The sequence below is a fragment of the Urocitellus parryii genome, chromosome 9 (genome assembly GCF_045843805.1).
Source record: "Urocitellus parryii isolate mUroPar1 chromosome 9, mUroPar1.hap1, whole genome shotgun sequence".
NCBI lineage: Eukaryota > Metazoa > Chordata > Mammalia > Rodentia > Sciuridae > Urocitellus > Urocitellus parryii.
In genome coordinates this window covers 28,257,977-28,359,308 of record NC_135539.1, presented here as the reverse complement: position 1 = coordinate 28,359,308, position 101,332 = coordinate 28,257,977, and the positions used below count along the sequence as shown (strand labels likewise).

The window sequence follows — 101,332 nt, the reverse complement described above, 5'->3', positions numbered from 1 at the left end:
CGGCCCTGTTGTGTTTTTAATTCTATCCCTTTTTATAGCTGTTATGACTCTAGGGGATGTTAAGCACATACTACTGTCACGTTCTGCTTAGATCTGCTTAGAGCTTTCCATCACTTATGTTCTTTTACCCTTAGTTACATCTGCAGACATTGAAAATGTGATCAGATGATGTTACTTTTTTCAATATTTTTATTAGTTGTTGATGGACCTTTATTTATTTATTTACTTGTGGTGCTGAGAACTGAATCCAGTGCCTCACACAAGCTAGGCAAGCACTCTACCGCTGAGCTCCAGCCCCAGCCCAGATGATGTTTTACTTTCAAACATATTTTAAAGACTTCAAAAGGTACTAACCAATGCATACTGTGTGCTCTTCTTCCCTGGTCCCTGATGCTCCAGGTATCCCTCTGGTCTGTTTCCTGTGAAGGTCTTCCTTCAGTTGTTCATTATAGCAGGTCGATGGCTGTGTTTCCGTGGCCTTTCTTCCTGTGTTTTAAGCAGATGCGTTAGAGAATCTGATAATTCCATCTGGCGTTTGTTAGTTGCCTTTTCCCTACAAATTGAGACTCTGCTGATTCTTCATAAGCTGAGTATTTTTCTCTGTGTCTTGGATGTTTTGAATAGTGTGCAATAAGGCTTCTGAGTCTCATTGATATTTGTCCATCAGGCAGTTAACCTCGTGTGTCCAGAACTCGGGTTCTTTCCCGCCCTCTGTGGGTTGTGGTTCCTCTGACAGATCAGCTTTTGGAGTTTGCTGTGTTCTCCAGATGTGCCTTGCGTGTGCCACCCAGTGGCCACTTTGGGTTTGATTCTTTGAGTCCAATTCTTAGAGCAATTGACCTGACCATCAGGAGGGAGACAGAGAGGAAAAGCAACAGGCGACTCCCTTAAAACCTGGCTCCTCTGGTTAGAAAGAAATGCTCTCCTCTGTCAAAGCTCCAGTGCTCGCACACCCCTTCTCCACTGCTGCTACCCGGGCCTACAGGATTGCCTGGTTGCCTGGGATCTAGGGTCTGAGAGAAGGGGAACGGTGCGCCCCTAGGCCAGGAGTCCCTTTCTTACCTCAGCCAGACTGGCAGAATTCTTTGGAGCTTTGTCTGCGCCCGTCTCTAATTTTGGGTTCTGGGTCACCCTGAGTCCAGGCTTGAGGGATACTGGACAGAGAAAAGCAACAGCAGGAGATTCACAGCTTGCAGTGGCACTTTGTGTGTTGCTCTTCTTCCCCAGTTTGCTTATTTTTCAGAGTCTGTATTCTGTCCAGCTGCCATAGCCATACCCAGAGGGAGAGATGGAACTGAATGTGTTCCCTCCATCCCACCTAGAGCCTCTGAATGGCTCATTTTTTTTCCCCTGGGGATTGAACTCATGGGCACTTGACCACTGAGCCACATCCCCAGCCCTATTTTGTATTTTATTGAGAGACAGGGTCTCACTGAGTTGTTTGGGACCTCACTAAGTTGCTGAGGCTGGCTTGAACTCTCGATCCTCCTGTCTCAGCCTCCTGAGCTGCTGGGATTATAGGCATGCACCACCACTCCCAGCTACATTGCCCATTTTTAAATTGGGCTTCTTGTTATTATTGCGTTATTATCTATTTTCTGGATATTAATCCTTATCACATACATATATTTGCAAATATTATCTCCCATTCTGTGGCTTTCCCTGTAACTCTGTTAATACTGACTTATGATGCATAAAATTTGTGAGTGTTCATGAAGTCCAGTTTGTCTTATTTCTTGTTTTGTTGCCTGTGCCTTTGGCATCATTTCCAGGAAAGAACATGGTTTCTTACAGCCCCTTTCCTGATGCTTTTAGACATCAGGTGCATGCAGCTGTGTGATTTTCAGTCACTGTTCTTTAATTTAGTCCAAGACTGTGAAGAATGTTCAAGACCATACAGCTTTTGGATAGACTTCCTCTAGAGCCCACAGCTATGGGTCTCCTCTACCCAGAACTTCAGGGCTTTCTCAGACAGAGATGTTTGTGCCAGGCATGGTGACACACGCCTGTCATCCTAGGTGCTGCGGAGGCTGAAACAAGAGGATCAACACAAGTTGAGGCTAGCCTGGGCAACTTAGTGAGACCCTGTCTCAAAATAAAAAATAAAAAGAAGTTGAGGGTATGGCTCAGTGGTAGAGGACCTCGGAGTTCAATCCCCAGTGCCCCACCCCCTGAAAAAAGAGAGGTCTATGCACATGTCCCATCCTGGAGTCACATGATGGGCTACCTGTTCTCAAGCTGAGGCAGGCTAACCTCTTTTTATCACTGGGGCATGAAATCATTTTGGAGGTTGCAACAACCTTTTATAAATTATGGATGAATAGACTGGAAAATATTACTCTTGAGTAAATGTTGTTTTCTGAAATTCTTCCCATTTCTGTGTGGGCTCTGGGCTTCAGTCAAACAAAGGCAAAAGTCATTGGTAGGGAGCATGGCCCCACTTTTATACTTAATTGGGACCATACATAGCACTTTACAAAGCAAGAAGTTTAGTACAACGTGGCTGTATGTGTGCTGTATCAAATGAGCAGAGTGTTGTAGGAGTAACTATCACAGAATGGTTTGTAAGCCCTTTACATCGCCTTTTCGATTTCGTTCTGCATTTTGTCCAGTTGAAATGAACAGAAATTCAGGGGGTAATCCCCAGTGGTGCCACAAGATGGTACTGAGGCGCCACTGGGTTCCCGATGGATTTGGAGGGGGCTCCGCTACTCAAGCTCTTTTGGCTCCTTTGGCTCCTCTGAAAAGCAGTGATGGTCAGTGATGAGGAGTTCTCTTCTATTGTTGGAGAGAAGCTCTCCCTGCTTGTTTTCTGTACTCATCCAGTAATTCAGCGAATACACCTGCTGTGCGAGACTCAAGTCTAAATGACACCACTGGGTGACATTAAGCCGGTTTAGATTATTCTGAAGCCTTGAACTCCCAAAGTGGCCCATTGTAATACCAGCGTTCCTTATCCTAACGAAGGCCTGTCTGCCAGGGAAATCCAGGGTAGCCTTAAGGGGAATTGAGTAAGCACACTCGGGGCATTTCTCAGCCTTGGCACTGTGGGTATCTGGGGCAGGATTACTCTTCTTTGGGAGGGGCTCTGTTCTGTTCATGACAGGATGGTGTTTTTGTTTTTTTAATTTTTTAAGTTGTAGATGGACACAGTATCTTTATTTATTTCTTTTTACATGGTGCTAAGGATCGAACCCAGTGCCTCCCACATTCTAGGCAGGTGCTCTACCACTGAGCTGCAACCCCAGCCCTGGTTTGGTTTTTGAGACAGAGGTCTCTGTGTTGCCCAGGCTGGACTCCGGCTCCTGAGCTCAAGCAGTCCTCCTGCCCCAGCCTCCCAGGTTGCTGGGACTGCTGGCCCGCACACCACACCTGGCCTCAGTCTGCTTTAGTCTCTCTCCGAGTACATGTTTATATGTAATTGCAACATTTTTTCATTTGCTTATTTTATTTAATACTGTATTCCTTCATAATTTTTTCAGTGACTGGTGATATCCGGTAGTTGACGTGCTGTAGTAACCCTTCTCTTTTTATTAGACATTAGATTGATTCATTTTTGTTTTCTGTAGAAGACACTTAAAGTCAAGAGCATGTGCCTGTCTCCTTGCTTCTTTTGGGAGGCATAAATTAACATAAATTTCCAACAGTAGTGATTACTAGCTCAAAGCATAAAAAGAACTTGTGGCTCTTGAAATCTGTTGCCAGCTACTTTCCAAAGGAGAGTTTTTATGGCCATGAACCATGTGCAGCAGTGAGTACTTTTGCCCTGTCCTTGCTGGGACTGGCTTTTAGAAACTCTTCTTCTTCTTTGTGGACAAGAGCCATATATATGAGAGGAAATCAAATTCTCATTGAGGATTTGTTAAAATTATTTTTAAAATATAGGTAGAGGGTTAAGGGTATAGCTCAGTGGTGGAGTGCTTGCCTAGCAGGCCCCAGGTCCTAGGTATGATTGCCAGTACTGAAAAAATATGCAGTGTGCACATACGTACGCATGTACTCATCTATACATAGAAGCCGTGCTGTCTCCATTCTCCGCACCGCCCCCACCTCTGTACAGCTCCAGGGGTCTCCTATAAAACAGGTTGGACTGTCACTTGTTCTGCTTATGAAACGTTTATTGAACATTTGTTACATATTTGTGGTTCTAAGTACTTTGCACATGTTAACTGGCTTGGTCCTCACAGCCCTGTGAGGTGTTCAGTGGTTACCTGAGTTTTGCAGTCACCTAGTGATAATGGTGGCACCTGCTACAGTGGGGATGGGCATTGGGCCAGGATTTGATCCCAGGTGTCCGTACTTGCCCATGAGGTAACCCAGCTTGAAACTCAGCATCCCCGTCACGGTCAGGCCCCTTCTTGTCTCTCCACCACTTTGCCTTCCGCAGGCCTCTGCCCTGCCGAGCCTACTCCTCTGTCCCTCAGCCTTGCTGCATGTGGCTACTGGGCATGATCCTTTTCACACTCTCTGACTTCCGTGTGTCTGGAGAAGTGCTCATCCTTCGCCTTTCTGTGTACCCCTCCCTCAGGGGTGCCGTGGGGCTCTGATATCCACCTTGCCCACCTCCACAGGGTTGGCACACACTGGGTTACAGACCCACTGAGCACACGGCTTGCTTATCCACTAGCCACCAGCGCTCGTCTCAGGTCCTGCTCTTTTTTTTTTTTTAGTTGCGGATGGACACAGTCGCTTCATTTATTTTTATATGGTGCTGAGGATCAAACCCAGTGCTAAGCAAGCGCTCTCTCGGGTCCTGCTTTTTCTTAAGTAATTTTCTTTCTTTCAGAATTGCTTTGATAATGTAGGACAATGGCAAGGATAACACGGGGTTCTCACACGCCCAGTTTCCCCCACTGTTTTAATGACTCATTAACGGGGTATGCTTGTCAGCGTCTGAACCAGTGTGATGATTGTAGTAGCCATAGCCAAGGCCCTATTCTGATTTCCTTTGTTTTTAACCTGAAGCCCTCTTCCTGTTCCAGAATCCAGCCTGGACTCCACACCACGTCTAATCACCACGTGTCCTTAGGCTCCGTTGGCCATGATAGTTTCTCAGACTTCTTTTGGGTCAGGACTGTAAAATGTCTGTCAGTCAGGACTTGCCAGTGTTCTCCTCATGGCTGTGGAAACGCTGTGTAGTCGGGAGGAAGAGCAGAGGTCAGGTGCCTTTGTAACAGGGAAACTCACCCTGTGCAGCCCACGCTGAGGGGGAGGCCCAGCTGTGCCCTCCTCTGTGATGGCAGGGTCTCTGCAGGCCATTTCTGCACAAGGTGGGGGGGTCCTTTCTCCTCCCTTTACATCAGGGTGGACTCGTGGGTGTTGATTTATACTTCAGGTTATGATCCAGCACTACATTATTTATCTCATTCACAAATGGTTCCAGCTTTGGCCGTTGGGAGTGCTTTCACTTGGCCTCTGTCCCTTTACAGATCCCATTGCTGGGCTCTCCCCACTCCTCTCCAGCTCTCCCGTCCTTTCTTGCAGACACCTGTCAGGCATGTGGCCTGCCTCACTCAGAGTCAGCCACTTTCCTAGAAGTCCTGGCTCCTTTTGCTGCAGGAATGGTATGAGAAATTGAGATCTGGGGCAACTCAGGAGGCAGAGGCAAGAGGATCCCAAGTTCAAGGCCAACCTGGGCCATCTAGCAAGACCCTTTTTCAAAATTAAATTTATATTTGGTTGTAGCTGGACACAATACTTTTTTTTTTTTTTTTTAAAGAGAGAGTGAGAGAGGAGAGAGAGAATGAATTTTTCTTTTTTTAATATTTATTTTTTAGTTCTCGGCGGACACAACATCTTTGTTGGTATGTGGTGCTGAGAATCGAACCCGGGCCGCACGCATGCCAGGCGAGTGTGCTACCGCTTGAGCCACATCCCCAGCCCACACAATACTTTTTATTTATTTATTTGTATGTGGTGCTGAGGATGGAACCCAGGGCCTCGAATGTGCCAGGCGAGCGCTCTACCACTGAGCCACAACCCCAGCCCCATAACATACATCTTTTAAAAAATTAAGTTTAAGGGCTGGGGTTATGGCTCAGTGGTAGAGCACTCTACTCTACAAGGCATGTACAAGGCCCTGGGTTCGAATAAAATAAAAAGTTATTGTGTACAACTACAAAAAAATGAAAATATTTTAAAAAATTAAATTTAAAAAGGGCTGGAGATGTAGCTCACTGGGCGAGTACTTGCCTAATGTGCACAGGCCCTGGGTCTGATCCCCAGCAGCTCCTTGGAGGAGGAGGAGGGTCTGGAAACAAGTTGTCTCTGTACTGTGCTTTCAGCCAGCTCAGCCACACTGTGCTCCTGGCAGCCGTGACAGGGAAAGCACTGGAAGCTTAGGAACTACTCATGGGGCGTCCACAGAGGCCTCTGGGCCCTTGTTTGGGAAGAGGCGGGAGCTGGCATGTTTGTTGTGGGCAGAACTTTCTGCTGTAGTTTTGAAAATCCTTTTGCTGGCTGCAGTAGATCTTGAGCCCTCTGCAGGGATGTGAGTCCAGCGTTGAATGTTGAAGGCGCATGGGGTCATTCCCCTTCTGTGGGTGATAGGCACTGGTAGTAACGAGGTATACCAAAGCTTGTTTTGTGGGGTGTCGGGTTTCCTTGTGTGCTGCTGGACCTCTTGGTGAGGATGCCCCATCCCCTAAGGTCACTTATGCAATGACCCTTGCTTTGGTATGGGGCATTGGTGGGTATGATGGCTGGCTGTCCAGGATCAAAGAGTTCCTGAAGTCCCCTCTGTTCCCCTCCTTTTTTAAAAACACTCCTGACTCTCCAAGTGGCTCTGCACGTCTGTAATCTGAATGTCATGTGGTTACAGGACCCAGTCAGTCCCAGGAGCAGCAGTCCAGTAGCTCTGAGGAGGCATCTGGAACAGAGGAGGAGGAAGACGAACCCAGCTTCATCATGAGGCGATGAGGTGCTTACACAGCAGCCATTGGGCGCCTGGTCATTCTATGACAGGGGCCCCAAATCCTCATTGTGACCAGAAGGAAAGAGAGCCTGTTTGGCTCAGCTGCCCAGGACTCGCTGCATAGGGAGCACGTGGGAGCTGCTTGCAGTCTTGTTGGCAGGACTCTGCCTGGGGGACAAGGGATCGTGTCCTGGAGGGCACTGCCTCGATCCTCCTTCCATGCTCCTGCTTTAGGGAAAGGCCTCATCGCTGACCGCTGGCTGCTGTTCTCTGGGATTTAAATGGCAGTGAGCTTGGGGCTGGTTTCTGTTAAGGGAATATTTATTTAGTAAAAAACAAACAAAAACAGAAAACCTCTAGGCGCTGTTCACATACACGGAACGTTGATCACAGAGCCGTGGAAAGGCTGTGAGGTGACACGGAGGCGGGGCCTGGAAGGCCAGCAGTCCTGTTTGCTGGTCAGCTCCCTACCCCTGCCCAGCCTGCAGCCCTGCTCTGGTGCCTGCGCGGTCGCTGGTCCCTGATCCTGTTCCTCCTCTGAGGATGCAGAGCAAGCTGCACAAGAGCCACAGCTCAGCAGCTCCCAGAACCAGGGGAGGTGTGGGAGGGACTTCACCAGGGGCTGGGCCACAGGAACAGGCCCTGCTGGCAGGGGGCTGTTGGGAACAGTGGAAACCAGAGGATTAGCAGCGGGAGAATCCAGGCTCTGTACGGGGTCTGAGCCAAGCTGCCAAGCTGCGCTAGGGGCCAAAGCTGCATTTCTATCCTGATGTCACCAGGAATCTAAACAGAAGGGGGACTGAAGTATCCGGACAGCTGGTTGGAACTTTACTCCAGGTCACAGGAGCCAGAGACAGAGAGGAGGCCAGCCCTCCCGCTGTGTCCTCAGGTGGATACAGTCTAAGCCCTGTGTGCACACTGGCCCAGGGACAAGCAGTGCAGGGTGCTGTGCTGGAGCAGGGAGCTTGGGAGGTGATCACAGTTAGCTCTGACCTCAGTGTCTTTTGGAGATAACCCCACCTTTGACCTGGGTGCCTTGAGGCCAGTTAGGGCAACAAAGACAGTTTGTGTTGAGAGTCTGTGCTCCGTTTTTGGATCATTTCCAGCTCCTGCGCATGTATGTGCCTTTTATGGACTTGGGTAGCTGTAAGGAAAAAGTGGTTTGAGTGAAGGGAAACAGAAGGTTTTACTTCTTTCACACAGAGTTCCCTGGCCCCACTGAGAGCCATGGGACATCACTGATAACTTCTGTCCCAGGAGTTTCTCTTTCCCAAGAAGCAGAAATGAAGAGTCAGTCCTAATAAATTAACACATACCCTGGCTATGTATTTGGAAGCCTGCATTTCTCATGCTGGGGACTGGCCAGATGGTTTTGTGGGGGGTTTTTGTTTTGTTGTTTGTTTGTTTGTTTTGATTGAACAGAAGGGTGCTTTACCATGGAGCTAGATCCCCAGACCTTTTTTTATTTTGAGAAAGGATCTTGCTAAATTGACCAGTTGGCCTCCTACCTCAGCCTCATAAGTCGCTGGGATTATCCGCAGGAGCCTGCCTCCATATTTCCCTGAGGAGCAGGGGTTCAGGGTTCACTCTGTAGTATAGGGCATAGCATTGTCGCATGTGTCTGTAGGCAGAGAGTGTGTGTGAGCAACTTGGAGTGACAGGGACAGTTTCCTGAAGCAGGGAACTACACGTTGTCGCCCCTTGCCATAACACTGTGTGGATACAGGACCACAGGTGTCAGCCGTGGCCAGCCCTGACTGCCCTCAGATGGCCCCTTTCCACCCCAGACCTCCACTGCTCCCTATCCCTCATGTTAACTGTCAGAGCAGGAAGAAAGGAGGCATTCGGGTCACCCTGACACTGCCCCCAGCCCACAGCGTCATCTGCCACAGCTCAGATGGTCTCACCTGTCTCCTGAATCTCCTCCCTGAGCCAGCACACAGCCCGGTCTCCATCTGTCCTCCCAACCTCAGTCCAGCCCCACGTTCTCTGTTTGCTTCCACAGCTTCCCGCATCCCACTCCATGGTCTCACTGATGAGACAGCCCTCACCAGGTAGCCCTTGGTAGCCTTTGTAGTCTCACTCAGCATTCCTGGCGGGGCCTTGCTGGCTGGCTTCCTGCCTTTGCTTGCCTCTCAGCTCACCCTGCAGTGCTGGGGCGACCCAGTGTGCTCCCGTGTCCTGGCCAGAAGGTCTTGTCTGGCTTTAGACACTGTCCTTGCTGGAACCTTGTGAGGGTGTGAGCTTCCTCCCCTCAGAGCCCCGTACTTGGGTCCCACTGCCTGCCGAGGGCTCCTCTTCATGTCCAATGGGAGCCTCTAGCTGGTATGAGAAGAATGAGAATTTCAGCCTATCCCCCCCCCCCATTTCCCCACTGTGGTGAGCTGTGTCACCATCCATACCAGTACTTGAGCCCCTCATCTGAGGGTCAGGGTCATCTTTGGTTCCTGTTTTCTTACCCCCCACCATCATCCATCAGAAAGTTCTGGACTTGCTCACTCTCTGGTCTCTCTCATTCTGCACACTCCACAAACACCAGCATCTTTTGGCCACTTCTGCTTATTCTCTACCCCCAATCCATCCTCCACATAGTAGCCAGAGTCTCTTTAAAAACTCACCAGATCTTTCCACCCCGCTGTGTTTGGGCCCCTGGCTTCCCTCACTGGGGATGAACAGGAGCTGCCAGGCTCTGCCGTCAGACTCTGCCTCCGCCCCCTCATCCCTGGCCATCTCCCCGGCTCTGGGCCAACCTTGAGTGCCCTGCACTTGCCCTGCTGTGTCCTCTTAGTGGGGCCTCAGCCACATCACTTGGAGAGGCCTTTCTCACCACCACCTGTTTCTCCAGCACAACACCTGTCATTATTTCCTGCCCTGCCACACCTTCAGCTCCAAAAGGACAAGGCCCTTTGCTCATTCTGGTTTTTGTTGCATTCCCTAGTGCCAGCACAGTGCTTGGGACATCACAGGTGCTCAGTAAATGACCTTTAAATGATTGAGCAGAGCCAGGCACTGGAAGCAGAGAAGTTCTTCAAACCCAACAAACTGCAGATACGGCAGGAAAATGTTTAGACACCAGTCAGTGGTTGGTTAAAAGGGATTGTCCCATGCATGCAGCACCTGGGAGGGACCTGCTTAGAAATCCAGATACCAGGGTGACGTTCCCCCAGAGAACTGATTCATTACATTTCAGGCCCAAAATATACATTTTAAGTATGAGATCCAGGAAGGCTGGCTTGGAGCACCTTAGCTACCATTACTGCTTTAAATTCACTTTTCTGGTTTTAACATTTATCTTTTGGAAAAAATGTGAAATTGAGTTAGAGAAGTGATGTTCTACTGACCTTTTGAAACTCAGTCCAGTTCCTAAGGCCACACAGAAGGCAGAGAAACCGCATATCTGGTGATCGTGGAAACAGGCGTGTTCCCCCTTCTCCCCTCTGGAAGTTAATTTCTGTTTACTCTTTGGCATACTTGATGAAAGTGAGCTACGATTATCATATATTAGCATGTATTTCCATAAAGAGCAATCCTAGAAATTAACCTGGAACAAGTCCAAAGAAGCTGTTTCTTGTTCCAGGAAATTCAGCAAATGTTTACTGAATGCAAAGTGCTCAACCCAAATGATCCCAGGGTCATTGCTAGGCACTGGATATGGTGAAGGTGAGTTTCCCTTCAAGCAGTCCCACACTTTGATCAGGAACAGGACCTGAGCACAACAGTGCAGAGTGCTGTGCAGGCCTCTGACCCTGCCTTCAGGAGGCAACCTGTCATTTTGTGTTGCAGGGAAAAACTGGAAGGGAATAGGTGGGAAACTGGCAGTAACCCAGCCCTCGGAGCCACCAGTGGCCTGAACAGAGGCAAGTTCCAGCAGGAGAATTCAGGGAGAGGAGGAGGCCAGGATGATACCAGGTTGACCATGTCACCAGTGGGGGATGAAGGAATATCCCCTGGGGACATGTGGCCCAGGAGGTGGACAGGTGTGTGACGGAAAAATGACAAAATGTAGCTGTGGGCATGGTGACGTCGAGGGTCCCTGGGATGTGCACTTCAGAGATGACTCCCAGGCTTAGGAGATCCGACCTAAGAGGATAGCTTGGAGTCTCGGGTTGCACCTGGTCCCTGGACCAATAGAAAAGGGGGAGATGTTAAAGAGGGTGAGAAAGAGATGGGAGATAGCTGGAGGGATTGAGCAGTGGAGGAAAGGAATGGGTCTCAGCAAGGTCAGGGGAGAGCCATGGTGGGATATGAAGAGAATAAGAAAAATTAGAAAGTGTTTACTGAACGCAAAGTGCTAAACCCAAATGATTCCAGGGTCATTACTAGGCACTTGGAGTGGGCTTTCTCCTCTTCGTGTCCAGTGGAAGCCAAGTGAGTGTAATGGTTTGTCCTCCCAATTCATTCAGGAACTTAATCTCCAAAGTTTTATGATAATAGTATTAAGAAGCTAAAAACAATCCAACTGAGTTTAAAGGTGGGGCTTTGGGAAAGAGATTAGATTTGAGGGCCCTGTGATTGAATCCCACTGACTTTGAGAGGGAGAAAGACTACACAGAGATACCCACATGCCCACTGTGATCTAATGCAGTCCCGGGGTCTTCCCCAGAGCCTGGGCCACTGCATTTGGACCTCATACCTTCAGAACTGTGAGTCAAAATAAACTTCATCTTTATAAAGTAGCCTGCCTCTGGTATTTCATTATAGTAATGGAAAACTGACTAAAACAGTGGAATGTTTGAAATTTTACAGAGGAGCTGCCATGGGTGATGGCAAGGGCTAGGCCATAAGAGTGAATGGTCAAGGGGACAGAAGCAAGGCACCAGGGATCTGGAAACATTAGCTGTGCCAACTGTTGAGTCCATCCTAAAGGGAAAACAAGGACCTTAGTGCCACTGAGTGTGTATGGCCTCAAGCTGGTCTGTTTCCAAGCAGGATAGCTAAGGCCCTAGGAGAGATGGGACTTGTCCTGACCGCCATCTAGGAAAGTGGCACAAACTGGCCAACATCCTGGCCATCAGCACTTGTGAGCCTTCACCTGAACCTCCCACTCACCCCCCTTGTGCCAGAGGACACCTCTGACTAGCACTTTTGTGACTTAAATCTGCTTTCAGTAGTGTCTTCACGTGTCCTCCCTCCATCTTCTAAGGGAGAGAAGAGCGCCTTTCATTTGGTTAGGACCTGGGCCCTGAGAGCTGTGGTGCTGCTTCTGTCTGGACATGCTGGATTGTGCTTGGCACTGGAAGCTCTAGAGGACAGCACTTCAGGCTTCCTGAGTAAGACTGAGCACTCATGCTGCCCCTGCAGAGGAATTTTCATCTATGATGCAACTACTGTAGTTTACAGAATGTTTTCTTCCTCTTTTTAAGTTCATTTATCAAGAACTTGAGGTTGAGGTTTGAAAGACACAGCACGATAGCTTTATGAGGACTCTGCTCTCTGAAATTAAAATGCCCTCTTTCCTATAGCTAAGGGGCAGGGACAGTAATCAGACCCTGGGATTTTCTTATGTCATTGTTAGGGCCTAACATCCCTGTTGAGTCAGTAACCAGCGGGAGGAAACTGGTTTAGTCTGTTTTTAAGTGTCCTGGATAAAAAGGTAACATTCCTGGACCCTGAAGTGTAAAGGGATTTAGCCTGGCATTTGCAACGTTTATACTCTCGCAATTGCCGGAAAACCTGGTCTGGGTGACAGGAGTGGAATTTTTCTTTCGTTTGGATAAATGTGTCACGGTCGAATGCTGTTGTGACAGATGGAAAAATCCTATGTAGGGCACGCAGCAGCCTACCAGGCACGAAGGAAGGACCCTTAGGGGCCGTCTGGCACCGGCGGGTTGATATGAACCCATCCTGCCTCTCTGAATTATTCATGTGCACTTCCTGAAAAGAACGCTCCTGTTTGAATATCTCGGTCGTAAAACCGCAGCGCTCACCCAAGGGTGAGAAGTTCGCTGCAGAGCGCCCCTTCGGGCGGCAGCCCTTTGGTGCGGTCTGTGAGTTCTCCGCGCAGCTCCCGGGGGTTGCTGTGCCGGGTTAGGTGCCGGCAGGTCTCCCTGAGAGTGGGCTGTGTGACCCGGGCGACCCAGACCAGCTCGGTGCGGGCTCCGCGTGGTGCCCGCACACACCCTGGGCAAACTCGGGCGTGGCCTGGCCCTTCCACCCTTTGCCCCACCCCACCCTCCCGGGGCAAGGGCGATGCTGGGCATCCTCGGAGACTGTGAACCCAGGCGCTTCTCGTCAGTGCTCAGGCTCACCCTCCACGGGCCGGCCCTGCCGGTCCTTGGCGTTTGATCCAGGGCCAGAGAAAGTCCAGCTCGTGAGTAGGTGGCCCGGGTGGGGCCCCGTCCTCTGGCTCGCCTCGCTGCCGGCCAGTCATCCTGCGCCCAGCGGAGGCAGGAGAGGTGACCCCGGCTCGCAGTTTTCCCGGGGCGCAGCCCCACGGTGGTCCCGGCGAGGGAAGAGACCCCGGAGCTCCCGCCCCCCCATCCGGCGGGTCACGTGGCCCAGCTCCCCGTGGGCCGGTCACGTGATGGCGGCGCGCCGTTGCCTTGGCAGCGGCTGCGGCGGCCGGCGGGGGCGGGGCGGCCGGCGGAGGCGGGGCCGGGGGACCCCGCTCTCCGGGCGGAAGGAGGGAGGGGGCCGCGCTCCGCGCCGGGCCGGGCCACGCCACTGGGCCACGCCACCGCTGCCTGCCGCGAGCCCGGAGCGGCGCCGGGGCGGCGGGCAGGGCAGCTCCGGTGAGTGTCGGCGCGGGCGCGCCCCCTGCTCCCCCGGCCTCTGGGCGGGGGGCGCGGGGTGCTTCCCGCCCCGCTGGGGGGCCGAATCGGACCGGGGACACTGGGACTGGCCCTGGGGAGGCTTGGGACGGAGCGGAAAGAGGATGGCCGTGGGGGTGGGGGCGGCCAGGTGGCCAGTCCCGCGGGATTCCTAGCACGGTGAGGTGCCCAGAGGATTCGGAAGTTGCCGGCACCGGCCGAATCCGGGGCTTCGCGAGGGGAAGGGACAGGAGATGCAGATGGACACTTGTGGGAGCTGCAGGGTCCCCTCCCCGCACCCTTGGTGACAGCGACATTTCCCGTGCCCCAGATGTTCAGAGGAAGTCAAGGCAGACAAACTCTAAACCCGGCCCCTGGGAACGATTCTGACCCGCCCGCCTAGGAGAATCGCTGCTTCTTTCTCCAGACCTCTTTTCTCAGACCGCTCCTGATAAAAACAACCAAGAAACCCCAAAAGGTTTAGCCAGGAGAGCATCCTTGGGAGCTTGTGCGTCTGACAGAAATGTCGGCTCCATCTTGGCCCCCCCTTACCTCCTCCCTGAGCCTGGAGCTGGGGACCAGACTCTGGGCCACCCCTTGGGACACAGACTGTCACCCCGTAGGTCCTGGCTGGGAGGGTGAGGGGTGGATTTGAATCCTATCCTGGCTGGTACCTCTGGAGGAAGTAGCTTCCCTACCTTGGGGATCTAGCTCCAGGCAGGCAGGCAGCCCTTCCTGCCCAGCCCCCACTCCCCACAAACACACACACTCTGGGGACATCTGCAGCAGAGTTCAGCCTCTCCCCAGAGGCTGTCCTCAGCCTTCACTTCTCTGAGGCTGTAATCTCCACTCTGACTGGAGCCCAGCTACTTGTGGCCCCTAGGCTTCCCTCTGCTGTACCCCAATGTCCCTTCCTGGGGGCACCAGGCTCCCAGTCTTTTCAGTCCACCCACTATTTCACTGAGTGAATGGTTCCAATACAGATGGACCCAGCAGGGCCTAAAGGTGCCCATCACCAGTCTCTCCATCCCCCAGGGCCAAGCACCACCAGAGAGAACCCTGAAGTTACACTGCTGGCCACGCAGGCCCTGCCCCGTGCTGCTCTCCTGCTCCAAGTGTCTTCTCCCTGCCTGCCAGGCAGCCAGCCTTTCCACCTTGTCCCCAGACATGTGTCCAAAGCTGGTCTTCCTGCCTTTTAGAACCCTCCCTGCTGCAGCATCTTATCTTTTAAGGGAGGGTCCCTCTCAGGGCCAGTTTAGTACTTGGGTCTGAGTCCCCTAATCTTGCTCTCTGGTGTTGCTCGGGGGTTAGCTCCCTGTGAACTGTCCATTGGACCACAGGCCCAGTTCTGTTCTGTGTGGGGAAAAGGAAATGTGCACTTCCACATTCTGACACTTTTCATTTATTTGGAGCTAACCCATAGATTGTTCAGTGGGCATCATTTCTTTGAATTCTCCCCAAGGGAAGGGACCTTCAAGTGATGAAGTGCTTGGATGAGTACTGCTGGCTGCAAATGAGGACAAGGTGTAACCCAGATGCCCAAGTTGGCATTCCTGTACGTGACTTGATCCCTTGGCAGATAGCAGAGCAGGGGTCTTGTTGGTTGGCCAGTAAGAAAGAGCTGTGACTTTGTGACCTGGTGGGGAACAAGGAGAAAAGCAGATCAAGGGAGACCTTTCCCCACCTCTGACATCTTCCTGTTATCCTCCTAGAGATAGACGTGGATGGATGGTTCCTTTGCTGCTGACTCTGGTCAACACCCCCAGCACACCCCCTCCCAGGTGCCCTCCTTGGAGCTGGGAACCCCCGCTGTGCTTCCAATGCCTGAGCTGGCTTTCCAGGAGGCCCAGTGGATCTGATTGCAGAAGTTACTAAGGCCAAGCAAGGTGCCTGTGTCCTTGAAGCAAGCCCCAGAGATTAATTAGAGCCAGATCCCAGGCTGCTCAGGCTGCCCCCGGAGCCCCTGGAGACCCTCCAGTCCCCTATTTAGATTAGCAGGGACTTGGGTTAAATTCACAGATCTCAACAAATCAGTCCTTCTGATGTTTGGGCCACATTTCAAGCCCCGTGTCTAGGAGGGTGACCGCAAGGGTCTCCAGTCTCCATTCCTCCTTAAAAGTTGCTCATGTCATTTGAGGGCTTTGATTTTTCATTTGGCCACAGGTTCCTATTGCAGCCAGGATGGCTTCTTTAAGTTATATAAACTAAAGATTGGCTTTTGGGGTGAACTGTGCTGATTAGAATTTAGTTGGAAGCGTTTGTTCCATGGGTGGCGCTTGGTCATGGAATGCAGCTTTGAATCTTGAGGGGCATTGTCTTCAAGGGTCCTGGAGGTGGGAGTACCCCCAGTTTTTGTTTTGAATTCAGGGCCTCACCCATAGCAGGCAAGTGCTCTACCACTGAGCCGCACCCCAGCCCAAGGTCCCCAATTCTGAAGATGAAGGCTTGAGGTTCGCAGGTCAGGCGTCGCGCTCAGGATCTCACAGCAGAGTCAGATTCCTGTTTCTTTTCTTTTTCTTTCTTTTTTATTTGGTACTGGGGATTGAACCCAGGGGCACTTGGCCACTGAGCCCCATCCCCAGCCCTATTTTGTATTTTATTTAAAGACAGGGTCTCATTGAGTTGTTTAGCGCCCTACCATTGCTGAGGCTGGCTTTAAACTTGGAATCCTCCTGCCTCAGCCTCCCAGGCTGCTGGGATTACAGGCATGAGGTACCATGCCCAGCCAGGCCCTATTTCTTTAGGGCCTAGACTTTTTTTCTTCTCCCATGGTGTTGCTGGGGCTGGAACCCAGGCCTCCTCCACTGAGCTCACTTACGACCCCCTCAGCTCTCTCTGAACACACAGTAGCCTGTTCCTGGCGTATGGCACACATGAGGGGATTCAGTGGCAGCCTTCAAGTTCCACTCACCCACGGCCACGCTGAGTCGGAGCCTCACTGAGCGCTGAGAGGGCGGTGCCTTTTAGCTTTGCAGGTGGTGGTGGGTGGTGAGCCTCCTCTTCTGCAGCTGGCTCTCACACTGTGGTGTGGGGACCTCCTCAGAGACCAGGACCCCACATCCACTCTACCTTGGGCCCTGTATAGCTCTGCAGGCCCTGGGAGGGTTAAAAAGACTTGGGAATCTGGCTTTTCTTTCCTGTGTGTGTTTTTTGCAGTACTGGGGAGTCCCAGGGATGCTCTACCACCGAGCTACACCCCAGCCCTTTTTATTTTTCATTTTTATTCAAGGTCTTGCTATATTGCTTAGGGTCTTGCTAAGTTGCACAGGCTGATCTTAAACTTGTGATCCTCCTGCCTCAGCCTCCCTACTGGCTGGGATTATAGGCGTGTGCCACCACTCCCAGCACAAGTATGACTTTTCAAGGCTCCAGAACTATCTGGGGCACCTGATATTGTCCCTGTCTTACCCGCAGCCTGGCCCCCACCATGAGTGCCGAGCTCAACGTCCCCGTGGACCCCTCCACCCCGGCCTGCCCTGAGCCCGGCCACAAGGGCATGGATTACCGCGACTGGGTCCGCCGCAGCTACCTGGAACTGGTCACCTCCAACCACCACTCAGTGCAGGCCCTGTCCTGGAGGAAGCTCTACCTGAGCAGGGCCAAGCTGAAGGCCTCCAGCAGGACCTCAGCCCTCCTCTCAGGCTTCGCCATGGTGAGTACAGCGTGGCGGGGGCCCACCTTGGAGAGCACTCTGTTGCTCCTCCCCATAGCCAGAGTGCACCAGGGAGTCTGTCCGACCCGCTCCTCCCAGAGCACTGTGCTGTACATGCAGGGTTGCTGGGACTGGGGAGCCCCCCCAAGCCTGAATCCTCAGAAAGCCCCTCTTCATGATGAGAAGGTAGTGGGGGGTGGAAACCGCTCCATGGACAGGCACCCTGCAGCCCTTCCTTGGAGCCACCCAGGAGCTGGGACACCTGCAGGACTTGAGTCCTGACTCAGGATCGGTTGGGGTTAGGCTGGTTGGGGAGGTAGATGCTGGCCAAGTGTGGCGTCCTCGGGTGGTGCAGAAGTTCTGGCCTGCTTCCCCGCCACTTTCCCTCTGAGTCATCCCAGGACAGGAGTCAGTCTTGGCAAAGCCACGCCTGCTGTTGATTCCACTCCCTGTCCCACAGGATTGTCCCAGAGGGTGAGGATGGCAGGGCTCAGCCCTCACTGCTGTGTGCTGAGGTGCATTTGGGCTGGAAATGATTGATTTCTTTTTGTAACAATCATTTTTCTATAACCCACGGATGTTAAATTGACAGTGCAATTTAAAATAAAAAGCCGAGGGGGCGTGGTGGGACACGCCTGTGATCCCAGCAGCTCAGATCAGAGGCTGAGGTGGGAGGATCACCAGTTGAGGCCAGCCTCAGTAAAAGGGCTGCGGTGTGGCTCAGCGGGTAAGCACCCCTGGGCTTAACCCCCAGTAGGAAAACAAAACAAAAAGCCAGAAGCAAAAAGCGGGCAGAGCAAGCCTCCTCAGTCCCCCCTGCCCTCCTCCTAGTCAGAGAGGGCTGGAGGCCCCGAGGGCGGGATCTCATGGGATCTCACGGGGCTGCAGAGGTCGCCCAGCTCAGAGGCAGCACATTGGAAGGCAGCACATTTGTGTTTAGGTCTGTGGTTGAGAGAAAGGCTTATTTAAAGGTCCTGTGTTTTATTTTTATAACATGATTACAGAAGTGTGTAATCAGGTGGTGCACAACTTTGGCTTTTACTGATTTTCTTCCTGTGGTTTTCATCTTGTTAAAAAAAGAGTGTTTTCTCAAGTTTGATTTAAAGGAATGCTTGTGAGAAGTTGTTGTTTGGGTTTTTGGTGGCGCTGGCCATTGAACCCAGGGCACTTGACTTGTGCTACACCCCCAGCCCTTTTTATTTTTTACTTTGAGACAGAGTCTCGCTAAGTTGCTGAGGCTGGCCTTGGCCTTGCAATCCTCCTGTCTCAGCCTTCCAAGCCACTGAGGTTACTGGGTGGCCCGTCACTGCACAGTGTTGAACGCTTACCCACTTGAAGACTTCACAGCCTTTTGAGATTTGAAAACAAACCCTGCAAGTGAAGTTTTATGAGTGAATTCTGGAGAAGAGGAGGTGTTTTCAGACTTCAGCCCTCCGGGGTGGTGAGCAGCCACTGAGAGGCAGGAGGGGGAAGCCCAAGTCACCTGCACCTCCAGGGGCGCTGTCTGTCCTCTGCCCTGCTGTGGCACTCACACTTGCTGGTTCTAATTCATCTCTTCTCAGTGGACACAGTGTCTCCTCTTCCAGAAGTTTCCCCCAGGGGAAGCTGCCACAGCCTACGGCGTGCTGCAACTCAGCCCAACGGCTGGTTCTGGGAAGGCAGGAAGCAACTGAGGGAGGGACTAGTGCAGGTCATCAGGGAGGGGCTGAGTTGGGCCAAGGACAGGGACAGGTGAGCCCCTGTCGGTATTCCCTGGTTAGAACTGCGAGGCTGGTCCTGGGTCCAGCAAGCACCAGTGCCCACCCCCAGCTGACGTCTTCACGTTTCCCCTTCCCTAACACAGAGCCTGTGACCCTGAGCCTCCGCACAAAATCTCTGAGAGACACAGTGCAGGGCTGGGGTCATGGCTCAGCGGTAGAGCACTTGCCTCACACTGGTGAGGTACTGGGTTGGTCCTGAGCACACATAAAAATAAATAAAGACACTGAACACACAACACACACACACAGCGCAGGGGCCTCTGACTTTTCCTGCTCTTGCGGCAGAGCCAGGCTGCTTCGTGTAAGCCCCATCTTCTGCCTTTTAGTCATCTTTGTTCCCCACCCTGGGCCCTGTGGTTTGTGAGAGCCTTTCGTTGGGCCATATCCTCTGTGGTAACAGGAGCCTGCCCAAGGCCACTGAAGAAAGGCGGTTCCTCAGCCTGTGTCTTTCATCAAGGCCTCAGCCATAATTGCTACAGCTGTTCAGCTGTGGTCCACTAGGACTACTCCATCTTCTTTTCCCTATCAAGTGTTCTGTCATCACTAATGGGAACATGAAGGGACGAGGGATAAGGTTCTCGCTCTGACACAGCAGTTGCCAAAGGAACTTGTGAAATCTTCCTTAGAGATTTTTTTTTTTTTAAGTTTCTTGTTTGTTTTTGTTTCTTTGGTACTGAGGATTGAATCCAGGGGTGATTTACCACTGAGCTACATCCCCAGCCCTTTTTACTTACTTATTTTTTTATTTTGAGAGAGGGTCTCACTAAATTTTGGAGTCTGGCCTCGAACTTGGGATCCTCCTGCGTCAGCCTCCCTAGCCCCTGGGATTAAAGATGTGTGCCCAGCTTTTCTTAGAGATTTTTAAAACAGGGATGGCTCAGATAGTGGGGAGAACAATGGATAGAGGGCTTTCCTCGGCCTTCTCCCTTTCTGCCTGCTCCCCTACCACCTTTCTTGACTAGTTTCTTTCTTTTGGGTGCCTGGGGAAAGTTCTTGGTGAGCCTTGGAGACCCTGGTGGGCCTGGGCTAAACCCTCCACTGGGTGGTCCGTGGGCCAGGGTGAGGTGGGGAGCCAAGGAGGACCCCCTGGGCGTGGACTTGATCTGGGGGAAGTGTGGGAGGGCCCGTTGCAAACTCCCCCTCTGGTGTGTGGTGGGCAGGTCCAGGAATGGCTGCAGGGACCTCCAGGCGCAGAGTAAGCCTGGCTTCTGGTTCCCGCTGTGGTCTTTGTCTTTCATTTAAAAATAAATTTTAGGGGTGGGGCTGAGGCTTAGTGGTAGGGGGCTTGCCAACATGTGTGAGGCCCTGGGTTTAATTCCCAGAACTGCAAAAAACAATAAAACAATTTTTTATTTAAGCAAAGTGTACTACATATAACCCATAGCACTGCAAAAATAAATAAAAGTGTAGTACATAGATATATTTTAAAAATTGTGGGGTGCAGTGGTGCTCGCCTATAATCCCAGCTCTTTCAGAGGCTAAAACCGCAGGATTTTGAGGCCAGCCTGGAAAAATTAGGAAGACCCTGTCTCAAAAAAATTTAAAACGCTGGGGATGTAGCCGAGTGCTAGAGTGCCCCTCGGTGCAACACCCAGAACATGAAAAAGTAAATATTAAGTATTGCAGGGGCAGGTGTAGCTCGGAGCGGAGCAGTTGCCTGGCATGCGCGAGGCCCTGGGTTCCATCCCTAGCACCGCCAAAAACAACTGGGTGCTGTGGAAAGACTTAGGGCGGAGGGGCGTGGCCCAGCAGTGGAGTGCATGCCCAGCACGCAGGAGTCCGTGGGTTCCTCCCCCAGCACCACCACAGGGTAACCTTGGCTTAAAACAAAGCCCTGCACCAAGCTCCGCCACTCGCTCTTTCATCCCCCATGCTGCTCCTGCACAACTTGTCACAGCCCTTCATGATGTGTGCACCCCAGACGCTGCACACAGGGCCCTGCACCTGCGACGCCAGCACCCTGCCCACCCAGCCTTCTCGTCCACACTGCCCACCCTGTTCCTGGTCTAGAGCACCTGCTTTTCCCTGCACTTTTTTAGGGGGGATACCGGGGATTGAACCCAGGGGCACTCAACCACTGGGCCTCGCATTTTTGCTGAGGCTGGCTTTGAACTCCCGATCCTCCTGCCTCAGCCTCCTGAGCTGCTGGGATTACAGGCGTGCGCCACCCACCCGGCTCTCTGGTTTTTTTTTGTTTATTTTTTTTAATATTTATTTTTTTATTTCAGGTGGACACAATATCTTTATTTTTTTAATTTTTATGTGGTGTTGAGGATTAAACCCAGTGCCCCGTGCATGCCAGGCTAGCATGCTACTGCTTGAGCCACATCCCCAGCCTTTTTTTTTTTTTTTTAGTTGTAGATGGGCACAATATCTTTCTTTCTTTATTTTTATGTGGTGCTGAGGATTGAACCCAGGGCCTCACACACCCGAGGCAAGTTCCCAGCCCCAGCCCCTCTCTGCACTTTTGATCTCAGCTGAGAGGCGCACCTGTGCTCTCTATAGGAGGTGTCCAGGTGGGCAGCTCCAAGTAGCCTCCACGTTCACTTTTCCGAGAGGTCAGTTTGTATGTGTGTAAACAGCCATTGCTTTTCGGCTAAGCCGCTCCTCGGCCTGACTCTGGTTTCAGGAGCAAAGCCACATGCTGCCAGCCTGCTCTCAGGGCAGTGTGGCCTCACCCAGCTGTGGCTTTGCACCCAGGTGCCGACTCTGTGCCCCTGTGAGGTGAGGCCCTTTCCTCGCCACCTCCACCCCTCTACATTTTCACTCTTCTGTACTTTTCAGGTTCGTGAGAGCTTTTTTAGTTATAATCAGAAAAAAAGGAAAGTTTGAAATAGGTGAACAGTGAGGAGGGTGCCCTCTGGGCTCTGAGGGCTCTCTGTATGGCTGAGTCCCACAGCAGGTGAGTGTGGGTACCTGTGGCACTGCCCCCTCAGCCCACCCAGCCCAGCCCTCTGGCCCACAGAAAGCCATGGCGAGGTGTAGCCCTGCCCACCTGGCCCCACCCCCCACTGTGCCTCGACAGGTGGCCATGGTGGAGGTGCAGCTGGAGACGCAGTACCAGTACCCACCGCCGCTGCTCATTGCCTTCAGCGCCTGCACCACGGTGCTGGTGGCCGTGCACCTGTTCGCCCTGCTCATCAGCACCTGCATCCTGCCCAACGTGGAGGCCGTGAGCAACATCCACAACCTCAATTCCATCAGCGAATCACCGCACGAGCGCATGCACCCCTACATTGAGCTGGCCTGGGGCTTCTCCACCGTGCTGGGCATCCTGCTCTTCCTGGCTGAGGTGGTGTTGCTCTGCTGGATCAAGTTCCTTCCAGTGGATGCCAGGCGCCAGCCTGGCCCCGCGCCAGGCTCCGGGGGCCACACAGGCTGGCAGGCTGCGCTGGTGTCCACCATCATCATGGTGCCCGTGGGCCTCATCTTCGTGGTCTTCACCATCCACTTCTACCGCTCACTGGTGCGCCACAAGACAGAGCGCCACAACCGGGAGATCGAGGAGCTTCACAAGCTCAAGGTGCAACTGGACGGGCACGAGCGCAGCCTGCAGGTGGTGTGAGGGCCGCGAAGGCGCCTGGGATAGCACCACCCACTGTACCAGAACGGCCGCGGCAGGGCTTCCAGAAACGCAGATGCTCGCCAGGCTGCTGGATGCGGCCAGGCAGGCCCCGACCAAAGTCTTACTCCTGTCTCGATGCCAAAATAACCCGGAAGCCTGGGCCGGCCCCTCAGAACATGGCACTGCGGTGACGCAGGAGGCTGGGTTGCCAAGAGCTGTGGGCAGAGGAAGCCCACGTGTCCCCTCATGGGCTCTGTGCAGCACAGTGAGCGGAGAGTCTCGGAGACCAGAACCTGTGGCCAGCAGGGCCAGGGTCGTGGGTTCAGAGGCGGACCTCATGACCACTTGCCAGTGCATGGCTCCCCGAGGTTGGACAGGGCTGGGCCACTGAAGGGAACAGGACTCGGCTTGGCTTGGTGCTCCCCTCCTGGCCCTGGAAGGAGTGGGGCAGCCTGGCGGGGGCGGGAAATGGGAGCCTGGCGCATACGTTGGCCCCACAGGTGTGGGTGCTACTGGGGTGAGGCTGCAGGGCCTACGGGAGACTTCCCAGGCTCAGGCCCCGTTCCTGGGGCAGGTCAGTGTCTGTGGGCATCCTGCATGATGCCCTGCTAAGAAGCTGAGTTCACTGGAGGCTCCAAGGCGTGCCAGGCTCAGACAGTCTTTGCCAGCAGCCTGGAGCCTGGCCACACTGATTTACTGAGGCCACCAGAAGGGGAAAAGGCCCCCACCTGTCCAGAGGCTCCACCTCTTGACCACTAGAGGCTGAGCCAGAGTGAGCCACTGCTTTGGGCTGCATTAGCAGCAGGCTGGGCACTGCAGCCATCCTGGCCTCCTGTGGCCTCGAATGCTGAGAGGAGATAGCCTGGGGTGTCAGCAGGGCCACTGATCCTGCTGGGCCTGTAGCAACCCAGTGTGGCCTCCTTGTTAGGACACTGTGCAGCCACAGGGACGGCAAGGGCCCCAGTGTACCCCTGCTGGGCCCGCCAGGTCTTGGGGACACAGATTCCCTCCCTGTTTACACACTGTGCAGTGTAGGGCTGGCGTCACCAAGGCATCTGGTAGACCCTGCCCACGCTGCTGGCGTGCCCGTCAGTGCTACTGCATGAGCTCCCGTGGCACGCACAGCACCTGAGCTGCTCTGAAACCATGTTTACCCCCTTTCCAGCAGCAGCCTGGAGAGGGGCGCCTCGTCTCTCGTTCTGTACATAAACGGCCACTGGCTTCGTGTTCTGTTTACCTTCCTCAACAGCTTACAGTGTGTGGGCTCTGGGCCGGGCTGTGGGTCCTGGAGGGCCTGGTGAGGTCTCTGGAAAAGAGACATGCTATTGAGAATGGAATCCTTGACACACAGTTCTGAGATGCTGAGGGGCCGTTGGGAATCTGCCCAGGGAGCCTGAACACAGTGTCCCCTGGGCAGAGGGTGCCTCCACCTCTCCAGGCATCTCTGCTCCCCTGGAGCCCTGCTGAGGAGGCCCTCGTGTTTGCTCTGCTCACGGGTGTGGGCATCACTGCAAGATGCTGCTCACGTCCTGGCAGGGGTGAGACGGGCTGGCCCTTCTGAATGAGCGGCTCCCAGACCTGGGAGGGACAGAGGGCTTTTCCTCTGGCTGGAGCCTTTTGAGGCTCCTGATGCCACTTTCCAGAGCCATCTGGTACCCCTGTCCCCAGGGCACCCAGCTCCTCAGGCTGGGCCACCTGCCCCAGTGCTGGCGGGGCAGGTGCTACCCTGGTCCACAGGTAGTCCACCAGGTACCTGTGCTGTCCTCGCGGTGCCTGTTCAGATTTGGGGCGAACAGCCTCTGAGGGAAGAGAGATGACCCTGCAGGAGGGGAACCTCAGGGCTGCCCTGAGCTTGTCCCAAGATGGGGATAACCTGCCATTGGGAGTGGCACAGAAACCTCAGTGTGGCAGGCTGGAGGATGGGGGGACAATCAGGCTACAACTTCAGTTTCTGGAGGCGTAACCTGATTTTGCAAAGCGTAGCCTCGGCCTGGTGACAGGCACTGGGGCCACCCCGGAGCCAGCACAGGCTTGCCCTGGTTTTGTTTAGCGTCCTTCCTGGTGCTGAGCTGAGAGCCCACAGGCACGCCAGGCCCTGTGCAGTGAGGGCCGCAGGCCCCTGGCCCGTGCGAGTTGCAGGGTGTTTCTGGTGTAGAAGGGCAAAGGCTGGTGTCATTAGTATGTTCTCCGAAGGTCTGTCGAGGACAGACTGCGTGAGCCAGGTGGGTGGAGGCTCACCGCAGCCAGCGTTGGTGCCACTGGTTACACATGTGTGACGCTTGTGCAGATCATGCAAGGTGGCCTGACTCTGTCCTGTGCATGGATTTTTAACGTCACCCTGGATTGGATGGAATAAACCAGTAAAGCTGCTCCAACCTCCCTGTGTCTTGGTGGGATGTCCTGGTCCTTCCTGGCTGCTGTGCCAGGAACCCTCAGCCTGGCCTGGGAGTCCTGGAGCCCACCGGCCTTCTGCTGCCCCTGGCCAGGGTCCTGACAGGCTGCCCCACCGAGGGGCATGGAATTCCCTATAATAGATAGGCAGGGTGCTGGGACAGAGGCCTGTGCCAGTAGAGCCCCAAAAGGACCCTGCAGCTCGGTGGCCTCTGCTCTTTTCTTCCCCATGGGGCTCTTTTTCTGGAAACTGTGTAAGGAGCTGGGTAGTTGGCTGCCAAGGGAACCCTTTGGACAGTCAGCTAAAGGTCCCCAATTCCTCCAGGAGAGGCACTACTGAAGCTCAGGTCCCTTGGGTCCCTGTGGTCCTGGGTTCATTTAGCCCAGTGGCACTGACAGAAAGGCACCCAGAAATTCTGTTTGGGAACAGTTATCCCCTGGGGTAGAGGCCCCCTTCCAGGAGAGATTCCTGTCCCTTATTAATGCTCCAGCCCTTCAGCCTGGAAGCTGCTGGAAGCAGGCACAGCAACCTGTGCCAGCATGCGGAGACACTCTGGCAGCACCACATCCTGCCAACCAGAGAGCTAGGTGGCTGAGGCCCAGAGGGTAGCCAGCAAGTGGGCCTTCCAGCGGACAAGTGAGCATTGACAGTGAAGGCCACCATTTCCTTCAAGGAAAAATGTTCAGAAAGATGGGACCCTTCCCTACCCATGTGGCAAGCTGCCACCTGCTCTGTGGACCTCTTCTGTGGGGACCCCAGAAGGCCTGCGTAGTGGGACCACCCAACACCCAGCAGACCCAATGAGAGACTTCTGTCCCCAGCTTGGTGTTTATTTTGTTTTTTCTGGTGTTGGGGATGCGTGCTGGGCACCTTCTCCACTACTGAGCTACATCCCCAGCTGTCCTGACTCGGAGACCTCTGGAAGGATGAGGGTTCTGGCATCAAGGGAAGGCTGAGCGCAGAGACCCCTGCCATGTCCATTTAGGATGTGCCAAGTCCTCTTTCCAGCCTGTGCTGCTCTCCACACTTGGGCTGCCATGGGCCACCCTAGAGGCCACTTAGTTCAACACACACCAAGGCGGGGAGACCCTGGGAGGCTCAAAGTTCAGCCCGAGGCAGGACCACCAGGTCTCACCACATAAGCTGCACCAAGCTCCCTTCAGGTCTCTGCACAGCGGCAAGCCGAGGGTGCCCGCTGAGCCACCAGGAAGGGCACTGCTGACCTCTCCTGAGGCCGTCCACAAGAGCCTTAGGACAGCACAGTCCGCATGGCCTGTGCCTGGTCTGTAGGGAGTGTGCTGGAGGGAGCAGACCCAGGCGGCCACCCAGTGCAGAGACAAGGGACCTCAGTACCCCCAATGGCAGCTGCTGGGGACCAGCCCTTCAGAAACGCACTGGCAGTGGTGCATGCTGGGTGACAGGAACGGCCCATCTTGGGAGCAGCTCCAGGGACAGACTCAACTCTGGAGGTCATCAACATGACTGTCACGTAATGGGACTTTCCCAAGCATCTCGTGCAGGACTGCAGGAAGGGTCACGTGGAGTGCACGGCAAGCACTGGGCCAGCCAGTGGGCGGGTCTCCAGGCTGCTCGGGTTTGAGCCTTTCTGTGCCTCTCCCTGTGAGGTCTCAGTGTCACATTTCCCAAACACACACTGCCCTCCCTTACCGCCACATCCCGTCCCAGGCAAAGGCTCTGCAGAGCCCCGACAGGAGGACAGTCACATGCCTGCCATCTTCTGGCTCCGTGAGTGGACAGGGGTGGCAGCCACAGGGGCCAGGAGCCAACTCCAGCTGCTGGGCACTGAGAAGCCTCCTGGGTCGCTGCAGGGTTCCCCTGGTTTGGCAGCAGCTCAGCAGCTGGACACTGCTTCATAGACAGCACCTGCCGACTCAGCTGTTCTGGATGACCCTGGAGGTAGTGCCGGTCCCCTTTCCTGGGAGGTGATGCGTCCCTGTTCCTCTAAGGTGGCTCCCATCACATAGCCATAAGCCAAGACGAGGGAGGGGGCTGCCATATGGGTGTGGGAACACCGCCACCCCCTCAGTCATGGGTGAATGGGGCAGCTGCCCTAGGCAGGTGGGCACCCACACAGTGCACGCCACCAAGGGCACAACCTCGAGGTATCCCAGGGGGTGAGGGCCCCTACCTTTTAAATCCCAATGTGAGGATGTGGGAGGGGGCAGGCTTTCAGATGTCCCTGCCCAAGCCCCCACCCCAGGGGGTCAGCATGACCCAAGCTGGGCCCAACTCAGAAGTTGCTGCCACCTTCTGAACTTCAGATCTACCACCAGTGACTCTCCAGTCCAACATGCCCCCAACAGAAGGGCTAGATGGCAGGGTGTCTGGAAAATTCATTCAGAGGAACAGATAAGAAAACATTTTACACCAAACTGTTGACAAGTCAACCCAAATGGTGGCCACAGTGCAGGCACAGGGGAGACCTCAGGCTCTGTCCCATCAAAAGCAGCTCCCCATATGCTAGAGGCTGAGGTAGGAGGATCACATGTTCGAGGCCAAACTGGGTAACTTAGAGGTTATCTCAATATTAAAAAAGGCTGTGGCTCAATGGTAGAGTGCTTGCCTAGCACGTGCCAGGCCCTGGGTTCCATCCCCAGTGCTACAAAGAAAACAACTAGCAGCTGGGCAGGACCTAAGGCACATGCTGCCCATGACAACGGGATCAGTTCAGATGGCTTCTATCAAAACCTAATGAGGGCCAGGCACGCCTGTAATCCCAGTGACTCAGGAGGCTGAGGCAGGGGGATTCCAAGTTCAAAGCCAGCCTCATCAACTTAGTGAGGCCCTGTCTCAAAATAAATATAAATATGGAGGGCTGGGGATGTAGCTCAGTGGTTAAGTGCCCCTGGTTCCATCTCCAGTTAAAAAAATACCTTAGTGAAGGGAGTTGGGTGCAGTAGTGCACAGCAATAATCTCAGCTACTTGGAGGCTGAGGCAGACTGCCAAGTTCTAGGCCAGCCCTGGCAACTTAGCAAGACTGTGTCTCAAAATAAAAAATTAAAAAGGGCCTGGCCGTAGCTCAGTGGTAAACCACCCCTGGTTTCAGTCCCCAGCACCACACACACAGGCTCCCACTTCAGTCCCGGGCCGTGGTCAGTGCTGGGGCTGGACTCTGGCCAGGCCCTGCTCGGGCTCCTGTCCCGGGACGCAGCTCACACGGGCCTGCCTTGGAAGGAGAGTGCCATTTGCAGGAGCTCTCGGCCCAGGTCCTGCTGCGCGCCCCCTGGGCCGAACTCAGCTGACAGCTCCCTGAAGGTGGCGCAGACGCGTCGGGCCTCGATGTGCCTGCGATGGATGGCGTGTGTCCACTGGTGGCGTGCAGCCCCAGCGAGCACCAGCAGGGACCGGCAGGGTACGGGGATGGCCACCTCCACCTCCTGGCACGGAACGGACCTACTGGGGGCGATCACGCTGTCCCCGAGGGCCTCGGCAGAGGGGGCCGCGCAGAGTAGCAGGCTGCCAGGTGCCTCCCGGTGCATGGACACCACGGTGGGGGACAGGAGGTTGAGGCTCACCAGCCGCTCCCCCCACAGCCAGGCGTCGTCCAGGTGGGGGTCGATGGCGGAGCCCCGCTCGGGGCAGTAGTCCAGGTTGCACTGCTCGACGGGCTGGAAACCCTCCAGCCCGGGGTACAGCCCCATCCTCCGCACCACCTCGCGGCTGAAGCTCGGGAGGCCGCAGAAGCCCGCCATCTTTAGCTTCTGTTTCCGAAAGTTGACTCTGGGGCCGTAGTCCTGAGGGTGGGACGGAAGGGTCAGAAGCCAGGCGGGCTGATGTAGGGCATGCTGAAAACAGGGAGAGGGCACCGGCCAGCCTGCTGGCGTGGGGAGATGGTGGCAGGTGCAGCGTGGGCTCAGAAGCTGGGCGCATTCTGAAGGCAAGGCTGACGGGAGTCACCAAGATGGCCAGGAGTCAGCACAAGCCGCAGGGCCGATGGCCTTGGCCTGAGCAGGAGGAGGCGGATTCAGAGGTGAGGACCCTGGGCGAGACTTGGGGCTCAGACCTAAGGGCCCCCTCAGCCTGGCCAGGGGCATGAGGCTTTCCAAGAGCAAAGCCACCCGGATGGGACCCCCAGCCTCAAGGTCAGGGAAGAGGAATCAGCCTGGGGGGCTGGGGAACCAAGGGCTGCTGGGACCCGAAGTGGACAAAGAGCCTGTCCCTAAGCAGAGAGCCTGGCTCTGTGGGCAGAAGAGACCTAGAGGCCTGAAATCTGAGGAAACGGGAGGTGGGGACTGAAGACAGAGGGACCCGCCACACTCCTGCTAGAGACCAGGCCGCCAGGGGCTGCAGTGCCGGTGGAAAGGGCCCGGGAGGGCAGACACTGGAGCAAGGGCTTCTGCCAGGGAGAGGGGCCTCAGCACCAGCATCCGCATGGGGACAGTGCTCTCCACAGGGGCGGAGGGGACAGCGAAGGCAGGCGAGGAGCAGCAGTGTGTGGCTGGGCATCCTGGGAGCCAGAGCAGGTGGGCACGGTTCAGGGAGCAGCCTAAGCAGGGCACATCCTCCAGCTGGCTGGATGTCACCAGTGAGGGAAAGAAGGTTGAGGGTGTCCAGGGAAGCAACCATCAGAACCAGCTATGTATGGAGGCTGGATGAGGGGAAGTAAGGAGGGAGGTGGGAGGGTGGACGCAGGCCCTGAGGGCCGGAGATGGAGGGAACAAGCGAGCTGGCGGAACAGCAGGAGGAAAATGAGGAGGGACACTGGCCCTGCTGAGGGCAAGTCAGGAGTGCCAGCAGAATGTGCAAGATAAAGGATGTGATGGGAGGGGCGGTGCCTGGAAGCCCCTGCAGCCCCCAAAAGGCGAGGATCACTGTCCAGAACTCGCCTGTAACATCCCACCCCAGAGCCCGCTGTGCAGAGGGGCATGGCAAGCCTTGCGGGGAGTCTGAGCAGGCCCAGATGCTGGATGCACCCTCCTCGGTGGCACTGCTGCCCATGTCCCACCCAGGGATCCGTGAGGCGTGGCTGCAGAAGAGGTGAGCTATGGGTCCCCAGCAGCATGACTGTCCCATGGCCTAGGCCAGCCCTCAGCATGGCTTAGGGCACCATACCTGCTTCCTCCGCCCCGACTGAGAAAGCTTCCAGGGGTCGCGATCCATAAGACGCACCATCTCGGCTTCTTCCTCCCTGGTCACAAAGTCCTCGATCAGGGTCACCCCTGGAAATGGGAAGGCCCAGCCCTCAAAGTCAGAGTCCTCAGCCCCCACGGCCCAGCCAGAGTCCGAGCAGTAAAGGAAATGGTGTGTTTTCTGCAAAGAAGAGACAGGTCTTGTCACTCCTGCGGCCTTCCTCAGGGGGTACACGCTCACCCTGGCACCTTGGGAGACCCCACCCAGAGGCCACCTTGGGGGGGTTTCAAAGGTGTCTCCCTCCCTTGAAGCCACCTGGGAGGGCAGCAGGAGTCTAGAGACGCCCCTGGGGAAGGCCCAAGAAAAAAGGGACGGAGAGGAAAGAAGGAGCCAGAAACCAAGGCGCAGATTCAGTCTCCTGCTCCACCCTCCCTGGCCCTGTTCTACTCTCCACTTGACAGAGGAGGCTCAGCAAAGTTAAGGACCTAGCCCAAGGTGCAAAGCCAGGGAGCGGGCACTGTGTCACCGGTGGCATCATCTGTCCCCCCAGCCTTGCAAGAGTGATAGGACAGGACCTAAGTGAGAGCATCCAAGCCAGGCCTGGGCTCCGAGGAACATGCTGAGCCTGAAGCTGAGCCCTGGCTGTCTCAAGGCAGTGATGCCTGTTGGGAGCCCAGGGGACACACCCTCTCCAGCAGAGCTCCTGTCCTCTGGGCCCTAGAGGTCCTCCCTGGAACTCTCCTTCAGAAAAGGGCCAACCTGGCCGGCCATCCTCAAGGGGAGTGAGCGGCTGGCTGCCTGCCTCTCTGCCCAGTGATGCCCACCTGTCGCAGATCAGGAAGGGTCCTTGTTCCCTGTGTTTAAGAATAAACACCGAGAAACACCATGGCAAGTGTAGAAAGCAAGCTGATTTGAGAAAGGGACAGAGATGTCTCCAAAGAGAAGAGGCCAGAGCTGGGTGTCTGTGGGAGGGGTGGCCTCATCTCTTATAGACCAGGACCCCCCTTTTAATTACTGTCTTCTCCATGTTGGAGTCTAGGGTAGGAAGGAGGGGAGCAGGAGGCTAGCCCTCAGCCTCCCCTTGGCCTTTCTTTGATAACCAGTGGTCATCCTCTGGACCCCGATCATTCATCACTTATATTGACTACTTGGCCTTTGCCCCCAGCCTCACCAGGGCCAAGACAGTCCCTCATCCTGGGAGTCCCAAGCCTCATCGCCCTGTCCCTGCTCTGACCCGGGCATCCATCTCAGTCTCCTCATCCTCACTTGGGGTGACCCACCTCGACACCCCTCCACCCTGGCTGGCTCTAGACCCCTCAAGTCCCTCTGCCCTGCCGCCACCCCTGGGGCTAGGAATGCTCTCAGTCTCCCTGGCCTGGAATCTTCCTAAACCACAGCCCCTCCTCCTCTTCCTCCTCCTATCGGCCCCCACCCCATCCCTGCAGCCTCACTGCCCAAGGCCATTCTCCCCCAGCCCCTCTCCACTGTATTGACCTTGGTCATCAGCCGCCTGGCCAATACCTCAAAATGTTCCCTTGGCCTTGGATACACTGTTCTCTCCTGACCCTCTTTGTGAATGAAAAGTTAATAAAATCGCTATTGGCCTCCATGGCACTCAAGATCTTGGAAGGATCAATCTAACTGAATCCCTGGCCAGCTCTAAGGAGGAGGCAGCAGAAACATCCCTCTGTGTGGGACACAGGCACAGACATGTGGAGGAGCTAGCCAGGGCCACCTGGTGGGCCTCAGTCCTGGCCTCTACAGCCTCAGTTCTTCTACTCCTGGGGTCTCTTTTCCTCTTAAGCTCCCCCTCCAGCCTCCAACTCCAGCTAGTCACATCCTGAGCCTTGGACCACCCCCTCCCCCCTGTCTGGGCCCCTCACATAGGACACACTGAAACCAGGGAGTCTCCTGGCCATCTTGCTCTCCTTGTCCCACCGCCATCAAGTCAGGACACTGTGACCTCCACAGGGCCATCTCTCCACACCCAGGGTCACTGCACACTTCAGACCTTCTGCACTTAAATACATTCACACTGTTGGGCAGCTGTCACCACTGTCCATCTCCAGCACCCCTCCTTTTTGCAAAACTGTATCCATTAAAACACTAACTCCCCATCCTCCCCTCCCCAGCTCCTGGTAACCTTCATTCCACTTTGTGTCTCTATGACTTTGACTACTTGGGGTTCCATATATAAGAACAGGCACCCAGTATGTGCCCTCTTGTTGTTTTGTTCTTTTGATGCTGGGGACTGAACCCAGGGCCTCACACATGCCAGGCAAGCGCTCTACCACTGAGTCACAACCCCAGCCCACATCTGGCCTTTTGAGACTGGCTTATTTCACTGAGCATAATATCCTCAAGGTCATCCCCAGTTCGGCATGTGTCAGGCTTTCCTTCCTTTTTAAGGCTGAATAATGTCCATTGTATGAACCGCCCACATTTTGCTTTTCCACTCATCTCTTGATGGACACTTGGGTGGCTTCCACCTTTTGTTATTGTGAATAACACTGCTACAGCACGATGAACAAAGGTCTCAAAGTCTCACTTTCATTTCTATTGGATGTAGACACCAGAATGGGATTGCTGGATCATTTGGTAATTCTAGATTAAATCTGTGAAGCGCACCACACAGTCTTCCACAGGACCATGGGCACTTTTACCATCACATTGGCCCCTCCACTCCGGGATCCTTCCAAAATTCACATTTCACCTTATAATTCCTTTAAAACCCTCCAGGAGCTCTCCAGGGTCTTCAAAACAAGTTCACCTGCTTCAGAGGACACGGGGCCTCTGTCCTCAGGCCCCTTTGACCTCCCCAGCCTCCTCTCCCTCACTCCAGCACCATCCTCGTTCCCAGCACAATCACGACCCCAGGCCTCTACCCAAGCAGGTCCCCTGGCCGGAGCGCCTGGCAGCCACCTGCAGCATTGCCAGGCTCTGAGTTCTCGAATTAGTGCCTCCTCTCCAGTTTCCGTGCAAGGTCTCCGGGCATCGCTGGCCGGGCATTCGGCACCCACCGCCCTTTCTGCGTGTCTCCCTCGTGCTGTGGAGCCCCGAGGGGCCAAGGCGAGCTGCGCTGACAGATCCCCCCCAAAATCCCTGAGGAGGGCTGCGGGCCGACCCGCCCACGTCGCAGCCGCCTCCCACTCGCCAGACCACTCCTCCAAGCCCCCATCCTCGGGCCCCCAGCGCCCCTACCTCGGGCCCCCAGCGCCCCTACCTCGGGGGCCCCTGGCAGGCTCCGACCCCGGCCCGCATCAGGGCCGAGCTGGGCCTCAGTTTCCCCATATGGAGAACGTAGTCCATCTGAGTGGCCCCTCTCTCAGCCCTTACCTGCGGGGACAGCTGCCAAGGCGGGTCACCGCAGCGCTGCCCCTCGCAGATCAGACAGGTCCGGATGCCCTTGCAGCCGCACTGCTGCAGGACCTCGGGGGCCTCTGCAGCCGCCATCGCGCCGTCCGTGCGAACAGCGCGCGTGCGCGGCGCGGGGCCCGCTGGGAGTTGTAGTCCGCGCCTGCACACGGCCTCGGCTCCGCTTCCTTCCGGTGGTCTCTGTCTCGGGACTTGCGCGGCGCCACCTCCTGGACTCGGTAACGGCGAACAGGAGCTCCTGACGGCGGGCATCCCGAGCTCCTCCGGACTCCAGGAGACCGAGGGGGCCAGCGCGGGCCGCGCCCGCTCGCCATGGGCCCCCTCACGGCGCGGCTGCTCATGCAACGCGGGCGACCCAAGAGCGACCGGTTGGGGAAGATCCGGAGCCTGGAGTAAGAGCCGGGCGGGGGAGGCTGTGTCCGCGTGCGCGGGGGTCCCGCAGCCCCCCGGGTCGCCCAGGTCGCTCGGGGGCTGGAAGAAAGGCCAGGGCCCCTCCCCTCCCGCTGCCTGTCTCCGTTATCGTCCCCTCGCCCTGGCGGAGTCTCATCACGCGCCAAACGTCCTAAGAGGCGCACGGGACCTTTGCCGCCCTGCGTGTATGCCAGGTGGGCCCGAGTGGCTCTACCCCTGCCGAGGGCAGAAGGAGAGTGTTGCGCCACCCGCTGAGATGTTTAGAGAAAAGCACAGAGGAGCTCCCAGAGGATCAGGAAAAGCGTCCCGAGGACGACAGCAGCCCCGGGTTCTAAAGTAGCTATAAGGTTTTTTAAAATTTCCGTGCATGCACAAGAAATATCAGGTGAAACCCTTTCCGCGGCGGCCTGGGTACTTGGGTGTGGGTTGGGAGGCCTGCTGTTCCCTGAGCAGCCTTCCCTCTGCCCCCACGCAGCCTGTCACGGCTGAACCTGCTCTCTGAGCACCTGGACCCGAAGCTCCTGAGCCGCCTGAAGCAACTGCAGGAACTTGACCTCTCCTACAACCTGCTGGAGACCCTGCCGCCCAACCTGGGCCTGCCGCACCTGCGCATCCTCCGCTGTGCCAACAACCAGCTGGGGGATGTCACTGCCTTAAGCCAGTTCCCACATCTGGAGGAGCTTAGCCTGGAGGGCAACCCCTTCCTGACGGTAAGTGGGGTCTCCCACCAGTCCCATGCCCCTGTGTCGGGACTCCATGGTGTTCAAATTCCACTATTCCTTCATCTCTTAGGTCAATGACAACCTCAAAGTCTCCTTTCTCCTGCCCAAGCTACGTAAGGTCAATGGCAAGGATGCGTCCTCCACTTGCGCTCAGATGGAGAATCTGAACCGGGAACTGATGAACAGGGTAAAGGCAGGGAGAAGTTTATCTAGGCGTGCTTGGGAGCAGTGGGGGGCATTGAGGGAGTGACAGAAGAGGACACTGAGCTGGGTTTTAGGGGCTCCTCACCTGGACTGCCTGGCATGTTACTCTGTGCCTGGCTACAGCTCTGCTTCTGTCTTTGGAGGTCCTGCCCAGCAGGTGTGCAGGCGGGGCACAGGGAGGCTGGGACCAGCTGGTCCAAGCAGGTTTGGGCCAGTCCTCCTTGCTTTGTGCTAGTGCCTTTAAGAGGCTCCCGGTAGGGGGTAAAGACTCCTGTGATATGGTGGGAGGGGCTGGGCTTGGATTTGGTTCCTCCCTACTAGGTCACAGCTCACTGGGAGAAGTTCGTGGCTGCACTGGGCCCTGGAAAGGAGACCAAGAAAGCCCAGGCTGACTTCGTGAAGTCCGCCGTCAGGGACGTGTGCTATGGCCCGGACTCTCTCCGCGAGTTCACCCAGTGGCGCGTATGTACTCACCCCGTGGTGCCAGGGGTCAGTTTCCCTGGCTCTCACTGCCTTGGAGGTGTCTGTCCTTGAGTGGCTGGTGACTGTGGGGAGCAGGGTGGGTCAGGGACAGCAGCTGCAGAGGCCCTTTCCCAGAGGCCCAGCTCCCTTTGACCTGGTGTCTGGTGAAGGGCTTGGGGCATCAGGACCGTGCCCAGCTTCCTGAAGGCCTGGCCCTGCCCAGGTTCGGATGATCTCTGAGGAATTGGTAGCCTCCGGTGGGACCCAGGTGCATGAGGCAGACGTCCCAAAGAGGCCCCAGGAAACTACAGCTACCTACAAGCCCAGGGTGAGTGTGACTCCATGGGGCTCCTGGGGCCAAGGACCTGCCTTGACCCTCAGTCCCTGGGAAAGCTACTGGAAATCAAGAGGGGGCCCAGGAGACTCTTGCCTGTGCCCAAGCTGTCAGAGAGCTTTCTGTCACTGTGACAAAGTGCCTGAGATAATCAGCTTGCAAAGAGGAAAGGTTTATTTTGGCTCACAGTTTCTTCAGTCCATAGTCACTTGGTCTCATCACTTGGGGTCTGTGGCAGCACGGTACATTATGGCTGGCACATGTGGTAGAGGAACCCTGATCACGTCATGATGGTCAGAAGGCAGGTTGGAAGGGACCAGGGGGCTGATATCCCCTTTAGAGGCATGCCACCAGTGACCTGACTGCCTTCCACTGGGCCCCACCTCCCAGTGGCGTCACGAGCAGTGACTGTGGGTGACCAATTGAACACCCAAACCATAACACTGAGCAGACTCCTCCGCGACCTGGAGCAGCCCTTGCCTCCTGTGCCCTCAAGAGCACCCAGTCTGCCTGTGGTCGGGAGGAAGAAAGCCCCAGGCAGGTGTACCTGTGGTCACCAGGCCCCCTCCACAGGCCAGGCTGGTGTCCTTGAAACGGCCAGATGATGTCCCACTCAACCTTCCTTCCACCAAGCGGGCTTGTAACTCCCCGTCAGCCCAGACGGAGGGCGGCCCCTCAGGCCCCGACAGCAGCCAGGTGAGGAGCCAGGTCCAGGGGTGACGTGTTGGGGGAGCAGGAGTGGGTAGCCATGATGCCTTGTGTCCCCACAGCCTGCCCTGCAGCTGGAGCCCCTGCACTTCCTGCAGTGCCACAGCAGGAACAACAGCCCTCAGGACCTGAAGACCCAGCTGTGGGCCTGTGCCTTCGAGCCAGCCTGGGAGGAGGGTGCGTCTCGGGAGAGGGCCACCGGAGCAGAACCACACCATGCGCACTCCCAGCAGGGCCATTGGGGGGGGGGGGCATCCCTGGATAGAGGGGGCAATCAGGAAAGACAGGGCACGGTGGTGCATACCTGTAATCCCCCTGGAGGCTGAGGCAGGAGGATGGCAAGTTCAAAGCCAGCCTCTGTAATTGAGCAAGACCCTGTCTCAAATAAAAAGGGCTGGGGATACAGCTCAGTGGTAAAGTACTCCTGGGTTTAATCCCCAGTGCCACCAAAAAAAAATAAAAAAATTGTTCTATAGGTCGGGAAGAGGGAGCTGCAGGGAGGGGCTTATGGCAAAAGTTTTCACTCAGATGACCCCTTGAAACAGGGCACTCCGGGGCCACCTCCCAGACGGTGGCCACGTGTGGCGGGGAGGCGGTTTGTGTGATAGACTGCCAGACGGGCATCGTGCTCCACAAGTACAAGGCTCCTGGCGAGGTGAGTGCCAAGGCTGCCGGGCCAAGTGTGGGGTTCTCAGTCCTCCCGACCTTGTCCTCACGCAGGCCCCCAGGCCTGGCGCTGCGGCATGTTCACACTGTAACTGCTCAGTGACCGTTTCCCTGCCTCCTCCAGGAGTTCTTCTCGGTGGCCTGGACAGCCCTGACAGTGGTCACGCAGGCAGGCCACAAGAAGCGCTGGAATGTGCTGGCGGCCGCAGGCCTGCGCGGCCTGGTCCGGCTGCTGCACGTGCGGGCAGGTTTCTGCTGCGGGGTCATCCGGGCCCACAAGAAGGCCATCGCCACCCTCTGCTTCAGTCCCATCCATGAGACCCACCTGTTCAGTAAGACCCTCTCCCCTGACCCAGGGCTTCCCCACATCCCAGTCCTGCTGCCCTGATGGCCTCATGTGTCCCCTCCCTGGGATGGTAGGGAGTTGGTGGCTGCTGGGTGCCCTGGGCCTTGAGTTCAGCTGTGGCGCTGACATGGCTTCCTGGTTAACTGACTGGGCTCTGGATCCGATCTTATGCCCAACCTGCTCTGTGGCCTTGGAGTTTCCTGGAAACCTGGGCCCCTGCTCTGTCAGTGACCTGGGTGGGCACTGCTGGCCCTCAGGGTGAACCCAGCAGAGGTAGTAAAGGAGTGGCAGGAGACTGTGGTGCTGGGCACACTGAGCTCAGCAGGACGGTGGGACAGTGGCCCAAGCCCTATTTCCTAGCCACAGTCCCACTCCCTCCTCTGAAGGGCTGACCTGGGGACCCTGGTCTCAGCCTGGGACGCAGCCTGCAGCAGGGCACAGGGTCCCTCAGGGCTGCTTTCCCCTTCCCATTCCCTCCTCAGCGGCCTCCTATGACAAGCGGATCATCCTCTGGGACATTGGGGTGCCCAACCGTGACTATGAGTTCCAGGCCAGGTGAGCCTGCAGGTGGCCTGGGGAGGGAGCAGTGACCAGCAGGTCACACAGGGCTCCGGACTCATGCTGCCCCTCACCTGCTGGCAGCCAGCTGCTCACACTGGACTCCACCTCCATCCCGCTGCGCCTCTGCCCCGTCGCCCCCTATCCGGATGCCTACCTGCTGGCCGGCTGCGAGGGGGGCTGCTGCTGCTGGGACGTGCGGCTGGACCAGCCCCAAAAGAGGAGGTGAGGCCCGGCAGGGATGCCTGGAAAGCCAGGCCCTGGGACTGGGTGCCCAGCATGCCCCTGCCCTTGGCAGCCTTAGAGACGTCGGGGCCGCTCCTCACCATACTGTGACCAACTGATTTGAGCCCAGGTCCTGCTGCTCAGCAGTGTGACCTTCTTATTAGCGTAATGTCCTTGTCCATAGAAAGGAGACAACGACTTGAAACCCAGGGCTAGTGCAGGGCAGGGAGGTGGCGCATCAGTGTCAACTGGAAAGCCCCTGGGACAGTGCATAGCACGGGTTCCTACCGTGGGACACAGCCTTGCAGGGAGACAGACCTCACAGAGGGGCCAGTGACAGCCCCACAAAGGGTGGTGTCTGCTCCAAAAGAATAATTGGGAGGGGATGTCCTCACGGGGTCAGCCAGGGCACTCTGCGGTAGGCAGCCTACAAGGGCTAGGCAGGGGAGAGGAGGTTGCCTGGAGGGACAGTGTGCGCAGAGGGCCAGTGGAGGCCGAGGCAAAGGGTGTGGCATGTCCAGCTAAGTGCTAATGGTAGCCGTGGGCTCCACTGCTCCATCCAGCTCCCCCTGCACACCTGGAGTAGCACTGGCTACCTCTCGCTTCCTCATGCCACATCTGCCTGTCCCATATGCTCAGGTGTGTTGGTGCCTTCTTGTCCCCTCTGCCGCAGCTCAGGCCTGTCCCTAGTTAGGTGCTTTTTGGCTGGCCTCTGCAGGACTGGGCAGGCACACAGTGACCCCACTCATGTGAGCCACTCCCCTGTCCTCGGGGTCAGAGCAGCTCCACTCCAGGTCCTGGCATATGGCCCGAGACACCTGCCCAGCTTGGCACCTGGGCCCAGAGGCCCAGCCACACAGCCCACCCATCCTACCCCTTGTGCCTCTGGGCGCCCACTTCCTGTGGCCTGGGGCACCAGAAGCTGGCCCCCTTCAGAGTGACGCTGAGCCTCTTGATGGCCAAGAGTGCAATTTGGGGCTGCATCTCCCAGCCTCCCCCAGGCCAGGGCCCAGGTGGCTGGCTGACCAGGGCAGACAGGCGGCTCTGCATGCCAGGGCCAGCCACCGGCACCGTCTGCCGTCCCGCAGGGTGTGCGAGGTGGAGTTCATCTTCTCTGCGGGCTCCCAGGCACCCGGGCAGAGAGTGGATGGGCTGGCATTTGTGAATGAGGATGTCGTGGGTGAGTGAGCCCAGGCAGGACAGCCTGGCCTCTGGGACCCATATGGGTGGGTCACTTATCCTTGGGCTGGGCTCAGGTCCAAGGGCTTCTGAGGCATCCCACTTGGGGAGCGGTAGAGCGGCCAGGGGCAGCCTGGGCACAGGTCTCCATTCTGCCTTCACCACAGCCTCCAAGGGGAGTGGCCTGGGCACCATCTGCCTGTGGAGCTGGAGCCAGACATGGGCAGGCCGAGGCAGCCAGTCCCCGGTGGCTGTGGTGGTCCTGGCCCAGCTGCAGTGGTCATCCACGGAGCTGGCCTACTTCTCCCTCAGCGCCTGCCCTGGTGAGTGCCCCCGCCCCCACCCCTGCTTCTTGGAGCCCTGCCCCCACTGACTCTCACCTGAGGCCCCTCTGTCCTGGCAGAGAAGGGGGTCGTGCTCTGCGGAGATGAGGAGGGCAGCGTGTGGATCTACGATGTGGGGCACATCCTAAAGCAGCCGCCTCCACAGCTGGCAGCCCCGCAGGCCCCTGTGCAGGTACCGTCCCAAGAGTGCCCTCATGGGTGCCATCCAGGCCCCGCCTCCTCCAGGCTGGGGCTGGCAGTGTGTGGGGCTGGTGTGTGGAAGCAGGAACCCAGCCCTCTCTCTGCTCCCACCAGATCCTTAAATGGCCTCAGCCCTTAGCGCTTGGGCAGCCGGTGACCAAGACCATGGTAAACACTGTGGTGGCCAATAGTGCCTTGACCTACCTCACAGCTCTGACGGACTCCAACATCATAGCTGTCTGGAGGAGATGCTAGCCGGGCAGGCTCCCGGGACGCAGCACACCAGGGACGTGGCTTAACTTATTTAGCTCGGGGCTGGAGGGGGGCGTTTTGATAGTGTCTTTATTAAATTCTCGATTTCCACATGGCGACTTGAGCACTGTTTGCAGTGACGCAGACCCAGCAGCTGGCTTCCAAGACAGGTTCATGGATGTGCGCACGTTTTCCCAGCCTGCTTCTGCTCTGGGCCAGTCCACTCAGCAGTGGCCCGAGTGTCCAGAACAGGTTGTCTGCCAGACTACCTGCTGTGAAGTCACCTCCACTACATCTGGGTCCTTGAATGTCATACTTTATTAGGAAGCTAAAACAATCTATGTACAGGACACCTCAGTGTCAGGGAAGAGGTCACGAGGAAGCTGCCAGGAGCCACAGCTGGGCCTGGCCACGGTCCTCTGCGATGCCTACAGAGGAGGGTACAGTGGAGGCGGGAGCTGGGCTTGCAGGAGGAGCAGGTGTCTTCTGACCCTCCTATTCAATCCCCTCTTGCTTGTCCTTGATGGCCACCTGGGGAAAAGGAAGAAAGCAACCCCTCAGCTGGACTGGTCAGGCTGCCAGAAACAGGTCTAGCAACCTGCACAGGGTCCACCAAGGAACTCAGGCCATGGCCCTTCTCCCCAGCACAGCCCAGGCTGTACTGCACACAGGAGGAGGGGGAGAGGCAGCACCTCCAACCCTCCGGGGAGCTGGACAGCCAGCAGCAGGATGAGGCCTCAGCCTACCCTGCCTACAGCTCTGTGGCACACATGCTGCCACTGCTGGGCCCAATGGCCACACACCCTGCAGAGATAAGGGGGACCTCACATGCCACGGCTCTTTCCCTATCTAAACTGTCCTAGACTGTGGTGGGACAGCCCCACCTGGGATGAACTGCCCCTTGGCAGCACCTGGAGGCAGACAGGCCTTAAGCACCAGCTGCCCAGCAGCAGAGGAGACACAAGAACAGCTTCCAGGAGCAGCAGGTCCCCTGGGCCCATGGGGACCACAAGAGTGCAGGAGACGGCACCCCTCAGCTCCACAGCCCTGGTCAGAGCACCTGGGGAGGTGGGGGAAGTCCCTGATCCCTGATGCCTCCCACCAGAAGCCTCCCAGGAAACAGCCCTGGGAAACCCTGGGTGTGGGCCAGGGAACAGCTCCACCAGCACCCGCAACCTCACCCGGAACCGCTCTTCCAACAGGGAGAGCTCGCTGATGAGGTCTGTAATGGCGTTGGTGAAGGCCTCCTGGGGGCTGTAGTCCGGCGTGGTCTGCACACGGATGATGATCTTGTGCTCCAAGGGATGGGGCACTTTGTAGCCAGCAAACAGCACCTGTGGGTCCTTCAGCAGCTGTCTGAAAAACAGGAGCAAATGGCATGAGGCAGGCAGAGCCTAGTGGCCTTTGGGCCCTAGCCTGGGACTTAGCAGCTTTCTAGCCACACCATTTCTTTTCCCAGAAATCTTCCAGTAAAATAGTCACTCAAGATATGCCACATGGGATCCCCAACACACATCCTGCATCCAGTAGGATTCAAGGACTCTGGCTGGGCTCTGGATTCCTGAGATTTCTGTTAAGACAGGGACCCAGCCCTGCCAGCAGAGAGACCTCCCTAAACTGAATATCCAGCCAGGCGCCAGGACACACAAACCCTGGGCCTGGTCCTAAAAGGGCCCTGGAACAGCAAACCAGTCAGCAGGGGAAGGAGTTCAGGCTCCCAGCTGCTGGTGACAGGAAGCAGTCCCTGAACACTGGCCTGCTCCATGGGGCTACAGGGCTCTGCACTGGCACTACGGAGCTCCAGAGCGCTCCTGGCCAAGCCTGAGCACAAGGGAGGCCTCTGCGCAGGGGGACATTGGGCTCACGCAGCAAGGGAGCAGCAGGCCCTGGAAAAGCTGGGTGCCCCGCTGGCTTGGCTTAGGGAAGGGGTCATCAGGAGACGGGCATCCCCATACCTTATGCACCAGGACCAGGGTCACTGCTACCCACAGCCTCCACATGCCAGACTGGGAAAAGCATACCTCCCCTGTCCCCTCTCGCCACCTACCTCAGCACTACAGTGAAGAACCCAGTCTCTACAGGGAAATGACTAGTCCCTGGGCAGAAGTGACAGTCACATGGCTGACCCCCTACCTAGCTGGAGTTTCACTGGTGTAGCCAATGTGGGGTGCCCACGGCAGGCACTGGAGACCCACACAACACCTCTTCACTTCCCCTTGTTCCATGGCAGTCAGTCTCTGCCTCTACATCTTGGACTATTCAGTGATTTCTGTCACTGAGATCACTGTCACCGTAGGGGTGGGGTGGAGGGAGCTAACCCTGGCCACCTCTCAATGCTCATCAGCATGAGTAGCCCTGCTTTCCTGCGGCTGGCTGCCTGCGCTCTCGTCAGATAAATAGATAGAGAAACAGGCCTTATGTGAGCAGACCTGGGTCAGCTTGCCTGGGAGCAAAGCACTAGGATGGCGGCATTCGGGCAAGAGATGAGGACTTCCTGTAGTTCAGAGAGACAAAGGAATCTCAGGGGACTTGTGCTTGGCCCCAAAAGCCCCGTTAACCACCTCCTGAAGGCCCCTGTCCTGGAACTTACGATTTGATGATGTTTCCTAGCGTGTGGTCTTCTTTATTGATGGTGAACAAACAGGCATTGGGCACTTTGGTGTCCTTGTTAATGGTGATCCTAGAAAGAGGCGGAAGCAACAGTTGAGGGGCAGGAGCTCCCCAAGTCTAAACCCTGCCCTTCCAGACAGGCCAGGTCCTGCCTCCTCTGAGAGCCTTTCTCCATCTCTTCACCCCAGAGAAACTGCTCTGAGGGCTGGAGGGCCCGGTGTAGAGCGCTTGCCTAGCATGTGCAAGGCCTGGGTTCCATCCCTAGCAGTACAGAAACAAAAACAAAAATCCTTCCTGACTCACGACAGTACAGTGACCCAGGGCCCTCCCCCCCACCACACCCACACCCACACACACACACACACACACACACACACACACACGTCAGCCGAACACTGATTGGCAGGGCCCCGCGTGCTAGGGAGGGGCTGCGCCAACCCCCAGCCCCAGCTGCCCTGTCTCGCTAAGGCAGCACTCCGCAGACGCAAAACGACAGCTTTGTTTCCTGTGGGGAGCGCTTTTGTACACTGTGACCTTAAGGGCATCCCTGGCTTCTACCCACTATATGTCAGCAGCAACCCCTGTGACAACCAGAAATGTTTCCAGACATTGCCAGTCTCTCCTAGGGGGACAAGATGGTCCCCAGTCAAGTCTACCTAAAGGAAGGCTGAAGTGGCCGACAAGGGCTAGACCATGGGACCCCACACACCAGCCTCTTAAGAATGAGAAGGCTCAGGGTGCTGGTACACACCTATAGCCCCAGCGACCAAGGAGGACTGTAAGTCCGAGGCCAGCCTGGGAACATAGCAAGACACTGTCTCAAAAAAATGAAGGGCTGGGGATGCAGTTCAGTAGTAGAGCGCCCCTGGTTAAACCCCTGGGACCAAAACAAGCACAAGAAGGGCTAAGGCTTCAGTCTTCAATGTGCCCAGCCCAGGGCTCAGCGATTTGCACAAATTACTTCGTGTAAGCCTAAGAGAAAATTCTATGACAAAAAAATTGCAGGAAGTCCACTTGCAAGGTAAAACAGGGCCTCCAGCCAGATCAGGCCACACCGGGGGCTCCAGGAGCCAAGCCCTGGCTGGCTGACCACTGGCCTCCAACCTGCCAGCAACGGGCACTCACTGCAGGTTCCACACCGGCAATGCCACACAGCAGCTTTAGAGCCATCGTTGTGGCTGCCCCACGGAAGGTGGAGGTGGCGGGTGGGAGACGCGTCGGCTGCCAGGTCCCTAAGGAAAAGGACTTAGGACCAGACGCGGGGTTCGACTATAGTAGACCCCACCAATTCCTGCAAGCCCGGTGCAAGTGACTCAACTTTCCTAAGCCTCACTTCCCTCGTCTGCAAATGGGTGCACTCGCCACGGCCTCGCAGGGCTGCCTTAAGCGGGGCAAGCAAGAGCTGCTGCAAAAGCTGCTCCAGTCCCCCGCGCCGGGCCGGAGAAGCCCCAGACCCGCAGGGACCGAGGCGATGGGCGCTGCCTGCGAGCCCCGCCCGCCCTCTCCGCTTACTTCTTCTCGCCCTCGAAGAGCAAGAACGACTCGAAGGCCGGCGGGGCGTTCATCCTGGCGCGGCAGCCGGGCCCACACTCGAAGTGGCTACCACCGCCGCCGCCGCCAGCGCCTTATAACGTGACCTCTTCCGGGTCACGCCGGCGCTGCCACCCCCCGTAAGTCCGGTTCACTGCCCCCTGTCGGACTGGAGGACCTCGCGCAGGCGCACGCACGCCCAAGGGAGGCCGCGAGCTCTGCACATGCGTCAGGCTGGGGGTGTGGCTCTAGCGGCAGCGCGCCATGCCTGGCATGCGTGCGGCCCGGGTTCGATCCTCAGCACCACATACCAACATGCGTCAGTCCAGACCGCTCACGCGTGCTCTTACAGCTGGGGGGACCTCTGGTCTCTCCACACCCCTTCATCTCTTTGGAAACGTGTTCTGGAGGGGACAGAATGGAGCCAATGGGGTAGGGGGCAGTTGTGGCTGCCAGTGGGGGGTGAGGAGTGCTGGTCCTAAGGAAGTATCCTAGCTAGGAGGATGTGTATAAAGAAGCCCTCTGTCAAAGCTCCCAGTGCAGAATGCTGCAAGACCCTTGGCAGGGTTGTCACTGGTTTCTTGTTAGCAGGGTCAGTCGGGGAAGGACTGGGGAGGAGGCAGGTGCACACTGACTCAAGAATGCCAGGCGCTTGGTGGGGTAAGTGCGTCATCCCCTGGTTGAATGGGTTAATATTTTTGCAGACTCCGTTTACTATAAAGGCCCTACCTGTGCTGTTTGAAGCAACAGAGGTCCCAGGTGAGCTACTGAGCCCTAACAGCTTGGCAGCTGGATTCCCCATGGGAATCCGGAGCTGGAACCACTACTTCCGTTTCCCACTTGAGCCCTGGAGTGACCAAATGTCACTGTGCCTGGGTGGTATCCAATCCAGGAGGCAATGAACAGGACCCTAACTCTCCAGGCCAATTGGGTGGGGCTTCTGAGAGGTGATGAAGTCAAGCCGGTAAGGGCAAGGATTCCCTGACTGGTGACCTCCACCCTCTGGGTCGCATGGTAGAGTTTGGCTGAATATACTGAGCATTTCATCTCTCAAAATGAGGACGATGGGGTTGTGGCTCAGCTGCAGAGCGCTCACCTAGCAGGTTCGAGGCCCTGGGTTCAAACCTCAGTGCCACATAAAAATAAATAAATTTAAAAAAAAATTTAAAAAAAAATAAATAAAAAATAAATAAATAAATAAATTAAGGTATTGTGTCCAACTACAACTAAAAAATAAATATTTAAAAAAATGCACATCTTGGGCTAAGGTCGTGGCTCAGTGGCAGAGCACCTACCTCACACATGTGAGGCACTGGGTTTGATCCTCAGCACCACTAAAAATAAACAAAATAAAGATATTGTGCTAACTAATGTGTATAACTAAAAAAAATTTTTTTAAAAAAATGCACAACTTCTCAAAAATGCTCCATGAACGGCTTCATTGGCACTTGTTTTCTGTTGCTACAGCAGATCTTTAATGCATGTTCATTCTATATTTGCTTTTTTGTTGTTATTTTGTTTTTGGTACTGGAGATTGAACCCAGGGGCTAACCCACTCACCCCTTTTTTTCGGGGGCTACTGGGGATTGAACTCAGGGGCACTCAGCCACTGAGCCACATCCCCAGCCCTATTTTTTAAAATATTTATTTAGTTGTAGATGAACACACAGTATGTTTTTGTATTTTTATGTGGTGCTGAGGACTGAACCCAGTGCCTCACACATGCGAGGCAAGCACTTTACCACTGAGCTACAGCCTCAGCCCCCAGCCCTATTTTGTATTTTATTTAGAGACAGGGTCTCATTGAGTTGCTTAGTGCCTTGCTTTTGCTGAGGCTGGCTTTGAACTCGCGATCATTCTGCCTCAGTCTCCTGAGCCATTGGGATGACAGGCATGTGACACTGTACCTGGCTACCCACCTCCTTTTTATGAAACAGGAGGCGCAATCATCAGATTGCTGAGACTGGCCTCCAACTTGTGTTCTTCCTGCCTCAACCTTGGGAGTCACTGGGATCACAGGCATGTGCCACCACCCCTGACTTCTGAATGTAGTTTTAAACATTCATTTGAACTTCTAACTGGATGCCCAACTCTTCCCTCCATGTGTCCTTATTTTGTGATCTTGGGCAAATTACTGCATTTGCCTGATGGCTTAAAAAACATAGAGCTGCTAACAGGCTGACAGGTGGAATATGTAACTGAATTGGCGCAGGTAAAATGTTGGAACGGTGCCCACTCGGATGCTCCTGCGTATTGGCAGCTGCAGCCAGCAGCCAGTGCTGGGATGGCAGAGGCTCTACAGTGGGGCAGCCTTGGGGGAGGGGATGTCCACTGAGTCCTACCCGGAGGCCTCAGGGGCTTCTCTGCCCTTAGGCAGGAAGGCTCCTCCCACCCTGCACCTGGGCTGCCCACAGCAGCAGCAGCCCGTGGTCCTGGTACAGGGCAGCACAGGAAGGGCGCATGGGCATGTGGAGTGGGGCAAGATGATGACAGGGGCCCTGTCCCTTGTCACTCCGGCACCCCAGGACCAATGCTGCTGTGATCCAGAGGCCAGTTGTCATTGCCACGCAGAGGCAATGGGGGGTCCTCGTGGGCAACCTCTGGGAGAGGGGACTGGTGGGGCCTGAGAGGGATGAACTAACCAAAGGCACAAGTTCCCAGAATGCCAGGGACTCTGCCTGAGGAACCTCTGCTCCTATGACACAGGGACGGGACCCCATTCACACTTTGTGACAGCAGGAACCGCCTGGGCCTCTGGGAAGGAAGGCGTAAGATAAACCCTGCGGGGCCAGAAATGGGTGACCTTTGGCATCTGGTGTCTGAGAGTGAAGGTGGCCACCTGCCAATGTGGGCTGAAGGCCTTGGACAGTGGTTCAGGGCCTTCTCCTCACCCTGAGCCAAGTCACCAGGACATGGCTGGGAGCTCAGCCTGGCAGCCCCCAGCGTGGCCAAACCTGCGGTCCTACGGCTTGGCCTGGGTGCAGGAAGAGGGGTGGCCCTGCTGTGCAGGCTTCAGGACCCTCTAGGCAGGGGCTTTTGGGGAGTCGGCTTCAGGGAGACTGCAACTGGGAAGGGTGGGACCTGTGGGGGTGGAGGAGGGGACCCAGGAGTAGAGGGGCTCCTGCCCAGGTTGGGGGGGGCAAGAGTGGGCAGAGAGATGCACAGAGGACCTGTGACAGCTCCGGCTCCCCCCGATGCCCACTCCAGGACCCCCGAGCTCCGGCAGTCACAGCAGTTTATTGTTGGCTGTAGGGCACCTGGTGCCCTGCTCAGGGGCCAGGCAGTGGGGGGGAAAGGGGAGCCGCAGGGGTCGTGGCCATAAGCGAGGGGGCATGGGGGGGGCATGAGGCGGCCTGGTCTTCTGGGCCTGGACCCCCAGGGTTGTCCTGGCTGGGTCTGTCCTAGGCAGGACAGGAGGGTCCCTGGAGAATCTGCGCTGCAGAGGGCATAGGGAGTGGCCAGGCCTCCCAGGAGCCACCCAAGTCCCCCAGACTTCAGGTCAACCATGAAGGGCCAGAGACCCACCGAGGGGGACCAGGCTGGCCCCCAGTGGGGGTGGCTGGGCACAGAGCCCAGAGCACAGCGTCGTTTCCAAGCGCCTGGCAGGTGGGGGGCTCCACGCAGGCCTCACGTCTGCAGCTCCAGGAGGCGGCTGGGCTCTGAAGGGGGCGGCCCGGGTGGGCTGGCGCTGTGGGCCTCCCGGAGGTCCTGCAGCACCTGGAGCAGCTGGCCCAGCGGGTCTGTGGGGGCTGCAAGAGACGCAGCTGTGAGGGCAGCACTCAGGGTCTCGGGTAGACACGAGTCCCCGATGGAGAGACCTACCTTCACCAGAGCCCGCGGGCACAGCATCTGCCTCTGTGTCCCCACTCAGCTCCCGGTGCTTCTCCCTGGGGGTGGGGGGTGAAGGGTCGGTAAGGGTCAGTGCCACATCCCACCTGCCGGGAAGGCCCAGGGACCCCACGTGGAGGATGGGGCTGACTCAGTCTATTGGGGGGGGGGACAGGTCTTGGGCCCTGGTCACCTTCCAGTTTGCCTCTTCCAGCCAATCCCTCCCCTGCCCCAAATGTAGGTCAACCAGAAAGTTGTTTTGTTTTTTTTTTTTTGATACTAGGGATTGAGCCCAGGGGCACTTAACTGCTGAGCCACATCCCGGCCCTTTTTTGTATTTTATCAGAGACAGAGCCTCACTGAGTTGCTGAGGCTGGCTTTGAATTCACGATCCTCCTTCCCTCAGCCTCCCAAGCTGCTGGGATTACAGGCAAGCCCCACCAGAGGCTTTTTACATACCAAACTCAACCTTGTTGCTTTGCCTTGCAGGGCCTGCCTATGAGGACACAGCCATCTGGGGCCTGAAAGTCCCTAGTGTCAACTGGTCATGAAATGGTGGGTTTGTTTGTTTGTTTTTTGGTTTGTGCTGGGTGGAACCCAGAACTTTCCACATGTTAAGGGTATACCTCCATCAGAGCTATACCCCAGCCCTTAATCCGCCCCCCCAAGTTCCTTGCTCTTAATATTGACATGTTGCAACACCTGATGAGTGATAATAAAATATTCCGCATACACAAAGTGGCTGTCCATCTTACAGCCTGCTTTGTGAAATGGTCTGTCAGCTGACCCGGTCACCCAGGGAGTGCATGTCCTGCCTTGCTCTGGGGGTTCGCAGATGCACACTGTCTCAATTGGACTGTAATATTGCCCACCCTGAGTTCCTAAGGGACACAGTGACAGCTGCAGTACAGTTCCGGGTCCCATTCTCTGTGAGCTGGGGGAGGGGCAAGCAGCCTGAAGCACCTCACAGGCCTCCCAGTCCGTTCTGGGAGGGACCATCCCCCTCTGCTGGATCTGGAAGGCTGCTCCCCGGGAGGCCCTCTGGGCCCTGCAGGGTTGGCCCCGCATGCTGTCCTGCTCCTCTGGGATGGGTATGTCATCTTTATGCCATGTCGTCCCTGCCTGGACACCCTTCTCGGCTCTGCCTTCTGCCAGACGTCACAGGACAGCTCTAGTGCCATCCGCCCCACCCTGCCCCCTCCATGCCTCTGAGGGCCCAGTGTCCCCGACACTGCTCTTGCTATTGGGATTGAGGAGAGAATGAGTCCTGCCTGTGTGTCGCTCACAGCGTCGTCAAGAGACCATCAAGGAACAAGGAATAAGGACCAAGGAAACATCACTCGGTTCAAGGGTGACAGGTCCCTTGGGGTAATGGGTCAGGGGAGGCCTCTCTGACATGGTGGCATCAGAGTATAGGGATGGGCAAGTGAACACCTGAGAAGAGCCTTCAGGCAAAGGGCACAGCAAGTGCAAAGGGCCTGGGGTGGGGGTGGAAGACGAGGCTGAGAGGGAGGCTGGCCAGGGCATATGGGACTCGGTGGCCATGCTGATGACTTTGGTGTTTAAGTGCATGGGCAGCAGAGGCTGTAAGCAGGCAGTGCTATCCTTTGTTCCAGGTCTCCGAGGCCCGTGCCATGGGTTCTCTGGAGAGCAGATCCTGGGAGGCCGCCAGGGAGACAGTGGAGAGGCTCAGGCCAGAGGGAGAAAAGGGGTTAGATCTGGGCTCAGTGAAAATCAGGAGGACATTCAGAGGGTGGATGCAGAGGCCGGCGAGGCAAGGGATGGCCCTAGATCTGCAGCATGCACATCCAGAGGGCGGAGGAGAGGAAGGAAGGAAGAGCCCAGGGGGTTTCTAGACATCGACACAGAGCTCAGGGACCACTGGCCAGGGACATGACTGACAGCCACAGGCAGAAGGCAGGCCCAGGTGTTGAGGGGGAGAAGGAGGAGGAGGAGGAGGCCCGGGCAGGGAGCTGCCAGCTGCCGGGTCAAGAGGAGGAAGACAGAGCGTGGACTGATCTGGCTATGTGGCAATCACCTGTGACCTAGACAAGGGCAATCTGGACAGAGATGGGGGCAGAGGCTGACCAGACGGGCTGGAGAAAGAGTGTAAGGAGGGGACGCAGGACACACAGGGTGGCCAGGGCAGCCAAGCAGTGGCCTGCCAGTGTAACCAGGTCCTAATCCTTGGACCCTTGGAACATGACCAGACAGGACAGAAGGGACTTTGCAGATATGGACAAGTGAGGGATGGAGAGGTGGGGGGAGGAGCCTGGGTGCTCCGGGGGGGCTATATGTGGTCACAAGGGTCCTCAGAGGAGGGAGGCAAGAGGGGCAGAGGCTAGGAAGCAGGGGCTAGATGAGGCAGCTGAAGGGTAGGGACAGGCACAGGCCTGAGTCAAGTGGCTTTTAGAAGCTGAAAGAGGCCAGGGATTCCCCCTCCAGCCACCAGGAGGCGCCAGCGCTGCGGACACCCTGACTGCAGCCCGGGGAGATAACTGTACTTGTGGGGTCCAGAACCCAGAGAAGGAACCTATTCCTTTCAGTCGCAAAGTCCGAGGTGACAGGTTGATGAAGTCCCCGGGAACTAACGCAGCCTGGCACCATGGACAGGCGGCTGGTCTTAGGTCCACTCCTGGGTTAAGCGGGGATGGTGGGGCGCTGACCAGGGATGGCAGAGGGTTCTGCAGTTTACATGGGGAGGCGGGAGGGCAGGGGCCAGGCTGCAGCCGGGGGCCAGTGGGTGACTGGAGAGCCACTTCCCGGTGGCGGGGGGGGGGGGCGAGATCAGTGAGGAAGACACTGCTGTCACAGTCACTGCCCCAGGTTGCAGGTCAGGTCACTGCCCAGCAATGCCCATGTAGAGCCACCAGTCCCGACTCAGGGCTCAGCCGCAGCCCAGGGCAGGGCAGGCACAAGGTCAGGTTCAATGGGGACAGAAACTGGGGGGTGAGGAGGGCCAGGGCCACACCGACAGAGAACAGGTGGCCACAGAGTCAAGACTGCTGGGGACAGCAGCCCTCAGGAAGCGAGTGCCTCTAGACAGACGGGGTGAGCTTGGGGTTTTGAGGGAGGGGCTGCGCCCTAGTGAAGGATGGGGAGGCCCAGCCCCACTGTGGCCAGGGGGTCAGAGCAGAGGGCTGTGGGTGAGGCGGCCCCATCCTCAAACACCTGCAGCAGGCCCCACCCTGGTAGGCCCCTCAATGGGGCCCAGACATCCTGTTTTCGACTTCATCCTGTCTGGGCTGGGACGTGGCTCCGTGGGGCACTTGCCTGGCACGTGCCAGGCCCCCACACCACACACACACACACAGACACACACAAAAAAATTAAGCATCTTTCTAACCAGGACTGAGAGCCATGGATCAGCAAGACAGCCAGGAGCTCAGAGCTGGCCTGTGTCCTGGGGCCACTGTGATGTCCACCCAGGGCAGGAAGCAGCCATGGCCCTGACCCTTAGGGCCTAAGAGAAGCCAGCCTCCTGTTTCAGAGAGGCCCTCCTCAGACCCGGCTGGGAGAGAGGAAGGTGCTGGTCCCCAGTAGAAGAAAGGTGGCCTGCCACCACAGAGCAGTGCTCAGCCCGACTCCAGCCTTGGCCCTGGCCCAACTCATTCCCAGGATGCACCGCTCTGTGTGGGACCTGCTGCCCCTGGCCAGGGACCCCCAGGACGCCCAGCTCCCCGGGGACCTGCCGCCCCAGCAGGGCCTCCTCACCGCAGCACGGCCTCCACACCCAGCAGGTGCCGGTAGACGAGCTGGGCCTCCAGGTCGTGGTCGAGAGGGTCATTCCACTCCTGCAGGGTCACCCGTGACCGGGTTTTATCACAGCCCCGACCTGGCAGCAGGGGGAGGGCAGAGTTACTAGAGAACCACCAGCCACTTCCGGGTGGTACAGACAGGGAAACACGGCCCTGGGAGGGACAGGGCTGGACGCGGGCAGGGGCTGGTGTGCAGGGCCCAGGCCCTCCAGGTCCTCACCCCTCTGGCTGCCATGGGCCTGGGCTCCTGAACCACGGGCTGAGTGGCTGGAGCTGGGATGAAGGATCCAAGCCAGGGAGCTGTGGTTTCTAGAAGGCCACCTGCCCAGGGGCCAAGGGAACTAAGATCACAGTGAGGGGGCCCCAGGGGCTTTGAACGAGCCAACCCTGCTACCTGCCCACAGTCCCAGCTTCTTCCCTGTAAAGTGGGACACTGGGCCCTGCTTCATGGGCTACTTCACCAATGACAGTGTTGTTGCGATGGTCACAGCCACAGGTCAGGCCAGTCGGGTGGCCACTCATGCCCTACTAGTGAGCCACGGCCCACCCACTGCTCAACTGCAAGCCCAGGGCACGGCTGGCGCAGGTGGCGCAGGTGGCCAGGTGGGTGGCCTCTCCTATGCTATGCCCGGGCTGAGGGCGGGGGCACCAAATGCTGAGGCCACCGATTGGCAGGAGGGGGTAGGGAGGCCCCTGACGTTCCTGAACCACTCTGTCCACCAGCGGAGCCTCTAGCCCCATGAGACTGTTAATTAAAATTAAATAAAGTTTTTTAAAAATTTAAAACCCCGTTCACTGGCCTCCCTAAACACATTCAGTGCTCAGCAGCTGTGAGATGTGGACACGCACTACTTCCACAGTCACCCAGGGTTCTAGATGCCCAGGGCCCAGTCCCACCCCCTGCAGCTCCAGTATCAGAGCTGTGCCCACTTGGGTGCCCTCTGGCATCAGGAGCAGGGGACTCCTCTTCCTGATGTACAAGAAGCCTCTCTGCAAGGGCAGGTCCCCAGGACTCCCTGTTCCAGGAGTCTGGGAAGTGCTAGGTTAACTGGCTTCCAGGGCAGTTCTGGAGCTCTGAGGTCCCTCGGAGCCTCGACCTGTTCACCACGTAAGCCACACACATCAGGTGTCCCAAGCCACCTGGTCACGGAGCCCTCTGTTCCCAGAGCACCTGGAGAGCTGGCTTTCCTGGGGTTGATCCCCTCCACAGACACAGAGCAGGGCCCGGGCCCTGCCCACCTGTCTTGTCCTTCTGGTGGCAGCAGCTCCACTTGTCCCCACGGAAGACGCCGGGGTGATAGGTTCCCAGCAGGCCACTGTTGTTGACGCTCACCTTCCGCAGCGCAGACAGCCACTGGTTCAGCTCGTTCACACACTGCAGGGACGCAGGCCCAGAATGACCATAGGCCCAGAGTGACCGCCGCAGGAGGCCCGCCCTCCCCGGAGCTCCTGCACCACCTGGACACCAGGGTTCCCATCTGCCCACAGGCAGCTTGGGGACAATCAGGGAAGGCCAGCCTTCCCCACAGGGTCACAGTCACGCTGGGCACTCTGGAGCTGTGCTCCTGGGTGCTCTGGGACCTGCTATCTGTGCGCGATGGCCCTGTCACCACTTTTTCCCTGTGGCTCTGGACCCTGACCCAAAAGGGAACCCCAGAGGGCAGGGCCTGTGGGATGAATCTGTGACCTCCCCTGCGTTGGCCCAGGACTGCTGTCCCAAGAAGAAGCCAGGGCCCCTCACCTCAGACCTCCTGCTTGTTCCCTGTGTCCTCACCCCAGACGTAATGTCCCTACTCAAATGCCACCTCCCTGATGACCCCGCATACAGCACAACCACCCCCACTCTCAGAGTCCCTCAGTCCCCCTTCCAGGCTCCATCACCATGGACATTTAAAATATTCATTTAGTGGTCCACCTCCTCCCCTAGAGTAGAAGCAGGAACCTCTTCGTCTGCCACAGCATCCCTGCACCCAGAATTGTGCAGAACCGAGGAGATGCTCAATAAATTTTGTAGGGTTTTTTTTTGGGGGGCCAGAGATGAAACCCAAGCCTCACACATGCTCAGCATGCGTTCATCACTGAGCTGCACCCCAGCCCTTTTGTTTGAGTCAGGGTCTCCCCAACTTGCCCAGGTTGGCCTTAAACTTGCAATCATCCTGCCGCAGCCTCCCAAGTTGCTGTGACAGCAGGGGTGCACAGCCAAGCTCAGTGCCATCGATATTCTTAAGTGAATAATGACTTAATAGGGCCACCCAAGACCCCACCCGGGATGCCCAAGCCAGACATGGGCCATGGTGCCCAGGGACTCAGACCCCAGGACAAGTGCACACCCTCTCCCTGCACCCGCCCCGGGGCTGCACCTTGCACTGCAGGTAGGCAGTCTGAGGCCGGCCGGCCTCGTCCGTGTAGATGACCTGCATGACGTGTGAGCTGCTGAAGCTCTTCTCCTCCACCTTCTCGGCTGCCCGGATGTTGGCGAGCTTGATGAGGGTGCTCTTCTAGGACAGGCAGGGGAAGGGGCTCAGGGATGGGCGGGGCTGCTCCACTTCCTGCCTCTGGACATCAGCCTCCCTTCTGTAATCCCAGGGGTTGGCATGGGAGACCAAGTGATGATTGCTCCTAGGGCCCAGTGAGGTGAGCAACCTCAGCAGGACACAGCACCAAGCCACTGGGAGGGGAGCAGCCTCGTTCCCCGGGGTTCCCAGCAGGTCTTGGAGGGGGAAGCTCGGGAATAGCATCTGGACCCAGCATTGCCAGGACTCTCGAGGTCCCACACAGGCTGTGCCTCTGCACTGATCCATGCCCACCTGCTGTCCCTGGCTCTCAGTCCTTTCCAGCCCCACCCCAGCCACTATTGGACCTGAAGACACATGCATGGGGCAGAGAGAAGCTGCAAATCCAGATAACCACATCCCTGAGGGGTCCCCAACCTGCCAACGCCAAATCTCCACTCCCAATCTCTCACCCCAGCTCTGTTTTTTATTTGTTTGAGACGGAATCTTACTATACTTCCCAGGCTGACCTCAAACTTGTTGGCCTCAAACTTGGAATCCTCCTGCCTCAGCCTCCCGAGCAGCTGGGATTACAAGCGTGCACCATTGCACCAGACTTCTCCCTGACTCTTGAGTACCCTCCCATAAAAATTCACTTGAGGAGGGGCTGAAGTTGTGGCTCAGTGGTAGAGCACTTGCCTAGCATGTATGAGGCACTGGGTTGGATTCTCAGCACCACATATGAATAAATAAAATAAAGGTCCATCGACAACTAAAAAAAGTTAAAAAAAATTCACTTGGGCCCCACAATAATGCCAAGCTGAGGTGTCCCCCCTGAGGGGAGGCTGTGGGTAGCAGTCCTGCACAGGGATCCACAGGACACGCCCACAGAAAGGCGGAGCTTTATGCCAAGGAGCACAAGTTGGCCCAGACTTGAGGACAGGATAAGGTTTTGTTGAGGATATGGGCACTTCAGTGGGCACCCCAGGGATGGTATCCGCACAGAGCTAAAGAAACTGGCCAGCGGGAGGCCAGGAGACCAGAGGAGACCTGCTCAGACCAGAAGAGCTGGAAGAGTGCTGCAATCAGGGACAAGAGGGGCTGATGCCCAGCTGAGACAAGGACCACAGAGAACAGCAGGTCAGAGGGCAGGTGTGCAGACATCAAGATGCCATTACAGCGGAATATTATTCAGCCCCCAAAATGAATTCTGTCATTTGCAGCAACAAGGAAGACACTGTGTTAAGTAAAATAAACCTGGCACGGAAAGAAAACACCACATGTTCTCGCTTACAGATAGGGAAAAAAGAAGCCATTAGAGTGGGGAGGGGGAATGTGCAGAGGAGCCGGATCTGGGCAAATACGGACACCTGCTGCCACCAAAACAGAATGTGGGCTACTGCAGAGGCCACTGTGATGGAGCATGCCCCCGTCACCTGGGGACCCTCAGGAACAGGCCCTGAGGTTCTGGCCTGGCTCACCCTTGAGCACTGGGTTTATCAGTGTGACCTGAGGAAGAAATGGAGAGGACCTGAGCCAGCTAGAGCCACGGGCAGAATTAAACAGGACCAAGCTTATGAAGAAAAAAATATTAAGCCCCGCTCTTCAGGGTTTTTTTCCTGAAAAAAAAAAATTACCTGAGTCTCAGAAGGTTGAATTTGAGAGTATTGTGAGAAGTAACAATAACAAAAGAGCCAAAACAATACTAGTAGAGGTATGAGAGCCAGAATCAGGGAGGGGATTATCCTGTCTGCTCTTCAGTATTCAGATAACAACCATGTGCACAGTTCCAAATGCCACAGTCCAAGAAGGAACTTGGCAATGAAGCATGCAAGATATGGAAAATGGGTAGAAAGCTCAGGGGTGCTGGGATTCCAGAGACCACACTTTGGTTTACGCTTTCTGCTACATTAAGGCAGAGTGGTCGAGCCCAGACCAGATAAGAAAGCAGACTTCAGCTCAAGGTAAGCAACTTTCCAACAGCTGCCAAGACAGAGCAGGCTATGTTTACCAGGTGAGCTCCCTGTCATCATCTCTGGTGGCACACAGTGTCTTCTGGGTATGTTGGTGGGGTGACCCGTGACCCGTGACCCACGAGACACTCTTCGAGATCCCTCCCAGAACTCAGATGTGGCAATTCTACACCCCTGCCTCTTCCAGGGAGCTGTTCCTGATTGTCCCAGCCTTCCCCTCTAGCAGTCTTTGTGAGCCCAGCCACCTCGTGGAACCTGGCTTGCTCCTGCTTCAAAACGTCCCCAGAACTCCAGAGCATCCGCGCCACTGGTGACCATGCAGTCAGCAGCATCGTGGGGAGGACCAGGGTGCAGGGAGGCAGACGTGTGCCATCCCTGATCATGTGGCTTCAAACAAGTCCCTTTGTGCTTCTGAACCCAGGTTTCCGTAACTGGGAGTAACACTGGCAATCTGGCCAGGTTGGAGAGGAAGACTAGGGAGGTGTGGGATGACAGGGCTGACCACAGCGAGCACCTCCCAGAGTGGTCACCATGAGGGCCGTGAGGGCTCCTCACTACTGCTGATCCCTCAGGGAGAGGTGGGCTTCCCCAGGAGGCAGTCAAGGGGAAGCCCTATGCAGGGCAGAAATGACACCTGTGGCCTCAAATGTCTCATCGAGCCACCTAACTGTCAAAGGCTGGTAATTGACAGAAATGGGGACCAGAACGAAATAATGCCTACGAGGCAGGATCTTTCAATTTGAAGGTCAAGAATCATTATGGTAATCTGTGGGTCTTTGGTAGAAGAGATGCTGGGCCCCTAGGTCAATTTCTTGAGAGCAGCAGGTGATCGGTTCCTTCACCTGCTTCAGGCCACACCCACCTGCTCAGGGCTGGGTATGGCACCCCTGCTGGGGTTAGGTGAGCCATCAAGGGGTCAACAGGTCCATCAGAAAAGCATGCTCTCAGCCCTTCTTGGGATGAGGTTAGGACCCTTGGAAACACTGTCTCCTTAAATCTCAGCAACCTGGCAAGTAGGCACGATTATCCCAAATTTACAGGCTGAGACATCAAGAATCAGAGGGGTGACACTTCTCCTATGTACACAGGCTAAGCAGGGCTGGATACCAGAACTCCATGCCTCCCCTGGCTCCTCTCAGAACCTTTAGTTCCTCTCTGCTTTCCCGAAACACCGCTGGAGCCCCCCAACCCCAGCCCAGTGCACCTGACCCGGCAGCCAGGGCTGAACCCGCATCCGCTGCCGCGTGCCTAGAAGCAGAAGCCTCCATCCTCCTCCGCCTTGACTACCTGAAGCCCAGACACCAGGTGCCCAGCTAGCCTGGCTTCCTTCTCCAGGGCAGGTGGTCCCCTGGGGTGGGCCAGGGACGGGCACAGGTGCCTCTTGTCTTCTAATTCCTCGCCAGCCTCCCTCCTTACCCACCTTGGAGCTGGGAGTCTTGGCGAAGCTGAGGGCTTCGGTGGTGAGGGAGAAGTGGAGTTTCTTGAAAGAGGAGGACGTGAGGGGGCCCTTGCCCTTGGTCCTGTGGATGAAGAGCGTCCCCTCCTTCACAGGCGGTGCCTGCAAGCTCAGGGTTCGCTGCAGGTCCAGCTCTGCAGCCGGGGAGTAGGGCGGAGCAAACATGAACACGAGGCTGTGGGCGGGGCCACGGGCGGGGCGGGGGCAGAACAGCAGCAGGCGGTGCTACGAGAGATACCAGCCACCATGGGCGGGGCCTTGGCCCCGGGGCGGAGCAAACGTGAACTGGAGGCAGTGAGGGAAGCGGTAGGTGGGGCCACGAGGCACAGGCAACCGTGGGCGGAGCCACTGGCCCGGAGGCTCTGGCCGGGCAGAGAGCTGAGGCCACGCGCAGAGCAGGACTCACCCTCCTTCTCCTCTATGTCCACAAGCTTGGTGATAAAGTCCTTCAGCTGCGCCACACCCTGGCGCACGGTAGGCTGTAGCGGCTCCATCCAGGCTTCTTTGGCCCTGGAAACTGGCGTGTCCATGTTGCCCACGTTCTGGACCGCCTGGGGGGTGACAGCAGGAAGGACCAGGCTTAACGGGGGCAGGGACCTGACCACTGTTCCCCACCCAGGTCAGGCTGTAGAGGCAGAAACAGCAGAAACCCTGCCCATGGGCCCACCCTCGCCCTACAGGGGATCAGGGGTGAATGGATCATGGTTTGGAACCTGATAATTAAGACCCTGGAGCCCAACCTATTGGCCTTCAGGCTTAATATCAGACTGCTGCACTTGGTGGACAGACAGGTGCAGCCTGGGGGTAAGTAGACCGGGTTGAAAGGCCTGATTCACCTGACAGGCCTCGGGTTTCCTCTGTCCCTCAGCAAGTCATTCCCTTATCTGTGATATGGGGCTCAGTGGGGGTGACCACGAGAAAGCCTTGTAAAGCCCAGTTCCATGAATGTATCAGGGCCAGTGGGGGACGCACTGTGGTCCAGGCCAGTGCCCCTATGCTGTATCCAACCAGCCATCCCGCCTCTGTCCACAGGCCCGCACCTTGGCCAGCAGGAGCAGCGTGCGGCTGGTGCGGGCGTCCGCGTGCCGCTCCCGCAGGTGAAAGAGCTTGGGTGACATGATGGCAGGAGAAAAGAAGCGCAGGCACAGGAAGCTGGTGACTGCGATGAATGGCACGTTCTGGAGAGGTTTGGAGAGTGGGGGCTGGATTCCCCCTGCCCGGGCTCCCGACAGTCCGCTCCCTTTGGCCCCGCCCCCGCCCTGCCTTCGGCCCCACCCCCGCTCCGCCTCCGCACAGGTTTCTTCCCCACCCCGTCAGCTCTGACCCAGTCCTGCCGGAAGGGGGCGCACCTCGTACTGGGCGCTGGGAAAGCGCTCGCGCACGCGCCGGAAGAGCTGGCGGAAGGTGGCGCGGATCACCGCGGGACAGGCGCGAACCGAGCGGCAGAGCGCGCTCAGCAGCGCCCCTAGGTGGGCGCGCAGCGTCTGTGCGCTCTGCTCCAGCACCTCGGCCTCGGTCTGTGGGCGGTGCAGCCCCGAGCACCTGCGAGGGCCGGGGCAGGTGGACAAGACCGCCGCGGTCAGCGCCCGCACACGGACAGAGAACACACAGATGGGCAGAGCAACACCCCGTAGACCCAGGCAGAAAGAGCCGTAAACACACACTTGCAGAAAGGCAGATTCCCCACCGCTGCGCCTCCAGGGATTCCCACCAGCCTCACCCTACATCCTTAACTTCCACTTTGCTGGGGTCCAGCTCCACGTACTTCTTCTCTTCAAACACTCTGTCAATGATGGGGCCCAGGACGCCGTGCAGATACCGCATCCCTGCCACCTGGGGGCCACCACGAGCCGCACTGGTCAAGACTCCCCGGTCCAGCTGCCCACTATCTCCCCAGCCACTCCGTGCACCATCTGCCCACAGTATCCACCCAGGATGGGGCCAGGTGCACAACCAGGTGACTCAACACACTGTTTCTCCATAAATGAGTGAATGGAACTCTTATGCTTTTGAGAGCACAGAGATAAAACTGGCCTTTCTAAACCTTTGTGTCATGTCACCTACAAGATGAGGATGTTATACCAGGTAGCCTCACCTTCAGGAAAGATTCCATGGACTTTGAGGCCAGAGAGTTGCTTCGGAACAGCGTGTTGGCCTCACCTACAAGCAGAGGTCCCAATGGGCAGAGGGCTGGAACAAGGCTTGGGGGGAGCAGGAGAACAGAGGACCTGGGGGCTCCCAGCAACCTCCCAACCCTGTGCCACCTCTGCTCTCGCCCTCTCCACTGGACCCATCAGCCTGCTAAGAAGGACCCCCTCCCCTGTCCAGTGTCAGCTTCTCCCCGGCCTCACTGGTTCGCCCCAGCTCCAGCTGGAAGAGCAGGTCCAGAAAGTCCTTGGCCAGCCCCTGCCCCAGGAAGAGCTTGAGCAGGTTGGTGGCCACCTCCTGGCGACGATCTGTGCTTGTTGTCTCCTCAATGATGGGGATCAACTGTCCTGGGCCCTGCAACAGGCCGCAGGGGAGGAAGGGCTGGGAGACCCCCGGGGAGCCCAAACCCTCCACTCGAGGACCTCGAGCATTATGGCAAGGGTGGCTGGGCCCTGGACACTGGCCAGCCCCATGCCACTGCTCTGCAGGATGGGTTTAGGACAGGTCCACCGGTCCTGGGCCCGCCCACCTTCCCCCAGGGCCCCCTCACCTGGGTGCCCAGCTTCACCTCCTGGCACAGCAGCTGCACCAGGGGCTGGTAGCAGCTCGAGGGCAGCACCACCTCGTCCCGCAGTCGCACCTCCAGCTGCAAGGAGCCCAGGCTGCCCCTGGAATGGGTGGCCTGTGACCTCTCCACCAGGGAGGCAGGCCGCCCTGGGCAGCAGCACACACACCCCCCACCCCCCCACCCCCACCTCCGGCAGGAGCCCCTCCCAGCCCCACCTGGGGACTTGCCTCCTCAGGCTACCCTCACAGTCTCTCTGCCCTGCCCTGCAGTTGCCCTGCCCCTGGCTCTGTCTGCCCTTCTCTCCCCAAAGCCCCTCCTGCCTCAGTTCTCAGGGACTCTATCCTTCCTCAAGGCTAGCACCCTGCTGCCTCAGACTCCTGCGGCCCCCAGGCTTGGCTCAAGTGGGCACACCAGCCTCCTCGACCTTGAATATGTAAACTCCCAGGTGGGCTGGGGGCGGATAGCTCAAAGGCAGAGCACTTGCCCAGCATGCACAAGACCCTGCGTTCCATCCCCAGGATCACAAGAAACTCCCAGAACAGCACCTTCTCTCTCTCTCTCTCTCTCACACACACACACACACACACACACACACACACACACATACACTCCTTACCCCAGAAGCAAATCCCCAGTCCCTACGACAACCTGCCAGGGAAACTGAGGCTCAGGCAGCTTAAGCAAGTTGGCACAGGAGATCTGACCTCTAAGCATCTTTGCTCCGACCCTCCTGGTGAGGGTGCCCACAGAGGCTTAACCTTCTCCATGCCCCCGCCCACACACAGCCCGGGAGGTCAGCAGGCTGCGCTGGCCAGCAAACACCCAGCACACAGCAGAAGCTGTCAGAGGAGAACCTGGGCCACTTCTATGGAAATGCTTTGGGCTGGACACACACCTGGCCACCTGCTCCTTCCTGTTAAGGGTATGCATGGAGGGGGGCATGGGGGACCTTCTGCAGGGTGACAAGGCAGAACCAGCCAAGGGGTGCAAGTAGGCCAAAGGACTTCCTGGGCAGGGACGCCAGATTTAACAAAATAGCAACACAAGACAGTTAAGTTTGGAATACTCCATGGTCATTCCTGCATCATCTGGAACTCAGTTTGCCGGGGTGTCCCGGCTCTCTCTGGCACCCTGTCCCTGGAGAAGCTTGGGGAGGGGCTTAAGGCTTATGGCTCTGAGAGACTGACTCTAGGACTTGCACCCTGGTCTGAGGCCTGCAGAGAGGCCCTTAAGGGAAAGCATCTGAGGGCTTGTTCTAGAAACTGCCAGAGGCAGGACAGCTGTGTAACCTGGCACAGGACGGTGGGACAGGACAGGCGTGTGTCCTGCCTGGGTGAGAAGGGCCTGCCCGGCTGGCAAGGACTGGAGGAAGCCCTGGCTGAGCCCCCTGCCCTTCTCCTGCCTGGTGGCCAGCAGCCAGCCCTCAAATCTCAGAGCCGCCCCAGGGCACTCACCCGCCTCGCTGGCTCTTAGACTGGTCGGGCTGCAGCCGGAACCAGCCCTCCTCTTGCTGGGCTGCATACAGCCTCTGCATGTTGACCACCACCTGGGGGCAGGACAGATGGGGGCTGGGACACTCAGGCCCCTCCCTCCCAGGTACTGTTCTCTTGGGGGAAGGGCACCTTCCAAGGGTGCCCGAGCACCAGCGGCAGTTGAGGGGGGCGCTGCTGGTCCTGGGCTTCCTGGGCGCTCCTCTCTGGAGAAACTGAGGCAGGTCCCTGAGGGTGGGATGGTGGGAATGGACACCGGGTGCAGCCTGGGGTGTGTGTGCACGTGCTTGCGCGGGGAATGGAGGGGTGTTACCTTGCCCAGGAAGTCATTTCGGCTGACGAGGTCCCAGTCCCAGGCCTCAATGCACAGAGCCTCCGCAGCCCCCTCCTCCAGCTCAAATTCAAATGTCTCGTTCCATCGAGGGTAGCAGGATTTCTTCACAACCTGTTCAGAAAGGGGCAAGGGTGGGGCTCCCTTGACAGGGCTTCCCAGGCCCAGCCAAGGGCAGAGTCGCCCTGGACACTGTCCCTGGCTCTGCAGTAACAGAGGTGAAAACTTCCTGTCCAAAGCCGAGCACAGAGGTGCACACCTGTAATCCCAGTGACTCAGGAGGCTGAGGCAGGAGGATCACAAGTTTGAGACCAGCCTCAGCAACTTAGTGAAACAATACCTCAAAATAAATAAATAAATAAATAAATAAATAAATAAAGAACGTGGCTCAGTGGTAAGGTGCCCCTGGGGTTAATTCCAAGTACAAAAACAACAACAAAAAGCAACCTTCTGGACTGGGGTTGTGGCTCAGTGGTAGAGTGCTTGCCTAGCAGGCATGAGGCACTGGGTTCGATTCTTAACACCGCATATAAATAAACAAAAGATTCATCAACATTATCCATCCATTAAACAAAAAAATTAAAAAACAAAAAAATAACCTTCCTGTCCAAGACCACCCATTTCACAGATGGGGAAATAGAGGCCCAGAGTGACAAATAGAATTGTCCAAGGCCACACAGCAAAACAGAAATGGCACTGAGAACCTGTATCACCCTCCCCCAGATCTGTGCCCACCACCCTACCATCTCCTGGAGGTGACAAAAGGAGGATGGGAAGCTGTGGCACTTCTAAGAGCACCCTCACGGTGCTGTCTTGACCGACTCCCCGCCCTCTCCAGCATGGCCAGGCATGAAAGGAGTTGGCAACAGAAGGGCTGGGACCTGTTCTGTCGCCTCAGAGGGGATGCCCCACGTCCCTGAGCCTCATCTGGAAACTCCAGTTCCAACCTGGCTTCTCAGATGGTGGACAGGGGGCGGGTGGCGAGGGCAGGGCTGGTGGGGGAAGAGTCCCTGGGCCTCCCCGGCCCTCCCCAGCCCACCAGCCTCCTCACCGAGGTCTCCTGTGTCCGGCCGTTGTAGTGCACTCGGACAAAAGGGTCAGATGCGCCATTCCGGTCCTTTGGGGCTAGGTCCCTGATGGTGGGATAGGGACAGTGGATCACCCACCTGTCACCTGGGTCTGCTGCTCCAGCTTGTCATTGCTTCGAGGTAAACACACCAGGCTGGAAAGGCTTGGGCTCGTCCTGTCCCTGGCAAGCCAGCTGTGGACAGCACCTGTCCCCTTTCTGAGCTCCTCTTCCCACAGCGGTCACCCCCTGTCCCCCACATGGCCAAGAATGCCCCATGGTGGAGACCACGGCTCCCTCTGACTGGGCGGCCACAGGCCAGCTGCTGCACTGACTCTGGGGTGGGGTGGGGGCAGTGAAGCCAGGTCAGGCCCCACCCACTGTTCCCTGGGCAGTCCTGGGCAGGGGCCCCCTCTGAGACGGTCTCCTCATTAGTAAAATGGAGAGGATGAGACCTGCCCCACTGAGGCCTACCGACGGTCCCCCTGATGGAGGTGGGCGAGGTGCAGGCCCCGTCAATCACCCTTTCCTCTCTCCATAGACGGATCTTTACAAAGCCCAAATCTGGCCCTGGCGCCCCTAGTGGAAGATCAGAGTCCACCCTTCTTCTATCTGCTGTATGTTTTAGTTTGAAGCCTCTTAAAACTGTCTAAGGAGCTAGGGACAGTGGTGCACACCTGTAATCCCAAAGGCTTGGGAGGCTGAAGCAGAAGGATCTCAAGTTCAAAGTCAACCTCAGCAACTTAACGAGGTTGATTTTAGGCCCTGAGCAACTCAGTAAGACCCTGTCTCTAAATTAAAAAAAAAAGCCTAAGGGGCTGGGGTGCGTGCAGCTCAGGGTACAGCGCTTGGCCAGCCTGCTAGAGGCCCCGAGCTCCATCTCCAGAACTGCAAAAATGGACAACACAGCTCTAGTAGAACCCCGAGGTTTGGCCTTGAGATTCTGCCCAGAGCAAGGAGAAAATGTTCTGTTTCCCTGAGCAGCAAACGAGCCTTCTCACGCTGCTGCCTTGGGACTCCATGAGACTCACTGAGGACAGCAGGGAACAGGTCCCCCGCCCCTGGCTCTAAAAGGGGCTGGGACCACCACTCCCCCTACCAGGACTTGCTAGGAAGCAGCGACACGGAGCCAGCCACTGGGTCCCCCACAGTCTCCAAGAGGAGAGGGCTGAGAGGGGCGGTTTTTGGAGAGAGGGTGGGCCGGGGAGAAGGGCTTTGTGATTCCCATCCCCAGGGATGGGGACTGGAGCCAGGGACAGCAGCCTGGGATTCCAGGGCTCGCAGCGTGTGCGTGCACACACATGTGGGCACCAGTGCCCCAGACAATCTGGTGCCAGGCAAGGCTGGGAACGGAGGAAGTGGGTGGGCAGGGGCCGGCGGGCAGGGAGGGAATGTGAGAGCATGGGGGCGGCTCTGCCATGTCCAGCCATGTCCACTGCCCCAGCCCTGGGGCCAAAAATAATGCAGGGGATACCACAGGATGCCCGAGGTGTCCATCACCCAACTCCCCTCCCTGCAAGAGAGACATTTTCCTGGGGTGGGGGACCCTCATTCAGGATGCTAGCTAGGCTGCCCACTGGCCCAGGGACAGGGGGACTCCAAGGAGAGGGTTTGGAGCCAGAGGGGAAGCCGCTACTCAAGGACCGTGTGTGACTCACACCGGCCCCAGACAGGAGTGGGGCCTGCAGCTAAAAATACCGTGGGGGCGGGGGGGTGGCCCTGCCACAGGTGACTCAGGCCCGCAGCCATCCAAGCCACTGTCCCTCCTGGAGACGAGCGTCCCCACCCCAGCACACACACTCCCCATGTGGAGATCCTCAGCAACTCGATCCTGCAGGACCCAGGACCTGCACCTGCACACTGACCAGGCCAAGTTCATGCTGGGGTCAACCAGGGGCAGTCCAGTGTCAGCGCTGGAGCATCATCCCCTGCACCCCCATCCCTGCTCCAGAGTGCCCGGAGCTCCCTGTCAGAACACTATCCCTTCCCTGAAGGGCCACGCCCTGGGATGGAGGTCACCAGGTGACATCTTGGAGTCAGGAAAGCAGCCCCAGAGCCTCTTAACAGCAAGCTCTGGCGGGAGGCGGCCTTGGGACCCAGGCATGGAGCAGGGGAGGCGTCCCGCCCTCCACACTGGGCCCAGTGTCCCAGGCCCTGTCTCCCTTCCCCATACCTCACCTGGCCTCCAGCACAGAGCAGCGCAGCCGACGGGCTGGGGTCCCGGGCACCACCTCCAGCCGCAGGTGGATCTCGCCCTGCACCTCCTCGTCAGGGTCGACCTCGGTCAGGTGGGCCCACCCGGTGAAACCTGAGGGGCTGAGGCTCAGCCAGGGGTCTGGCCCGTCCCTCCACCCTCGCCTCAGCCTCCAGGGTCCCCTGGGAACCTCTCAGACACCTGTGAGGGACACAGCTGTCCCAGGACAGCTGGAGGAACTGAGGCCCAGACACTGAACAGCAGCAGCTAGGATGGGAACCTCGGTGGGCGACCTGGGGCCTGCGGACTCACTCTGCTGTCATCAGCACTGGGGGGTCCTGGCCCTGACTGGTCAGGGGCTGCCTCTCGGTCCTCACTTTCCCCACCTTAAAATAGGAGGCAGAAGCTCCTCTAGGGCTGCTGGGGGGATCTGAGGCCCAGACAGAAAAGTGACAAGGGACCCCAAAAATAGCATCACTGGGCACGAGGACCCCAGAGGGGCTGCTGGGGCTGCGGCAGAGGCAGCCTCTGGCCTGGCAGGTCACGAGGCTCCATGAGTCAGCAGAGCCGGCCACCCCCACAGGCCCGCTGGCCCCAGGCTCACAGACAGGAGCAGGTGTGTATGGGGAAGCCGGCAAGGGGGTCACAGGGACTCAGACACCCAGGAACTCCTCCTAGTCTGAATCCTCAGATAAGCCCAGAGAAGGCAAGACCTGCCTACGGTCACACAGCAAGGCTGGGGCAGGGCTGACACCTGGAAACAAGGTCTGCATCCCGCAATAATCCAAGGGGTTCTCCAGCCTGGATCAGCCAAAGGCCAACCTCCCCAGGCTTGGGGCAGACTGCAGACGGAGGGGACCCCATGACGGGAGAAGCTGGCTCAACCGAGGAAGGCTCTGTTCACCTCGGCAGCAGAGTATCAGGAGTCCCTTCCTCTGCCTGCACGGGCCTCCGGTCCCACCCTGGCAGCCCCTCTTTGCCCCAGGGGAGGTTCAGTCCCAACCTGGGGCCCAGGACATAGAGCCAGGGGTGTAAAGGACGGCCAGAAGCCCAGTCTTCGGAGAAGGATGGCAATGACTCTCCCTGAGCTGGGGACGTGTGGGAGCCCCCAGGGAAACCTCGCAGTGGGCAGGAGGCCAGGGCTGGGCAAACCAGTGGAGGCGGGGGGGGGGGGGGAGGGAGGCAGGAGCCAGGGGGACTCCCTCTCTGGATCTTACCCTTCGGGAGGGAGGCCAGGGTGTCCCTTGTGAGGCAGACCTTGCCGATGACGTCGTCCCGGCTACAGGGGGAGATGGAGTCAAAGCCAGGCAGGGCCCTGGTACCCGCTCCCTGGGGGCCCAGCACCCCACCCCACAATTTCAGGGCCCTGTGGGGAGTAGTGAGCTTGGGCCAGTGGAGCTGGACCTGGCCTGGATCCTGGGCATTCTCCCAGGCACATGATGCCCCTGCACGTGGACCATCAAGTACACCCATAGAGGTGCCTACCGCGTGGCCCGGGCCCGTTCCACCGTCACACCCGCTGCTCACTGTGCTCACCTGCACACGCCCACACACATGCACAGGCCCTGCCTCCTCTCAGGCCCACAGTGGCCACCTGCCAGCCCAGCTGCAGAGCCGGACACACCCACCTGAGTGCGTCCTCGTCCAGGACGTAGAAGGCCACAGCGTGGAAGGTGGGCGGCAAGTGCACTTGATACTCCTCGCCCCAGAAGGGGCACAGGGTCTTCCACACAGTGGCTGTCCTGCAGGAGAGGACCCTCAGCACTTCCCAGGCCACCTCCCGCTCGGGGCAAGGGCAAGGCGGGGCCGTGTGAGTCACAAATTCTCCCACCCCAGGTAACACAGGCTGTGTTGGACGTGTCCCCCTCTCAGCTCCCACTGTCCACCACCAGTCTGTACTCCCTGATCTTCCTCTCTGTCCTGGATGGGACACAGGACATTTATGTATGGGACACAGGACATTTATGCTCCAGTTGGGAGCAGCTGGCCTCAGGTCACATAGCAGGAAGCCTGGCCGGGCACTGTGGTGCACGATTATGATCCCAATGACTCAGGAGGCTGAGGCAGGAGGATTGCAAGTTTAAGGCCAGCCTCAGCAACTTAGCAAGGCTCTAAGTAACTTAGTGAGACCCTGTCTCAAAACAAAAACCAATGAGGGCTGGGGATGTGACTCAGTAAAGTGCCCCTGGGTTCAATTCCTAGTGCCAAAAAAAAAAGTGTGGTGGGGGCTAAAAAACTAGCCTCCAGCCTCACCCAGCTCTGGCCGAACCTCTAAGATCATCGCCTTCAGCTCCTGGGACTCAGCAGGGCATATGACTAAGAGGCCTGGATGGAGGCTGAGGTCACCCCCTCCCAGGCTGACCACTTCTCAAGCCCTGTGGACTCTGGGGTCTTGGTTTTCCTGTCTCTGCTGAGACCATCAGAGCTGCCACGCCCCTGTCCCTGCTTTCCATCCATGGCCTGGAGAAAGGCTGGGCCACTACTTGCAGGTGGGGAGGAACTGTGAGTTGGTGGCCTTGGCTGGGGTCAGCAGCGGCCACTCCAGTGTGCAGAGTAGGGAAGCCGCTCTGGCCACAAACTTAGAGGCAGGAGCCTGGGTGAAGGAGGGGATGGACGGCAAAGACCCAGCAGACAGGCAGGGCATCGAGGAGACCCGGTCCTTCTGGGCCCAGAGGCAGGCAGGCCTCACTGGGGGACAATCACAGGAAGGAAGGGCCCAAAGTCAGAGTGAAGATGGGGCAGGGGAGAGGGGAGGGCTCAGCTCCAGTCTTCCAGACTTGAGACCTTGTCTGGCTGTGCCACGTAGGTACTGAGGGGTGTGACCTCGGGACAGTCACCCAGCCTGAGCCTCAGTGGCCTTATCTGGGTGGGGCCTAATGACTGTGATGCCCTGAGAGCTAGCAAAGGCTTGGCTCCAGGCCAGGGGGAGAAGTGCGCTCTAAGTGACAGCACTGTGACTCTGCAGCGTGATCCCTCTCTTGGGGGCTGTGAAGACTGGAAAGACCAACAGGCGGTCCAGGCCCTGGGTGGGGCGCCCAGAAAGCTGCAGAGACCAGCACGAGGGTCAGGCATCAGCCAGGCCAGCTACAGGGGAGCCTTCGAATCTTGTCTTTTTCTTTTTCTTTTGTGTCCCTCTTCTCTTTGTGGCCCTGGGGATGGAACCCAGGGCTCCACGCATCCTGAGCAAGTGCTTTACCATGTGCCACACCCCCCAGCCCACAGGTGGCTCTTCTCAACTTCCAGCTGATGTGTCAGGACACAGGTGGGTTGGGGACTCCAGAGCTGGACCTCTCTGGGAGGAGCAGGTGGTTGGAGAGGGAGCTCAGGGGCCCTCAGGATCCGGGCAGGGCTGTACCTGATGATGGGCTCATTGTCCACCTTGACGATGCAATAGGGGTCGCTGCTGCCGTTGCTGTAGGAAAGACAGACAAGGGGCAGAGCTGGTGGGCGGGGCCTCCTGGGCAGCCCCTCCCTCTGCCAGCGACCCTGGGGGACCCCATGAGGAAGACAGTGCCAGTGAAGGCCGAGGCATGGCACCTGGATTGGAGACCAAAGGCTCCTCAGGCCAGAACATGCGCCCACCCTCGCCTGGGAGAGGTGGTGGGGAAAGGCAGGGCCCCGGGAGGCTCCTTCCTCCCCACCTCCACCTCGCCCCACACAGTGTCCAGGCAACAGCCCGCACCTGCCAGCATCCCAGCACTCAACACCAAAGTCTTGCCCCTTACTCTCCCCTCTGAGCCTCTGCTGCTACTGACCCTGCTGCTGGGACTGTCCCCAGGCCCCTCCTCAGCCTCAGAGACAGCAAGGGCTCCCCTGGAGTCCTGCCATCACCTCCACTGTCTCCTCCCAGCCCTGGGAGTGAGCCTTCCGGCCTCCCCCACATGCCAGAGCTACCTGAGGATGGGGACTACTTCTGTGTCACAGGGCCCAGGACAGGGCTTGGCACAAGACAGGGCCTCCCCAGGGGTTCACTGACTGACTGAATGAATGAAGGAGGGAAGGAATAAGGGAACGGTTCCCCAGCCCTATTTGGGTCCCCCAGTCTCAGATGGGTGGGGGGTTTGTAGGGTTGAGAGGGGCCTCCAGCCAGCCCAGGGTGCTTACTGGGCAAAAAGGAGGAAGGTGCCCAAAGTCTAGAACTGTCCCCCAGCCTGGCCTCCACAAAAAGGAAGTACATTTATATAAAATCCCGCTGCCACTCGCCAGTTCTCTAAAGGAGTTCTTCCGGCAGAGGACTCCCCGGGGCAGCAGCTCCAAAGGCCCTCATGATCTAGGAAATATCCACCAGGCCTGATTTGGCTTCTGTAAAGCATGAACTGCCAGCCCAGCACAGTGACCTCCCCCACGCCATCACCCAACAGCCCCTCCTGGGTGTGTGACCCCAGCTTGCATCTTGCCAGCCCAGAGCTGGGCAGCTCCAGGCCTCAGCCAGGCCCCCGCGTGCCCCTCCTGGGCTGGGCTGGGCTGCAGGCCCCAGAACTACACTCAGAAGCAGCAGGCGGAGGTCAGTTCAGGCTGAAGCCTAAGGGGACCTCTTTGGGCTGTGTCCCATGGGATAGTGTCCCCTCTGTCCTGCTACTGCCTACTGACCTCAAGGCCCCTCTGGGCAGGGGACCTCTTGCTCCGCTCAGCTCCCACTCTGAATGGATGCAGGGAGAACGCTGAGGCTGGCAGGCAGGGTGGCCTGAGTGGGCACAGGCTTGGGGGCAGGGGCAGAACATGCACAGGGCAGTGCTGACTCGACAACTGGACCAGAGGGGTGGGAGGGGACAGTGTCAAGAGGAGGCTGAGGCCAGGTGTAAGGACCTGGGCCCAACTGCATTGCCTGATGAATTCTTGGTGAATCCTGCCCATGTCCTCCACCTTAGTGAGACCCCTGGGCTGGACCCTCTCCCGCTCTTCTCCTTGCCCCAGCCCGTGTCCACTGGCCCCGTCTGGCTCCTTGTGGGCCTCTATATTTAGGGCCTTGGCAGTTTCTAGGCTGAGGAAGAGGAAAGAGAGGGCAAACCCCAAAATAGCCCTGGGCCTGTCCCCAGGGCCACTGGGTGTGGGAACCAGTGGGTCACTGGTCACTGTGGGATCCAGCTCCTGACCACTGACCTAGGTACCAGGGATGGGAGCCAGCGGGGAGCATGGCTTTTTCATAGCAGGCAGGCTCTGAAAGCTGCTGGTGGTAGAGGCATCTGTGTTCTGGGCCCTGCGGGGTAGAAACTCAGAAACGGCAGTGGCAGGAGGAAGGGGCAGCTGTGCAAGGAGGGGGTCCCTCTCATACAGGCTGTAGCCAAGATGGCCACCAGGGAGGTGGTGAGCTCCCCATCCTCAGAGGTATGCAACCCTGGCTGGCCGGGATGTGGTTCAGGAGATGGGCCCAGGGGTGGTGAGGCACTGCAGGCCACCCTGCTGCCTCAAGTGCTCGCTGAGGTCTCCCGGGATCTCCAAGCCCCTGGGAGCCCTGTAGCCAATGCTCTACCTGGGATCTTGAGGCTCAGGCCCCCAAACCCCTGCAACCTTGGTCGGGAGAGGGTGCTTGGCCAGTCAGCAGTGGACAGAGTGGCTCACTTCTCTGCTGTGGGACCTGAACCTCAGCTTCCTCATCAGCCAATTCTGAAATGTAGCTCACAGGGTTCATGGAGGCCTAGGGGAAGGTCCCTGACTCTCCTCTCCCACTGACCAGGTCCCTCTGGCCACCCACAGTGCCAGGAGGGATGAGTCACAGTGTCTGCCCTCATAGTTGGAGGGGACAGGCAGCCCCTGAAGGGGTGGCTGCCACACCAAGGGCTTCCTCCAGCTGACCCAAATGCTGGAGGACAAGAAGCTGGGCCATGAACCTTGCCTGGGGCACCAGGGAAAGCCCTGGGGAGGAGTCTGAGAAGAGACCTGAAAGACCAGCAGGAGCTGTCCACAGGGCTCCAAGGCCACTCAGGAAAGCAGAAAACCCCAACATCAGAGGCAGGGCTTCCAAGGGCGGGGCCCACAGGCTCTGGGTGGAGTTTATGAGATGGCTCAGACCTGGGTGTAAGTTGACAGGTCAGAGCTGTGTACACCAGCCACCTTGGGGAAGGCAGGGAAGAGATGGTGAGGGGTGACAGGAGAAGTAAGGGACAGGGACGGGGAACAGGGTGAGGAAGGATTCTGGAGGCAGAACCAACAGGATGTGGACATCCTTTGCCCAGAGTCCCTAGCTGTGCAGGGGACAGGGAACACCAAATTTGGCCTGCCAGGTGGGCACAGCCCAAGGGCTTCATGGCTCTGGACTGCTGAGAGCCCAGAGCCTGGCACTAGGGCCAGCTGCTGGGTTGGGAGGGAGGCGACAGACGGAGGGACCGCTCCTTCCAGCCACCACCAACCAGAAGCAGCCAAGATGACCTAGTTATCAGTGCCAGGGTGGGGGGTGCTTGAAGGTGGGGCTTGGGGGCTGACACCCTTCTAGAGACCCATCTCACAGCTGGTCAGCCTTCCACCACAACAGACCTCATTCCTAGCCCCCGACAGCTTCCTCCCATTCACAGAAACCCACCTCAAATCGCCCACCCCCCTCCCTCCCCATTGCCATGGCAACTGCTGAGCTCGGCCTCCTCAGGCCCAGGGGGCCTTGAACTGGAACCGCTCCCAGCGCTGTGCTTGCTGGGAAGCTTACCCGGGCCACTGTTTGTGTGTGCCAGAGAGATGCCCAGGCTCCCCGCTCCCCGCTGCAGGCTCGCCACTTCTCTGCATCCGGGAGCCTGCTGAGGAGCCCCAGGGGCAGGAAAGGTCCAGCCCAGCAGACTTTGGACCCTGGGCCTCCTCTGGGATCCCCTTCTCTCCCTCCCTCTTCTTCCAAGCAGCCAGTGCCCAGTGCCCCTCCAGCTCTGTGCTTTGCACCTCTCCTCCGGGAGATGGGGGATCGCAGAGTCCTGAGACAGAAGAGGAAACGGAGGCTTCCCGAGCAAGGAACTGCCTTCCGCCGCACAGAGGAAACCCCGGGCAGAGCTGAGATGGGGAGCCAGGGGTCCCACAGCTCAGCCCTGGGACACAATGAGAAAGATGCAAGGGGCCCCCGAAAGCCCCCCACATCGGGCCAGGGACCTGTCAGCAGCTCTTAAGAGCCCTAGATGCAAAGCCTTGATCTGCTACCTGGAGCCAGGATTTCATGCTTCTGATCTCGGTTTTCTCATCTATAAAATGGAATGGTGAGCCCAGAGTGCTGGGGGACTGTAGGGATTAAATGCATGTCTCAGGCAAAGCAGGGGGCTCAAGCAACGATTACCACCGGGCGCCCACACCCTGCTCATCTTGCACCAGTCCTGGCCTCGAGACCAGGGACAGCCCCTGGCCCCAGCGCAGGTCAGGTACACACTTCGGGGTACTACGGGCTCCGGAATTAGAGAGGAAGGTCCCTGTTTCTAGGGGGCACCCCACCTCTACCAGCCACACCCTGGGTAGTTCTCCCTACATGTCACCTCCGTCCTGGATCCTGTCCTACCACAGCCCGTTCCTCGGGAGCCGCTTCCCCCGGGCTACGCTAAGCCCCTGAGCGATCCCCGCCCCCTCGTCACTCCCCCAGTGCTCACTGGCATTCTCCCCCTATCGCCACCCCTATCCGAAGCCCGCAAAAAATCTTCTCACTGTCCCCATTTTCTCTGCCAGTCCCCTTCGGGGGCAGCAGTCGCCACGCCCTCACTACCCTTCCACTTGTGGGCGGGCGGCGTGGACCCCGGAAAGGTCAGGCGTAAGGGGGACAGTTCCCCTTCCCGGAAAGTTGGGGCGCCCACCCCTGGCGGCGCTCACATGTCCTTGGCGGGCAGGTTCTTCCCCTCCACGATGCGGATGGACAGCGAGCTGCGCTTGGCCATCGCGAGTCCGTGACGCGGGGGCCTGGCTGGTAGAAGCCAGACGCCAGGGTCCGGGGCAGCCGGCGGGCGGCGGGCCGGGAGGGGAGCGCGGGGGCGGGGGATTCGCTTCCACTTCATTCACCCCGCCCCCGCCCCACGTGCGGGGGACACTGCTGCCGGGCGGACCAATCAGTGGCCGGGGTTCCCTGGTGGGGCAGGGCCGGATCGAGCAGCTGCACTCATTGGCTGTCTGGGAGGGAGGGTGTGGCCTGAACGGAGAAGTCGACCCCCGGCGGGCTCCGCTGTGGGGCTAGAGGCACCGGAAAGGTCCGAGTCCCCGGACTCTGGGTCCCTTTGGCAAGTGCCAAAGTGCGCAGTGGGAAGTAGTCTGACTGTGCTAGGGGACACGCGGGCCGGGGAACGGGCGAGGAAGGGGCACTTACAGAAGCCCTGCATAGGTGTGAGTTTAATGAATGAGCCACCAGACGAACTTAGCAAATAATGTCGTGTGTGTGTGTGTGTGTGTGTGTGTGTGTGTGTGAAACTCAGGAGGCGATGACAGCCTGGGTGATAGCCCAGGCTGCCCAGAGGTTTTTGAGACCCCCCAGATTAAAGATCTGTATTGCTGGGTTGGGGCTGGGGCTCAGTGGCAGAGCGCTTGCCTAGCATGTGGGAGGCAATGGGTTTGACCCTTAGCACCACATAAATAAAATAAAGGCATTCTATCCATCTATAACTACAAAAGTTTTTTTTTTTTTAATCTGTTGCAGTCATTCGCTTTGTCTTTGAGCATCTGCTTTGGGAGAAGGGGGTTTTCTCGTTTGTCATTTCATTTACTACTACTGTAAATTTGCAGTCTGCAGTGGGGACCTAGTGAGGTGCTCTGGTTGCGGAGGGAAGATTATTTGCGGGAGGCTGGGAGGTCACACAGGTGGCCCCTGGCAGGACCAAGCTTGGTCTTCCCCATACACGATGACTGCAGGTGTTTCCACTGGGGCACGCGGTCCTTCACAAACACCCAGGGCCAGAGCTGAGTTTCTGGAATTGCCCAACTTGTAGTTCCCTCCCCAATCTGAAGGCTGTTGCCTGGCCCTGGATAGCTGTGACACCCCACCTTGGGACCCCTCCTCTGCATTGCCCTAAGCCTGACCTGCAGATCTGAGTCCCAAACAGCTCTGCTACTTCCTTGCTGGGTGGCCCTGGGTGGCTTCCTGAGCTTCTATGGGCTGGTTCCATTTCAACACTTGCAAAGAGATGACAGGAGCAGCCACACCTGTCAAAGACATGCGGGAGATGGGGTGTGTGTGTGTGTGTGTGTGTGTGTGTGTGTGTGCGGTTTTCTGTTTTCCTGTTTTGTTATTTATACACTACACACTCTCTCTACCAAATTCAGAAGTTATTGAAGATTGACAGTGAAAAGTCCCTTCTCTCCCAGCCACACATCGTCTTCCCCAAGGAATCCTTGCACATCCTTCTGGAGATACTCTGCCTATAATTCAGCTGTGGACATATGTTGTTTTCTTTTGTACACAAATAGTAGCTTACGGTTTACTCTTTTTTTTTTTTTTTTTTTTTTTACTGTTTACTCTTACAGATCCACTTATTCCATCTTGGAGAGCTGTGCAGACCTACCCATGAAAAGATCCTGTTCTCTTTGTCATTGTGTGGACCTACCATCATCTCCTTCACAGATCAGGGTCCACAGTAAGTGGACTGGCAGTCTGTTGCAGTCATTTGCTGTCACCAGGCAATGGCCTGGGTCACATGTTGCATGTGAGCAACTGATGATAAATTCCCAGCCAGAAGCTGCATGCATGCAGGACTTCCATAGGATTGCTAATTGTCTTGCTGCAATGGTTATTCCCATGGACAGGGCCACTCCCAAGCAGGAGAGCCCCAGATCCCCCTTGTCCTCACCACTTCACTCTGTCAGTCTTGTGATTTTTGTGTGATTATGATTTGTCATGGTTCTTACAGGATTTTTTATTATTTTTTTTTGTACTTGGGATTGAACCGGGGTGCTTCACCACTGACCCACATCCCCAGACCTTTTAATTTTTTGTTTTGAGACAGGGTCTCTCTAAGTTGCTTAGGACCTCACTAAATTGCTGAGACTGGCTTTGAACTTGTAATCCTCCTTCCTCAGCCTCCTGAGCTGCAGGGATTACAGGCATGTGCCACTGCACCCACCTTCGCTGGCTTCTTGTAGGGGCTCATTACCCCAACCTTGGGCTATTTCTTTTTTTTTTTTTCTAAAATAATTTTGCAGTGCCAGGGATGGAACTCAGGACCTCATGCATGCTAGGCAAGCCCTCTGTCACCGAGCTACACCCTCAGCCCACCTTGATCTGTTTTTCAGGTCTGACTGGTGGGTTGGGGGCCGAGAGGTCTCTGCCACATCCGGTGTCAGGATGCAGGCTGATCCCTTCTAGCCTGCAGGTGCACAGCCCAAGGCTGGCCCAGGGAAGCCCAGGTTGGAGGGACCTTCTCTCCTGGGTCGTTTTTACCCCCTTCAGGACCCCTTGCTCACTCACTGCTGGTCCTAGGAAGCTGGTCCTCTCTTCCTAAAGCAACCCTGTCCAACTTCAGATTACTCTGGTTGAGGCTAGGGCCTGGACCCCCGCCCATATGCCTCCAGAGTGACCCCAGAATGGTCCAGCTGAAACATGCCTCCCTCCTGCAGAGCCTCAGCCTCCTCTGCTCCAAGCCAGGCTCCCCTCGCTCTGCGAGACTTCTAGACCCACAATGACCAGGTCATTGTTCCCTGCCCAGCCTCCACTCTACCACCAGGCCTTCTAGAACTTAGCTCCCAAAGCAGGGACGGGACCCCTACTGTGCCCTGGGCTACACAAAGCAGACTTGAGCATCCCAAATCCTCCCTCCTGGACCCTGGGCCCTCCGTTATGCCACCTTCAATCCCATAGTTTTGTGGGGCCACACCTCTGTGATTTCGGGTTCCAAACAATAGAAACCAGCTCTAATTTCAACAAAAAAGAGGATTCATTAGAAGCCTATCTAGTGTGACTCAGGGTCTTTGGGAGGGTCAGAGAACCAGGCCCAAAGGCCACACATGACCAGGAGCAATGCCCCAAATCACATCCCAGACGTGGCTTGGTGCAGAGACCTCTACCACTGGCCATGGCGCCAGGCTCCTCATCTCACAGGACACTGGACCAGGGACTGCACCCCTTGTCACTGTGGGACTAGAAAGTCAGTGACAATGACCAGCCAGCATCTTTGCTGGGAGGTACAGAGAGCAGCCTGCTAGAAAGGAAGGGGACAGCCTAGTGACAATAGTCACTGCAGGATCTCCCATTTCTCCATATCACACCCCAAATGGCATCCCAAGTGACTAGATGTCACCTGGACTCCAGGCTCCCACGTAGTCTTCTCCTTTGATTCTCAGGACAGTCGATGTGCTGTCCCCATCACTCCCCAGGCTCCTGTGACACACCTGGCATCCACATTAGGAGGGTGTGAGGCTCGCTGCTTGGGGACTGCTGGGCAGTTCTTGGGCTCTGCCTCTGGACCTGCCATTCTAGTGGCCCTTCCTGTGTCCACCGCTGCTAACCTGTGAGGCCCTTCTCTCCACGTGGCCCAGTGGCCTAGGAACACAGCCTGGGAACATGGGGACTCTTGGGGCAGAACAGGTTCCACACTAGATTCAGTGGGGGTGGAGGAGCCAAGCTGTCAGCCAGTTCCTGGAAACTAGTCTCTGAGGAGGGGGTGAGTCAGAGGGTGAGGCCGGAGAGGAGCCCGGCCAGCTGCGCATTTCCATCTATACCCACCTCTCTGGTGGCTGCAGAGGGGACCTTTGCTGAGAAAACCGTGGCTCCTTTCCCCAGCTCTCTCCCTCACTCAATCCTCCTGCATTGGCTCACTCCGTCATTTGGTAATTTACCTGCTGTGTGCACTGGGCACTGGAGAGCCCCCAGAAAAGCCAACCAAGGTCTCTGCCCTCAGGGTGGGTGAAGGCGCTGGAGAGAAATGAATGAGGTCTGCAGAGGAGGGATGCTTCACTTTGTTCTGTGATGCCTGGAGCCACCTTGGGACTCCACAGATGGTTCTCATCAGATGCGGCCCCTGGATCTTGGACTTGCAGAGCCAAGGGCTAAATAAACCTCTTTTCTTTATAAATTACCCAGCCTGTAATATCAATTATAGCAACGGAAAGTTGGTTAGATTGGAAGGAGGGCTCCAAATGGGGAGGCAGCAGGAAGAGGCACGCAGGCACAATGAAGGTTGGGCTGTTCTGGAAACATTCTCGAGGGACACAGGGAGGCTTATGCATGTGATTGGAGAAGCAGCCAGGAACCAACAAATGGGGGACCAGGGCTGCTGGAGAGAACTTGGATGTTTCTTGGGGAAGGGTCTGGAGATGAGGCGTGGCATGGGGGTCTCAAGTTTTGGAAGTGGGGGACAATTTTGAAGCGTTAGTATGTGTGCCTCTTCACCCCCAGCTTCCCGTGCCTGTCACCCCCGGAGGGGGGGGCGAAGGTCTGGAATATCCCTGTGCACATGGTTTTTCTTTTCTTTATATTTATTTTTTAGTTGTAGTTGGACATAATATCTTTGTTTTATTTACTGCCAAAGCAGTTGATCCTGACCCATGAAGAAGTCCTATGTACCCAGTCACAGGACAGGAGGTACATCTGGAGTTTCAATGCATGCTTTTGAAATGCACAGCAGATCAATCACAATAAAAGAAAAAGTATTTGGGTTGCAAGAATCCTGGTCTTTGAGTATCAAAAGAGGTCTGGGGGAGCCCCCAGGACCATCGGCCCCAGCCCAGTCTCCCCTGATGCTTTGGCACTACCTGGGGATCGGATCAGAAGTTGAATGGACTGAGATGAGGGATAAGGATTTAATCTCAATTAAATTGAATAAAAGATAAAGCTTTGCTTTGAGAAAATAAGCCGAGTGTGTGTGTGCTACATACCTTGCCCGTCAGTCAGGGTTATTTTGGGAACAGCATCAGCTAAGCTCTACCCTACACCCCAATAAACATTTAAAAATGAGCCACTACTAGTTTTCTCCAAAAAAGTTAAAAATAGAGCTGGGTCTAGTGGTGCACATCTGTAATTCCAATGACTCTAGATGCTGAGGCAGGAGGATCTCAAGGTCAAGGCTAGCATCAGCCACTTAAGGAGTCCCTCTGCAACTTAGAAGGAGTCTGTCTCAAAATAAAATAAATAAATAAATAAATAGGGCTGGGGATGTGGCTCAGTGGTTGAGCACCACTGGGTTCAATCCCTGGTACCAAAAAAATAAAAAAATAGAATGACTATAAGATCCAGTAATACCACTTCTGGGGAAATATCCAAAAGAATTGGGGAACAGGATCTCCAAAGGACATTTGTACTTCTGTGTTCATTGCAGCGTTAGTCACAATAGGCAAGAGGTAGGACCAACCCAGCCAGAGTGGATCAAGGCACCAACCAGATGTGGCAAGCGGCATGTACCTACCATGGAGACCCACTCAGCCCTCATACGTGCTGCAACATAGATGGAACTTGCCGGCAACGTGCTAAGTGAAACAAGCCACACAGAGAAAAAAAAAAAAAAGGCAAAGACGCAGGATTTCACTTTCAAGAGGTGTCTAGAATAGTAAAATTTATAGAAATGGAAAGTAGAATTGCGGTTATGGGGAGGTGGGGGAGGGGACTGTCTATGGGCCATAGAGGTTTCTATTTGGTTAAATGAGAACGATCTAGAGATCTGTCACACAGCAACATGAATGTTAGTATCACTCCACACTTAAGGGTCATGAGGCCAGGTGCGGTGTCACACGCCTGTAATCCCAGTGGCTCAGGCGGCTGAGGCAGGAGGATTGCAAGTTCAAGGCCAGCCTCAGCAACAAACTTGTCAGGCCCTGAGCAACTCAGTGAGACCCTGTCTCTAAATCAAACACCAGCAGAGCTGGGGAAAGGGCTCAGTGGTAAATTCCTGGGGTCAAAAATAAAAATAAAAATAATGGTTAAAATGGCAAACTTGGGGCTGGGGATGCAGCTCAGTTGTAGAGAGGACACTAGCCTAATTTGAATGATCTCCTGGGTTCCATCCCCAGACTGCAAAAAAAGAGAGAGAGAGAGAGAAGGTAAATATTTCACCTTTCCAAGTTATTTAGATACAAGGGACTCTTTTGGTTTGCTGCTGGCCTCGATTCCTCCACTAACATCATGCATTCTTGGGAATCTTGGGGATTCTCCCAAAGTAAGAAAATGTGACCTACAAATTGTTTTCGTGTGCAGTGACGCACTTGGGAATACTAAATTTAACAATGGACGAAACTGACCTCGTGTTACATTTAGAAGACATTTAAGTAAACATTTTTTTTTTAATTTTGTGGCTTTAATATTTTGGAGCTACTGCCTTTGTCCCCGAGGAGCTCAAGAATTTTCAAGCCCCTGGGGCTTCCTGTGGGGTGGGGGGCTCCTGGAAAGCACCTCCCTCTTGAGGAAAGACCTTCCCCCACCTTCCCCATCCCCTCCACAGCAGCTCCTGCCCCTGGCCTGCGGATGCCAAGCCTTCTGGGAGAAGGGGACATCTGGGAGGTGGCCGACTTTAGGACGATGGGACAGAAGCTGGGTGGCAGCAGGTACTGAGGTGGCAAGAGCAGCCCCGACACAAAGGCCAGAGGACCCAGCTATGGACGTGCCAGCACAGGAGTGCGGACTCCACCCAGGGGCACCAGGAGGCCTGGCAGGCTCTGGGCTGAGGGACAGCAGCGTGCCAAGACTTGTCAGCCCCAAAGAGCCTGAAGGGACAGGCAGAGAATCCTCCATAGGTCAGAAGGAACTGTCCCCAGCTTCTCTCTGCCCCATCAATCACGACACTCCACCCACCTTGTTTAGTCAGACAGCATTAAACCACACTTTTTAAAAACAGGCCCACAGGAAAGAGTGCGGCGTCTGGAGCCAGAGTTCAAATCCTGGGTCTAATGACTAAGGTAGCTTACTGTGTGACTGTGGGTAAGTTACTCAGCCTCTCTGAACCTTATCTGCCTAATCACTAAAGTGGGGTAAGGGTGGCTATAAACAGTATCTTCCCGAGACTCTCATTAGTCCTCCCAGAAGCAGGGCCTGCTCCCACCAGCCCACTTCCACGAGTGAGCAAACCGTGAACCTAGCCCCTCTCTGCACAGCTGTGTCTCAACACCTTGGGTCCTTCTGTGCATCATTGGGGGTGACTGACAATGGTCTTCAGCAGAGGCCAAGGTGGCTGGAGGCAGCTTGGGGATGGTGACAGATGTCCCTCAGATGCCCTGGGGTGTGGGGATCCCAGTGGGCCAGTGTCTGCAGGAGGAGCTCAGCCCTGGGGGACGGAGATGGTTTTATGCTCTGCAGCCCCTCAGCCCCAGCCCTGAGGGTGAAACCGTTGCCCCTTCCCGAAGTCGGAGACTGAGGTGTGGAAAGAAATGGAAGTCCCGGAGTCCTGGGGTCACCTGCCAGCACGTGACACCAGAGTCTTGTTTTCTTTTTTTCTTTTTTGGGGGGTGTACCAGGGTGTACCCAGGGACGATTAACCACTGAGCCCTATCCCCAGCCCTCTTTGTTTGTCCTTAGGTGGGCTTTTATTTTATTTGTTTGTTGGTTTGTCTGTTTATGTATGTGGTGCTGAGATTCGAACCCAGTGCCTCACACCTGCTAGGCAAACACTCCACCATTGAGCCCCAGTCCCTGCCCTTTTTATACTTTATTTAGAGACGGGGTCTCACCAAGTTACTGAGGCTGGCTTTGAACTCATGATCCTCCTGCCTCAGCCTCCTGAGCCTCTGGGGTTACAGGGACACCAGAGTCTGGGATCCAGTGTCCCAGTCTCTGGGAGCAAACAACCAAGGGCACACTCCTCCCTGAAGACTGGAGGCCGCGGGCTTCCTGGAAGTGGTGGCGTTGTCAGGCGGGGAAGAGGGCAGGAGGAGGGGCAGGGCCCGGAGGAGGACAAAGAGCCAGGCATGAGGCCGAGGTGGCCCAGGGCAGGGGGAGACAGCTGGATCCGGAGGAGAACCTGGCTTCTGGGACCCTGTGCAGGACTGGTCTTCACGGGGCCCTGGCTGGGCCTCTCCTGGCTCCTCTGGGAGACGGATGTGTGGGTGTGAAGGGGACTTGGGACCAGGCCAGTGCGTCTGCAGCTGCCACGTAAACCTGTCAGGGATTCTGGCGCCATGGTCTCCCGGAGCCGGGACAGGGCCTGGCTGGGCTGACGGGACCCAGGAGCCTTCGGTGGGGGATGGAGGCCAGAGGCGGTGGCTCCTGGTTCTCAGCCTGGCCCTTGCCCAGAGAGGCCAGGCCTGCTCCACATCCGAGAGCCCCTCTGGGCCTGCTTCCTCCTGCACCCCATCCTCTGCTTCCCCAGCTCCTGGTACAGCGTGGGCAACTGGGACCCGCCCCTCGGGGTGAGCCCAGCCCTCCAGCTCTCTGGGTCCCCTGCCCTATCTGCCCCCAGCAGGACCCTGCCATCCCCACTAGCATCTCGCTCTACCTGGAAGTTTCTATTACTGACCCCATCCCTCCCAGGCCAGAGCCACCTGTCGAGGGCCGGCGGTGGGCTGTGTGTGTGTGCTGTGAGCATTGCTGCTCCGTCTGGCTGTGCCCTGTGAGTCCTTCTCACTCCCTCTGCCTTTGACCCCACACAGCACCTGAGATGGGTGTGGCTTGCCAAGATGTCACTCAATCTACTGACCACAAGACATCACCAAGCTGGACTCAACCCCCTGAAACCTGACCCTCTGCCTTATTTGGAAAGAACATTCCATGGAAACTCCCTTTGTGCGTCCCCCCATATACAAATAAAGAATTCAGGTGCCTCACTCTCTCTTTCCAACGGACCCCTAAGGTCGAGAAAAGTGTACTTTCTGTCTCTGTGTGTGTGATTATTTTGTGCCAACCCAAATTCACCTGGAGTGACCCTGAGTGATGTAGTCGCATGTCACGGCACCCACCCAGGCTCCGCCAGACGCAGGGTGGTCTAGAATGTCCCACAGGTGTGTGCTGAAATCCACAGATTCTACGAGATGAGGTTTTACACATGCCCAAGTCAAGGTCTAGGACATTTGAGCCCCGGCAGGCTTCCTCAGCCCCATCCCAACACCCTCACCCCCAGGGATAACCTCTTCCCCAACTTGTCACCATGGAGTAGTCTCATTTGTACCAAGGATTGAGCCCAGGGCTGCTTAACCACTGAGCCACATCCCCAGCCGAAATATTTTTATTTAGAGACAGGGTCTCAGTCAATTGCTTAGGGCTTCGCTGAGTTGCTGAGGCTGGCTTTGAACTTGTGATCCTACTGCCTCAGCCTGCCCCCCCACCCTCCCGGGCTGCTGAGATTACAGGCGTGTGCCACCCAACCAGCCTGGACATTGATTTTGTTTCCGTTGGGGGGCTGTTATGCGTAAAGCTGCCACGAATGTCCTTGCGCAAGTCTTTGGGGACATAAAAGCATTCATCTCCCTTGGGGAATAAATACCTAGGAGCAAGAATTGCTGGGTCCCAGGGCACAAGAACACTGGATCCAGGCCTGTGACCTTCTGCAACTAACTAACTAAATAAATAAGTGTGGCCCCCAGTTCAAACAGAGAGGCTGGGCCATGGACCTATATCCCTGGACTTACCTGCTGACGTGGGGACATTCATCTCAAAGCCGTTCTCTCCCACCCCCACCTTTCTGTGGGTCCCTGCTTCCCGGGTCATCCTTCCCAGGCTGTGGGTGCTCTGGGCACTGGTCCGGGTACTGATTAGCCATGGCCCTGACTGAGGAGGGTGAGTGGAATTCAGAAGGACAGATGCCCACAGCCTGTCCAGAAGTCCCTGAGAGGAGCCCTGGGCTGCAAGATGAAGGTTCTGTTCCCTCTGAGGGAAGGGGCTTTCTCCTCGTTGGTCGTAGGCTCTTCAGCTGTAAGAGGAGGCCCTGGCCCCACATGTCCACCCCACATGGTGGACAGAAGCCAGACCAGTGACCAGGAGGGGCTGCTCTGCTCTGCAAACCACAGGCCAAACGATCTGGGATTTCTGCATCTGGGATTTCTGCATCTGGGATGCTGGAGGGAGGTAGAGAAAGATCCTGGTGGGCCCCCTGGGGAGGTGGTGGGGGCCGGTGTGAAGGGCCTGGGGAGGGACAACCATGGAAACTGACCTGTCTGGACTGTGTTCTGCTTTGGGAGTCAGTGTTCTTTTTCTTTCTCGCTCTTTTTTAGTTGTAGGTGGACACAATACCTTTATTTTATTTATTTATTTTTATATGGTGCTGAGGATCGAACCACATTAAAAAAAAAAAAAAGCCACAGGGTTTCACAAAGTTGGCCTCCAATTTGAGAGCCTCCTGCCTCAGCCTCCCGAATCACTAGCATTACAATGAAAGATTTGGGGGCAGCTTTTAACTTCTTGGAGCCTTAGCACAGGCCTGGTGTCACTTCAAGGTCCTGGTGGGATTCAGAACCTGTTTATCCAGCAGGCAAGGTGGGGATAGCCAGGGCCACATGGCCACACCTTCCCCAGGCCCTGAGAAACGGCCTCCGGGCCAGGCAAGGCTGGAGTAGGCCCACCATGGGAAGAGGAGGGTCTTCTGCACTGAGGAGGCAGAGAAGCCTCCATTCTGTGTCCCTGACATTCACAGAAACTCGCCTGCGGCTGGTCAGAGGGGCCAAGTCGGTGGTTAGGCCATGACCAGAGGTGCGGTCCCCACTCTGCCTTTGGCCCTCAGCCCAGATGCAGGTTGCTCTCTTCCCAGAAGTTCATCCCCTGAGTGGAGTTCCGTGCTTTGCCCTCATTAACCTTCTGAACCTTCCAGAAAGAGAATGGAAATGCCCAGCCTCATCCTCCCATGGAGGAAGCTGGAGGTGGGATTGGAGACTACCCAGGACTGCTGGGGTCAGAGATCTGGGGACCAGAGGCCAGGCAGGAAATTGTCCTAGGAGGGGGCTTTCCACCAGTCTTGTCCCCAGGGAGTCCCCGCACAGTCAGAGTGAGAGAGCCCGACATCCCTGCCTCCCATGAAGGGCCCTGCTCCTCCCAGTCACCTCTACCCTCTAGTGGGCTCCTATGTCCTGCTAAAAACCCCCTCAAGGGCTCCCACGACCCTCAGAATCCAGTCCTGACCCTGGGACCTCCCCTGGCTGGCCCCGGCCACCTTGGTTTCATACACCCTGTCTCCAGCAGGCTCAGATACTCACTCCTGAATAAAGGCTCACACCCGAGGCCTGGGCTCTCCTCCCAGAGAAGGGGGTCCCACAGCTGGGTGGCTGGGCTTCTGGGAGACCCCAGTTTGAAAATACACCCCTGCCTGGAGCACAGATTACACCTGTAATCCCAGCAGCTGGGGAGGCTGAGGCAGGAGGATCAAGAGGTCAAAGCCAGCCTCAGCAAAATTGAGGCACTAAGCCACTGAGTGAGACCCTGTCTCTAAATATAACATAAAATAGTGCTGGGGATGTGGCTCAGTGGTCAAGTGCCCCTGGGTTTGATCTCTGGCGTTCACGCCTGTGCGCACACGCACACCCACACACACACACACACACGCACCCCGTGCATCCTTGTGCCCCGAGGTGGGAACAGTCCCATTCAAGATTACTGTGGTGGGGCCGGACCAGAAAGTACCCTGCCCCCAGACACCTGGACAGCTGGCTCTTCCCAGGCCAAATAGGAGGTGCAAGTGTCCGTGGTGGGGCAGGGGGTCGAGCTGCACTAGGCTCCCATACTGGGAGAGCAGGGAGTCTGGGGGTGAGCATGCAGACCGCCTAGAAGCAGGGCCAGCAGGGAAGGGGGTCCGGGGTGGCCCTCTCTTTACTTCTGTACCAGCTGGTTTGGGGCAATGGATTGTAACGTTTCTGTCCCTGACACCTGTTCTGTCCCTGTGGTCTCTACTGTGTTCTGCTCCTCTCCCCTGCTTTTCCCTTCCCTGGGGCAGGGAAAGCCGCCATCTGCCTGGAGCTTGCGTATGCTGGGAAATGGTCAGGCCCACGCCTGGACCGGCCCAGGCAGCTCCCCTTCTGGAAGCAAAAGGTGTTTCCGAGGCTGGTCAGGCTTAAAAAGAGGGACAAGAAGCTGGGCGTGGTGGCACACCCCTGCAATCCCAGCCACTGCAGAGGTTGAGGCAGGGGCATGACAAGTTTGAGGCCAACCTGGCAACTTAGCAAGACCTTGCCTCAAAATAAGAGGGCTGGGGGTGGAGCTCAGCGGGAGAGCACCTGGGTCAATCCCCAGTGCAAAAAAAAAAAAAAAAAAAGGGACAAGGGACAGCGAGAAACAACCCCAGGGGACACACAACCCCACACACGGAGATGGGAAAACAGGGACAGAAGGAGGCAGGAAGAGAGGCGAGGTCCCTGCGCTTCCCACTTGTCCATTTACCAGGATGATGTCAGGAGACACCTGGTTCATAGGATGTCACTTCACCACTCAAAATCATTGTCCCCAAGCCTATGCTCCCAAGTGGGTCCCCCTGTAAGTTGGAGGGCTGAGAAGGCCCGTAGAGCTGCACCATGTGGTCAGTAGGTGGGAGCCGGTGTCCATGGGCCCCTGATGACCTGAGGCGGTGCCCTGCAGGGTCCCCAGGCTTGGTGCCTCCCAGCCGTGCCTGGACACCTCTGATGCTCCAGGCAGGACTAGTGCCCCTCTTCCTGGCAGTCCCAGGTGGCATGAACCAGCCAGCAGGGTCCTGTGGTATCTCTGAGCATGACCAGCTGCCACCGAGGAGGGTGGGGGATGGCCTTGAGGGCTGGGAACACGTGGCCCAGTGCCCAACAGGGTTAGTGACCGTCTGCTGTCAGTGTGCATGAGTGAGTGGGGAGGGACCCAGTGGCCTGAGAGCCAGAGGCAGACAGAGAGTCCGACTCATCTCATCCACCCCTTCCTGGGGCAAAGAGGCTGAAGCCCAGGTGGGTGAAGCTGGGCGCCGAGGCTGGAGCCGGACATCACCCTCTTGGGGCGTTCATTCCCCCATGGCCCCCTGGGACCTGGCTCTGGACCTGAGGCTGCATGGGGAGGATGGCCAGTGGGTTGGTAGGACCGGGCACTGAGACTCAGACCCCTCCCTCGACTCCCAAGCCCCAGAAGAGCCCAGAGAAACCAGCATCTGCGGCCAGCATCTCCCCTCGGGCTGGAGAACCCCCATATCCCACGCACACTGAGTCTGCTCTCCACCCAGGCCGCCTCTGGGCTCAGAAGCAGGCAGGTCCTGAGCAGGTGGCTTAAGGCTTATACACAGGCTGTGTCTAAGGTAGGAAGCAGAGCATGGGGTCAGGGACACAGGTGACCTGGGTCTGCCAGCATCCAGCCTGAAGCCTGGAGAACCAGGAACGAGAGGAGGCCCAGGACTGGGCAGCACCAGGCTGGGTATGGAGTGGCGTGTTAGCATGAGGGGCCTCTGGGCTGTCCAGGGTGGCCAGGGCACCAAGGACATATGAGGCAGATAAGAGGACAGACGGGGGTCATTAGCACCCACGGGAGAGGCTGAGGCAGCGTAGGCGTGAGTGGCAGGGACGGGGGCTGATGGAGGAGACCCACACCTCCCACGGACCAGGTGCAGGCCCACGACAAGGGCGGACACCAGGGACAGGGGTGGGCCGGGTGGAGGGAGCACAAGCACTCATCCTGGGACAGTCACTCTAGACAGGACAAGGAGCAGGGTGGACTCAGACCCCACCTCCCACTCCTGAGGCCTGTGGGCTGGTTCCCAGGAAGGGGATAAAGGGTCATCATGGGCCACCGCTTCTCCAGCTGGCCAAGACCCCTAACTCTAGAACTCAAGGGTCAGTCCCTGCAGAGTCCCCCCTGTATGCCCCACCCAGCCTCAGCAGCCCTCTGACTGGAGCAGAGCCTCGTGGCCATCTTTCTGTCCCTGTGTCCAGGCTGCAGATGGGAAGGTGGGAAGACTCTGTTCCACAGGAGAGTCACCCAGGTGTCCCATGCCCTCTAAATCCGCTCTTGCCCCTCTCTGTACTGCTCTGTGCCCAGGAGTCTGACCACACCCCTGCACCCCTGCCACCTTGTTTCTGGCTAAGGCAGGACAGTGCCGGGCACTTACTACCCAGCTTCCTCCAGTGGCCTTGTCCCTCTACCTATAGCCTCTGCTCCTGCCCAGTGGACTCCGGCCCGTGGCTACTGTTTGCTGGCTCTGGAAACGCCACTCCCTTCCTCCCATGACCCTTCAGTTCCAGAGTGCATGTGACTCCATGGGTGACAGGCTGGATCACCCCTCTGCTGCTCCCCCTAAGGCTGCCCACACCTTTGCAAATGCTCTCAATTGCCCTTTGGGACACATGCCATCTGCTTCCTGCAGGGCCGGGCCCACACAGGGCGAGGGGAAAGGTCTATTGGCTACGAGGCCCTCCAGGTCAGGCCGCTCAACCTTGGCTTTTCACCTAAGGGGAAACTGAGGCCCATCCCAGGAAAGTGACCTGTCCAGGGTCACCCAGCCCCAAGGTCAGGGCTCATAACTGTCCTGGAGAGGCCACGGAGAGGAGATGGTCCCCTTCCCTACTGCCCCTCCCAGCCTGATTGCCCCACGGTCACTTGAGCATTTCCTCCACTGCAGGAGCCGGATGTGTCTGCTCCAGCTAATAAACCACTTAGGGACATTTGCAGGTCCCAGAGGAAGGCACCTGGGAACCCAGCCAGCCCTCCTTCCCTAATCTTCTGTCTCAGAGGGCAAGGGCCCTGCACGTAGCACCAGGTGCCTCCCAGCCTCCCCTCCTTCCCTGGACACCCTCCCTCGGCTCGCGCTGTCCCCAGCCTGCCCTCCGGCAGCGCCATGTGGTTCCTGTCTGGGCATCCTGCCAGTGTCCACCTGGCACAGGTGTCCTGTTCCTCCACCAAAGCCACACCTCCCCCAGGAAGGGATCCTCCAGGATGGCTCTCCAACACCTGGGTGTCACTGTCCTCCCCTGACAGCAGGGGACACCTACAGGACAGAATTACCTGGGCCATCTCTGGCCCCCTTAGTGCCTGGCACGAGGCATGGCTGATGGCCAGCAGCTGTGGGTGCCCTGAGTGAGGTTGGGGTGGGGTCTGCTCTGGGCTGAGTCAGGCTGCTCTCGGGAACCACAGCTTCACACACACTTCCTGCCCCCACCTCGTCCCACACTGCCCCACCTGGAAGTATGGACCAAGGTGGGCACAAAGTTTCGAAGTTGGACCTACTGGGGGACTGGAAGAAGGGGAAGAGGGTGGCTCTCAATCCTCCATCCAGGAGGAGAGGCAGCTGGGGAGAGGGGCCACCAGGAGAATGCGGGGGTGATGGACAGCACACCTGGACCTGCTGTGTGGGACCTTTGGTAGGAGGAGTGTGGCTGGGCAGGGAGGCCATCGTCACTATCCACACATTACAGATACGGAGGCTCAAAGAGAGATTTGCTCTGGCCTGGGTGACAGCTGGCCTTGGACCTTAAGCCTCAGCCCTGGTCCTGCCCTGGACCCCAGAGCCTTCCCAACAGAGGTGGAGAGGGGGCACAGGAAGCCTGCCTGGGTGCAGGGTGCTGTAGTCAAGCAGGAAGGTGTCGGGGTATTTATTTCTGCCAGGGACTGGTCCAAGCTTTGGGGTAAGGACACACACACACCCCACCATCATTTAGAGCCACCTCTCTGGGCTCCAGAAGCTTTGGGGCTGTGCAGCCTGGTCCAGGCAGGAGGCCGAGAGGTAGCCGGGTGTCCCTGGAGTGGCTCAGGAGTCCCCCACAGCTGAAGGGTCGCCCATGTGGTGGGTGTTGTATCTTCCCATGCTCAGTGGCTCCTCTGGGATCGAAACGGAAACGTTCCTGCAGCTTTCGCAGCTTGGGTGGAGAGAGGGAGAGAGGATGGCGAATAAATCGCCTGATTGCAATCTCAGCCGTCGCCTGGTGCCCCACGCCATCGAACAGGATCCCTCTAGAACCTTGTCCACAGGTTTCCCCTCATCAACACCCCCCCCCCACACTGGCTTCCAGGGGCCTGTGAGATGCAGCCCCTGACTCAACCCCTGATCTCACCTGCCTGCCACTCTCCTGTCCCAAAGCCTCCCCACCTCCCTGCCACCCCAAATACCACCAGGAATGGTGTCTCCTTTTCTCAGGGAAACCTTACAGACGCCCCCTCTCTGCCAAGTCCCAGCCTCTGAGCTCCAAACGAAATCTTGAAGCAACTCTCAGCACGTGCTGAAAGCAATCTACCTTTCCAGGGTGTCGCTTTGTCTGTGCGCAATACCAAAATGTGCCACCAGGGGGCGATCAGTGCCAGCTCAGAAAGTGGGTAGGTGTCGGGCAAAGAGGGCGGCCTGAGGGAAGGGATAATGCACACCCACCCCCATCCCGCTCCGGTGCGTTCCCAGCAGGAAGGATGAATCACTAGCTCAGAACCCAGGGGTTCTGGAACCTCAGGGATCCCGTGCGCAATTTATTGTTAGCCCTGTCTGGCCTTTAAGGAAAACCACCCCAGCAGAGGGCCCTGGGAGGAGGTCCCAGCCCTAGTCCACTCACTAGGCTTGTGTGAGCATGATGAGGACAGCAGCCAGGAGGATGGCCAGCAGGACCGACAGGATGGCAATGATGACCACTGTGCCTGCACTCTGGGGCCCCTTAACAGCTTGCAACACCTGGGCTGGGAGGATGATGGGCCACATAGGAAGAGGACTTCATTTGACCTGCGAAGGGGGCCCTTGCACACACAGCCTCTGGACCAACCACCCGCCACCTGAGCCAGAAGGAGCACCTGCAGCCGGCAGAATAGCAACATGCTTCTGATTGACGGGGTCTGGCCTAGTGCCCCAGGCCTCCCGCTCTCTCTAGGAGCCCCCAGCCCCTACCATTTAAGCTGCTCATCTTGCCCCCTACCTTGCTGGAGGCGGGTCTCCTTTGACCATTCTGTCTCAGCCACGGGTCCCTCCTTGCTCATTACCAGGAACTTCACCCTAACAGCAAACCCAGTATTGGGGGTGGAGCCCTTGCCTTCGGAAACCCTCAGACCCTGGTGCCCCACAGTTTCTCCCTCAACTCCCAGGCACAGGAAGAGCATCCTGGGGTGGGAAGACAGGGCCTGGGCTAAATAGCATCCTCAGAGCCCAAGAGAAAGAGTTGACATCTGACTGTGTGTTCTTGGATGCATCCTTCCCTGTGTCCCAGACCACCAGTGGGGACTGGGGCTTACATTGGGGGCCCATTGCTCCAAAAAGATAGGAGGGTTCACTGAGGCGTCCCCAGCCCCTTCTCCCCACCTCACACTCCTACTGGTACAACAGGGAACCCAGGTGTCCCACCGGAAGTTGTCAGGGTCCGGCTTGGCCCAGGCAGGAGCATCCCCAGCTCAGCCGGGACCTGGCAGCTCCCCTCACCTGTAGGGTCCCGAGCCCTGCAGTGGGTGATTGCAGCCCACTTTGGTCCAGGAGCAGTGTGTATCATTGCCCACACGGAGGACAGGGAGCTGCTTGCTGGCCTGGCCACCACGCCGGTAGAGCTTCTGGTTGGCCCTCAGTGTGAGGTAGTAGCCCTTCTGGGAGAAGTTAGCGGGGGCAGGAATGTCCTTTGTCTTCTGTGGGACAGTGAAGTTCTGGATGGCTGAGGGTGGCATGGCCAGTCAGGACTCCAGCCCTGTGCCACCAGGCCTGCGGACGACCCTCCCGGGCCACACCGCCCACCGCTCCTGTGTCCCCCGCTTTCCCTCACTCCTGCTACTCCCCCCAGGCCGGCCCATGGCATAGGGAAAAACCAAGGCCTGGTGGCCGTGGTACCCACCGTTGCTGTGGGCCACCACCAGCCAGATGGGGTCCGAGTTAGAGATATTGAGGTCATCGAACAGGCCCAGTGGTTGCTCAAGCGTGAAGGTGGACTGCGTGAGCTTCCCGGCCAGGGTGACGCTGGAGAGCCGGGGCACGTAGCTGATGTGCTCTGGGAAGGGCACAGGGGAGGGGATGCAGGAGCCTGAACAGGGCAACCGCCCGGTCTGAGGGGGAGACACAGGCCGGTCTGGGCAGCCCTGGTCTGACGGAGCTAGGGGCTCTTCCTGGGAGGTCGGGTCAGGCTGTGCTCAGGAGGGCTCCCTGGCAACTCTGTGCCCCACGGGCCATGGGCAGGTGGCCTGAGTCCAGCCTCCCTTGGGAGCCTGCTAAGGGTGGGCATTGTGGGAGCTGGGAGGGAAGGCCAGGTCCTCCTCCCACCTGTGGGTCTCCGTGGGATCGGAAGCACCCAGGAAGAGCAGACCGAAGCACACAGCACCCCCACCAGCCCAGGTGCGGGCTCAGGGCTCCGGGCCTCGCTGGGGTGAGACTCACGTCTGGGGGACCGAGCCCTGGGCTAGACACTGCTCCTGACGTTCCAGGTAGCCTGAGGAGCCCCTCTACAGGGGGCTACATCTCCATCTACATGGTCCAGGTTGGTTTGCTTGATGGGAGAAATGGATGGCTTGGGAGGGTGAGGAGCTGACGCACAAAGGTCCCCTGCACTGAGACCCAGAGATAAGGCTCCTGTGGGGACCATTGGCTCTGGGGCCTGAAGCTGGTTGAGTCTAGAACATTCCTCTCTTCTCCACCCAGTTCTCTTCCAAGTCCCGTCACCTCCCACTGAGACCCCAAGACACCTTCTCCTACGGGACCTCCTCCCCCTCTGGGCTCCCCTCACAGCCTCCAATGCCAGAGGGGACTCAGGATTGGCAATGTGGCCTGTGTCCAGCCTTGCAGCTGGGGGGCTCGGACCCCCTCCCTCCTCCCTGAGTGCCTTCAGCTCCCCAGTCCCAAATACTGACACAAGCAGAAAGACCAAGTGGGCTCTTATACGGGTCTCAGCCACCCACCCCTCCAGTCCAGTTCACTATGTCTCACTGCCACTACATCAACGGCACAGGTTTGGACTAGAACCTTCCAGAACCTTCTAGTCTGGGAGGGTGCTTGATTCCTTCTTTCTCAAGGCCCTCAATACTCTCTCAGAGGCCCAGGAGACTTTGCATACAGTAAGCACTTAATGTTTGCACAACTAGGGGAGAGAAATAGAGCAGCAGAGATGAGGGTGACTGTATCTCTAAGCCCTTCTAGTTTGGGATCCTTGAGGGCCTCCTGGGGTTTGCAGGGGTAACCTGCGCTCCTGGGTTTCCATAGCGAAAGAAGGAGGAGGAGGGGAACCATTTAAGAATTCGGGCATGGGAACCCCAAAGGAAGAGAGCAAGCATTGTTGCTCCCCAGTCCTGGGAAGAGGGGCAGGTGCTGGTCCGTGACTGCTTTGGGTGGTGCTTCTTCCCAGACCAACGCAGGACCCAGTCCCCAGACCAGGGAGGCGGGGAAGGGCAGCCAGGGAGGAGACTTACCTCCCCGAAGCCTGAGGCTCTGTGGGCACCCCACCTCAGTCCCCGGCTTCACTCACCCAGGCCTGTCCCTGGCGGAACACCAATAAGCTGCAGCAACAGAAGGACCAGCCACCAGGACTGTACCCCTCTGGGCCTCACGGCCAGACCCAGCATCCTAAGGTCTGTCCGTGCAGAGTTCTGTCCGCAGTGTCTGCAGCTGTCTGTGCTGGGCCGGGGGAGGCTGCTTCCTTCCATCTCAGCTGCCCCTCCTGGGTGCCCCCTCCTCCCATAGAACTGGTCCGACAGGTTTTGGGGGCAGAATCTGCAGGCCTCTGTGGATTTGGCCCCACCAGGGTGGGGTCTGAAGAGAAGGATCGGTTGCTGGGGTGAGGCAAGCCCAGACACCCCCACCCCACTTCCAGGAGGGCCTGGCCTGGGAGAGGCCTCAGAGGAGGCGGCCACCTGGGCTGCCCCAGGGCCGATCCTGCCGCGCCCACCTGGGCGGGCACCTCAAGCTCAGTGAGGTGGGAAGAGGCTGACCTTCCCTGGCCACCAGGAACTTAAAGGCTCCCCCACCCCACGGCTGCTTCCTTCCTGAGGCACCCTGGGCTCCTCAGACATCTGGGCCCTGGTGTGCCCTTCCCCAGCCGGAAGCACCTCGTCTCCAAGGAGAAATCCCCCACTCATTCTACAAATCCAAGTCCAGATGCCAGCTCCTCTCGGAAGCCTCTGCAAAATCCTCCCAGCCGGCTTCCCTGACCTTCAAACAGAATGACGCCCTTCTTTCTCAATGTCCCCACGGTACTTTCTACCGACTGGTCTTCCTGTGGCTCAGCCATACGCCACACACCCTCTCTGGGCAGATCCTGCATGAGGGCAGGAGGGAGGCTAACTGTCTACCTCGAGAGGGCAAAATTGCAACGAATGCCGTCGTAGGGGAGAAATAAAGAGTGTCCACGCACTTTTGCCCCTTTCAATGCTTTATTCACTCAAATTACTCAATACAATTTCACTCTCTAGGTTCTTAATCAAGAACACGACCATCCTTATCGCTAGGCACTGCAATCGACGTAATCAATCCACAGCCAACAATTCTAGATTAATTCTAAGCACTGCAAACACACTTCATCATGACAGGCTCATGACAGACATCCCCTCTGCATGCTAAGTTCAGAAGTCTTCAGCCTTAGGCATGATGTCCAGCAAATGCACACTCACTCAGACTGCGGTGACCAGGTCCAGAACCAAGGCAGGCTTTTCCTGGCATGGAGTGGACGACTGGTTGAGGAGGGGGTCGTAGGGAGGAGTTGCGGCTCCCACCAAGATCCAGATGAGATGGTAGGTTTGAGAGTGCTGAGGATCACGCAGAGGCTCAGGAACGATGACAAGTGATGGGATGTCATAACCTCATCAGGCTCTCCAGCTTGAGTCCATCCTTGTTTCAGCTGGCTGAATCCCTGCTCATTTGCTCTAAATGTTGGGGCTTTTGAGCCCCCCCTTTCAATCTTTACCAGTTACCACTGGATTTCTCAGTGACATCATTTACCCTGGGGTCAGAAACACCTGATCTGGTGGTCTCCATCCAGATCTTCTCACCTTTCCCTCTTACCAGGTGAAGACAGCCTGCCAGGGGCTTCCCTCTGTTTATCGGGGTGAGGGGAAGTGACTTGTTTGTGGCCATACTGGAGGGCTCTGTGGGTGTGCCTGGAGAGACTGCAGGTTTTTTTAAAGTGGAGTTGCCTGAGGCCATCCTAACACTGTCCTAGACCATTCGGGCTCCTGTGGCAAAATACCATAGACAGAGTGGCTTCCACACAGCACAGATTTATTTCTCAGAGTTCTGGTGGTTGGGAAGATCAAGATCCACAACACTTGAATGGGGTCGACTGTTGCCTACCACGTGCTTCCAAAGTAAAATATTCCAGTCCACATCCAATAATTACCCAGTGGGTTTTCTGTGACCGACCCGTCACTCAGGCACGCTAGCAGAATGCTGAAGACTTTCCAAGTTTTAAAATGGTGACATCTCATCAGGGATGGACTCCGTCCCCAAGTACAGGGGCCTAAGCCAGGACTAGATTCCAGGGAAGAGCAGCCAAGGCCCAGCGGTGGCTGAAAGGGTGCTAACCTGGGGTGAGCCTCAGCCAAGGCCCCAAGATGAGAAGAACCTTTTTTTTTTCCTTGTTTTAATTTTCTGATTAACATGTAGTAATTGTAGATTTTACTAAGCTCTGTGTGATATTTCTCTCTCTCTTTTTTTTTTTCTTTCTTTCTTGCAGTACTAGGAATGGAACCCAGGGCTTCGTGCATGCTAGGCAAGTGTTCTACCACTGAGGTTACACCCCTCTACACACACACACACACACACACACACACTTTTTTTAATTTTGGGGGGGTACCAGGAATTAAACTCAGGGGCACTCAACCACTGAGCCCCATCCCCAGTCCTACTTTGTATTTTATTTAGAGACAGGGCCTCACTGAGTTGCTCACTGCCTCACTTTTGCTGAGGCTGGCATTGAACTTGCAATCCTCCCGCCTCAGCCTCCTGAGCCGCTGGGATTACAGGTATGTGCTCTTGTACCCGGCTACTCCCTCTACATATAAGGAAACATCTGGTGCTTGTCTTTCTGTGTCTGGCTTATGTCACATAACACAATGTCCTCTATCCTCTGGTTCCACCGGTTTTGCTGAAAATGACAGGATTTAATTCTTCTTTATGGCCGAATAAAATATTATGCGTAGATATACCACATTCTCTTTACCCGTTGGTCCACTGATGAGCACCTAGGTTGACTCCTAGCTACTGTGAATAGTACCACAAGAAACACGGGCATGCAGGTGTCTCTCTGGTATGCTGATTTCATTTCCTTTGAATATATACCCAGGAGTGGGAAGGCTGGGTCGTATGCTAGTTCCCTGTTTAGCTTTTGGAGGGTCCTTCATACCCAGTGGCTGTACTAATGTACATTCCCAACAACACACAGAGATCCTTCTCTCCACGTCCTTGTCAGCATTTATTAATTTTTGTGTTTTGACCGTAGCCATTCTAACTGGGGTTAGTAGTAGCCATTCTAACGGGGCTCCTTGCTCCGGCCCCTGCCCCTGTGGTCCAGCGGGGGTCAGAGTTTTCCTTCCTCCTCTTCCTCCTGCGAGTCCCCTCCCAATAGAACCCTAAGACTGGCCTTTGCCAAGAACCTTGGGAGACAGGAGGAAGTGAACACGGGACAGAGGAGCACAGAGCACGCGCAGCCTGAGGTTCTCTAGGCTTGGTGATTTGATCAACGTGGTCTGAGGGTGGCCCAGTGGCCCTGGCCCCAGCAAGACCCTGGGTTGATGTCGAGCCCCACAGAGGGAGGAAAAAAAAGATCAATGAACCAGTTTGGGGTGTAAATTAATTCTACAAATAGTGTCCTCCCTGGAGGGGGTCCGCCCAGGTCCTGGAGAGAGGGACTTCCTCTCTAGATACCAAGGTCCTTGATACACATGATGGAAAAGAATTTCTAGACCCTTCAGATATGGAGGCACAGAGGTTTATTTAGGAAAGTGAGAAGTACAAGTTCAAGGGAGCATGTGGGCCATCTCCAGCATGAGAAGGGCTTTTGGAGTCTCGGGCTCTTCTTTTACAGGAAATTTATTGAGGGTGGGCAAGGGAAGGTATGTAGGGATGAGTCTGGTGACCAAAAGACCCTATAGTGGTTTGGCAATTTCCAGGTGCCTTGGCTTGAGTCTTCCCCATGATCTGATCAGTAGATATCACTGGGAAAGTGTCCTGAATTGTAAGTTTTGAATTGTCTTTTGCTGGGTCTATTCTAAAAATACATGTATTCATGGACTAACAGGGCACGGGGCAAATTTTCATAAGGGCGAGTTTCCAGTTAACTTTAAAATTGTGGTTAAAGATTTGTAGATTTCCTAGAAATTTGGGAGCACTAGGGCTAGCGGTGCTGCTGGCAATGACGGTGTTAGGAATTTTAGCCCAAGCCTTTCAGAATGAAGTCATAATCTCCTTTTGTCTCCTTCCTACCTATGTTTTGTTTTCTTCTATCCTACTTCACAGGCAGTGATCCAATCAGTGTATAAAATAAAAAGGAGCCAGGCAGGGTGTCACATGCCTGTAATCCCAGCAACGCAGGAGGCTGAGGCAGGAGGATCGTGAGTTTGAGGCCAGCCTCAGTAACTTAGTAAGACTCTGTCTCAAAATGAAAAAAAAAAGAAAGAAAAATGCTGGAGGTGTGGCTCAGTGGTGAAGCATCCCTGGGTTCAATCTCCAGTACCAAAGCATAAAAAATAAAAAGTAGGTGTGAGTCACTCGGTGGCTACGGCATTATTTGGTGAGAGCCTCTTTTCTCCATTAAACTGAGGCCAGAGGTCACCCTTATCCTCAGCTCTGGACTTAAGATCTGGCACATAGCTGTGCCTGATTATTACTTTTGACCTATGCTATGTCTGTGTGTCCTACGTCCTGCTCTGTGTGTCTGGCCAGGTGGATGTCATCTTGTTTTACAGCCTCAAGCAGAGAGAAGACCAGGATGGTGTGGATTGTGGCAGGTGTCAAATTTCCCCCTGGGTCTGGATGTCCCCAGGTCCAGTGAGTACCAGTGTGAAGGGAGTGGGTTCTAAGCATCTAAGAAGAGCCAAGAGGGTGTCCGTGCCAAGCCTTTTTAGGACCTGCCTTGCGGAGCATCTTGGGACTGACTCATGGGGTGGGATGTGGCTCCCCGCACCTCACCCAGGGAAGATAGTTAAAGGTTCCCAAAGGCCTGCCCAGTCTGGGGTCACCAAACAAGGCCCCATCTCCAAGGCAACCAGCACGCCCATGCTTGGAGGAGGTGCCCAGGGTACACTGTGCCTTCCAGGGGTCAGGAGTCTCCACACTCGAGCAGGGAGAGGGATGCAGGGCCTGGGCTTTGGTCAGGGAGGGGAAGGAAGAAGAGCTATCAGTCCCTGTCATCGGGGAAAGACCTTTGAGGCACCTGGGATCGTAAACCAGAATGCCCTTTCTTCCAGTAGGGGAAGGTTTCCTTGGTAAATCTCCCATGACTTATGGAGGGTCTACCAGGTGCCAGGACCTCTGTGGGCCCAGCCTGTGAGCAGAGAGCTCTGAGGGGAACTTGGGGACTGGGAAAGGCCAGGACCTTATCCATTCACGATTTTCACAGAGTCATAGATGCCCTGCTCCATGCCAGCGCAGTGGTACCTCAGGGATCAGAACCCAAGTCCCACCCTCATGGAGTGGACATCCCCAGGGGAAGGGACCACCAATGCATGAACAAATTCAGGCAAGATGGAGCGTCAGCTGCCAAGGAGACAAAAACCCAGGGCTAGGAGGTGAGCATGGTGGAAGGCAGGGGCCATCTTAGGCAGGGAGTTCTTGGGACCTTGCCAAGGTGGCATATGAACCAGGAAAGGGACAACCATGGAACCCCTGGGAGCGTGTTCGACAGTGACGGGCTCAGCAACCATAAAGCCCTGGTTCCCCAAGTGCCCCCCAAACTCTGAGCCTGCAAACAGTGGCATCTGATCACCTCCGGCTGTTGTGGGGTTGGACTGGGCTCAGCTGGGTGGTTCTTCGGCTCCATATGGTATCGGTCTGGGCAGCTCATGCAGCTATCTTCAGCTTTGACCTTGGCTTCACTGACGTGGTGTTTGGGATGAGTGAACAGCCCAGTGCTGCAGGGTCTCTCCCCTTCTCTCTGTTTTTTAACTTTCTCTCCCCCTTTCTCTTCATGAGATTTCTTAGCACTCAGTGGTCCAGCCTAAGCTTCTCTACATAGCAACAAGAATTTAAGAGGAAAAAACTGGAAGTTGGGAGGCCTTTATGGACTAGGCATTCCTGCAACAGCATATCATGGCCAGAGCAAGCCACCGGTCAACCCAGGGGCAAGGCAGGGGAGGCCACTCCAGATGGGCGGGGCCGTGTGTGCGTGGATATGGGTGGATACGCTGGTAGCCACTCTTGTAATAAGCCACGGTGGCCCCTGAGGAAGGAGCATCTTGGTCGTGGTGGGTTTGCTGGGGTTAGGGTTAGTTAGGGAGAGTTAGCATAGTTAGGGTTAGTTAGGGAGTATGAGAAGGGGTTAGAGGTGCCGTCAGCAAGGTCAAAGGATGGTACAGATGGCATGGGGCCATTCAAGTTTTGTCAGAACTGTGGCTTTGGCCATGAGAAGGAAGTACTGCAGGGTCAGAGCAGAGAAAGACCATGACCCATAAGAATTAGCAGGGGTCAGGGATGTAGCCCAGTGGGAAAGCACTTCCCTGGCATGTGCAAGGCCCTGGGTTCCATCCCCAGTGCTACACACACACACTCACACGTGCGCACACACAGGGTCCCTTTTGCTGCAGTGAAGGATCATTGCTGGGTTACACTAGTCTCCTAGAATTGCTGTAACAAATGACTACAAGCTGGGTGGCTGGAAACAAGTCCGGAGGCCAGAAGCTGAGATCAAGGTGCCAGTGAGGCCATGTTCCCTCCCAAGGCTCTGGAGGAGAATCACCTATTGCATTGGGCCTGGGGCCTGCTCCGATCCAGTCTGATCTTATCGTAACCAAAAAGGACTCGATTCCCAAATAAGGTCACACCCACAGCTTCAGAGTTAGACATGGATTTGGGGGGAAACACTATTCAATCCAATTCAGGGGTAATAGCTACCAGGGTGCCCAGGGTGAAGGCTGCTGCAGCGGTCAGGGTGAGACAGGATGGTGGCAGCAAAGACTTTCTAAATTCATTTTCAATGCCAGTGCTTTGCAGAAGTCTGAGCTTGCAATAAGGTCCACATGGCTGGAGGTTTCTTTGAAGTTCTGAGGCCCTTGGCACTGAAGCCTGTGTGGCTGGACACTGGCTCCTGCGGTGCCATCAGGAAAAGAGGGTGGAACACAAGACCTAGCAGCCACCCCAGCAGCAGCCCTAACCCCAGGGGCATCTGGGTGGGGGATTCAGGGGCAACACTGCTCCCCAGGCTTGACTCACACCCACGTCCTGGCCTGCCCTCCCTACCAGGGCGTTCCTTGCACTGCTCAGCCACTGGGTGGGGGGCCCTCCACACCTTGCCCTAGGCCTGTCTCCTCCTTATTCTCCCAACCCCAGCTCTGCACCTCCTCATCCGGGGCAGGCCGTCACTCAGGGAGCCCACAGTGGTTCCGGATCCTACCTTCTTCCACTCCAAACTCAGCAAAGTCTCTAGTTCTGATGTCACCAAGTCCCCCATGTGTCCCGTCCCCGGGCTGGGCCAGGGGCCTCCCCTGGGCTCCTACCACTGCCAGTGTTGCCCGCATCGACCCTCCCCCCGCTCCCCTACACTGGACTTTCTGGGTTTGATCAGAGGCCCCAGCTCTGCCTGCAGAAGACCCCAGAGAAAGAGGCACCCAGTGATCTGACTCCACTCTCAGCCCCTGCCCCTGCCCCCAGCCCCATTTCCCTGCCCTGGGGGCTCTGCCACTGCCCTGGCCCCAAGGGCTTGGGCCTGGGCCACAGGCAGGACTCCAGGCACAGGGGCTGGGACAACACACCTGAGCCCAGAGGATCCTGGAGACCATCCCCCCTTGGAGATCTTGAGCCACCTCCACTGGGGGACAAAAGGAGGGGGGGCCGGAGAAGAAAAGGGAGAGGCCAGGATGATTCATGGGACATTCTTCTCAGTCCCTCTGGGGGAGAAGCCAGGGAGAAAAATGGTTGTCAAGGGCAACGCATTCTTTCCCCTGGGTTCCTCTGGCCTGCGTCACCCACAGGGAGTGGAGTTTCAGGGAGGCTGAGACCAAAGGGCGAACCTAAAAGGAGCTGGAAATCTAGGGTGGACACTCGTTTTACAGAGGGGACATGGAGGCCAGGGGAGATCAGCCCAGCTGCCTGGTCGGGCTCACACAGCAAATGAGGCCCAAGGACAGAAGCCTCTGCCCCTGTCTTGCTGCCTGGGTTCTGTTCCCAGAAGCCAGGACGACCCGCCCAGGACAGGCCAAGCGAGGGGGAGGCAGGGGCTGTGCGGGGAGGCAGGCAGGGCTGCAGGTGCTTTCTACCTTCTCGAAGAGGGGGCAGGGCAGACGGCTGGGCCAGGGCCAGCAGCAGGTGAGGACCAGGCCTTGGCCTGGGCAGCACGTCACCCCAGGCCCCAAACCTTTGCACACACAACTCCCTCTGCCTGGAAAGCGCCCGACACTCATGGTCGCCATCGCTTCACGATCTCCATCGCTGACACCGTCCTGGGCATAGCACCTCTGCTGATGTCCAGGCCTCAGGACAGCATGATGTGGGGTGTATCAGTCTCACAGCCAAAGACCTCACACCGGGCGGCTTATGCCACAGAAATGTGTGTTCTGGAGGCTGGAAGTCCAAGGTCAAGTTCTGAGCAGGTCTGGTTTCTCTCAGGGCCTCTCTCTGGGGCTTGGCTGGACGACGGCCACCCTTCCACTGCTTTGTCCTTTTCTGAAAGGTGTTTTGGTCAATAAACAATTATGCATCCACTAGGGGGCGGCTCTGTGAGGGCCCTGGTGGGCAAACATGGCACGGGTGTTCTCTGCCCTCCCAGATGGAGTTGATAGTACAATAACTCACAGTTCAAGGGCTGGGGCGTACATCAATGGTAGAGGGTGTACTGACCGTGCACAAGGCTCAATCCCAAGCACCTCCCAAAAGGCTCAGTTTTATATCTACTTACAAATTGTAAAATTTAATTGGGAGGGAAAGATGCACAGCTGTCTAGGAGACCTGAGGGGTGAGGAAGGGCCTTCCTGAATAAGAGGTGCTGGAGTGGAGCTGA

General features: G+C 56.9%; 7 protein-coding genes and 1 long non-coding RNA gene across 14 annotated transcripts in view; 4 read left to right on the top strand and 4 right to left on the bottom strand.

Moving 5' to 3' along the window:
- Prkrip1 (PRKR interacting protein 1) overlaps positions 1-7,266 on the top strand; it is an 18,110-nt gene extending 10,844 nt beyond the window's left edge. The window contains exon 6 of the mRNA XM_026396918.2: positions 6,821-7,266. Within this exon, the coding sequence (XP_026252703.1) occupies positions 6,821-6,918 (98 nt within the window). The 3' untranslated portion in view covers positions 6,919-7,266. The remainder of the gene's footprint in view (positions 1-6,820) is intronic.
- Positions 7,267-13,572: 6,306 nt separating this feature from the next.
- Orai2 (ORAI calcium release-activated calcium modulator 2) lies at positions 13,573-28,037 on the top strand. The gene is made up of 3 exons (XM_026396942.2): positions 13,573-13,644; positions 17,077-17,314; positions 22,100-28,037. The coding sequence occupies exons 2-3, from the start codon at positions 17,090-17,092 to the stop codon at positions 22,637-22,639; spliced, it is 765 nt and encodes a 254-aa protein (XP_026252727.1). The 5' UTR covers positions 13,573-13,644; positions 17,077-17,089; the 3' UTR covers positions 22,640-28,037.
- On the bottom strand, positions 25,860-33,585 carry Alkbh4 (alkB homolog 4, lysine demethylase). Its single transcript, XM_026396943.2, has 3 exons — positions 33,460-33,585; positions 30,106-30,303; positions 25,860-28,787 (listed from the first exon to the last, which is right to left on the bottom strand). Exons 1-3 carry the CDS (start codon positions 33,574-33,576, stop codon positions 28,206-28,208), a joined length of 897 nt encoding a protein of 298 aa, XP_026252728.1. The 5' UTR covers positions 33,577-33,585; the 3' UTR covers positions 25,860-28,205.
- A 68-nt stretch (positions 33,586-33,653) lies between these two features.
- Lrwd1 (leucine rich repeats and WD repeat domain containing 1) lies at positions 33,654-40,291 on the top strand. Of its 2 annotated transcripts, XM_026396934.2 has the most exons (15): positions 33,654-33,890; positions 34,385-34,619; positions 34,702-34,818; positions 35,157-35,297; positions 35,521-35,625; positions 36,205-36,327; positions 36,402-36,516; positions 36,885-36,994; positions 37,130-37,337; positions 37,834-37,906; positions 37,994-38,134; positions 39,223-39,314; positions 39,481-39,636; positions 39,717-39,829; positions 39,952-40,291. In XM_026396934.2, exons 1-15 carry the CDS (start codon positions 33,811-33,813, stop codon positions 40,090-40,092), a joined length of 1,950 nt encoding a protein of 649 aa, XP_026252719.2. In that variant the 5' UTR covers positions 33,654-33,810; the 3' UTR covers positions 40,093-40,291. The 2 variants fall into 2 exon arrangements, with proteins under 2 accessions (XP_026252719.2, XP_026252720.2); XM_026396935.2 differs by lacking the exons at positions 39,223-39,314; positions 39,952-40,291 and having other exon boundaries at positions 39,717-39,805.
- Positions 40,292-40,389: 98 nt separating this feature from the next.
- Polr2j (RNA polymerase II subunit J) lies at positions 40,390-44,337 on the bottom strand. Its single transcript, XM_026396936.2, has 4 exons — positions 44,212-44,337; positions 42,680-42,769; positions 41,271-41,445; positions 40,390-40,620 (listed from the first exon to the last, which is right to left on the bottom strand). Exons 1-4 carry the CDS (start codon positions 44,262-44,264, stop codon positions 40,585-40,587), a joined length of 354 nt encoding a protein of 117 aa, XP_026252721.1. The 5' UTR covers positions 44,265-44,337; the 3' UTR covers positions 40,390-40,584.
- Positions 44,338-47,452: 3,115 nt separating this feature from the next.
- Positions 47,453-73,471, bottom strand: Rasa4b (RAS p21 protein activator 4B). 6 transcript variants are annotated; one of them, XM_026396886.2, is made up of 21 exons: positions 73,301-73,471; positions 68,889-68,945; positions 67,162-67,275; positions 66,751-66,812; positions 65,518-65,647; positions 63,325-63,406; positions 62,256-62,387; positions 61,907-61,998; positions 60,435-60,552; positions 60,088-60,238; positions 59,832-59,896; positions 59,457-59,569; positions 59,086-59,278; positions 58,777-58,914; positions 58,143-58,287; positions 57,701-57,870; positions 54,176-54,313; positions 53,055-53,190; positions 51,772-51,892; positions 48,052-48,116; positions 47,453-47,978 (listed from the first exon to the last, which is right to left on the bottom strand). In XM_026396886.2, exons 1-21 carry the CDS (start codon positions 73,363-73,365, stop codon positions 47,857-47,859), a joined length of 2,409 nt encoding a protein of 802 aa, XP_026252671.2. In that variant the 5' UTR covers positions 73,366-73,471; the 3' UTR covers positions 47,453-47,856. The 6 variants fall into 6 exon arrangements, with proteins under 6 accessions (XP_026252671.2, XP_026252672.2, XP_077658525.1 ...); XM_026396887.2 differs by having other exon boundaries at positions 54,176-54,310; XM_077802399.1 differs by having other exon boundaries at positions 67,162-67,270; positions 73,301-73,410.
- LOC113188538 (uncharacterized) lies at positions 58,342-58,856 on the top strand. Its single transcript, XR_003301553.1, has 2 exons — positions 58,342-58,540; positions 58,769-58,856. It is a non-coding gene; the product is annotated as an uncharacterized LOC113188538 (long non-coding RNA).
- Positions 73,472-89,787: 16,316 nt separating the features above from the next.
- Upk3bl2 (uroplakin 3B like 2) lies at positions 89,788-92,753 on the bottom strand. Its single transcript, XM_026396871.2, has 5 exons — positions 92,657-92,753; positions 91,040-91,192; positions 90,640-90,862; positions 90,143-90,219; positions 89,788-89,909 (listed from the first exon to the last, which is right to left on the bottom strand). The coding sequence occupies exons 1-5, from the start codon at positions 92,751-92,753 to the stop codon at positions 89,788-89,790; spliced, it is 672 nt and encodes a 223-aa protein (XP_026252656.2).
- Between the last annotated feature and the right edge of the window lie 8,579 nt (positions 92,754-101,332).

Excerpts from the sequence above, each read along its gene's own strand:
- Orai2 (XM_026396942.2), top strand. The coding sequence starts at position 17,090 with ATGAGTGCCGAGCTCAACGTCCCCGTGGACCCCTCCACCCCGGCCTGC. Across the intron at positions 17,315-22,099 it reads TCCTCTCAGGCTTCGCCATG|GTGGCCATGGTGGAGGTGCA; the intron begins GTGAGTACAGCG and ends GTGCCTCGACAG.
- Alkbh4 (XM_026396943.2), bottom strand. The coding sequence starts at position 33,576 with ATGGCGGCTGCAGAGGCCCCCGAGGTCCTGCAGCAGTGCGGCTGCAAG. Across the intron at positions 30,304-33,459 it reads CTTGGCAGCTGTCCCCGCAG|AAAACACACCATTTCCTTTA; the intron begins GTAAGGGCTGAG and ends TCTTCTTTGCAG. Across the intron at positions 28,788-30,105 it reads AGTCGGGGCGGAGGAAGCAG|GACTACGGCCCCAGAGTCAA; the intron begins GTATGGTGCCCT and ends TCCCACCCTCAG.
- Lrwd1 (XM_026396934.2), top strand. The coding sequence starts at position 33,811 with ATGGGCCCCCTCACGGCGCGGCTGCTCATGCAACGCGGGCGACCCAAG. Across the intron at positions 36,328-36,401 it reads CAGGCCCCGACAGCAGCCAG|CCTGCCCTGCAGCTGGAGCC; the intron begins GTGAGGAGCCAG and ends GTGTCCCCACAG. Across the intron at positions 39,637-39,716 it reads CTCCCTCAGCGCCTGCCCTG|AGAAGGGGGTCGTGCTCTGC; the intron begins GTGAGTGCCCCC and ends CTGTCCTGGCAG.
- Polr2j (XM_026396936.2), bottom strand. The coding sequence starts at position 44,264 with ATGAACGCCCCGCCGGCCTTCGAGTCGTTCTTGCTCTTCGAGGGCGAG. Across the intron at positions 41,446-42,679 it reads CTAGGAAACATCATCAAATC|ACAGCTGCTGAAGGACCCAC; the intron begins GTAAGTTCCAGG and ends CCTGTTTTTCAG. Across the intron at positions 40,621-41,270 it reads TGTTGGAAGAGCGGTTCCGG|GTGGCCATCAAGGACAAGCA; the intron begins GTGAGGTTGCGG and ends CCTTTTCCCCAG.
- Rasa4b (XM_026396886.2), bottom strand. The coding sequence starts at position 73,365 with ATGGCCAAGCGCAGCTCGCTGTCCATCCGCATCGTGGAGGGGAAGAAC. Across the intron at positions 59,570-59,831 it reads CCATGGAATCTTTCCTGAAG|GTGGCAGGGATGCGGTATCT; the intron begins GTGAGGCTACCT and ends GGTGGCCCCCAG. Across the intron at positions 58,915-59,085 it reads TTCCCAGCGCCCAGTACGAG|AACGTGCCATTCATCGCAGT; the intron begins GTGCGCCCCCTT and ends AAACCTCTCCAG.
- Upk3bl2 (XM_026396871.2), bottom strand. The coding sequence starts at position 92,753 with ATGCTGGGTCTGGCCGTGAGGCCCAGAGGGGTACAGTCCTGGTGGCTG. Across the intron at positions 91,193-92,656 it reads TCCGCCAGGGACAGGCCTGG|AGCACATCAGCTACGTGCCC; the intron begins GTGAGTGAAGCC and ends TGCCCTTCCCAG. Across the intron at positions 90,220-90,639 it reads CAGGGCTCGGGACCCTACAG|GGTGAAGTTCCTGGTAATGA; the intron begins GTGAGGGGAGCT and ends GTTTGCTGTTAG.